The following is a 144,179-nucleotide window of genomic DNA, read 5'->3' as shown; positions in this document are numbered from 1 at the left end:
CTGCAGGGATCTCATGAAGTTAGGTGTTGATTGTATTAGCATGATTGGAGCTTTATGCTTATTCGATTTAACTACTATTATGAGCATATATGTTTTAAGTCAAAGGCTGCCAAGGTTGAAAGGCTGAATTATAGGTGGACAGACAAAATACTACAAGGAATAAGAATAAGTACAAGAAGCCTAGAAAATAGGGCAGGGGCAGGGCCACAGGATATTTGGGGGTAAAATTTTCTAAATGATTTGAAGAGAAAACATAGGCACTATTGTAACATGCAAATAAGTGCTGAAGAAAGACCTGTCTGACCTTTTCCATTGCAGCATAAGAAGACTATGTGGCACTCTGAATATTGTTTAGCTGATAGCTCTGATTAGGTAAAAGTAACTAAAATTACGAAACAAGTTGTGATTGATTTACTAGGTCAGATGCTAAACTGCACCAGTGCATTTATATGTAGCAATAAATTCACAATTCATTGGGATCACACAGGACACAGCAATACAGGATCGCTCAGAATGGTTGCAATGGGTAACTGCAAAGCTGAAATGAAGCACCTGTGGTAGTAAATCAGGCCTAAAAAGGATACCATATGCTCAGAATTGACTGTAAAATGACCCTTGTCCATTTGCTGAGGTGATTCAAACCATAATTCCACAGAAAGTCTCCTCCTACTTTATCTCTGACATTATTTTATTTTTTTTAAATGAGAAATCTCCAGTAAGTGGATTCTCAAAATTCACTCCTGTCAAAAGTCTCACAGAAATCAAGCAAAAAACATTATGCCATCCATTTCTATGTAATCTCAAGCGACTGAATAGAGAGCGAATCATTTGAAACAGCATGCATTTACATTCTCACGTTTTTGAGCATTCGGAATTCAGAAATCAGCCTTCAAATATCAAATTACTGAAAAACTGTAGGGCTCATTTACTTTTGCTTAAACAGTACAGTCTCTGCCATAGTCCCAACAACATTCTGCCCCTTAAATGGTTGGCATTTATACTATTAGTAGAAACAAAACGCTTCAGCAACTTCATTTTAAAAGTGAATTTATGCATTGATTCTATAACATACTAAGGGGCAGATTTATCAAGGGTCGAATTTCGAAGTAATAAATACTTCGAAATTCAACCATCGATTGGCTTTACTTCGACTTCAAATATCGAAGTCGAAGTTTTTTTCACCGAATTTGACCGTTTTGCGGTCGAAGTAAAATCGGTCGATCGAACGATGAAATCCTTTGAATCAAACGATTCGAAGGATTTCATCCATCGATCGAATGATTTTTCATCGACTTTAAAAAACTTACAAAACTGCTCTAGAAGGTCCCCATAGGCTAACATAGCACTTCGGCAGGTTTAATTTGGCGAAGTATTGAAGTTGAAGTCGAATGGTCGAATATTCGAACGATTTTACTTCAAATCGAATTCAAAGTCGAGGTATCCTATTAGATGGTCATAGTATCCAAAAAATTAATTAGAATTTTGAATTTTTTTACTTCGAAAATTCCCTCAAATTCACTTCAACCCTTGATAAATCTGCCCCTAACAGTCACCTTAACGTTAAAACACCCCTTAAAAGGGGACCTGTCACGCTAAGAAAAAATTCCAAATCCTATTTTATAATATTAGCCAAGCAAAATAAACTTCACGTACATTTTATAAGTTATTTGAATTTTGTTTCTTTAAGTCTTGGAATTCAAAATCACATGAAGCAGGCAGGCACCATTTTGTCATGCCAAGCTTTTCCCAGAATGGGGCACCTGATGTCCATGTCTTTGCACTGGCTAACCAGTTAGATGGTAAGGAAAGTGAGGAGTAGTGATGTGCATCTGACCCTAACCTGCCCTTCTGCGTTGCTTTTATAGACCCGCGCCAACCAGCAGATGATGTCACAAAAGGGGCGGTGTGAGCAGGCGCAGCGTCTATAAAAGTTGAACCTGGAAGTCAGAAGCCGGCATGGAAGAGTGACGAAGAAGAGTGTGAGGTCGAATCGGGCCGGCCCGTACATCACTAGGGAGGAGTGCATTGACATCAAGGAAGTACAGAATGGAAAGTGAAAGTAATTGCCTGCTCCGCCTCTGGCCTCTAGAATAAAGGAGGGGCAGGCAATACATGATTTACAGCTGAGATTTTTAAATGAGTTTAACGGGTATGGATTTTTGAATACAAAAAGAATTTGTGTTTCATGCTGAATTTGAAAAAGTACTTTCATTATACAGCTTTCCATGTCTGGGTGACAGGTCCCCTTTAAGGGATACTTCCATTCTTTAATAATCAACTGTTTTACATCCCCAACACAGGATTTTGTGGGTTGACACTTTCCTTCAAAAGCTGAAAGTCAGTTTGCTACTCACTTACACGGTCTTCAGTGAATCAAAAATGAAAAGAAAACCCCCAGAATTTCCAGGAAATCAGGTCCTGAAAATAACATACGGATGATGTATAAAAGTGTCAATATACCTTTAATGTTTGCTCTCAGCTTTATGCCCTGTGACTTATTTCTTCACTTCTCATTAAGAACACATTTCAGTGTTAAATAAAATATATGTGATGGGAGCTTGGCGAATCAATATTTTTAAAAGCCTCAAGGGCAGCCCATTTTGAACATTTCATCTATGCACAGAGGTCACACCGGCCTTTTGTTGGTGTCTGTAAGTGACTCAGTGATTCATTGATCTTCATATATTAACTTGGAGCCACTGTGATCTCCACCGCCCCCAGTCAGTCATGCATATTCACCAGCGGCTGTTATACTGGGATTCTGGCACATGTTTAGCTTACTATCAACAATTACAATTGTTTTAATGAAATGAAATACCATAACTTGGGGTGGAAAATCATTCAGTTGCACTCTCAGGCATCAGCTTCAGAGGCCAGTATTTGTGCTTCTATAAAACGTGGAGGTCTGTTAGAAGCCTCAAGGGTGTTTTGGAGAATTTCATTACCAGTTTTTCCAGCTTTGTTTAGAAATGATTTTTTTCAATTCTAAGATGTCAGTTTATGTTATTTAATTTTTCTTTTTTTGTTAAATGTATACTTTAGAACACGGTTTTATTGGTTTTGCTTTTTTTTTTTTTTTTACAGAGCTGACATGGTTTTTATGGATACAGGCCACTGGTTCAAGAAACTGGTCGTTTATCCTAAATCCCCTCTGACCCACCTGCCCTCATGTTTAAAAGTATCTTTTTAGCACTGTTGGAATACTGAACAAAATAATTTAAGCGCTAACACCAAAATGTTGATTCTGCATTAAAATTGGTTATTATATTTCTTCGCATAAGTACTGTGTTCTGTTTTGTGTTGGACTACAACTCAGCTCCCAAACAGTTGACACTTGCCCTCTCTAAGTTTGCACAGAATACATTTGCTATATATTTGCCCTTAGAATTAAAGAGTTTGCTGAATAGAATGAACCCAATGTATATTTGTCTATTATAGTACAGACTTCCTTACAATAATCAGAAAATGCTTTAGCAAAAAAGAACAATATACTAAAGAGGAAAGGATGAAATCACCTTGCTAAGTTGGAACTCATCCATGTCACTTGCCAGTTCCATAATGGGAAATTGTATTTAAAATTGATTTTTTTTTAAGGATGTGAGAATCTGGGATGTCTGCTCCTTCCAATTTTATGCCCCTGCAGCACAATGATTGTTGCTGAGAGAGTGAATGATCCCTGATAATAAAGCCATATTCAGAGTGACAACATAAATAAGAACATCACTGCAGACTTGCATGAGAAAATTATGCATACATCAAATTCAGTTTCAGTGGAGGTACATAGGGCATTATTCTCTATCTGTGTGCAAAATGTTAACATTTAGGGGCAGATTTATCAAGGGTCGAAGTGAATTCGAGGGAATTTTCGAAGTAAAAAAATTCGAAATTGAAAGTGATTTTTTGGATACTTCGACCATCGAATAGGATACTACGACTTCGACTTCGAATTCGATTTGAAGTAAAATAGTTTGAATATTCGACCATTCGATAATCAAAATACTGTCTCTTTAAAAAAACTTTGACTTCAATACTTCGCCAAATTAAACCTGCCGAAGTGCTATGTTAGCCTATGCGGACCTTCTAGAGCAGTTTTCTACGTTTTTTGAAGTCGAAGAAAAATCGTCTGATCAATCGCTGAAATTTTTCGATTTTACTTTGACTACAAATGGCCAAATTCGATGTAAAAAAACTTCTACTTTGATATTCGAAGTCGAAGTATTCCAATTCGATGGTCAAATTTCGAAGTATTATCCACTTCGAAATCCCACCCTTGATAAATCTGACCCTTGAACTCTAGTTGGATTAGAGTACACACATTGTCCCCTTTTATACAAAAATTTACAGTATAAAAACAAAAACTGGATAAATAGATAGGCTGTGCAAAATAAAAAATGTGTTCAATAAAGTAAGTTAGCCAAAAATGTAATGTATAGACTGGAGTGACTGGATGTTTAACATAATAGCCAGAACACTACTTCCTGCTTTTCAGCTTTCTCGGTTTCCACTGATTGGTTACCAAGCAGTAAACAATCAGTGATTTGAGATGGGGGGCACATGGGTTAAAACTGTTTGCTTTTCAATGTGACATGTACTGTATGCTAAGGATCAATTGCTAACTACACAGTGGTACTAGTTGGACATATTGTTAAATGTATGTGAACAACCAGGACTCCTCGATTTTTTCTAACTGGATAGCAGGAGCGGGACTACTAGATGCGTGGAGGTGCAAACATCCCAATGTTAAGCAGTACTCCTGCTTCACTGTAGCAACCTCGGCACTGTCCCGCATAGACCTCACCTTAGCTAACCAAGAGGCACTCCGCCTTGTCATAAATGCTGATTTCCTACCCCGGGTGTGTTCTGATCACGCACCCCTACAATTATCCCTCCAACTCTCAGGCCCTGAGCAGACTTACCCTTGGCGTTTGGCCCCAAAATGGGTTCACAACCATTGTGTACTAGAGAGTTTCCAGCCCCAGCTGAAAGAATTTTGGGAAATAAATGCAGATACTGCAGCAGCAGCAACAGTTTGGGATGCATGTAAAGCGTGGACTAGGGGTGCTTATATTTCACTCATTAAGAAGGAGCGTATTAGAGTAGAGGGGGACATAGAGAGGGCCAAGACGGACCTACTGGAAGCTGAGAACAACTTGACTCAGGGAGATAGCCCCTCACACAGACAAGCCTTAGCAGCAGCGCAAAGATCTATAGATCTCCTGCTTACCGATAAATACTCCCAGTTCGAAGTGAATAGGCGGGCTGCCTGGTATGATAGAGGGGATAAGAGTGGCAAATTGCTGGCGCTTTTAGCGAAGGACCCCACGCAGCTGACAGTCATACCTAGATTGATTGCACCCTCCGGGGAGGAGCTCTTAGACGCTAAAGCAATAGCGAATGCCTTTGGGATTTTTTACAGGGATTTATATCAATCAGGTTGCTATGATAGGACCGCAATGGAAGAATATTTGGAGCTGACACCCTTCCCAAAACTAACTGGTGTACAGATTGAATCCTTAGTCTCCCCTATTTCGGCTGACGAGATTAAAGATGCAATAGCTAACTTCCCTAATAATAAAGCCCCCGGCCCGGACGGAATACCGCTAGAGTGGTACAAGGCAAATGCTAATCTGTTGGCCCCTATCCTGGCCTCACTTTTTAATGATTCTGCTGAGTCCGGCAGTATCCCGCTCTCCTGCTCTTTAGCGACGATAACTGTGATCTTAAAACAGGGCAGACCCAGCCACTTGTGCGACTCATATCGTCCCATTTCGTTACTGAATGCAGACATTAAGATATTTGCCAAGGTCCTGGCTACCAGGCTTAAAGGGGTAATAGAGCATCTGATTTGCCCAGATCAGACTGGCTTCATGCCAGGAAGAGCAACAGATATCAATATTAGGCGTCTGTATACAAATATTCAAGCCCACCATGATAACAGGGGAGTGAGGGTTGTGGTCTCATTGGACACGGCCAAGGCCTTTGATACTGTCCAGTGGTCTTATCTATGGGAGGTCCTGGCCCGCTTTGGTCTGGGGGACAGATTTGTCAAGTGGATAAAAGCTCTGTATAAATCCCCAACGGGGCAGGTCAAAGTCAACAACTACCTTTCAGAACCGTTTGAGCTACATAGAGGCACGAGGCAGGGCTGCCCTCTTTCCCCCCTTCTGTTCGCGTTAGCGATAGAACCACTGGCCGTTCAGATTCGCAGAGATCCAGGCATAGTTGGTCTCAGATTAGGTCAGCTGGAAGAGAAGGTGTCCTTGTATGCCGATGATATGCTAGTATATCTGGCAGACCCGGGGGCCTCGCTAACTAGGCTTCTGCAAGTGGTTAACCAGTTCGGTGTTCACTCTGGGCTTAGAGTAAATTGGGAGAAATCTACAATATTCCCAATCGATCAGATACCACCCCTGGCCCGAACCCCCTCTCCTCTGCAATGGACTAGCTCCTTTAAGTATCTAGGTGTGATAATTCATAGAGACCCCAAAGAATATATATCCAACAACTTAGACAGGAAGTAGTAGTCTTACAGGAATACCGCAGGAAAACTTCCACCTGGGCCAACCTTCCTCTCTCCCTAGTGGGAAGGGCGAACCTTGTCAAAATGATTTTCCTGCCTAAGTTTTTGTATATGTTACATAATGCCCCAACATATATACCCCAAAGCTGGTTCAAACAACTGGATAAAATAACCAGCTCCTTTCTTTGGGAGAATCGAGCCCCCCGTATCAGCCTAGCAGCCCTACAGTCCCCTACATCAGGGGGAGGCCTGGCGTTGCCAAACTTTTTACTTTATTACCACGCCTCACAACTGGTTTATGCTCACTGGTGGCTGACGGTAGATATGAATAATCATGCCCTTTTGGTGGAAGCGGCGTGTGCCACCTCACTTGAGGCCCTGGCAAATCATTTGTACAGAGGAGAGAACTCCGCTTTTCCCCATACTTCATCTATGACCCCAGTGATAAAAATTTTCAATCTATATATTAAGCGCATGTACTCACGCCAAGATACCTGGTCGCCTGGTACCCCCTTATGGGAGAACTCCAAACTTCAACATTTTAAGGGGCTTCCCGATTCTGGGCTTTGGGCGTCTATGGGAATCAAATACTTAACCCATATGGTAGAGAGAGGGCAGCTTAAACCCTTCCAGACCTTGAAAACAGAGCATCAGCTACCATCTAATATGATATTTCGCTATCTGCATCTGCGCCATGCCTTTCAGGCCCAGTTTCGGGTCCGTCCCTTAGACTTAAACCAATGTACGCTTGAAATATATCTCCGGCAGCCAGGGCTCCAAAAAGCCATATCATGGATTTACGCTATTTTACAGAAATCCTCGGGCTCACATGTGGAACGTTTACGCCTAAAATGGGAAGTAGATATCCCAGCTATGGATGAGGAGGCTTGGAAGGATGTCATAGAGCAGATTCCAGAACTTTTCATTTCAAATAGGGCTAGACTGATACAGATAAAATTTTTCAACAGGGTGTATCTCACCCCCCAACGTCTTGCCAAGATTTACCCGGGAACACCAGACACCTGCTACAAATGTGGAGTGGAGGTTGGTACTCTCTTCCATGTGTTCTGGGAATGCCCTAGTATACAAGGTTACTGGGGGTCGGTACTAGATTATATTCAATCTAGCTTTGACTTACCGAATATTCGCTCCCCGGAGCTATGTCTAATGGGTCTCACTGAACCACTGCCAGAGATTATTTTATTTGCAACTACTCTATTATGCTAAGAAAGCCATTTTGCTGACCTGGAAGGATACTTGCCCCCCCTCTTTAAGTCGATGGAAACGATTAATAAACGAAATTCTCCCCCTGCAGAAGGCTGTGTTTTTAGCTAGAGGGTGTCCCGAAAAATTCCTAAAGATATGGGGTCCTTGGCTTGAGTTGCCTGACACTGCTACTCACTCATTTCAAGCAGTGACTTAGGCATGGTTGTGTTGCTCTTCATGAGCAAATGCAGGCATATCGCTTTGTTGTACCTAATATGTAACCTTTGACTACCCTAGGTAGACAATTGTAAGACTTTCTTTTGTTTTCTTATGTACTTTTGTATGTTTTTTTTGAAAAAGTTAATAAAAAACAAATTAAAAAAAAAAAAAAAAATGTATGTGAACAAGGTTTTTTCTCTCTTTTTATTTTCATCCTTGACTGCTAAACTAGCATTGTGTTCCATCCACTTTACTCCATGCCAGCAATAACGAAACTGTTTCACATGCAAGAGGCATGACCTAAAACTATGCAATTCAATGTTCATCAGCACTTGTCATTACTTCTTGTTTCATCCTTGCTGACATTGTTTTAGTTGTACTGTACACGACTGCTCTATGTGTCCCTGTAGGTTTGCACTGGCCTAGGGGGGAGTGCAAGAGGCAAAATCACATTGACCAATATCCGGTAATTCGATTTCATCTTGTCACTCCTTTTTTGGTAATAAAGACATACTCATCCCTTATTTTATATGGATTTTCTCTCAACTTGGATTTAACTGTAATGAGGAGGAGATTGGAAGTTCTTATAGATGTTGATTAACCATTATTTGTTTAGTTTTAGGGACTATTGCCTGCGGACAGGCAATTGTTCCCTATAGGTTTAATTCAATGTCTATGATCCGTGTGTTATTATGTGGCTGCACACAAGAGCATCCTGTTTGGATGAAACAAATTGGGTGATGGTTAGCATTGTTCAAAAAGGAAAAGCTACTTGGCTGAGGTCCCCTTAGTAAATCAGCATGTTATATGGGCCTCACTTCTGTGGTGATCAAATCACCCATCCCGTGGGTCAGTTGAACAGATGAGTTGCATTCAACCATCAACATGTGGCTTAAAAGCAAATATCAGGTACAGGTATGGGACCTGTTATGCAGAATGCTTGGGACCTGGGGTTTTCTGGATAACTGATGTTTCTGTAGTTTGGATATTCATACCTTGTCTACTAGAAAATCATGTAAACATTAAATAAACATAATAGGCTGGTTTTGCTTCCAAAAAGGATTAATTATATCTTATTTTGTGTCAAATACAATCTACTGTTTTATTATTACAGAGAAAAAGGAAAACATTTTTAAAAATTTGGATTATTTGGAGTCTATGGGAGAAGGGTATTTAGTAATTCCGAGCTTTCTGGAAAATGGGTTTCCAGATAACGGATTCAATACCTGTAGTACAAGAATCAGCTCTGGTATGACTTACTTAGGGTATGGTGCCGCATATTTTGACAGCCACGGTAAATGAACACTGCTGCCTGAGGTAAAGTTATCCCCTTGGCTCATAGCAGGATCAGCATTGCTTTGCAGTCAGAAGAATGGAAGGTGCTTTATCTCAAAATCACTGCAAGGATAGCCCTGAGGGAATGCACGTGTCACATATATTGGGAGTAGGGTTGCCACCTTTTCTGGAAAAAAATACCGGCCTTCCTATATATTTATCTTTTTCCCTATTGATAGCATTGCCAGGTCGGTAAAATACTGGCCAGGTTGCAACCCTAATTGGGAGTCAGTGTTTGTATGATTTCACAAACAGCCACAGGGTCGGACTGGGGGGCCTGGGGCCCACCGGGGCTCCTGCCCCAGGGCCCACCTCCGACCTCCCTGCTGCTCTGGTGAGTAGCATGGCATGTGTGTGTGCATGCATACAGCACCGTCCGAGTGGGCATGCGCTCAGCGCCATCTGTGTGCACAGGTGTGCAGTGTTTTAGCCGTGGCCGCCCGACAAAGGGAGGTTGCAACATTAAGAAGGCACCAAAATCTTGCCATGCAACAATCATCTGGCACCATCCTACAATATCAGCATGTCACCCTTCTCACATCCTGACATGGATAATTTCACTTCCCTTGCAAAATAATAATTCATTTATAGTAATTAATTTATAAGGACAGATCCTGCTTGCCAAATAATTGGATCTCAGCTATAGCAGGACCCCACATGCTTGGGATGTGGGGTTTAATATCTAAAGTGTTGTCAGGCCTCTTTACACCTTTCAATTTTTACAGACTATTAGGGACTGATTAACTGTGGATATAAAAAAGGGAAAAGACCAAATAAACAGTCCATTAATAATAAACCATTGGTTTACTGCCTATTACAAGAAAAAAATTAAAGAGATAAAAAGAAGATAAAAGATAAATATTTTGTTTTTATTTATCATAAAAGACAGTTTTAAAGAAGCTACAGTGTATCAATTGTCTTCATTTATTCCCTACAGTTACTGAAATGAAAAGGCTTTTTTTCAGTACCTTCAAAGTAGGCATGTTAAACGGGTTGTTCACCTTTGAGTTGAGTGCTATTCTGAGACAATTTGCATTTGGTTTTCATTTTTTATTATTTGTGGTTTTTTACTTATTTAGCTTTTTATTCAGCAGATCTCCAATTTGCAATTTCAGCAGTCTGGTTGCTATGGTACAAATTCCCCTAGCAACCATGCATTGATTTAAATAAGAGACTGGAATATGAATAGGAGAGGCTTGACTAGAAAGAGGAGTAATAAAAAGTAGCAATAACGGTACATTTGTAGCCTTACACAGCATTTGTTTTTAGATGGGTTCAGTGACCCACATTTAAAAGTCAGAAGGAGAAGGCAAATATTTCAAAAAAAATTTAAAAAAATAATGAAGACCAATAGGAAAGCTGATTAGAATTGGCCGTTCTATAACATACTAAGGGGTAAATTTACTAAAGAGTGAAGTGACTAACGCTGGTGAAAATTTCGGGACTTCGCGATTTACTAACAGGCGCTTGCGTGACTTCGCTAGCGAAGGAGATAGGGCTACTTTGCACTCTAACGCCAGACGAATTTTTGCACAGGCGAACTTACGCAAATTCATTAAGATGCAGATATTCATTAAGATGCAGACATTCTTGCACCAGACTTGCCTTCACCAGCTCAGACCAGGCGAAGTGCAATAGAGTAGATAAGACTACCCCAAAAAATGCTGGCAACTTTTCAGTTTTTCAGGGTGATAAGCTGCAAAAGATCGCAATTTTTTTTTTAGGGTACTGGCTTCCCCCCTACATTTCCTTACATATGGCACATAAACTATACACTGGGCACATGTGTAGGGCATTATAACAACTCTATTTTCTTTTATTAAGCTTCCCTGGGCTTGTGTAATGTAATGTATTTGCTGCAACATATACGTCCATTGAAATTTAACTTCCTGCCGTATGCAAATTAGCCAACGCTAGCGCAACTTCGCTTTGCTTGCCGAATTAACGCTAGCGAAACTTCACCATTGTTCGGCGCCCTGGACGCAACTTTGCATTTTAGTGAATTATCATTGTCCTGCCAAATTTTCTTCTGGCGAAGTGTGGCGATGTGAGCGAAGTTGTCACTGGCGAATTTCCGGAGGTTAGTGAATTTGTCTCTTCAAGTTAACTTAAAGATGAACCACCCCTTTAAAGTGACAGAAACAACTCTGTATCTTCCATTAGATGCTGAAATTTTAAAACATAAGGCTCTAAAGAAACCTTTCATTTTTGGTCGCATTCATTCGAAGCATGCAGCTCTGATGTAACTTTTTTTTCCAATTCAATTGCCCACTGTATCACCTCTCAGTAATGTGTAACAGTAACGTAACTAGAGGGGGGCAGGCCCTGGCGCAGGATGTGCAGCCGGGCCCCCCCACCCCCCTCTGTACACTATTTTCGGGAATCCAGTGGCCCGCAAGCTGCTGGGGGGCCCTGAGGGGGTGCAGGCCCTGGCCCAATCTACCCCCTGCTCCGACGGTAGTTACGCCACTGATGTGTAAGCATTATCCATTATCACTTGTTCAGCTTCTCATCTGAGAATGTTTATTCTGTTGCAGTGATGTGCCTCAACTGTTTAGGTGAATCTAACACCTTTGACCAATTTATGGATATACAGCTGGACATTAAGGTAAATAACTTCTAACTATACAATTTACAAAAATGTTTACACGTTCTATATTGTAACTTTCTTGACAGGGACACTAATGTTCTATATTTTTTTATAATTTTAGAATTCAAACAGTATTACAGAGGCCCTAAAGGAATATGTGAAGCCAGAAGAACTCGGAGAACTTTGCTATAAATGCAGCAAGTTTGTTTCTTTTTCTTGCCACATACCCCCGGCAGTCCGTTCGCCGCTGAAAATGCGGCCAAATGCGGCTGTGCGGGGCCCGGCTGCGCGTCATGCACCAGGGCCCGCCCCACTCTAGGATCGCTACTGCCTGACCCCTTTTCTGGATGTGTTTTACACTTTTTATAATTGTGTATCCAATTTAAGTTTTTCTTTTCCAAGTTACTAATGGATCTACCAACTGGTATAACATATTCAAATGATTAAGAATATAATTTACTGAAACTTAATGGTTTTATTATGAATAACATCGCTAGGTTATTACAGTTAACATCTCTAGGTTATTGTAACTACACACTGTAAACAGCTCCAATAATAAAAAAGAGAACAGACAAGTAAATGTCTGTATGTCTCCAAGAAAGTAAATGAAAATAAACGTTATTGTATTGACGTCTGATGTATATCCTTTTACAGATGCAATGAAATGGTGACGGCTACAAAGACATTATCTTTTAAGCGGCCATCCAATGTGCTGACCTTGAGCCTGAATAGATTTGATGTGTTTAGCGCTAACAAGATTTCTAAGGTAAATATTAACACTAGTTATCAAACTCTCATAGACCAATTTTTACAGGTCCACTAATAGGGATGTCGCGGACTGTTCGGACTGTTCGCGCGAACATCGACTGTTCGCGTCCGCCGAATGTTGGCGAACGTCGTGCGACGTTCGCCAATTTGGGTTCGCCTTAGCTGGCGCTTATTTTTGACCTCTCACCCCAGACCAGCAGATACATGGAAGCCAATCAGGAAGCTCTCCCTCCTGGACCACCCCCACACCCCCTGGACCACTCCCCTTCCATATATAAACTGAAGCCCTGCAGCGTTTTTTCATTCTGCCTGTGTGTGCTTGGAAGAGCTAGTGTAGGGAGAGAGCTGTTAGTGATTTGAGGGACAGTTGATAGTAACTTTTCTGGCTAGTAATCTACTTGATACTGCTCTGTATTGTAGGGACAGAACTCTGCAGGGATTTGAGGGACATTTTAGGTTAGGTAGCTTTGCTGGCTAGTAATCTACCTTCTACTGCAGTGCTCTGTATGTAGCTGCTGTGGGCAGCTGTCCTGCTGCTGATCTCTCATCTGCTGACTGCTGCCTGTAACCCAATAGTCCTTGTAAGGACTGCTTTTATTTTCTTTTTTGTTTTTTTACTTTGCTACTATAAGAGCCCAGTGCTATTAGTCTAGCTGTGTTGGGGAGTGGGACTGGTGTGCTGCTCCTAGTAGTTCAGCACCAACCAGAGTAATTTTTTTTTTTAATATATATATATTTTTTTTTTAATTTTACTTATCTTACTGTTCTTTAACGTGTCCAGTGCTGTTTGCTGTTCTTCATAGTAGTGCACCAATAGTAGTGCACTTGCAGGCATTGTTTGCCCAGTGTGTTCTTCAAACAACTGCCACCTAGCTGTGTGAGCTTGTTCACATTCTGTCTAAATATCAATAATAATACCGTCTCCAGAAACACCACCTGAGTGACGTTTTCCAAGCAGCAATAATATATTCCGTATCCACTGCTGTAGTGTATACGTTGACCTTGCAGACATTGTTTGCCCAGTGTGTTCTTCAAACAACTGCCGCCTAGCTGTGTGAGCTTTTTCACATTCTGTCTAAATATCAATAATAATACCGTCTCCAGAAACATCACCTGAGTGACGTTTTTCAAGCAGCAATAATATATTCCGTATCCACTGCTGTAGTGTATACGTTGACCTTGCAGACATTGTTTGCCCAGTGTGTTCTTCAAACAACTGCCGCCTAGCTGTGTGAGCTTTTTCACATTCTGTCTAAATATCAATAATAATACCGTCTCCAGAAACACCACCTGAGTGACGTTTTCCAAGCAGCAATAATATATTCCGTATCCACTGCTGTAGTGTATACGTTGACCTTGCAGACATTGTTTGCCCAGTGTGTTCTTCAAACAACTGCCGCCTAGCTGTGTGAGCTTTTTCACATTCTGTCTAAATATCAATAATGATACCGTCTCCAGAAACACCACCTGAGTGACGTTTTTCAAGCAGCAATAATATATTCCGTATCCACTGCTGTAGTGTATACGTTGACCTTGCAGACATTGTTTGCCCAGTGTGTTCTTCAAACAACTGCCACCTAGCTGTGTGAGCTTGTTCACATTCTGTCTAAATATCAATAATAATACCGTCTCCAGAAACACCACCTGAGTGACGTTTTCCAAGCAGCAATAATATATTCCGTATCCACTGCTGTAGTGTATACGTTGATCTTGCAGACATTGTTTGCCCAGTGTGTTCTTCAAACAACTGCCGCCTAGCTGTGTGAGCTTGTTCACATTCTGTCTAAATATCAATAATAATACCGTCTCCAGAAACACCACCTGAGTGACGTTTTCCAAGCAGCAATAATATATGCCGTATCCACTGCTGTAGTGTATACGTTGACCTTGCAGACATTGTTTGCCCAGTGTGTTCTTCAAACAACTGCCGCCTAGCTGTGTGAGCTTTTTCACATTCTGTCTAAATATCAATAATGATACCGTCTCCAGAAACACCACCTGAGTGACGTTTTTCAAGCAGCAATAATATATTCCGTATCCACTGCTGTAGTGTATACGTTGACCTTGCAGACATTGTTTGCCCAGTGTGTTCTTCAAACAACTGCCGCCTAGCTGTGTGAGCTTGTTCACATTCTGTCTAAATATCAATAATAATACCGTCTCCAGAAACACCACCTGAGTGACATTTTCCAAGCAGCAATAATATATTCCGTATCCACTGCTGTAGTGTATACGTTGACCTTGCAGACATTGTTTGCCCAGTGTGTTCTTCAAACAACTGCCGCCTAGCTGTGTGAGCTTGTTCACATTCTGTCTAAATATCAATAATAATACCGTCTCCAGAAACACCACCTGAGTTGTTGTTGTTGTTTTAAAAAAAATGCCAGGCAAAGGCAGGCCGCCACGCAGAGGCACTAGGGGCCGTGCTGCTATGCTATCCTGTGGCCCTAGGAAATTGCCCAGTTTTACAAAGGCAATTACCCTGAACTCCCAAAATGCTGAAGAGGTAGTTGACTGGCTTACACAGCACACCCCATCCTCTACCGTTTCTAACTTTGCCACAACATCCTCATCCTCCTCTGCTATGGGCACCCCACGTAACACTTCCTCCACCACCGGCGCCCCTTCTTCACTGGAGTCAGAGGAGTTATTTACACATGAGTTTCTTGAACTGAGTGATGCGCAACCATTATTGGCAGAAGAAGATGAAGGAGATGAGGACGTTACACCAGATATAATTCTGGCAGACAACACAACAGAGATGGACATAATGAGTGATGAGGAGGTCCCCGCTGCTGCTTCCTTCTGTGAGCTGTTAGAAGAAATTGATGCATCTGAGGAGAATGATGATGAGGAGATTGATGTTTTGTGGGTGCCCAGTAGAAGAGAGCAAGAGGAGGATAGTTCAGATGGAGAGACGGAGAGTCAGAGAGGCAGGAGGAGAATAAGACTTAGAAGAAGCAGGGAGCACAGCTCACAGGGAACAGTAGGGCAACAACATGTATCGGCACCTGTGGTCAGCCGGCCAACACACCCGCCATTGCCGCCAACTTCTACTGTTACCGCCAGATTGCCAGCTTCAAAAAGCTCAGCAGTGTGGGATTTTTTTAATGTGTGTGCCTCTGACAAAAGCGTTGTAATTTGCAATGAGTGCAGTCAGAAACTGAGTCTTGGGAAGCCCAACACCCACATAGGTACAACTTCTATGCGAAGGCACATGAACGGCAAGCACAAAGCACTATGGGAGCAACACCTCAAAGGCAGCAGACAAACTAAAAGCCACCCTCCTTCTGGTCCAGCATCTTACTGCTCTACCTCTGCTGTCCTTGACCCGTCTGAACCACCCTCCACTCCGCCTTCCACCTTGACCACCAGTTCCCAGTCATCTGCCCCCAGCCAAGTTTCTGTGAGGGCCATGTTTGAGCGTAAGAAGCTAATGTCTGCGAGTCACCCCCTTGCCCGGCGTCTGACAGCTGGCTTGTCTGCACTCTTAGCCCGCCAGCTTTTACCATACCAGCTGGTGGACTCTGAGGCCTTCCGCAAATTTGTAGCAATTGGGACACCGCAGTGGAAGGTACCCAGCCGCATTTTTTTCTCCAAGAAGGGAATACCACACCTGTACCACCATGTGCAGAGCCAAGTCACCGCATCTCTGTCACTTAGTGTTGGGGCAAAGGTCCATATGACTACTGACGCATGGTCCTCCAAGCGTGGTCAGGGCAGGTATGTCACCTACACTGCCCACTGGGTGAACTTGCTTATGGCTGGGAAGCAGGGAATGCGTGGCTCAACAACAACAGTGGAGTTGGTGTCACCGCCACGGATTGCACGCGGTTCTACCACCACCTCTACTCCTCCTTCGCTCTCTACCTCGTCTTCTTCCTCTGCTTCCTCCTCCTCTGCTGCTGGGTCCTCCTCCTCCACACCTGTGCACCCCCAGCTCCCCCTAGGCTATTCGACGTGCCAGGTACGCCGTTGTCATGCTGTCTTGGGGATGACGTGCCTGGAAAGCAGAAACCATACCGGATCTGTACTCCTGTCATCTCTGCAGTCACAGGCCGATCGGTGGCTGACCCCACACCAACTGAAGATCGGAAAAGTGGTGTGTGACAACGGAAGCAATCTGTTGGCAGCACTGAGACTGGGCAATTTAACACATGTGCCCTGCATGGAACATGTTCTGAATTTAATAGTCCAACGTTTTGTCTCGAAGTACCCAGGATTCCAGGACATTCTCAGGCAGTCCAGGAAGGTGTCGGCCCATTTCAGACGTTCCTACACAGCCATGGCATGCCTTGCTGACATTCAGCAGCGGTACAACATGCCAGTCAGGCGTTTAATTTGCGACAGCCAGACTCGCTGGAATTCAACGCTCCTCATGTTGGAACGTCTGCTGCAACAACAAAGAGCCGTCAATGAATACCTGTTTGAACTGGGTGGTAGGACTGGATCTGCAGAGCTGGGGATTTTTTTCCCCCGTTACTGGGTGCTTATGCGCGATGCCTGCAGGCTCATGCGCCCTTTTGAAGAGGTTACAAACATGGTCAGTCGCACCGAAGGCACCATCAGCGACCTAATACCCTTTGCTTTCTTCCTGGAGCGTGCCGTGCGACGAGTGACAGATGAGGCTGTAGACCAGCGTGACGAGGAGCAGGAAGCGCACGATTTCTGGTCGGAATCACCAGAACGAGCCCAGGCACCTGCTGCAATGCAGGGAGAGGTGTCAGAAGTGGAGTCAGAGGAGGAAGGTGGCTTTGTGGAGGAGGAGGACCAACAGGAGCAGGCTTCCCAGGGGGCTTGTGGTGACCTTTTGGGGACCCCTGGTCTTGTACGTGGCTGGGGGGAGGAGACCGTGGATGATATAGTCCTTGATAACGAGAAAGCGGAGATGGATACCTCTGCATCCAACCTTGTGATAATGGGGTCTTTCATGCTGTCATGCCTGTTGAAGGACCCCCGTATCAAGAGGCTTAAGGAGAAGGACCTGTACTGGGTCGCAACGCTACTAGACCCTCGGTACAAGCATAAAGTGGGAGAAATGTTACCAACGTACCACAAGTCCGAAAGGATGCTGCATTTACAAACCAGCCTGCAAAACATGTTGTACAATGCTTTTAAGGGTGATGTCACTTCAGGAACTCATCAACATTCCAGGGGCAGAGGTGCCAGTAATCCTGCCACGAGCGCACCTGCAAGGACAATGCACTTTGGCCACTCTGTAACGTCAGACATGCAAAGGTTTTTCAGTCCAAGGCAGCGCCAGAACCCTTCGGGATCCACCCTCAAAGAACGCCTCGACCGGCAGGTAGCGGACTACCTGGCATTAACTGCAGATATCGACACTCTGAGGAGCGATGAACCCCTGGACTACTGGATGCGCAGGCTTGATCTGTGGCCAGAGCTGTCACAATTTGCCATGAACCTCTTGTCTTGCCCCGCCTCAAGTGTCCTCTCAGAAAGGACCTTCAGTGCAGCAGGAAGGATTGTAACTGAGAAGAGAACTCGCCTAGGTCACAAAAGTGTGGATTACCTGACCTTTATTAAAATGAACGAGGCATGGATCTCGGAGGGTTACTGCACGCCGGAAGACTTGTTCTGACTCCCCATGCAGCTGTCCTTCTCTGCACGCCGCATGACTCCACACACAGCTGTCCTTTAGCGTCCTCCTCCCTCCGCCACCGTTACAAACTAGGGTGCAAACCCTACTGGTTTCATTTCAATCAAAACTTTTTGGACAGGTAAATCCTGAGTTTTTCTGGCCTCTGTGCTTCAGTGGCTGCGACAAAAAAAATTCATATTTTCAGCATTTATATGGCATATTTTTTCTGGCCTCTGTGCTTCAGTGGCTGCGACAAAAAAATTCATATTTTTAGCATTCATATGGCATATTTTTTCTGGCCTCTGTGCTTCAGTGGCTGCGACAAAAAAAAATCATATTTTCAGCATTCATATGGCATATTTTTTCTGGCCTCTGTGCTTCAGTGGCTGCGACAAAAAAAAATCATATTTTTAGCATTCATATGGCATATTTTTTCTGGCCTCTGTGCTTCAGTGGCTGCGACCAAAAAAAATTCATATTTTCAGCATTCATATGGCATATTTTTTCTGGCCTCTGTGCTTCAGTGGCTGCGACCAAAAAAAATTCATATTTTCAGCATTTATATGGCATATTTTTTCTGGCCTCTGTGCTTCAGTGGCTGCGACCAAAAAAAATTCATATTTTCAGCATTTATATGGCATATTTTTTCTGGCCTCTGTGCTTCAGTGGCTGCGACCAAAAAAAATTCATATTTTCAGCATTTATATGGCATATTTTTTCTGGCCTCTGTGCTTCAGTGGCTGCGACAAAAAAATTCATATTTTCAGCATTTATATGGCATATTTTTTCTGGCCTCTGTGCTTCAGTGGCTGCGACAAAAAAAATTCATATTTTCAGCATTTATATGGCATATTTTTTCTGGCCTCTGTGCTTCAGTGGCTGCGACAAAAAAAATTCATATTTTCAGCATTTATATGGCATATTTTTTCTGGCCTCTGTGCTTCAGTGGCTGCGACAAATTTTTTTTATATTTTTAGCATTCATATGGCATATTTTTTCTCGACTCTGTGCTTCAGTGGCTGCGACAAAAAAAACATAATTTTTCAGGAAAGTACACATGCCTAATTTTTCAGGGTTCTGCAACAGTGGCAAAATCGCATCTTTTATGGTCACCGCAGGTGATCAATAAAGTAGACCAAAACTGGGCCCACACTGCAGAATCAGTGTTTTTTGGTTCACTTCACTGTACATTGAATTACCTCTGCCTGACCGTGCACGTGCGCACATGACTTAGTATGACTCGATGTCGTTCCCAAAACTTTATTAACCCCCCCCCAATAATCAAACCATAAGACTTACTGGGTGAAAAGGCCGCAGCTTGTTTTATTCCATAACCTTATTCAAAACTTGGTAAAATTATTTACCAACAAACCATCATTATTATAAAAACAAATGAGTAACAAAGAGTAACAAATTGACATGTGCAAAATTACAAGCCGCTGAAGGCTGCATATAACATTTAACAATATCTTGCAATAACTTAACAGTATTCCTGTTCACATACCCGTTCTCCAGCCTAAGGCTAGACCACCATGACTTGTTTTCATACCTGCTGTGCCTCCTTGCCCCTAGGCCTAGCCCCAGGCCAACTCACCTTGGCACTACCACCCCCTTTTGGCTACCCAGTAGGGGAGCCCCACTACGCCAAGCTGCGACATAATCCCCCCACCTTCCCTGTTGCGCGGGCGGGAGGGAAACCCTGTACTCCTTGCTGTCCTAAAAGTAAGCTGACTCTTCCCACCTTTCTCACCCCTATTTAAAGACCAGGGCCCTCCTTCTTCCTTGCCTCCCTTTTTCCTACAATCCCCAGAATGCCTAGCATTCAAGAACCACCTATTGTCCTACTCGTCCCTCAGTCATGCCCCTCTCCGCTTCACCTGTCCCAGGGGCGCTCCATGGGCTTCTAGCACGGTGACTGCTAAACACACCACTACAGAAATATTGCCACCAACAGGACGAACATCCTGGAGGTGACAAGCAACTAGTAATTAAAAACTATTATTTGCTCACTTGACGGTATCATTCATGAAAGCTCTTTGCGTTTTTTTGCGTTGCAGTAAGCGCCGCGTTTTGTCTTTGCGTGTGAACAGGCTGTAACCTTTACACGACTTGATTGGCATGTAGACGCCGGACGTTTTAAAGCAGTTTATTACACAAGTTTAGAAATGTAGTGTGATTTCTGCCCTTTACAGCACAAAACGCAGCGCTGTGTCAACAATGTATTTTTCAGATACATTTTTGCCCTTGATCCCCCTCTGGCATGCCACTGTCCAGGTCGTTGCACCCTTTAAACAACTTTAAAATCATTTTTCTGGCCAGAAATGTCTTTTCTAGCTTTTAAAATTCGCCTTCCCATTGAAGTCTATGGGGCTCGCGACGTTCGCGAACCGTTCGCATTTTTTGACGCAAGTTCGCGAATATGTTCGCGAACTTTTTTTCCGACGTTCACTACATCCCTATCCACTAAGTGTGTATACAAACATGCTTTATCTGATGGGATTACAGATGTAAATGATATGTAATGATATATATATATATATACATGATCTACATGATATGACATCACATAAACAATTTGTCTGCCAACATGTTAGAACATACATTATTATCACTCCATTTTTAGGACAATACAGATTCTACATTTATGGGTTCTGTTATTCTCAGTATTTTTTATTCATTGATTTTTATAGAGAGTTTATATTTATTAATAAGGAAATATGTTAGGTATTCTTCGCTAACAGTAATTACATTGCCAAATACCTCATTATACATATAGTTTAGTGTAAAAGTAGTCTCATGAAGTAGTAAAAATAGTTTTCTTTTATGCCCACTTATTGCAGATGGTAGCCTATCCAGAATTTTTGATATTCGGCCTTATACCTCGGAGCCGAATGGAGAGCCAATTACCTACAGACTATATGCTGTCCTTGTTCATGCTGGGAATACTTGTGACAGTGGACATTATTACTGTTATGTGAAGGTAAGAAAACAGATTTTTAATATTAATGTTTCTGTACCCAAACAATGATATTTCATTCAGTATAGTTCTACTGTTAATTGATAGCTAGAAATTTCAAATACCAGAAAGTGTTAAACTTTTTGCACCACCTGTATTTTATCTTTATGGTATAAAGATATTTATCTTTATCTGTTGCAGGCTCCTAATGGCAAATTGTACAACATGAATGATCAATCTGTGTCTCTTGTGGATAAGACAACAGTGTTGAGGCAGCAGGCCTACCTGTTATTCTATATCAGGTATGTGATCTTCGTGTGTGTGTGTGTGTGTGTGTGTGTAAAAAGAGACCAAACTATTTATTTTTGATTATTGTTTGCTTAAAAGATCCAATGATGACCAGAAAAGAAGAGAAACAGCTACTTCCACACAAGCTACTTTGAATTCTCCTAAGCCAGTGATAAGCAAATCAGCAGGATTTGGGTCAGACCCTATGGTCAAGGTAATTTAGCAAGTTATTACTAACTTGGTTATTATTCATCCAGAGCTTTATGGATTCATTATTATTTTCATCAAGGTGTTATTTCTAATTGATGTTGCTGTATCAATGTATAGATTTTGCTGAGGAACTAGTGTAAAATGTTGCTATGAGTACTGATATGTTATGTAACTAACACATTTATTCTATCATAGCAAATTCCCCAAAAAAACTATTTGAAAAGAGAGGAAATATTGGAACAGGACAAAAAGGTGGAAAGTAAAGGAAAGGCCCTTAAAAGGCCATTACCTGATATTACGTCCAGGAAGACACCGTCTACTTTCACTACAGCAAGTTCAAGCCAATAAACAGCCAGCCAGAAGGCATAAAGAGGATTACATTAGACAGATCACGCTTATTCAAGATAAGTTTTTCAAATAATTAGCACTTATAGTTGTTTAGCAAACAGCAAATGCATTGGAAATAACTACAAAAATCTATAACAACAGCCAATGCGTTTGATGTACAGTATATAGTGTATCTATTAATTATTATTCATTCTGTTGGGAATTGTTTTAATTATTGCAGACATCAAGAATGGATGACCAAGGAGATAATACACGGGTGCCAAACAGATTAGAAATGGAAGTTAAAGAAAAGGTCCTAAAAAGGACATACATCAAAGCACCATCTTTTATTCCTATGGCAATGTCTAGTTTGCAGCAGGCAAATACTAGCCAGCCAGCAAGGTTTATGATTCAACTTGCCAAACTTGTGTTTCAGGTAATGACTTAAATTCATTTTATATTTCTTATAACTAAACAAATCATATATATTGACATTTGATTGTAAAGTTTTGCAAGCAGTTCCTGCCTAACTATTTCTTAAACCGTAATATTTAAAATGTACCTTTTAACATTATGAAACCAGATAAAATGTTTTATTATTTTTTTCAATTTATTTATGTAAATTTCAGAAAACACAGGTGAAAGAGACGAGAAGCAAAAGAGCCTGAAAAGTGCACTGCCTGATGAAGAAGGAAGTGAAAAAATACCAAAGAAGAAAATATGTCTTACATGGCGCTAAGAAAAGCCAACAATGTTAACAGCTTCATACCAGGCATATAACAAATACATGAAATGTACCACAGTAAAAATAATAAAGACTGGCAGATTCATTGGTTGTGATCATGAAAATATCATCAGTGAAAAGAACCAAGTTCTGGAAGGTGCTTCTCTCACTATCCTACTACTGCTGAAAAAAACAGTAAAGACCTCAGCATTTTAATGCTGTTTTATGCTTTATTGTATTTGTAATACATTTGAAACTGATACTTTTCAAATAAATGATTAGTTACATCCTGTGTTTTTCATCATTCACTGTGAATATGAATTGAATAAAATATGAAGACACAATTCATTGACCCATTTATACTGTATACTGTATTATAGGACTGATTTAAAATCATAAAGGCTATTTAATTTGATCCCAGGCAGAAGGGCAATAGCGTGTGACTACCCAGGCTCTGGCTGCAATCTGCAACTTGTGCAGAGCTCAGTGTCAAACCGCCCAGGCCAGCCCTGTCCTCACCACCTGCCATACATGTATGATTTTCATATGTAGCAGTATAGAAATTTCATAAAGGATGAGCTCTTTTAGTAAGCCCAATTTGATCAGTAATATAAAGAACTCTAATTAGCCCATATCTTTTTATCTCTCCTATATAACTACATAAAATCACATAGGTATAACCAGGGTCGGACTGGGGGGCCAAGGCCCCTCCACCCATCCTCCCTGTGCCATCTGTGTGCGCATACGCGTACGTCCACAAGCACGTCTGCGCACAATGTGTTCCTCTTGCCCAAGGCCCAATGCAGCTGCCACCTCTGGGCCCCCCTGTGCCATTTTTTGTGCGTACATCCACGTGCACACCTGCACGCATGGTGTTCTTCTGTCCCTTCTTCAGGCCGGTGCACACAGAACGGATCTGGTCTGGCGGGGCCCACAAGAGCGGGGGCCCACCGGGTTTTTCGCAGGTCTCCCGCCGGCCCAGTCCGACCCTTAGCAGCCATGAAATACAGGCCCGGACTGGCAATCTGTGGGTTCTGCAAAATACCAGAGGGGCTGCTGTAAATTGCTATAGACAGTCACTGTGGAGTGGGCTGACAGGGGGCTGTTTGGGCCTCTCTGTACTTGGATTGCCAGGGCCTATTTTAACTTCCAGTCCAGAACTGAACCAGTATAAAATCAAATATTACTCTGATGGGATATATTTATAAAAATTCGAAAATAGAAATACGGATACACTGAACCACTCTGACCAAAAATTGTTTCTTGGCACGAAAAGTGTCAGGTTGTTTAAAGAATTTCTGAATTTTGATACTGAGGATGTGAGATTATGCAATAATAGTTTGTGCAATGTTGTTTCCGTGCATTTCCTATGAGATATTTCCTGTTCAAGGCAAAAAAGACAGACAAGCGCTAAGCACTGGGCGCAGTTTCTTGGGATAGATAGATAATTGATGGTAAATAGATTTATTTTATGACAGAACTCGGACACTAAAAGTCATGTTAACCTATTGCAGTCAGACATGAATCTTGCCAAGCTCCTTTCTTCTCCTCATACCCCCTTCCTTCAAGAGGGAATTCAGCAGTTCCTTCAGGCTGCCAACAGGGAGCGCCAACGTGCAACGCTGCGCTGTGCTGCTGTTGCCGGAGCTCAGTTTCCAGCTGAGAGCTCTGCCTGTGTGACTGATCCAGCCTACCGAGGGGCTGGAGATGGCCAGACTGACGGAGAGAGAGGCGAGGAGGCAGCAGCAGCATCCCCCGCAGCAGCAGCAGCCCCGAGCCTGCCCCATGAGCGGCCCCGAGCCCCCTGCTCAACAATCAGACAGTATGAAGGACCTGGACGCCATCAAATTGTTCGTGGGGCAGATTCCTCGTAACCTGGAGGAGAAAGACTTGAAGCCTTTGTTCGAGCAGTTCGGCAAGATCTACGAGCTGACGGTGCTGAAAGACCGCTACACAGGCATGCACAAGGGTGAGTAGCACGGAGACTGAAACACTGGCATGCCCGGGAACAGCATACAATGCCCAGGTGCCTTCCTATTATCATATACATGGCAGCTGTAACATTCCTTCTCTGCTGTTCAGGGACATGCTCATTGGTGTGTGCCAACCATAACCTACCCCATGGCACTAGCACAGCATTCTCCCTATACAGTTCAGGGGCATTCCCGTAGGAGTGTGTGTGTGTGCGTGCAAACCTAGAACCCCATGGCAACAATAAAACATTGTCTCTTTACTGAACAGGTGCATGCTCACTGGTGTGTTACCCATCAGTACAACATTCCTCCTCTACAGGGGCTTGCCCATGGGTATGTGGCAGCATTTTATCACTCACATCATTACATCCCCCTCCTTTCTTTTGTACAGGAGCATGCAAAATATTATTTATTTTACATGCAATGGTAAGTGAGTCACTCGCCTTATATTATCTGTACAATAATTTACATTACCTGTGCAGTGTCATGTCCACAGGTGAGTGCTGAGTATCTGCAAGTATTCCCTCTCTTATACATGGGACATTGCCAGCATTGAATCCAGCCTATTACCCCCTAGTACCCATACTCTCTTCTGTACAGGGGCATGCGCAGTGGTGTGCCAGCCCATTTCTTAATTGTTTTAGTACAAAATTCTACTTCTGGATTGTAACATTTGTAGGAAAAGTATGGGCAGTTACCTCCCTGCATCAGTATAGCATTCTCTCTCTCTATGCCGATGGATTTGCACACTGTTTCCACTTATTAGTACAGCGGGATGAACAAGGATGAATATGGGCATATTCTGACATTATTATTCATCACCCTTTGTTGTCCTGGGGGCAAAAAATGGAGTGGGTACCAATCCATCATTTCTATCTCACCCGCAAAATGGCAATCTTCCTAGCTCTTACACACCCAGTGATCAGTACTGTGCACTGGGCAGGGCTCCAACTTGTGGCCCTCCAGCTGTTGTAGCTCAACAGCAACCATTGTTGGACACTACAGCCTTGTACTAAACTGATTCACTCACCTTCAAAAGGCAATCTCATGGTATGATTTCTCTAAAGAGGAAAAAATAGGTAAGTTGTAGCTTCCCTTTCCTTCCCCCCAACAATGTCTGCCAGTTTCTACTTCCTACTTTAAAATCACCTACCCACAAAGGCATGTTCAGAGCTGGGTGCAACTGTTCTGTTAAATGTGTTCTGGGCAGGTGAATAAAGAACCCAGTGGGTCAGTTTTAATACGTGTCCAAAACGTATCTTCTTCCTAATGATCCCTAAGGGGGCCCAAAAGGATTTTGTTGGTGGTACCATACATTTTTAGTTACATCACTGTTCTCTCTACATCAAGTGTACCTAATTGTTTTCTTCTATAGAGACTTCATCCCTCAGCCTACACACTATAAGTAGGTACCTAGTCAATTCTTTAGCACCATGTCCAGCTTTCATTTTATGCACTTATCAATTAATAGCACATATAAGGGTAGTAGGGCATTCTAACCCATGTCACCTACTATTCTCATCTATCTATCTATCTAATCTTATGCTTGCCACCTCCACCTATAACCTATGTTAGAACATACCAGCACTTAGATTGCAAGCTCAACTGGGCAGGGGCCTCCATGCTTTTGTCTCCTTGACACTTAGCTCTGGATAATCTTTAATGCAACCGTTCATTGTATCTATGTGTAGTTAGCATTGTACTCTGTATTTGTATCTATAATTGTAATTACCCCCTGTTTGTTCTATTAATTTACTGTTTTGCTTCAAACATAAGTAGCGCTATATTAATAAGAATATAAATACATACATACATACATACACTCATCTAGGACCCATCACACCATTCTTCTAATATTCTGTGCATTCTTCCTTGTTAATGCCATGTCACAATTACTCAGCCGAGCTACTCTCTTGTCTGTTGCCTGCTCTACCACATTCTACCCATTTTAATTTACTCAGCCCTCTCCAGAACCTACTCACCCATTTTGTTTGAATGGCAGTTTTAGCATTCTTTTATCTTCTACATGTTCTCATATTCCAGACCCAGCACACGATTATTGACTTAAAGAAATCAGTCTCCATGGTCTAACACACAGATTTCTTGTCTAATTGTTCACACTGATGTACAATTCCCATGCTGTCTAACCCATTCCCAAATAATATACTGCACCCGTACTAATGTATGAAACTGAATGCCCCTTTTTACTCTTGCATAATATTCTTATGTTCCATCATTTTATATTCTCTGTATTTTTGTCTTTTTTTTCAATCACCTGTAGCACACTTAAAAAATCTGCATTTTTACTATTCTGTCTTACTTTATACTTACTTTCACACATGCAGAATTTATTCAACATTTCCGCTTACCAAAGTATATTATTCCATCCTCTCTTATAAAATACTGTCACCTCCTGTCACTGGCTATGCCTTCTCATGTATTGCAATGACTTTTTGTAGTATTTATAATATTCAGGCGCCTCTTATTATTTTACTTTATTACTCACTTACTAAATGCACCATCTTTTTTTTAATTAATTCATCCTATAATATTCATTAGAGTATCCCATCTCATTCACTTATGAACTGCTAACATCTTATCACTTATTACTCTCAGTAAATATACATTCCCACTTGTATTAGCTCGTATTAGTTCTTCTAAATTAAAATATTTTACTTTTGGCTCCATTAGTAAATCTTCTCTTAAATCATTAACTATGTAATTTTTCACAAAATTCAGAATCCTGACAAATAAATTGGGGTTTGAAATATTTTCGAAGTAGAATGATCTCTCTGACCCAATGCTCACAATGCTCTTAGTTTCTACACACAACTCCTCTCTATTAGAGTCCTGCAGCGGGTAACTGTGGAATACCCTCAAAGCAGTCAGAATATCTCTCATGCCCAGACCATGCAGGTAGTTTGTGGGCACTCTATAGCTGCAGGTTGTAGATGTCTATTAGGGTGGTAGGAAAAAGAAAATTTACTTTAGTCTTCCAAAAAACAGGCCGTCACATGACATTACCGTACTTTATGCCGGGGGGCACGGCAGGTGTACCAGGATAGGGAAAACAAAGTAAGTAAATGGGTCTGGGTAGGGGGTAATTGCGTATAGACTGGGAGTAGGTCTGCAAAAACAGACCCATGCAGGTCTCTACCCTCTGTATACTCAAGTTTTTTCTTGTTTTATGTATATCTTGCTTTTCTACATTACTCTTAATGTATTATTTTCAGGTTATCTTACATTCTAGTGCCATTTTCAGCGAATTTTTCTAGCTTCCTGCTGCAAACCTTACATTTTTTCAATATTTATAGCTGCATCTATTTTCTTTCATCAGTTTAGCATCACCGCATGTTCCTTCCATGGCTCATATTTTGTTTAGTCATTTTTTGTTTAGTTGGTTCATTTACTTTTGGGTGCCTTTTGCACTTCCCACCCTAAGCACCCTTCATACTGCATCTCTTTCTTTTCACTCTATATTCTTTCCTTGCCCCTGACCATTCTCATAATTTTGTCACATCCTGTGCTCTTCCAGGTTTATTAGTGTTTTTGTTTTTTTCCATTTCTTGTCTACCTTTCTGTATCCATCCTTTCTTATGTATGCTGGCATCTCACCCTCCCCTCACCTCTCCTCCCACACAAGCTTTTCCATCGCTCATTATATTTACTCTTTTCTGTACTCTACTCTTCACCCTCTACTGCTCCAATTATTTTGTATTCCTTCTTTAAATCTCAACCCTCTTTGAATCTCTTTAAACATCATCTGAAATCCTTAGTCTCTAATTAAATCCATTACACTTCTTGCATCTTCTCCAATCCATATTATATGTACGAATTATTATTGGCAGGCAGGTACTAGTAATAATTCCAATTATCAAGAAGAGAATCATTATAGTTATATATAGGGTTGCATGGACTTTTTCCCCATCAGAAACTGACATTTAACAAGAACATCTCTTCTTCTCGTTATACTTGAATAAATCTATACCTGATTATTATATAGATACTTATTCATTTGTTGGTTCTTTTTTCAGTTTCTTATTTATTTTATTTAATTCCTTTCTAAAGAATGCCATTTTAAACCAGAAGTTTAGTTGAGTTGAGTGTGTTAGTTTTAGTCATATACATCTAAATAATGTGTATGTGGTGGTGGGGCTTTAAAGCATCATGTAAGTCAACTTCTCAACATCTGATGTTGACCCTTTAAATTTGAGTTTTCATTTTTATTATGTACAAAGAAGGATGTACCAACAATCAGCATTTTTCATATCATTTGGGCTGATGAAAGTTTTAAGTTCTTTGTATAACTGTACACATTTTAATTGGTTTTAAAACTATATGGGTGTGATAACAGAATAATAAAATAGTTACTTGTCAGGAAATTTCCTGCGAAGGTCCACTGTGGAATAAGCTGCCTAAATTAATACAATGTAATTACTCTGAACTGAACTGTCAGTCCATCTATTGATCCATTTATCTGGAACCATCCATCCATCCCCAGGTGTTATCTTAATCCCCCACTGGCCCCAATTCTTCTGTCCTGCTTATTCTTATGTATTTTGCCTTTCTCTTCTTTTCTGCTCCCATATACCATCTTCTCCTTCATCTACTGTATTGCTTCATAGTTCTACACACATAAAATGGGATCTCCAACCTGTGGCTTCCCCACTTTAAATGCACGCTTTCTTTTATCACACCAACCTAAAAGCTTTTCTGAGAAAGTGGAGTAAAAAAGGGAATTTTTGTTTCTACCTTCCAGAAGTTGTTCATTGTCTATGTTTAATGGGACTGTGTAATAGGTTTTAATTGTAAAATGTACACTCAACAATATTTCTCACTCTTACATATTTTACACTATTTTTCAGACATTTCTCACTTATGCTGATAGACAGGGCTGGTCCTATCAAATGTGGGGCCCAATTGGGACCATGTTGGCGGGGCCCCTAGACAAAGTGTTGCTGGCTACTGACACACCAAGTATTTAGGAAAATAAGGGCATATAGGCACAAAATAGAAAGGAAAGGGGCAGACAAGGTAACATAATAGGGGCACACAGGGTAAGAGAGAGAGGGAGGAAATAGGAGAGTGGACTGGGCCAATTAGTTTGGGGCTGGGCCGATTCAGCTTGGGAGCAGGCTTGGTTGGATTGGGGGCAGGCAGGGCCTATCAAGGTTGGAGGAAAGCTGGGCCTATGAGAGTTGGGGGCAGGCTAGACCTATGGATTTGGGGATGGGCTGGACTCTAAAAGTTGGGGGCAGGCCAGGCAGCATCATGTGCTGAGGGAAATATTATCTGTGCTGCCCTGTGGTGCGGGGCCCCCCAGAGGTGCGGGGCCCAATTGGGCCCAATTGGTCCAATTGGCCTAAGGCCGGCCCTGCTGATAGACAGTGTATCAAATTTAAATAAATGGAGGTTACAAGATGTCATTCAAAAAATGATGAGGTCAATAGCCAAATCCCTAATCAAATCCCTAATCAAAGGGTTCATATAATGGCAACATATTTGTACTGTCCTGCACTGATTATTTTTCCAGCTTGTTTCTTTGTTTCTCATTACATTTCTAAATCTCCAGTTCTTTCTACCATACATGCTGTTCATTTTCAAATATTTATCCTCTCTCTCCACTGCCCTTCTGCTTTTTTTACTGTAAAGCTCACCCACTCACATTTGCCCTCCCACTTCTATTTAACCCACTTTGTATTTTCTTGGGTATCTTCCACCATCTTTTTACTATATATATTCCTGGATTCTCTGCCCCAATTTTCCATTTTTCTAAGAGTATAATGCCCAGATTTTGAATCTTGTATACCTTGAGAAATTTTCAGCAGTGGCCCTGTGAGCATTAATCCTGTCAGAGTAGCGCTGGGCATGAAACTGGGAGACAGACGTGTTCATGTCAGTGCATTCTATTTATTCTTTTCTAGATTTAGTGAATTTAACCCAGTCAGCATCTCATTTCCTTTTCACCTTTCTGTAAGTGTAGAGAATTGGGAAACATTTTTCAGCAGATCAGATGGCACAAAGGCCAGTATAATGTGGAAAAGAACAGAAAGGCTCATGACAGGTAGAATGCAGGGTGTTGCAAGAGTGTGCTTAGAGAGAGAGAGAGAGAAAGAAAGAAAGACAAAAAATAAAGCATCAGAAAAAAGATGTTACGGTGGATATGAATATTTGGATGATGATAAATTAGAGATAAAGCAATGTAAAAGGAATGTTGGAGTGGCTGTGAATATTTGGATGAAGATAATTTAGAGATAAAAATCAAAGAAAGTGACAAACCTTGGTTAATTTTCTAAAACAGAATAAGTTGCAAGTATGGAGCCGCTAAATGTGTGATACATAATACAAAAATGCAACATAGAAATAATTGGAGTTTATATGGGGCAAAGCAGCTTAGTAAAATATAGCAGACTATTTTTTATACAAAAAGTAGCTTGATTCAAAGTAAAGTGTAGTAGACTTCTGTGTAGGAATCAGTACAGGTATGGGACCTGTTTTCCAGAATCCTTGGGGCCTGTGGTTTTCTGCTGGGATGTTTTTGTAATTTGGATCACCACACCTTACAGTGTCGGACTGGCCCACCGGGATACCAAGAAAACTCCTGGTGGACCAAGGTGTCAGTGGGCCCTCCTGCTTTTAAACATTTGGCCTATTTCATGGTCATTACCAATTTCTACAAGAACAAAGAGGATAAATAGATGGATTAATAGATTATAATATGAGGAAGAGGAAGAATAATAGTACTAAGAGTAGGCCTCTGGTCTAAGGTCTTTAGGTGGGCCCCAGTCCAACCCTTTGTGGGGGCCCCCGAGGTAACAGTCCCAGTGGGCCCAGGACCCCCAGTCCGACACTGACACCTTATGTCTACTAAAAAATCATCAAAGAATAGGATTGTTTTGCCTGTAATACAGATTAAATATATCTTAGTTGGGATCAAGTACAAGGTACTGTTTCATCAATACAGAAGCAAAATAAATAATTTTTAACAATGTGAATTATTTGATTAAAATATAGTCTATGGGATATAACCTTCCCGTAATTCAGAGCTTTTCGTATTAGTATGTTTGCCCACAGACAAGAACAGAGGTGTGTTGGGGTGTCTGAAATCCTCTTCCAGTCAGAAATACGGATTATGTGGTCATGAAAATGTGGCTTTGACATAACATCTCTGGTGTGTGGTGTAGCTAGAGGTGACACAGGATTTTGATAGGCACAAAGAACTGGATCATTTACTCAGCAATAAAACTTAACTGAGAGGCAGCTAGTGCAGAATCTTATATATATGGTATAAAGGAGCTATAACACAGTGGTGTTTTGGTTAAAGGGTGGTTTTGGGTTTGGGACAAGAAGGGGAGGGATTGGAACAGAATTTGAAGTGCCACTGTCCATGGGCCTCTTTTGCAACTACACATTGGCATGAAAAGTTTATTTTTGTCCAATCTATACTTTACTCATGTACAGAAAATATAAAATTTAAGTAAAATGGAATGGAGAAATCTCTTTCTGTGCACCTGCCTGCAAGACTTAATTAAAAAAGAAATGACCGTATATAGTTTAGGTGTACTGATACTGGAGCGCTAGATGTGGTTTTGGGAACTGGAATCCATTCTCTTAAATAGTAAGGAAAGAGGACAATCTCTGTTTTAGGTCAGTAAATTCTAGGAAATATGGGAGTGGAATGGAACAGCAGGGAGTAATTGAATCAGGTTCCTGGTTTCATGGGGAGGAATGTTACAATTAAATAGAGCAGGGGATTTCAGAACAATAAAACGTCTTCTGTAATAAAATACTACAGTCTTTAAAAGGACATAGTGCTGATCAAATGATCATAAGTCCATTTTGAAGACTATAGAGTTAAATTATGGCTACACTTATGTGAGAGTGAGAGAATGCCTCCAAATGCATTCTGTGATTTTTATGACAACCTGATGAAGTGAGGCCACTGTTTCACTTATGTATGGAGGAGATTTAAGTAGTTGTTCTGACATTGAACAGTATGGCAACTACTGTATCTGTAAGCAAACACAAATATGTAAATCAATAAGGTTTCTTGGGCAGAATAATTAATACTTAAAAATCTGAGTATTCTGGGAAAAATGTAGAAAAAATTGAAGGTAAGCCAGAGTGGTGAAGATCAAGTTATCAATATGGTCAGCAGTAAGGAGGTGTATGGCAAATAATAAAGTATTTAGAGCTCAGTTTACTTGTAGTGTATAGGCAGGGATTTATGTGAGCATTTAGAATTTATAGGAAAGATGATGGGCACAAATGTCTGCCATGTTTTTAGTAATGTTTCCCACAATAATCAGCAGTGGGCAAGTGGAATAAAAACTACAAGAAGTCCCACTCTTGTGGTGCAGATATGCAACAGATGCGATTGGACTTTTGTTTTTATTACCATGGGGTAAACCAAGCAATACGAAGTCAGCATCACCCAATTGGAATACATATTGGACCTGTTATCCAGTATGCATGGGACCTGGGGTGTGTATAGGGAAAGCTTTAGAAAATGTGAAAATAAAAAAGTTACTGGGTTCTCATAAATTCACTGGTTTTATCACTTTTGCCAGGCTTCTGCTGTCCTTTGTCTTGGGGCTCTACCTTTATTTTCCTCTATCTCTTTTTTATTATCTTGCCATTTTCTGCTTATCTTTTTCTGCCTTCTCCAACTCTCCGTCTCTAATTTTGGGTATTTCATCCCCTACGTCTTTCATTCTCCCTTTCAATGTATAGATAATTACTAAGAGTATATATGACTGCCTATGTATGTGTTTCTATGTGTGTGTGCTGTCTTTTCCCTCCCCACCACTGTCTCCCCCCCAATTCTATATATTTACTTCCTACTCTTTATGCCCATCATTCCTCACTCAGTTTTCTGTTTGTTTTCCTCCATCTCTCTGTTGCTTTTTTTGTCTCACCATTCCTCCCTCCTTTTATCCCTCTGTCCCTAAAACCCAGTGTTTCTCTTTATCTATTCCCCCCTCCCCTTCTCTCAGGTCCCCAGCTGGCTTATAGCTGTAAGGGAAATCCCCCTTGTGTTTGTAGCTCTGAAACTATGCATAGCGCACACACATATACACACATTCAATTTTTATCTTCCCATATAGAAAGGAAAGGGTAAATGAGATGCCTGTGGGAAGGGGGATGGTGTTACTTTTTTTTGTTCCCAATTTTTTTCCCATTTAATTGTTTTGTTTTTTTGTTACCTGGAGGAGATGGTATTTCAGTCGTTTCCATGGTAACATATCCTTTCCATGTAATGAAGATGCTTGTGATAAAGAGAGCGGGGGGGGGATCCTTTTTTCCCACCCCTGCCCCCTGATTTATCCTTTCATAGCACAGAACGGTGGGCAGAATATTTGGGTTGTAGGGTATCATCTTTTTATCAGCTATCTTTTGGAATTCGACAGATGCTTATAAAAGAATTTCATGTAATATATATCTATTTCCACACAGCATCTATTTTAACTATTTGATTCCAGGGGATAAGTCTCTCAACACTTTATTGTTAAGGGTGGACCTATTTAAAAAAAAAAAGGTGTTTGTAATTATTGATTTGTTAGCTAGCCATTGTTTAAAAACAGCATATCAAATATTATTAGCCTTTTAAACAAAATAACCGTAGAAAAAATCAGTGCATGTCCACTTTAATCTATGAAATTTGCTTTTGACGTTACTATTTATGCCAGTGAAAGAAGATCAAACCATACACCATACAAATTTGCATTATGGTAAATTACATAATCATTTACCTTAAACAATGTTACATTCAGCCTCTTAGTGTAACACATGTGCCAGAATAAAGCCAATTTCCTAATGGAAAATGAAAAGCAAGATTGCAGGGGAAAAAAATCCCCTTTTCATGGAAACTGAAGTATTGAATTGGACAGCAGATAAAACCTCCTCATTTACCACCTCTCTACCAACACCCCTCACTGCCCTTTTAACGAATTGCAGGTAAAAATCACACCATTAACTAGACCAGCAAATAATTATGATATTTACATACTGATATTTGTAGTTATTCTTTGTTGACTTTTAATATCTCCATACAAGGGAAACCTAAAACATATGCTGGCCTTGTAAAACACTATGTTATGTTGCATTTACAATTGTTTGTATTTGAATTTGGAAATGAGTGGGAAAGGCCATATTGTTTCAGCATAGTCATTTTCAGTAAACTACAAGAAAACAATAGAGGTACAGAATCTGTTATCCAGAATGCTCGAGACCTGGGTTATTTGGATAAATGATTTATTTAATTTTGAGCACTATACCTAAAATTCTGTCTTGCATGTAAAGAGAAATTAATAAATAAAGAGAAAGGCAGAGGTGTACCAGGGGATATAAGATGCATTTTAGTAGTGAGCAGTGCTGCATACATAAATATCCACAACTCTTTGCACTCCATAATGTGAGAGCAATTTTTATTGTTTAAAGCTGGGCGTACACATTAAGAGGGTTATTAATCAAAGGTCAAGTTTTTGAAGTTTTTCTACTTGAAATAAATTCACAACTCGAATGTTTGCTTATTTATGTAAAAACTCAAATGAATGCAATCGGGGGAAAAACTTGTATATTCAAATTGATCGAGTTATCAGCATATAAAATACGAATAGCTCGAATTGATTGAGTTTTCAAGTGCAAACCACAAAAAAAAAAAATTCCAAAAATCATAAAGGCAAAAAAACATCTTCAAATGGTTCAAGGGACCTCTGCCATTGACTTCTACATGACCTCGACAAGTTTTAGCTGAAGTATTTTCATATTCAAGCTTTTTGCAGCTTCGGGGGCATAATACATATGAAAAGTTTGTTTTTATCACTAAATATTGTAATTTTTACTGAAACTACCCACAAAAAACTAACATTTTTCAGGAAACAAAAACTCGATCTTTGATAAATAACCTCCTAAGATCTACTCATTTCGCAAAGTCACTAAATGAGTGGATCTTGGTTACTGATCAACGATTTGTCACTGACATTCTGGGCCAAATCAGGCTAATGCTGTCGTTTGGCCCCAGGCCACAGATTGGATCATAACGGGCACCTATACAGGTCTGGAGAAGACTGCATTTTGTGGTGTTATCAGTAGTGTAACTAGATGTTACTGGGCCTCACAGCAAATTATTTTTCAGGCCTCCAAAATGTCTAGAGGTGGACCTGTTTTACCAATATTTATTGAAATTGGATGTGAATTAGGGCCTCATGGGGCCCCTATACCTCCTGGGACCCCTGCAACCACAGGGTCTGCTTCCTCTGTAGTTATGTCCCTGGGTGTTATGGATTTTCAAACCATCTCAATAGATATTTGGCCGCAAATTGGGCAGTTTTGAAAATCTTGTTGGACCGGGACCATATCGCCACATTGATGCAGTCCTCTTCCAATGGGCCTGCATAGGCATCTAGTATTATCTGTTCCATGGTCTGGATCATAATGAGCGCCTATTAGGGAGGCAGTGAAGGAGGACCCATAAATGTGCAGATAAGCTGCCAACTTGGTTTGAAAGGTCAAATAGGCATCTTAAATCTGCTCATGTAAGGCCAGCATAAGGTGCAAATCTTGGAAGGGCAAGGGGGCTGAAATTCAAGTGCAAGAAACATGGCCCCTGGACCAATGATTGGATCAAATGAATTAGACCCTGTGCATACCATAGATCAGTGATCCCCACAGGGCTGCCATTAGAAATCATGGGGCCCTATACAACAACATTTTCGGGGCACCCGGGCCCCTCCCACCCTGGCGCCCAAGCCTGCCCACTTCACATCACAGTTAACTTGTCCCCCTTGTCCCCCCCCCTGATGGCGGCCCTCAATCCCCAACCAGTAGCTCATGAGCAACATGTTGCTCTTAGACCCCTTGAATGTTGCTCTGAATCCTGGCTTGGAAGCAAGTTTTAGTTGCATAAAAACGAAGTATAGTGGCAAGTAAAGCCTCCAGTAGGCTGCCAGTCCATGTAGGGGCTACCAAATAGCCAATCACAGTCCTAATTTGGCACCCCAAAGTACTTTTTCATGCAAAGGTACACCAAATGATCTGATCTATCTGACTAGAGAGGCTTATGAGGAGATTGTGGGATGGAGAAAATAACTTTATTGCATAGCAACTTAAAGTAACAACTTAAAGTTTAAGGTTAATGGCATTCTGCTATTTTTAAATATCTGTGATCTCATTTTTGTCATTAGAAAGTGCTTATGGCTCACAGGAGCAAGTATTGCCACATACTTTCTGGTAATAAGCATTCACATTAGCCATAAGCCAATCATTTCCATTAGCAACAGTGGGAAGCAATTGTCTTCAGTTCCCACAGGGTAAAATGGCTACGTTCCAACATCCCAGAGGGCTGTTAGACAAACAGAAATTAGTAAGCTGCCACAATATTATTATCATTGCTTCAGAATATATCAATTATATAGATACAAAGGAATATAAATATACATATTTTGTCAAAAGTGAAAACCTGTGCACAAGCTCCTCCAACCTCACCTTAGATGCTTCCTTCCAGCATCACGTAATTCTGAAATCAAGTATCAGATACAGTGGAAGACAGGAGAGGGGAATAGAGCTTTCATTGGCTTCAGTCTCAGCTGTTTATGTGACAATAGAAACAATATTGTGTAGCAATAGATGCAACAGACCAAAAAGCCATGGGTGTTTTAAATTAATAATATTTGTGCAAACACATTATCTTTGGCAATGAGGTTTAATGGGTATTGGGAGTCTCTAAAAGACATGGGATTCATTTAACATTTTAACTATCAATCAAATGAGAGAGCTTACAGAGTGAAAATGTATTGCTCAACAACCCTTACAAACTTATATGGCCAATGTAACACCACATTTGTGTACCTAGTACTGCCTATAGCACGTTTAATTCCCTTGAACAAGGGGCAACCAATCTACTTTTCACATTGCTAAGTCCAGTATATCCTAGGCACAGCCATTAACCCTCCCTCCTCCTCCACCTGATCAGTTTACATGAAAGTCTTTGTGCATGCGTCAGCCATGAAGGGACCAGCCACAAGTGTCCAGTGGTAGGCTGGATGGATTTTTTCTTTAAATGTACGTTGTCTTCAATATAGGCACCTGAGGGCTGACCCCCTAATGATGCCATAGTCACATGGAAATAATAATACTATTAACCCTTTCATCAACACACAAATGTCCTGGAAACGCTGCTTACTCTAATACAGTGATCCCCAACCAGTGGCTCCTGAGCAACATGTTGCTCCCAGTGGCCTCAAAGCATATTTTTGAATTCCTGGCTTGGAGGCAAGTTTTAGTTGCATAAAAACCAGATGTACTGCCTTAAGACTGCCAGTCCACATAGGGGCTACCAAATAGCCAATTACTGCCCTTTTTTGGCACTGCTCTTTTTTTCATGTTTGTGTTGCTCCCCAGCTCATTTTACATTTGACTGTGGCTCATGGGTAAAAAAGGTTTGGACACCCCTTTAGGGAGCTAGCACACGGGCAGATTCGGGGAGATTTAGTCGCCTGGTGACTAACCGTCTCTTCTGCGGAGTGACAATCTCCCCGAACTGTGTTTGCTGTGCCCGCCACCTGCTATAATGACAAAACGCTAGCGCCAATGCACTCGCGCCGCTTTTATTTCTGAAGTCGCCCGAAGTTGCTTCACAAGGAAACTTTAGGGCGACTTCGGAAATCGAAGCGCCATGAGTGCATTGGCACTAGCATTTTGTCATTATAGGAGGCGGCGGGCACGGCGAAGGCCGAATCTGCCCGTGTGCTTGAGGCCTTAATGTATACATTCTTCACATGTAACATCTTGTTCTGGGATCTCTTTAGACTTACAGAAGCAAAAATATGTTTGTTGGGTTCATTATACACATTTCCAATGCCATTACTTTAATATTGAGGGTTTAACATTTCAGTTTGAGGCAGTTGTGTGCTAACCAGTTCTATGACAGCTTAGAATGCATGACAACACTTTGTTGGGGTTGATGTTAATTTTGTGTGGATTATGCTTTTGAGCTATGCTTCACATAAGTTGAAGCCTTTATACATGACAACTATTTTTATTCACTGAACAGCCAGAGCAATATATCACAGTGGTGACTGTAGCTCCAGAGTTGGATTTTTGAGGGTTAAAAATGCACTGATTATAGCTGTTTTTTTGGATTTTTTTGGTGAAAGAATTGAGTTTCCAGAAGACATCATTTTTATTTGCTTATAGTAGTGGGAGAGCTTATTTTAGACCCAGTGTCCGTGTGGGTATAAGTAATTTTAGTAGTATGTATATACCAGTTGCATTTTGTTACCAGTAACCTACTAAAAATGTATTAGTATTGTATGTAAGTGTCTGTAGCGACCCACTTACTGAAACCCAGCTGGCAAACATTGGGTTTGTGGGTTGGTTGTGGTAATAAAAAGAGGGTCAAGTAGTGGCGAAGTAGCAAATGCCAATACACGTGGTTCCAGGGAAATCATAACTAGAAAGTGATATCATGAGGAGCAGAATAGACTTTTTTCCCACAAAATGTACTTTGACACATTATACAAAGGCAGGTCAGAACCTTTTTTAGGAGATAGTATTTTTCTTTGCTTAGAATAGTGGCATAGCTTATATTAGTTATTTGGGTAGACATTCATATTTGGGTAAAACTTGAGTCTTGAATCCCCACATTTTTGGTGGTTGGTACAGGAAACCAATTCCTTGGTGAAAGATGCCAGACAGTGTTAAACCTAGCCTATATGTAATAGCACCATGTCTGAATGAAGTCAAATACATGGTGCCCCATGACCACATTCTAATTTTACTTTTTACCTGTACTTCATTGTGACAAGAACCTCACTACAAAATGATGTTGTCAAGGTAAAATTACTTAATGGTTTTCTGTAACCCTTTAATCACTAGGCTGTGCCTTCCTCACATACTGCGCCAGAGATTCTGCCATCAAAGCACAAACGGCCCTCCACGAACAGAAGACTCTTCCAGGGGTGAGTTTTCACTTGTTCTTACGTCAATACCTACAGTTTGAATAAGATGTCATGGAGGACAGTTGTGGGCTGTAATGTATAAATGGTACAATGTACTGGTATGGTGGTTGAACCTTAGCTTGAATTCAGTTCATCATGAGGATGAATAGAAAGGAAAGAGCATTCATGTATAAATACAGTATGTAGAACACTTTAATAAACAGAGTTAAAAAATAGTTAAAACTATTGATATTGTGAAGTATATCTGAAGTTTTCATCTGCATTCCGTTCCAGGCAAGATCCACAGAGAGTACGTTGCTTAAAGAACGATAGGACAGATGTTTAGAGTGTTTACCCTCTTTCTAAATGTAGTTCATGCCTATTTATTTTCCCTTAGCTATATATTATTGTGAGAGTGAAGATTATTTTATACAGACCTTCTTTATTTTTGTATTAACATATTACAGTAATAATGAGTACCACTATAGAGTACTATACCGCTATGCAGAGTGCTATAAAGAGTGACTATTATATTATTTATAAAGAACAGCTAAAGCACATTATCACCTAATAACAATATTAATTTATCTGTAGTGATGGGCGAATCTGACCAGTTTCGCGGAAAATCCGTGAAATGGCAAAAATTCACAGAAATGCATTGGTCTATGGGCGACAAAATAATTTTGATGTGCAACAAAAAATGTTTTGATGCGCGCCAATTTTTTTCACCAATTGCAGTCTATGGGTGTAATTTTCGTACTGAAACTCTGTGAACTCAGCACAATTTATCTGTAATGAAATATGCTGCAATGATTTTTGGGATTCTATTGTTAACAAGTGAGCCATCCCTGACTGCCTCTTTAGGGCTGGGGTCCTTCAACTTCCTACAATACCTTTTTCCTTCTGAATATCATGGTCAGCATGTTCTCCATAACTGTACCCAGACTGCTTCCTTGAGGGTAGTTGATCCAGCAAACAAAAAGATGCATTCATATAGCCCCCATAAATAGGTCCAGCAGTAGTTAAAGGGGGTGATTGTGTTTAGGTTTTCTAGTGCTCATTGAGTTTCCTATTACTCCATAACATATAGAGTAGAGGCATATTTATTAACATTGGAGACAAACATCACCAGTGATGTTGCTCATATGTTATTAAATATGCCGCTAAGTTTGTGTTTAACAAGGGGCCACAAGGGGCAGGCACCCTAGGCAACAAAAGAGGTGGGTATCTGGCTTGTGTATTAATTGGAAATTCAATGCCTTTTATAAATGTTTATAAGAGTTTATAACCGACACCAATCTTAGAGGGTCTTGGGTACAAACACTTCAGGTAGTCCACATTTGCCAAGCACATCGATAACTAATTAATTTTTATCCACTCATTTGGCAGATGGCTGAGTTAGATCTGAAGAAAAATGAGAGGAAGCAGCAACCTCTTTCATTTTCAGATTTATCTGGATTTGTAGAATAAATCTTGTGGGATCCAATGGGATTGCAGTGCAGTCTTTCAAAGTTAAAAAGTTACACAGATGGTTGGGCATTAAGTTAGTGTAGGGCATTTTCCTTAATCTGGTTGTCTGAGACCCATTCAGTGTTGTTACAAGGTAATATGTGCAGATTCCTTTATTGTCTCTCATTTGCTATTGCTGTAGATCATATGCATTTGTTGAGAGTATGAAGAAGGGATATACCACATTTGTACTGACCATCAACACTGAATGAAGAAAGGGTACATATTAGTGTGGCTCAGGGAGAACTTTCTATTAGCAATAAAATTCTAATAAGAGCTCCTTCTGGAACTTACAGTTGACTGACCTTAATTGAGTTGACAGGTGATTGGTTGGAGACCAATATTAAATCCAGAACAGTGGATTCTAAACTGTGGGGCTTGGAGCAGTGGCAGGGGGATGGGCTCACCCTGAAGGCCAACTATAGTATTTTTTGGGGTCATTGCATATTTGCCGACCTAGATATACCTGAAAGCCCAGCTTGAAGGTTAAGTAGGGTGAGATTTTTGTCAAGGCCGACGGGAGCGCGAAGAGCCGCGTCTACTCCCAGCGGCGAAGAATCCAAAATGGCGGCGCCCAGTCGGCCCACGTGGGCGCTGGGACGCCAGCGCCGCAAAGCCGACACATGCGTAAACACGCATGCGCAAACACGCCAGCGCAGGCACGCCGGCATAAGGATGTCAATGACATCACTTTGGCGCAAAATTTGAATATAAAAGTGCTTCCAGGACGCCTGAATGGCGCCTAGGGTTGCCACCTTTTCTGGAAAAAAATACCAGCCTTCCTATATATTTAAGTTTTTTCCCTATTAATAACATTGGGATCAACCATTATTTTTACCGGCCAGACCGGTAAAATACCGGCCAGATGGCAACCCTAATGGCGCCCAAGAATAGATTCTGCTTCCCTGAAAATGGGTTCCTGTTCCAAGCCTTGATTCCTGTATCCTGTACACTGATTCCTGCACCTGCCTTGGTTTGACCCGTTGCCTGGACTCCTGCTTATCGATCCTGATCTGCCTGCCCTTGAACTCTAGCCTGAACTCTGATTATCCTCTTGCCTAACCCTTTGGATACCGCGCCCTTGATCCCTCAAGAAGGCTTCCTTCTTGATCCAGACTACCTCCCTGGAGGGAGCTCCTGGCTCCCTGACAATTTTGGACTGAACACTAATTTGCTGTTATTCTTAGAACTATAACTGAATGGCTGATGTTTTAATGTCTGTAACCTTATTATGAGCTAGGGGGGCTCTAAGCAAAGGTTGGACTTGAAACACAGGATTGAGCTGAGAACCACTGATCTAGAAGATCACGAGAGCTCTAGAAATCGGCATAAAAAATTAGACTTCCTGCACACGCTCATGATGCTGGAAAAGAAAGTGCCTTCTTAAGCAGTTAATCTTTTCTTTCTTCTTTTCTTTATTTAAAGCTTAAAATTCATCTTTAGAAAATAAATAAAATACTCATAAATATGAAGAAAAAAACATGGCAGCAATTCACATCCTCTCAGCATTGAATTAATTAATTAATAATTGCTAAGAATGAATTCAAATGACAATTTTATTTTAAAATCATTGAAAACACTGTATTTCAACCTATAAATAAATGCTTATTTGAGATTCTAGTTCAAGAAAGCTTTTTTTTCATTTACTTGCCCTTAAACCATGCAGCAGTAATGCCAATTTTTAATAACAAATCAAAAAGAGGCTAGAAGGCACTTCATCTTCGCTAATTATCACCTGATTATAAAAATATCTGCTTTAAATCCCTTCCCCCACTGAAAATGCATTTTCCAGTAATTTCTTGCTTTGGATGGGGTTGAGCCCACATCATTTACAAAAGTAATTATTTCAAAATATGGCTTTTTGCTTGTTGGAGGTGCACTCAATAAGCTAAAGGAAAATGATGAAAAGTGACTATAAATAATCAATCCTGGGCAGTACCTTACTATATAGAGAAGTTGCATGAGTTTATTAATCTATACCCTAGAAAGTACTTACTATGTTATGACAGAAATGCACAAAGCTCCACTCAAGATAACTGAATGGAAAGTCACATGGAAATAATAACAATTATAGATATACTGTATATATTATATTAATATTAGCCCCTTCATCACCACACATATGTCCAAAATACAATGATCCCCAACCAGTGGCTTGTATGTTGTTCCCAGTGGCCTCAAAGCAGGTGCACATTTTTTAATTCCTGGCTTGTGAGCATGTTTTCTAATGTACAAAGATCATGTGCACTACCAAACAGAGTATTTTGTAGGCTGCCAGTCCACATGGTGCTACCAAATTACCAATCAGTGCCCTTGTTTGGCATTCCCTATGAGCTTTTTGCATGCTTGTGTTGCTCCCCAAATCTTTTTATATTGGAATATGGCTCACAGATAAAAAAAAGGTTGGGGGTCCCTGTTCTAACACATACTCTTAAGGTGGCCATAGACGTTAAGATTTTTCTACAAATTTTCATGCGATCAGGCAAAGCCATCAAATTATTGTGAGGCTAGTGGGCACTGAATGATCGAGCATCTAATGATTTTCATCCGACAACGGTCAGAAAATTGATCAGTCGGGTTAGAAAGTTTTCATCGATCACAGTGAAATGTATCCATTGTCCAATTGTTTGCAGGGCCAACCTAACCACAGTTTCCTAGCTTCAACTAGACATTATCGCTAGAAATGGTCGTTTTTGTTGTTTATGTACAAGTTAAACTACTTATTATGTATGTATTTACTTTGTGGATGAAGTAGTCCTTCGTTATCAAATAGTATATGAGTTGGGTTACTCACAGTGTATGTATAAGCACTTGAGGAAGGATCTCTAGATCTGAAACATGTTGTGCATTTCTGAAATAAAGTGATTACTGATCAAAGAAATTGGCTCTCCAGAGTGATATCACGACTTTTCCATTCATATGTCATATGTTTTTATGTCAGGGTCATATCCAACATAGCTGCTGACATCTTAAAAATAAAAATTCCAAGGACAACTTTCTATTTGTTTGGTTTGTCATCTAGGATTTGGTCTGACTGGGCACATTGTAGTTTGCCCTCTACATATGACATGACTGTTGAGTATGAATAGTGCTATTATACTACATTTTTTAGGTACAGCCTTTCAAAACAAATATATCTTACAGAGAGAGAGCAGATTTTTCACTTGGTCAGTGAAAAATCTAAAATACATAGGGGCATCATCTCAGTGTAAAAAAGTCATTACATTACTAGGAATCAAAATTACCTTGGCATGGAACAGAACTGTTGGGTCGAAGTAACCGGTTGGCAAATACTTAAATACATTTTGCCTTAGCTATTGGGTGAGAGAAATGTTTAATAAATTCTCAAAGGGAAGGAAACAATAATTGTGGCATTTAACTGATACTCAATGGTCAATTTATTTCCCTGTGTGGCCCTGCATATAAAGAGTGTTTCATTGTATCATCAAGCAATATATATATATATATATATATATATATATATATATATATATATATATATATATATATTTTCACTATTTGTCACTATTGTTTCTCATCCTGAAGAAAGTGTTCTTGCTTTATACTGGACTTCTAATGAATGTTGCTTCACATCCTTTTAACTGGGAAGTGAATGGTGGAAAGAAATAATATATCTTATGTCAAATTATTTTGAAAAGGCACAGTCAATAAAAATTGGACACGAAACCGAAGTAATAATGTTCTTCAATGAACAAGAGTATGACCCTTTCACAGTAGTGTACAGCCTGAGAGGGACCTCAAGAGATCAAAGAGCTTCCCAGTATGTGAGTGAGAGTGCTCAGTAGAAGAGAGGCTATTAAATGAGACAGACAATGCCCCAGTGAGTGACACAGTGATTTATTATAAGAGACAGTGTGATCTGTTGATGGAGCATCTGCTGACTGATGCACCACTGTTAATGTGTGGTCCTGTATCAGATTGGCGTAATACTATGAAAGAAAGCTCCTGATCTAACATGAATTCTGGGAAGACTACCAGCAGTGCATCTAACTGCTAGCACCATTGGTTACACATCATTTGCTCTCTTTCATAATAGCAGAAATGTCAACTAACTTCATGTCATCAGTAAGTTAATGATCCAGTCCTGTTTTTTGCCAATTCATTTACTGCTTTTGCCATGTGGTATAAAGAAGAATAAAGTCTTAAATATGCCTGAGGTGGATAATTATCTTACTGATGACATAGACTTAGGCTGCCGATGTAGCAGGCAGAATAATTCAGAATGGGCTGGCAGCTTCATTCCACTTCTTGCATTAATGTAACACAGCAGTTCTACAACTATTTCTATCCAAGACTCACATCTTCTAGATCTCCCCAAGCTGAGACTATACTTCTAAAAGTACAATTATGGTTATGGTCACCTGGAAATATCACTATTGTATACAATTTTAAAAACATTTTTTATCTTAAAAGAAGCATCTTTTTTTTCCAGAATCTGCATCCCTCTCCCATCTTTTCTCTTCCAATACACCATCTTTTTCCCCATCAGTTGCAGGGCTGTGGAGTTGGAACTCCGTCTCCTCATTTTATGGTACCTCCAACTCCGACTCCTATGTTTTTAAAGGAACATTAACACCAAAACCTGAAAGTGTATCAAAGAAGAAGGGAAGGTGAGCAATCCCTTTAAATACAATCCAAAACTAACTCAAGTATTGTTCTTAGAAACAGAATTGCTTCTGCCACATCCTCCTTCACAGCTCTTATATCTGATTTAATTCTTTTTAGTGCTTGTATTTAAAGTTATTAGGAGTCAGAGTTGGTACATTTTTGGCGACTCCAGATGCCCAAAATTGCTTCTGACTCCATGACTCCGACTTCACAGCTCTGATTAGTTTCACCAGACTCTGCATTGTTCTTCCCTTCAACTACATCAGCTTCTGATCTTTTCTTCTCAGCAGAGGTGTTTCAGAGCTGGGACAAAGCAAAAGGATGCTCAGTGTGACAAGGTAGTCAGTGTTTCTCTGGCAGTGACACTATTGTATGACATGGGCGGCATGTTTCCCATTCAAATGAACAGACAGTATCTGCAGATGGGAAGGACAATCTGACCGCTGTGGTTTCCAAAGAGACTGGAGAGGTCAAAAAGACATAAGGCTTAATTCTGTATTGCTGTCAACAGTGAGTTTCATGGATCTGGGACCATGTCTTGCTATGCCTTGTTGTAAGGATTGCTACAATCTCACCCATAAGTCTAGGGAACCTTTGTACACAGGCGGAAAGAACATATCCACTCCCATCTGCCTTTTCATGTGGCTTCACTGACAGGCACAGTGAGCAGATTTCAGAGAAAATAGCAAAAAGTATTCACCTCACTCATTATAATGCCTGTGTGTGTGAACAAAAAATGGCTGTCCACACTTGGAGCTCCCCCCCATTCTTTGGCAGCATAGCACTCACTAGTACCCTTTTGTGGCCAATATAGTATTGTTTCTACCAAATTGATCGTGGGGACTATTAGCCTGCACCTCTAGTATGGTAAACAGTTTCACTATGATAGGTGCCCTTTACAGAATGGTTTTTACCATTACTATACTTTTTTCATTGTAGTAGAAATTACAATAAGGTTTTTTTTATTGAGACTTAAAGTAATTCCTTGCTCCTAAGTACAACAAGCAACTGATACAGAACAACTTATACTGGTAAAACTGATTAACTGGGGTCAGGTGGAATATTGTTTTCGGGGGGTGACCCCAAAGTTACTCGACTGTCTCCTCTGTAAGATTCATTTGTGTCTGTTGTTTGTTATAATTTTGCATTACACTGTAAAAGGGCAATATAACATCATGTCCAGCATGAGTGCAATAAATAGGGCTTGTGTCAAACATACTTTTTGCTTTTGTTATGGTTCTAATTATTTCTTTTGTGGAATTAAAACTACTTCATATTTTGTTTTGCCACCAAGGTTGGTGGGGAGCATCATCTACCCCGCACCAGTGTTACTTTTTTTTTTATTGACCCCATGCTACATTTGAGGCACAGGAACTCCAACAGTCCCATTAGTGCATTTACACTACCACTAAATGAAAGTTTAGGGACACCCCTACAGTACCCCCTGGTAAAAAACACTCATTACATGCTTTTTAAGACATGAAACTTGTTGAACCCCCATAACAAACTTCCTTCTTCTTTAGATTTCATGACACATCACTTTGGAAGAAGGCAAAGCAGTATCTCTGTAAATAATATAATTATATTGAATTTGTGCAGAATATTGCCCTGCATAAGTATAAAGTGGAAAGACTAATCTTTTTCTGTTTAAGTTTCTCCCAAGGCATTGACACATTTTTCTTAATAATAATTCATGGAGTATTTGGTTTAAAGTAAACAATATGAAGACCACCCTTGAATGATAAAATGATTCTCCGGTTAGTACTTATTAAGATTGAGGCATACCATTTTCTTTTATATATTGAAATGATTTATATAAACAGATTTTTTTATGATTCCATCAGGACATTCAGTGTCTTTTTGTTATATCATAGGTTATTTTTGCAAATGTTTTTTTTAAAGGAGAACTAAACCCTAAACATGAATATGGTTAAAAATGCCATATTTTTCATACTGAACTTTTTGCACCACTTTGAGAAGATAAGCTTAGGGGTTGTTGCAAATTTACAAGCAGAAAACGAGGTTTGTCTGTAATATAAGCTGATGCTACAAGGCTGATTATTAAATTCTGATGATAATTGCACTGGTTTCTGAGCTGACATGCCAATAATTGGTATTAAGTACTAAATTGTGACATTTCTATTCTGTATATACAGTATATTGAGAGTGGGTCTCTAAGCTCAGTAAGTGACAGTAACACAGAGCATGTGCAGTGAATCAGCAGGAAAGAAAATGCGGAGCTACTGGGGCATCTTCAGAGACACAGATCCTCCCTGCTAAAGGGCTGTGGTTGCTTTGGGCTGGTTCAGAAGCTCAAAACATAATGTGCAACATTTCTAGCCTACTTCTTTAGTTAGGCTTTAGTTCTCCATTAAATCCATATTGATGCATATCAGTCACTGGCCCACTGGGCCCTTAATACCTCCTGGTCCCCGGCAATTACATGGTCAACATCTTCTATAAATAATGCCCCAATTTATATATACATGGCTAAAGCATGTACAGTAGTGTCCTCTCATAACTATTGTACTACCAGATAAGCTTGCCATGCATGGTAAGATGTTACTGTGGAAACCACAAAAATAAGTAAGGCCCACGCTGCAGAACTGGATAGTAGACCTTCCCACAGCCTGCTCTAGGGCAACCTGAGGCCATAGTATTATAAAGGAAAAACAGCAATTAAGAGCAGAAGGGAAGGCTGTAGAGACCTAGAAGGCATCTACATTATTTCACTGCAAATTATTTCTCTTCCTTTTGGCCTTATATATTTTAGAAGAAAGCAGGGTAAAAGATCATGAAAATGTATTAACACAGGCTGAAGTGATGGGAGAAAGCAAAATAACTGAAGTATACTGAAGTAGTGCTTTTTATTCCATTCTTTTTATTATTCACTGAGAAGGCACAGTTTCTAAGCTGCAGTCAAAACCCTTCAAAACAGGAGACACACCATAGTACATTTAAAGGTATGTTTCGGGGAACCATCAAGGGGGTACTGGAGGTACAGTAATCAGGAGCTCTATGAAAAAGGGGGGGCCCTGAGATGGAATGGTACATTTTTGAGATCACAAAATGGGCTTGGCTTGTAGGGGAGTAGGCTGAGTTTGGTGGGTCATGGGCATTATTTTTAAATAATTTGATGTGTCTTAGGCAGTCAGGGTTGTGGCCATGTGTGAAGGTTTTTTACTAGTTGGCAGGGCCCACCACCGAGGGGTGCAGGTGACCAGTAGGCTAATAATTTGGGCACCATGGGGGAGTGGGACAATTACCTAAAAAGGGCATTATTCCAGATTGCTCCCAAAAGAGCACATATATATTCCACATTAGTGTTTCCACCTAGCCGTATTTCACTGATCTAGCTGGCAAAATACCAGCAAAGGCCAGGGCCAGTATTAGAGATTACGTCAAACATGTTGGTAATTCCCAGTGTTGGTGGTACTGGAGCAGAGATCCCCTGCTGTATATTCTACAAAACTATAAGAAACACAATTTTGCAACTAAAATGAAGTTACATTGTATGTATTGCTCCTAATCAAAAATGGAAGAGGAAAAATAAAATGGCCTAATTAAATCTGTATAGATAGAGAAAGCTTGTCACATATAACCCCAGTCGTAGGTTATGTAGTATTTAATCACATGAAAAAATCAAACTAACGCCTTACCTTATTGCTAATTTTAATTTACTGTGCACTAACGGTGAGGATATCCTTGCACCTTGTTGTAGATCCAGCACAAGGCAAAGCTATGCAACTTGTAAATTAACATAATTTCAATTACTACTGCAACTGGCTACTTGTGATAACACATTTCACATATAGCACCATGTAACAATCACACATGGCAATGTATGGTATGGTAAAAAGCATGTTATGTATGTGTTTGAATGTTAAGTACTGATTAGATGTGTTGCTTTTTGGGGAAGGAATGACGTTTTTACAAAATTCATACAAGAATTGTTTTGGCTGCACAATAAAGAATGATGCCTGAATTTTATTGGCCAAATAATCTTGAACTTTTTTTGGTGAATAATTAGATCTGCACTTTTTTTTGGCCATTTGCAACAGGGATGCACCGAATCCAGGATTCGGTTCGGGATTCGGCCAGGATTCGGCCTTTTTCAGCAGGATTTGGATTCGGCCGAATCCTTCTGCCCAGGCGAACCGAATCCGAATCCTAATTTGCATATGCAAATTAGGGGCAGGGAGGGAAATTGCGTGACTTTCTGTCAGAAAACAAGGAAGTAAAAAATGTTTTCCCTTTCCCACCCCTAATTTGCATATGCAAATTAGGGTTCGGATTCGGTTCGGTATTCGGCCGAATCCTTCGTGAAGGATTCGGGGGTTCGGCCGAATCCAAAAAAGTGGATTCGGTGCATCCCTAATTTGCAACTATTTCCCACTCAAAATTAATCATTTTTGCATGTTGCGAGAGTCGTCACTTTTGATTTGTATGTTTTCACTTTGGTAAGCTGAATATCAGGATATTCATATGAGAAATGTTATGTCTTGTGATATACAGTAAAGCTGTAATGCAGGAAATATTCTCATTTGGAAACAGTACCTATACAGTCTGTCATCACCTAGTCCCGCTGGTTGAAGGAGGAATTATTTTTGTACCCAGTAAATGAAAGAAGAGTATATCATAAAGATGTTATTCAAATTAGTCATTCACATACTGGCAATAATTATTTGTGACTTAATGCACAAAGCTTTCACACTTTTGGGCTACTGGGAATGGCATCATGAAAGTGTATTCTAGTAGCAATTATACAATATTGTGAACTGATATTCTCTTTGTTCAGAGGATGAGCAAATAATCACCTTTGGATATGGGTTACTTTGCCAGTTCAACCAGGACAGAACGTTGGTTCATTCCATTTGCTATAAATCCTATTTAATTTCAATCTGTTCTATGTTCTTTTATTATCTGCACCATTGCACCACTTGATAATTTTCTTAGTAAGGCCTCCCGTTATACAGTTATTTTATTACTGGTATTCCTTGGATAGGAAGGTTTGAAAGTAACCCTTCTTTCAGTGACTGACAATAAACAGAAATGGCATTAATTGCATGATGGGGGTTCATATGTACCTTTGGGTGGATCATACAACAGATTTACCTTCATATATTTTCTATGAAATTTTGCAACACCCGTTTAATTGTAGATGAAAGCAAAGTGGTTTCGAGGAATTACTGTTTGTTCTGACACGAAAGAAAGATTATTTATGAGAATGTACCATGGTATAGACATTTCAGGTGATCATGATTCTTGGTTGTCATGTTGTGCAAATGTCAGTGTGAGTTATGTCTTAGCTATAAAATGTGCACAAGGCCGCTGCTGAATATCCTGACTAATGGTTCTTTACAACAGGAACCGAAGCACCAACCAGTGAAATGCCTTAGGAGAAATTACCCACAGGTGAACTGGCAAATGCTTTGAGATTCTGCAGTGTTTATGCCACAAACAAAGCAAATGGAAATACTGAATAAATCCTTATTTCAAAAGATCCTTCTTGCACTGGTAATGTAGAAAATCTGTAGCATGTTTATTACAATTAATGGTTCCAAAAGAGGACTTGGTTTGGTGATGATTTGACAATGTACAATCAAGTCCAATACATCCATTTATATAGGCTTCAGTTTGCCAGGTGCAAAGGAAATGTATGTTGCTGGCATCATGTTGCCACTAAAATGTATGTGACAGGAAAGAGCTAGAAGTAGTTTTCACTCATAATTTACCATTATCTAGATCTAAGTGTAGCAATGAGGTTTTTAATACTTTTGCGAATAGCATAGAGTCCCCATAGCTAGTAAGGGAGGTAAATAATCTTAAGAGGTGACATTATGTTGCAAATGATCCAGTTGCCTTAGTCATTCTCCTGCATTTATCCTTCTCTGTTGCTTTTGCTAAGAATCCTCTTCCCTGGCTCTGCCTTCTGCTGTGCTTCCTGAACACTTTTGGGCTACAGTGAATGGCACCTTCTTTATGAGACCTTAAAGGGCATATATGAACACACCTGCAACTGAAGGTGCTGCAAAAGGGATGCAATGGAAAGTCCATATTGATGCCATTCAGTAAGTTATGTTCAAATATGCCCATGTTTCTATATTGCATCCATCCTGACTCTTGTGTTAAATGGTGCATAAATTGCGCTTATTGATGTTGGGGAACCTTGGAGCTACCACCAACCTGCATATGACCATAGCTCCAGGGTTCTCACCATGGGTCACATCAATAGGCTCCCCAGATTTGTAACCATGAAATCAGATGCAAACACAGTTTTTAACATGTGTTCTGGACATGATGCAATCTTTACTCTTAAAATGCTAGGTGCACGAGTTTTGTCAAAACGCAAGGGAAATTGCATCGGTTTTGACACATTGGGGGCAATGTTAATGGTCACAACTCTGCACTTGGCCACAATTACATGGCACTGTGAGAAACTAGACACTGCACTTGCAGCCGTAAATTATCCCTCTTATCTCTTTATTTGGCCATAAATGTCACTTATATGCCGATGACATCCAGATATATTTAGACATCCTAACCACTGACATTCAGAACTAAATCTCTAACTGCCCCTTTTGCTATCTACTCTTGCATGAATAAGTGCCACCTCAAACCAGGATCAAACTGAGCCAGTGTCGGACTGGGCCAGTGGGACACCCAGACCTTCTCCTCTGGCTGCTCCATAAAGGAATGAACTGAGCTTACGCAAACGCTCGATGCGACGTATATATGGACAGCAGGCCAGGGAATTGGAGGTTGGAGGGGTCCACTGGGGACTGCCAGGAGGGCCCTTTGTTTGCAGCCCCGGTGGGCCCTCAAGGCTCTAGTCTGACCCTGAACTGAGCCAGTGGGACACCTGGGCGTGTGGAGCAGGGGCAGTGGCAGCCCCAGTGGGCCTAGACCCCTCAAGACTGATGCTGTCTCAAACTGAACCTAGCTAAAACAGAGCTCACTTTTCCTGCCCAATTCTTCTCCTCCATTTACCATTAATACTGATGGAATGACCATTAACCCTGTTGTTTTGGCACAATGTATGGAGGTTATCTTTGATCCTTCTCAAATCACACTAGTGCCCCTGTCATTAATTCTGTAGATTGTTGCCCGATTATACCCCCCTTTCTTTTTCAAGTAACTACTAATACATTAATCCATAATCGTATTATGTTCTGCTTAGGCTACGGTCACACATAGCTGTTTCTCGGCTTGTTTGTAGGGCCAACATAGTACCTGTTAGAAGCAGGCTGGAGCAGACAGAGGTGAGTGATTTGACTGTGTCTTGGCCTTCATTTATACACAAACGGACTAAAAGCTATTTGTGACCATAGCCGTAGACTATTGCAACCTCTTACCAACCACTATCCCCTGAAATAAGTCTGATGGTAGAATCCTCCTTCTCTCTCCTATTAGGGAACCTGTTCATCACCTGGTAAAATCTTTATGTTGCTGCTCCTTACATCTGGAGTTCCTTCCCTGGATTCCTCCATAAAGAACACTCTCTCAACCCATTCAAAAAGAAACACAGATCCTAGCTTTTGAAGCACTAGAACATTATCTGGTCCAGTCTGGGCACTTTCCAGTCTTGCCTAGATTGTTGTACTCTTTTGCCCTCCTGTTTGTGTTGGTATGTTATCAACCCACTTAAGACTGTAAACTTTACGTGGCAGAGACCACCTTCTTTCCAGTTCTGTTAACACATGGAACTTAATCTCTGTATATTTATCCTTATTTGTTATAATATATGTTTGTGCTTTTTTGTGAAATCCAAGTAGCACTTTATAATTAAAGTTATATATACATTCATAATGTGGGGAGATCTCATATTGCTTAAAGAGTTTTGTGTAACAAATAGGGATGAGTCAAATCCAGGATTCGTTTTGGGATTCGGCCAAATTTTGGCCCTTTTCAGCAGGATTCGGCTTAATCCAAGTGCCTGGCTGAACCGAATCTAAAAAAATCATGTGACTTTTCATCACACAAAAAAGTAAGTCCGGTTCTCTTTGCATACGCAAATTAGGGTTTGAATTCGGTTCGGGATTTGGCCAAATCCTAAAATAGTGGATTTGGTTCATCCCTAGTAACAGTATAGTATCATTGTATCCAGAAGTGTTAAAGATTGCTAAAGTGTGTTGTATACATCATAGATATCCAGAAGTTGAAACTGATTATTTTGTGGCATCACCCAATTTTATTCACTTTCTTTTTACCATGCAAGTGGATTTTTTGTAATCCCTGCGCTGACAGCAGGGATATTTAAATAAAAAAGAGCTAAAAATGACTTGCTGGGAAGGTACAAATTATTAGTAATACTTTTACTCCAGATTTTTGTGAGACACAAATACAGTTTTGAATTTATTACCTGAACAACCTCTTCTGTTTATTGTAATGGTCATTAGGTGTCCCATTCATCTTTCTTTAGCGTATTCCATCCATAGCAAATTCTGGAACTAGGACAGGAGGGGAAAAAATGATGATCTAGGAAGGCATGCTGTACTTTATAATTTCACACACAAAAAAGTGCAAAAACACAATATTGTACACAATAACACTATTCAAAAGTATTCATCCCTATACGCATACCTCTATACCTGCTCTTTGAAGCAAAACGTTGGTTGCTTCTACTGCTAAATAAGGTGCAAAGAACAGGGTACACAGATGCAAGAAGGCCTGGCAATTAACACCTGCCTCGAGGAGGCCTTTGGAACATGATGATTTCAAAATATTGGCACGGAACAGTCTTTAGTTATTCACTGATGTTTGCTCAAGCTACAGGCTCCACATGCATTATTTCTACCCTTTCATCTGAGGGTTATAAACTAGTGAAGAACATTACATGTCCTAAATTGTACCTGAACTTTGAGTGAAAACCTCAACGACTAGGTTGGTTAGTTGTCAATGGCTCCACACAAAACAACCAGCTGTGATGCTGTGTATCACCTGTTTCTCAATATTTTTTCTATCACAATAATCATCTATAAAAATATAATTTAAAGTCTAAGGCCAAAACTATAAATATGCAATGAAAAAGTTTGAAAGAAATCACTCTATGTCACAGCCATATTTTATCACCTAGGTGGGAGCAATCCTTAAAGGGGTGGTTCACCTTTAAGTTAACCTTTAGTATGTTATAGAATGGCTAATTCTAATCAACTTTCAATTAGTCTTCATTACTTCTTTTTGTATTTTTTAAATTATTTCCCTTCATTCTCTGTCTCTAATTGGGGGTCACTGACCCCATCTAAGAAACAAATGCACTGTTAGGCTTCAAGTGTATTGTTACTGCTACTTTTTATTACTCATTACTTATTCAGGCCCTCTCTTATTCATAGTATAGTCTCTTGTTCAAATCAATGCATGGTTACTAGGGCAAATTGGGCCCTGGCAACCAGAAATTCCAAACTGGAGAGTTGCTGAATAAAAAGCTAAATAACTCAAAAACCACAAATAATAAAAAAATTAAAACCAATTTCAAATTGTGTCAGAATGTCACTCTCTACATTATACTTGAAACGTGAACAACCCCTTTCACTTTATTTTTACTAGTTTTTCTCGTTTTGGCTGGATAGAATTAAAGAGCAAGGCCTTGCATCATATTTACAAGGCAAATGCAATTTTAAAAAATAACAACAAAGTTTGATTTACAGTACAAAGCTATAACATAATTATGTGCCAGCTATTTATGCTGGCAGAGCAGGTATTAAATTTTCTCCTTTTTGAGGTCCACAGAAATGCTAAATGTAATAATAATTTTGACACCTACCACAGAGAGGTCCTCTCTGAGCAGATTCACTCATTTCACTGCTATAAATTTTTGTGTTCTTCTCTGTTGTTCTTCTCTTCTTGTACAGATCCACAATCAGGTAAGCAGACTTTTGTCTGCTGTCTTGATGATGACAGGTAGGGTCATATGCAAGTAGACGCACATCAAGATTGGAGGGCCTGAAACAATATTTGGCTGGGGGGCCATGCCCCTAAAGTTACATAATTGTCCATATTCCTAATGTCCTTTTGCTTGGCTTAAAACTTCTTTCCTATATGTGTCAATCCATCTCAGATGTCTTTCTTTGAGAACCTGTCAGCTTCTTTAATTACTTATTGCCTCTTTCTATCTCCTCATTGAAGATTCACCCTATTCAGGTCAACATCTTTTATCTCCCCACCCCCCATATTTTTATTATTCTACTCTTCTCACATCTCTGTCCATCTCAGCGCAGCCCTATTCCAAGCAGCAACCACTCTCATGGCTTTCCCCTATCACAGTAAGGCTTTAAATGCTCCCATAAACATCCCGCCGCATCAGGCAGATTAGTCAGTGCCTGAATCTGCTTCGCCTTCTGTCACACACTTTCCTTGTATAAACTACAACAGTGACAACAGAAATAGTTTTAACATGTCAGTCAATCTCATTCCAAGTAATCCTCTCACTGAAAACAATGAAGTTCAAATCACAGAAATACGCTGGTTAGGCAATGACTTTTGGGTTGAGATAATAAAATGTGTCTCTATTTTTGTTTGATAGATTATGCAGAACTAAGATGAAATGGTATAATTATGTTTAAGCTGTATACAGCAGTTATTAACATGAAAGTTACACCAGATGTCGGTAACATCCCAAGTAATCCACACATGCAAAGAAATCAAAACAAATAAGTCCATAAATAAGACATGTGTAATAAATTGAAATGACACAGGGAATAAGTATTGAACACATAAAGAATAGGAGGTGCAAAAAGGCATGGAAAGCCAAGAAACCTGCTCAAATCAAGCAAGCCTGTCTCCTATTACCAAGGTATCACACAAGAAACATCTCATGATGGGTAAAAGCAAAGAGCTCTCTCAAGACCTTCACAACCTTAATGTTGCAAAACATACTGATGGCATTGGTTCCTAGGCTTCTGAATGTTCCAGTGAGCGCCATTAAAGCCATAATCCGGAAGTGGAAAGAACATCATTTCACCAGACCTTTACTAAAATAAAGTCCTCTTTAACAGGGAATTATATAGACTGCACCCTGTCCAAATAACCCTTATAATTAGATTGTTGCCATGTGATGCAAATAAATCTGCCTCCTAATAAATGAAGATATCTTGCTTTAAAATCCTGTTATCCCAAATAGAAGAAGTCTTTTATTAACTCAAGAGACCATTAAGCCAACAAGTCTTGTCTGTCTTTTTTCAGATAAGTGATAATGTCCTATGTCATTAAGAAGTGACACAACCCACCAACAGAGTTTAACAAATGATGGTGTCTTCCTGTGGCATGAATGATCGTTGATGCTATTGTTGTCTAATTGACAGCTAGTGATGTATTTTACTCTGTAAGACACCTTTACCATGATGCTATTGCTCAGTATTGTGCAGCACTGAGACTGATACTGCATTACACCAATCATCTTATATTTTAATTGACTCAAAAGGCTTATTTATTTGTACAGAATATATTTGCACTTAAAAATGCCTTTCTTAATATTGTCTTATTACAAATATATTTACAATTACTTGCATTCCTTTCTTTGCATCAAAACAAAGCTCTTTCAGCTGTCTAGACTCTTGAAGCAATATATGGGTGATACCATGTTTCCAAACCCATACATTAGCAGCACCTCATTTGCAAAATATTTCCCTATAAATTGGAACCCAAGTGCAGATGAAAACCCTAAACCTTCTCTAGCTAAACCCTCCAGTGGGTCCATTTGCCTCTCATTAAGAGACTGGCTGCTTTAACAGCAGTATTCAACACCCCCTTAGTAAGATATGCACTAGGAACACCTACTGTAGATGAATAAGTTAGACTTAAGTCTGTCTCAAAAAGTGAGAAGCTGTTAGAAATATTCACCATATCAAAATTGTCAACCCAGGGAGTGATTCTGTTCCCTTTCTGTAAGGATACATTTTAAAGAGTGAAACTGTTATGCTGCTGCATAAGACGGTCATTCGACTGAGTCTTCCTGTCAAGCACAAGTAAAATTGTACTGCCAGTAAGAGCATTTGTAGCTAAGATGTCAAAACTCCCAGTTGATTTGATTCCTTTTCAGTTAAAGTAACTGTCCTACCAGATCGTGTCATTGTCAGCCAGAGACTGATGATGTATTTTAATGTATGTGAGATCCCTTCCGAGAAGGATAAAATACTTAATGAACCTTTTAAATAATGGTGGTGAGGCTGTTGGGCGTTTTTTTCCCCTAATAAGTGAGACTGATTCATAGTGAATGGATCTGTATTTTTCAGGTGGATCTGCATTTACTTCTAGTAAAACAGTAATAGGTAAAATATATATGTATAACTTATGACTGAGCATATCTTGCAGCGAGTAAATTTCTTTATATTGTCTAATCCAGTGATGTGATTGTGCTGTTAGTCTTAAATATTCCCAGAGAGAGATAGGTACACACTGGATGAGGCTGCCATAAAATAATCTATTCTGCCTTACAATTAGTCCTCTCTTATACCTATAAGGCTCTGATAGTTACTGCTAGTGAATACTAAAAAGTATTGGCATTTTTCCATGTCTGAGATTACTCATCAGTCAGACACTAATGAGTAAACTTACCTTCATTTACACATATTTCCTTTGAACTGATGTTATTTCAGGCTAATTAAATACATGTGCCTCGGTTATTGGGAATGCCCTGTTATGACCCTGTAGTAAAATGTAAAGTGAATGAAAATGTCAGATTTCTGTCCACCGCATTATAATAAGGTATTTATTTAATCTTGTGTACTAGTTACTCAAAGGGATTATTTTATATTTGTTTTCCTTTACATGGGCAGTATTTCAAGAGGAGCTTTTGTGCACAGAATATTCCATCTTTTACATGCATTTGAAAATGAGCTTCCACAATGCTTGTCATTGCTGAAGTATTCTCTATAGACAATAACTGCACTAACCTTTTCTATATATGGCCACTTAATATATGGCCACTTAATGTTCTTTTGTGTTGGTGTCAAATTGAAATACTTGTGCATATGCAAGCAATAACTGCTTAAATGAAGAGAAGAGATATTTGATGCTGACAGCAAATTATGCTCTCATACTATTCTAACTAGATAAAGGAAAACTTCACCTTATCAGCATTCACCAGCATGCAGAAAATAATATTCGAGAGAGCTTTTAAAGGCCACATTGCCAGCCCTTGTGGTATTCTTGACAATTTGGATTCTTATTTACTATTGGTAAATTTAAAGTGAAGTTATTTTGCTCTGTAACAACTACCCTAAAGCCTTCATGTTGTGTAACCTTAATATACCTTCTGGGAGCCCTTCTCCTTCATGTGCAGTACATGTGCAGTGCATGTGCACTAGAACCCTATAGTCCAGAGACCTGAACTTGCACTTCACCCTGGAAATTTAAATGGAGTGTGGTGATAGTGGAACCCAGTAGGTGGTTTAAATTGCATGGTCTTATGTAAAAAAAATAAATTTTGAAGAGAGTTGTAGAGCCAAAATCCTGCCATTAGCAGTTTAATACTGCTAATATCTCAGAAACTGCTAAAAAATGAATGTAAACTGCAAACGTACTTAAAGGGGTGGTTCACCTTTATGTTAACTTTTAGTATGTGATAGAATGGCCAATTCTAAGCAACTTTTCAATTGATTTTCATTATTTTTTTTATAGTTTTAAAATGATTTGCCTTCTGACTCTTTCCAACTTTCAAATAGGGGTCACTGACCCCATCTAAAAACAAGTGCTCTGTAATACAAATTTACCACTTTATTGAAGCCCTCCCCTACCCATATTCCAGTCTCTTATTTAAATCTAATCAACTTACCCTAGCAACCAAGGAAGCACTATTAATTATTATTAATTAATGTTCTAGATTTAAAGCCCCTTTAAAGGATAAACAACCCCTAAAAAAAACCCTACCCCCTACCACACATAGACCAGTGATCGGATTCAGGGATCGGGGTTCACTGCAGCCATTTTACGGGTCTTCAGTAATCTGAGAATCAGGCTGGTGTGGCGGCACATTCACAGTTGGAATCATTTTCAACTGCCCATATGCCGGAGATTGCAGAAGTGCCGGAAGAAGACACGAAGACTTGGAAGATGGCTGCCGTGAACTCCGATCCCTGAATCTTCACAGGGGGGTAAGTAAAAAGTTAGGGGCATTTACCCAGGGTAGGAGCTATGCTGGGGGGGAGGAGGGAGGGGGTCTATATGGGGGAGGGGGTAGGGTTTTTTTTTAATAAGAGGTTTGTTTCTCCTATAAGCTACCTTGTTTGTAATGTACATTATTGAGACTAATAATGTAGGTTTGTTTTTCTGTATCAGTTTGCAGCTCAGTGGTGCATATTCCGTTTGCTAAAATAAGGGGCCAAATTCATTGACATATGTGTATGACCAAGTTGCATTTTAATTCTGAACAGTGAGTTTTGACAACAATCACTGTTTTTTTTTAGAACTGGGAGTCTGGAGGTCTCCTCTTTGCTATCTACTGCCCAGCAGTATTTTTCAAGCACTGAGCAGTACTGTTTAATGCTGCCAGACCTTTTGCACGCTGTTTTTAAGGTGCCCAAAATAGCAGATTTATTAATGTGCCTCTCATGAGTGAAACTGATCTTTAAGTCTGCCAGGCTGCTAACCAGTTAGGGAGATGGTTTTAATGCTTATGTAGGAAGCCATGGATAAGCAGTAATTTAAGAACAACATTGCTTTTTGTTACAGCTATGGCCACCTTGTACTAATTCTTTGGCAAAATAAGCCTTTTAATCTGTAGCCCCTCCATATCCTGTCACACACACACACACACACACACACACACTGCTAAATGAAATATAAACTCATGCATATATATGCACACGGGCTTAGTAAAATATATACACACATGAAGTGAATGAGGTACAAGTGGCGTGTGCCTCTAAGCACTGGTTGCCACGGCGACAGCAAATGTCAGGTTCCGTGCGGTGAATAGTCGTTTCCATGGTAACCCCATCCTTTTCAGAGAGGTGCTGTTATAGCTGGAGTGACAGGTCTGGGGGAGGGAAGAGGTGGGAGGGGGAGGGGAAGGGCTGGAGGTTTCATGTCTGTCTGAGCATATATGTGCTGCTCTGTAGTATAGGCAGACATTGCTCTGGGTGCTGCAGACATATATATTGATGTTTATGTTACATATATGGAGCTTTCCTTTAAAGATATCCATCACTCACTCACTGCATTGTATAAGTCTATGCTGATGAGTTTCATATATGTTGACTGCTACTTAATTGTACTGTAGATAGGTACAGATTGCTTCTTGTCCTTCAGAAATAAAGAACTTTCATGATTATACATAAACCCTGTGTGTGTGATACAGCACATCTCCATATTGTAGCTATGCCTCAGGCTTCATCTTACTTTGGATACTGTAGAAATGTATTCTTTTATGACTAATCTATTACCCTGTGAGTGGGTTTTAAAGAGGAAGTGCAATGGATGCTGTATTTCAGTTAGTTTATCCTGTGTGCTACAGAAATACGTAACAGTTGGTGCTATAGATAGTTACAGCCCATGGTGCCAGGAAGACGGATAATGCTTTCAGCAGTCCTAGGCATATATTGCTTCTTTTATTGAACTCATAACTTTCTCCTTGTTTAAATATGCATTCATCTGTGTTATCCCTACAGTTACAATTTATCTGTCTGTATATCTACCCCCTATCTCTCCCTTTCTTCTTATTTACATTCTATCTATCTATCTATCAATCTATCTATCTATCTATCAATCTATCAATCTATCAATCTATCAATCTATCTATCTATCTATCTATCTATCTATCAATCTATCTATCTATCTATCTATCTATCGATCGATCGATCGATCTCTATCTATCTATCTATCTATCTATCTATCTATCTATTTAATGTGCCAGTGGGCCCAAGTCAAAGATCTCATTCATTGGTGGATCCATACCTCCCAACATTTTGGAAATAAAAAGAGAGACTAAAAAGTTTCCGTGCGCAGTGCGGCAACTTTTTGACTATGCCCATTTTTGTGACCCCACCCCTTAATTACCATGTTCATTTTACAAAATTTGGCAGGTTATGAAAGTTTGAACATATTTCTGTGTTTTTTCCCAGTTATTACAGTTTTGTTTATGAAGGTGAATTGCCCTTTAAGCTGTGAGTCTAACTTCTACCAAGAGACCTGTTATCTTATAATGTTATAATTACTTATTTGCTTATCTCAAAATTCTTACAAAAGTATCTTATCTGTAACTGTGGCTGTTCTGGGCTCTCTCAAAGAAGAAATTTGCCAAACACAAAAGGCTAGTGTAGTGGGGAAATCCCCTGCACGTTTATTTAGTCATATGATGTAACGTTTCAGGGGCGTGCCCCTTCCTGTTCTGGGCTCTCTGCCATAAGCCAATTAAGTTAAAAACATTGTTTCTTTTCCCCCGCATGTTTAGTGCAGAGAAAATCTGAACTTTCCTGTACAAACAAGGGACTGTGGGTTGAGCTGTCAAAAGAGGGACTGTCCCTCTAAAAACAGGACAGTTGGGAGGTATGGGTGGACCCCCGTGGCCGCCCCGAGAACTTTGTGATAGTACTACCCTCAAGTAGGTGAACTTGAATATACAGTATATTTGTTGACAAATAGCCATGGAAGCAGATATATATTAAAAAGGGAAAACAGAATAAAAAGTGAAAAATTCTCTTTTATAAAAGACTTAATAGTGTGCTTTCCAAGTGGTTTAAAATCTGGAGTATGCCATTCAGTGGGATGCTTTAGTAAAAAGTTATAGTTGATGGGATGTCTGATTGTGGGGGCCCTGTTGTAGTGGGCCCTGGGCAAATGCCCCTTTTGCCTCTATCTACCTATCTATCTATCTATCTATCTATCTCTCATCTATCTATTCACCTGCCTGTCTACCATCATCTGCTAACGAACAGGATTTACATTTCAAAATTCTTAAAGTTACCTCTAAACTTTTTACTTGCTGCAAACCTTGAAATTAGTGCCTCTTTCATGTTTTCATGTCCTTTTAGCATACTACAAAACTTAAAAACCCCCATATGTAATTAAAGGCACAAAGTTTGCCCAGGGGTAGTAACCCATATTTTAGGGTTATGTAATTAAAGGCACTAAGTTTGCCCAGGAGCAGTAACCCAAAGCTACCAATCAACAGGTAGAATTTCCTGTTCACATGTTTAAAAGCAAACATCTTATTGGTTGCTATGGGTTACTGCCCCTGGGCAAACTTTGTGCCTTAGAATCTTATGATGACCAGAAGATTTTGAAGCTAGGAGCAGAGGATTGACACATTATGGAATATATATGAAGTAGAGGAGCCCATGCCAGGAAGGAATAAAAATCTCAAGAACCAATCGATAGGTCAGAGAAACAGAAACACAGAATACAGAATTCTGTGTGAAACACAGAAATACAGAATTAAACAGAGGCAGGTCTAGAGCCAGTGAAACAGAAATTTTGTATGACAGATGCAAAGCCGGAGGCAGATATACACACACATATACCAAGCATGTCTCTGAGATGGGTACAGAGACACTGAGAATGATGGCAAAAATGGCTCAAGCAGGAGTGAAATATAGAGCCAGAGTAACAGAAGATGGCTCCAAGCTATGCAGAAAGGCTGGGCTGCAAATTCAGGAAAAGCTGTGAAAGAACGAATCTCTGTGTGTTATATTGTAATTCTATACTGGAAGCTTGAGAAACATGAAATAATTGCAAAAGAAATTAGCAAGTATTACACAGTGTAATTTACATGTAAAATGATGTATAAAAGAGCATTTGGAGTCACATGGGTCTGCTGTGAAACTGGGAACCCTAAACTAATTCCTTCTCTGCCCTGCATGAAGACTCTTTCTCGCATTCCGTTTTTATGACCTTTATGTCTAAATTAGGAACCTGATGACTGAGTGCTCTAGATGTAAAATGCAAATGATTTGCACTGTTATTTAGATTTGCAGACAACTCACTGAACAATAAATATACAGTAGGTGTAGGGTTCTGGCATTTTCCACATGCAGCTCCATTGCTAAGGATTATGGTAGATGCACTTCAGCAACAGCTAAAGGCAAGTTTTGTTATCCTGGGGGTGTTAGATTTTTTATAATCTTCCATCCTTGCTCCACATACATTAAAAAATAGTCGCAGGATTCATGGGATACGTCTATTTGCTGCTTCCAGAGGGAAATTCTGGCTACTTTCTTGTCACAAGTTGCTACAATTCTGATATGTATCGCCCACTGAGAGGCTCACAGAAGGGAAGAGATAAGCAAGAAGGAGAAAGATGGATGACAGAGAGAAAGACACAGAGCCTAGGGCAGGGAGATAAAGACTGATAGATCCTCAGAAAGAGGAATTAGAAAGGACTAGAAGCTTGTTCCTTGAAAAAAAATAATAAATAAATAAATAAATAAATAAATATATATATATATATATACGACAAAAAAGCTGAAGCACACCAGGATTTTCTTCAAGAAATGTAAAACTGTTTATTCCATCAACGTTTCGGCTCTCGAGTGGAGCCTTTATCAAGATAAAGATTACAACAAAGTGAAAACTATTTAAAGACTCACCCAGCTCACTCCCACCTCCCAGTGACGCCCCCTTTCAGGTGTGAGGGATAATTAGAAAATTCATTAGTGTGACTGGTTCTTCCAATAGATACATTCTGTAGAAGCAAATACATATAAAACACAGAATGTGAAATACAGTGTATAACGTGCTATATATAAATATTAAATATTAAACATCAAAATAGAATTTATATATAAAAACACTTAAAAATCCACAAAAAGGATTACCAGTATCAAACCTAAAAACAAACTGTTTGCAGAGATCGCTATATTATACTTGACAATCATTTTACAGAATCTACCCCTTTTATCTTTTATCCAAAAAAGGAGAAAAAGAGCAATATTCATTGAGACCGCGAGGGGCCACGGTGTCCAAAGTTTTAATCCAATAAACTTCTTTTTGCAAAAGTAACCGGTCCCAGTCACCCCCCCTATTAGGTTCAGGTACCAAGTCAATCCCCATGAATCTCAAAGTGGGTAACCCATGTCCCTTTGCTAAAAAATGTTTGGGTAGTGGTAAATCCGATTTTCCCGATTCAAGTGCCCGTTTAATTGAGGATCTATGATTGCCCATTCTCTCCCGTAGATTGTTTTGAGTTTTCCCAACATATGTTAACCCACACGGACAAGTTATAATATAGATGACATGTGTTGTCGTGCAGGTAATACGATGTTTGATGGGTATTTCTTTCCCAGAATGGGGGTGTCTAAAAGAATTACCTGTCGTCATCTGTCTACAAGTAATGCACCCCGCACATTTAAAACACCCTTTCTTAAGTTTACTTGAGATGGCACTGCATGTATCATAACATTGAACAGGATCTGTTTTCATCAGTAAACTTCTCAGATTAGGGCCCCTTTTGAATCCCCATAGTGGTTTTTCCTTCACTTTATGGGCCAAACTTTTATCGCTTAATATGATGGGCCAGTGATTGTCTACAATATTTCTAATTGCTGGGGAACCTGTGGTATAAGTAGATGTTACAATGAAGCGGTTTCCTTCATTAGGTGTCTTCTTGCCCTGTCTCGCCCTCTCTTGTGCAATGTGTGCTCGTGCCTTAGTCAAGGCAGCCGATAAAGTATTCTGGTCATAGCCCCTTTGTACAAACCGGTCAAAAGTTTCTTGTAATTGTAACTCACAAATATCTTGTTCAGAATTGTTCCGCATAGTGCGTAAAAATTGAGAGAAGGGAACTGCATTTTTGGAACTTGGGGGATGAAAACTTGTGGCGTACAATAAAGTGTTCCTATCTGTGGGTTTACGATATAATTTGTACCCCAAGCTATTATCCCTTCTAAAAATTTCCACATCTAAAAATTGAATTTGTTGCGGATGTATTGTAGCAGTAAACCTAACTGGACTATCCAGCTTGTTAAGGTCTTCGACCATCGCATTCAATGTTGCTTCGCTGCCTCGCCATACAATTAAAATATCGTCAATATAACGTAAATACAGTAACAGGGAATCACCGTATAAAGGGACAATATTATGCTGTTCGTACATGGCCATATAACAGTTGGCGTAGGCCGGAGCCATCGAGGCACCCATCGATGTGCCTGTCTTTTGAAGAAAAAAATGTTTTTCAAACCGAAAGTAGTTGCATTTCAATGTTAACTCCAATAATTGACAAATAAATTCGATTGGAGGGCCAGCGTGCACAGCAGAATTTTGTAGTGCCCACCGAACTGATTTAATTCCTTCAGAGTGAGGGATAATAGTATATAAACTGCTTACATCGAGGGAAGCTAATAGTATGGGTTCGTTAGGTAATTTTAAATTTGACACAATTTCCAAAAGTTGTTGAGTATCTTTTAAATAGTAGGGGAGAGCTTGTACGGTACTTTGTAGACAATCATCTAAAAATAGGCCAATGGGATGTAACAAACTCCCACGAGAGGACACAATGGGCCTACCGGGTGGATTCTTCACATCTTTATGTACCTTGGGAAGACAATAAAGTACTGGACAAATAGGGTGTTCCTGAGTAAGGAAAATTCTTTCTCCCTCAGTAATCCACTTTTGGGTTACAGCATGTTTTAATACTAATTCTATGTCATCCTTAAATTTAGATACAGGATTAAAGGTTAACTTTTGATAAACCGCAACATTGTTAAGCTGATTACATACCTCATCACGATAGTCTTTATAATTCATTATAACGATACCCCCTCCTTTGTCTGCTGGTCGTATTACAATGGATTTATCGTTATTCAAAGACTTAAGAGCTCCTCTTTCATCAGCAGACAAATTAGGGTGTACCTTAAATGAAGATTCAGACAAGTTAGAAATTTCGTGAGAAACAGTCTGCAAAAACACCTTAATGTTAGTATTGCTAGAACTAGGGTCAAAGTCACTTTTCGTCTTCCATTTTAATTGAGTGTCGTCTTGTTTTTTGTCCCCATAATGTTCTAGTAAACGTAGTTTTCTGCCCATCTTATAACAATCCACCTCACAATTAAATTTGTTAAATGGTACTGTGGGGATAAAAGATGTACCTTTGCAAAGTAGTGATGACTCGGCTTGTGTCAGCGTGTGTTGCGACAAGTTATATATTGGAGTCAATGCGGGTATCTGGGAGGACGTCCTCCTCTGCTTCTTCCCCCTCCGGATGCGCCTCGGCCTGCTCTGCCTGCGCTCCTGGTATTCACTGGGGAAAATTCCTCTCTCGGTCCTCGGTCTGTGGGTAGGGTGTCCAGCTGAAAATGGATCGCTTTCTGGCTAGAAGAGGATGCGGCTGTGGCAGCGTGCTGTGTTACAGGAACGTCGCGTCCTGATGACGTAGTATCATCTTCGCCGGCTGATTCGCCAGAGCTGTCCACTGTACTGAGAGTACGGATGCGCTGTTTCCGCCATCTTGGTTGTCCTCTCCGCCATCCACCCGTTCCTCCTCCGCCTGCAAGCCACCTGTAAACGCGGTGTTGTTGGTAGTCTTCATCCACCTTGCGCAATTTCTCTCTTTTAAAGCGGAGTAAGTCATTTTTAAATGTGTCCACATTGTTTTTCAATTTAGTGTGGAATTCTGCAAGGTGGATGAAGACTACCAACAACACCGCGTTTACAGGTGGCTTGCAGGCGGAGGAGGAACGGGTGGATGGCGGAGAGGACAACCAAGATGGCGGAAACAGCGCATCCGTACTCTCAGTACAGTGGACAGCTCTGGCGAATCAGCCGGCGAAGATGATACTACGTCATCAGGACGCGACGTTCCTGTAACACAGCACGCTGCCACAGCCGCATCCTCTTCTAGCCAGAAAGCGATCCATTTTCAGCTGGACACCCTACCCACAGACCGAGGACCGAGAGAGGAATTTTCCCCAGTGAATACCAGGAGCGCAGGCAGAGCAGGCCGAGGCGCATCCGGAGGGGGAAGAAGCAGAGGAGGACGTCCTCCCAGATACCCGCATTGACTCCAATATATAACTTGTCGCAACACACGCTGACACAAGCCGAGTCATCACTACTTTGCAAAGGTACATCTTTTATCCCCACAGTACCATTTAACAAATTTAATTGTGAGGTGGATTGTTATAAGATGGGCAGAAAACTACGTTTACTAGAACATTATGGGGACAAAAAACAAGACGACACTCAATTAAAATGGAAGACGAAAAGTGACTTTGACCCTAGTTCTAGCAATACTAACATTAAGGTGTTTTTGCAGACTGTTTCTCACGAAATTTCTAACTTGTCTGAATCTTCATTTAAGGTACACCCTAATTTGTCTGCTGATGAAAGAGGAGCTCTTAAGTCTTTGAATAACGATAAATCCATTGTAATACGACCAGCAGACAAAGGAGGGGGTATCGTTATAATGAATTATAAAGACTATCGTGATGAGGTATGTAATCAGCTTAACAATGTTGCGGTTTATCAAAAGTTAACCTTTAATCCTGTATCTAAATTTAAGGATGACATAGAATTAGTATTAAAACATGCTGTAACCCAAAAGTGGATTACTGAGGGAGAAAGAATTTTCCTTACTCAGGAACACCCTATTTGTCCAGTACTTTATTGTCTTCCCAAGGTACATAAAGATGTGAAGAATCCACCCGGTAGGCCCATTGTGTCCTCTCGTGGGAGTTTGTTACATCCCATTGGCCTATTTTTAGATGATTGTCTACAAAGTACCGTACAAGCTCTCCCCTACTATTTAAAAGATACTCAACAACTTTTGGAAATTGTGTCAAATTTAAAATTACCTAACGAACCCATACTATTAGCTTCCCTCGATGTAAGCAGTTTATATACTATTATCCCTCACTCTGAAGGAATTAAATCAGTTCGGTGGGCACTACAAAATTCTGCTGTGTACGCTGGCCCTCCAATCGAATTTATTTGTCAATTATTGGAGTTAACATTGAAATGCAACTACTTTCGGTTTGAAAAACATTTTTTTCTTCAAAAGACAGGCACATCGATGGGTGCCTCGATGGCTCCGGCCTACGCCAACTGTTATATGGCCATGTACGAACAGCATAATATTGTCCCTTTATACGGTGATTCCCTGTTACTGTATTTACGTTATATTGACGATATTTTAATTGTATGGCGAGGCAGCGAAGCAACATTGAATGCGATGGTCGAAGACCTTAACAAGCTGGATAGTCCAGTTAGGTTTACTGCTACAATACATCCGCAACAAATTCAATTTTTAGATGTGGAAATTTTTAGAAGGGATAATAGCTTGGGGTACAAATTATATCGTAAACCCACAGATAGGAACACTTTATTGTACGCCACAAGTTTTCATCCCCCAAGTTCCAAAAATGCAGTTCCCTTCTCTCAATTTTTACGCACTATGCGGAACAATTCTGAACAAGATATTTGTGAGTTACAATTACAAGAAACTTTTGACCGGTTTGTACAAAGGGGCTATGACCAGAATACTTTATCGGCTGCCTTGACTAAGGCACGAGCACACATTGCACAAGAGAGGGCGAGACAGGGCAAGAAGACACCTAATGAAGGAAACCGCTTCATTGTAACATCTACTTATACCACAGGTTCCCCAGCAATTAGAAATATTGTAGACAATCACTGGCCCATCATATTAAGCGATAAAAGTTTGGCCCATAAAGTGAAGGAAAAACCACTATGGGGATTCAAAAGGGGCCCTAATCTGAGAAGTTTACTGATGAAAACAGATCCTGTTCAATGTTATGATACATGCAGTGCCATCTCAAGTAAACTTAAGAAAGGGTGTTTTAAATGTGCGGGGTGCATTACTTGTAGACAGATGACGACAGGTAATTCTTTTAGACACCCCCATTCTGGGAAAGAAATACCCATCAAACATCGTATTACCTGCACGACAACACATGTCATCTATATTATAACTTGTCCGTGTGGGTTAACATATGTTGGGAAAACTCAAAACAATCTACGGGAGAGAATGGGCAATCATAGATCCTCAATTAAACGGGCACTTGAATCGGGAAAATCGGATTTACCACTACCCAAACATTTTTTAGCAAAGGGACATGGGTTACCCACTTTGAGATTCATGGGGATTGACTTGGTACCTGAACCTAATAGGGGGGGTGACTGGGACCGGTTACTTTTGCAAAAAGAAGTTTATTGGATTAAAACTTTGGACACCGTGGCCCCTCGCGGTCTCAATGAATATTGCTCTTTTTCTCCTTTTTTGGATAAAAGATAAAAGGGGTAGATTCTGTAAAATGATTGTCAAGTATAATATAGCGATCTCTGCAAACAGTTTGTTTTTAGGTTTTGATACCGGTAATCCTTTTTGTGGATTTTTAAGTGTTTTTATATATAAATTCTATTTTGATGTTTAATATTTAATATTTATATATAGCACGTTATACACTGTATTTCACATTCTGTGTTTTATATGTATTTGCTTCTACAGAATGTATCTATTGGAAGAACCAGTCACACTAATGAATTTTCTAATTATCCCTCACACCTGAAAGGGGGCGTCACTGGGAGGTGGGAGTGAGCTGGGTGAGTCTTTAAATAGTTTTCACTTTGTTGTAATCTTTATCTTGATAAAGGCTCCACTCGAGAGCCGAAACGTTGATGGAATAAACAGTTTTACATTTCTTGAAGAAAATCCTGGTGTGCTTCAGCTTTTTTGTCGTGGATATTTTACTTCTGGATTGCACCCAGGTCCCTAACTCCTGAAGTGTGTGCTAAAGCCTTCTACACTATATATATATATATATATATATATATATATATATATATATATATATATATATAGTATCCAGGCAAACTAAGAAAAATAGGAAAATGACAGGAAAATTTACTTCCCTTGTTCTCATCTCCTCTCAAATAAAAAACTGAAATATTACATTTATATTGAACTATTTCCATTCAAAATGGAAGTTTCTACCTACATCCAGATTTCAAGCTGGTCTTGTTTTTAAGCAGAGGTGTAACAATAGGGGAAGCAGACCTCTGCAGCTCCTTAAAACCAATGAGTATAGAGGCCTTGACTGGTAAGCAAATTCTCTATGAATATTACAGTGACACTTTATACAAGTATACTGAATGTATTGTATTCATTATTTACACTCAGAATGTCTAACTGTTTTAGAATTACAGCAGGTTTGGGATATGGAATACTTGACACAAGAGGTTCTGTTTTTTGCTTTTATGTGGAACCCATTGAGTTACTATCAAATGCTAAAGGATGTCTAACAACTACAGAGGAATAGAAGATCAGACAAGAATAAAGCATTGGTCGTATAATAGTGTACACTATTAAAAGGGATCCTGAGTAGTGATATTGTGCATAAAAGATTTCATGCACAGGCATGTACAACTCCCATCACTCTCTGTTAGATACCAATAATAGGAGTTATAGCTTAATGGCAGCTGTGCAACCGGGGCCCGACTAGAAAGAACATGATTCCATGATTAAAGGAACACTTGCTTTGATATTTTGATTGGTTGCCTGGTATCCTAAATATTTAAAGTACAACAGAGCATGAAGATGTGTTATGTGTTTATCTATGATCCTGGAACTACTTATTGCAACTCTTATAGACTTAATTGAAATATTTTTTTTCTGTCTGCCATGTGTTATTGCACAAATAAACATGTCTATGCATAGGGATCATGGTTCAAGGGCTGGATGAGAGAAATTCATCCGCCATGTTCTCTGGTTTTTAGATGGCACGTCCCATCCAGGTGAAGCCGGCAGACAGCGAGAGCCGAGGGGGTATGTATCCTGCCCAGCCTCACTGTATACTATGTTCAACTGCTAAGGTCCTTTGCTCTACTCATTGTAAAGTGGAGCAAGGCTTGGTTAGCATTTCCCATTTCATATGAATGTAGTATATCCACCATCTACATATAAATTTTCATTATATGGTGTCTGTGTTTTCCTTGTGTTCGGAATACATTTGTTGTTAAGGGGTACTCATCATTTACAGAACAGTGTATTCCTGATTGGTGTAAAGATACTCATCATCCTTACACTACCAAGCATGTTCATTGAAACTATCACTACACAGTGCACCATGTCTTGTCTCGGTGTCTCAAAGGCAATGATGCATCAAATGCCATCAAATTTCAGGGGATGCCCAGATTACTTTCCAAAAATATTCTTCAAATGAAATCCATTTAAAATGGAAATTGATATTCTAAAATTATATTACACACATCATAGATTTTCTGTAATTACCCATATCCCATTTCTTGAGAATTTGGAGTTCAATTTTAATTGGATCCAAATATCTGTCTGAATCCCATTTGGTGCATCCTTGCTAAATGATTGGTGTTATTATACCGTGCATTGTGGTATGCATCATTAGTTGCAGGGCATTATGTTTCTTATTAACAGGCAGACATTAACTTGTTGTTATTTTGCACATGCCAAGTGTGTGTTTTTGGTGTAGTGATACTCAACATCATTACCCAGCAGCTTGTGTTCATTATTAGGATGCACATGATCTGTGCCATTGTACATTGCAGAAATGTGCATTATCAACCGGACCCATAATAGTGTACATTCATTATTCATTCATATATGATCAGCTTGTTTGATTGCAAACTTGTGTTCTGTCTCGGCACGCCAACCCATTATAATGATGTGTATCTGTGTGTCATCTGTGTGTTTGTATTTGTTTTGCTGAATGTACAACATTATGGAATGTGAAAGCACTTTTACGATTAAAGAGTTATGAGAATTTTTTGGTAAGCTTATTGTTATCAATAGATAGATACTCCTTCAAACTACTTTTATATGTACTGTGTGTTCACATAAACTGGGGTACCCCTGCAAGACATGTTTCTCAAAAAAAGTATTCTTCAGAGTTGGCCTGAGACAGTGAGATAATAGGCTACATACAATGCCGACCCTGCCAGCTTGAGGAAGTGGCTATCTATTTCCACCCTTTTTGCTCTAGGCTTGAAAGAGAGAGGACATAAATGCAATAAGGCTCAAGGCTCAGAACAAACCAATTAAAATACATGGGGGGGGTTTGATGCAGAAAAGAAGATGAAATTCAGGAAGCATTGTTTTGTTTTCTACGGAGAATACAATCTGTGCAGCACCTCAGGCACCAAAAATCTGCTTGTAAATTCTATTGGGTATGGATTCAGTGTGCCTGAAATGATCTGCCTATGGCGCCATGTAAAATTAGGGGCACTCGATAAAAATATATACACAAATATTGTTTAAAGCAGGTTTTATTTAGGCTGTCTCCCGTAGTTCGAAGTGTAAGGCCACATATCCTGCTGGACTACTGTCAGTCTAGGGATGGGATACTCTCCAGGGTTTGGGCTCAGAGAGTTGGAATGTATTTTGAGAAACACTAGCCTTGCAGGGATATGTACTATAAGTGTAGAGATATGAATGCTGTCCAGAGCTGCATGCTTTGATTTAAAGCATACTGCCATAATATAAATCAGCATGCTCATCTTGCATGTGTACATTCAAATAATGATTGTATAGAATGTGAGAGGTCCGCATAGGATATACATTATAAGTGGTATAGTATGTGAGCGGTCCAAGGACACACTAATCTATATGCTTGTTTTTGTTTTGTTTTGAAAGGGTAGTTCACCTTTTAAGTTAACTTATAGCATGTTATGAAAGGCCAGTTCTTAGCAACTTTATAGTCTTTATTAGTCTTTATTTTTTATCATTTATAGTTTTTTTAATTATTTGCCTTCATTTACTGATTCTTTTAAGCTTTCAAATGGGGGTCAGTGCCCCCGGCAGTTAAAAACTATTGCTCTGTGAGGCTACAATTGTATTGCTATTGTTACTTTTCATTACGTATCTTTGTATTCTGGTCCTTTTCTATTCATGTTCCAGTCTCTCATTCAAACCACTGCCTGATTGTTAGGATAATTTAGCCCCTATAAAGGTTCAGATGATCTCCCACGCATCCAAAAAATTGGGAGTTTTTGGCCAATAACCAAAAAAAATCGAGCGAGAAAAGACAGGAAATTTTGTATGATATGAGTTTTCGCTCAATTTTATTGATTTTTTTTCTGATCTGACTTTTTTGAGTCATTTTAACGATAAATAAGGTAAAATCATGAATGGGAGTTTGGTTGAGTTTTTTTTAATATAAAAAAAAGAGATAAAATTGGATTTTAGTAAATAACCCCCTAAATAGTGTGTTCATTATCTGTAGTATAATTGTGCACCATAGAATTCAATGCCATTTGTTATATCCTCATAATCACTATCCATTGTTTCACTGAATGTCCCTGTTTAGCACTGTCTCCCTTACATTTTTGGCAGCATTTTTCCACAAAAACCCTCCCTGCAGTATCCATCCCACTGCCATGGCACACGGCGTGCCGGCACAGTCTGCAACCATGGAAACCAGATGCAGCTTCCAGCTTCAGACTCAATTTTCATGGTTGCTGGACAGCATGTTAAATTGCCAATCAGAGGGTGAAGAGAAAGAAGCTGTTGCAGGGGGAGATGGGGAGTGTGCAACAGAGCGTGCAAGATGGGAGGGGGAGGATGCTGTGTGCAGGGTGTGGGGCATCATCAGCTGTGTGCATTGTGTCAGCGCAGTATAATGGAATGCTTAGAGGGTCACTGACATGTTTTTAATTGCATGCGTCTGTCACTTTGGTTATTTACACATGCATGTCTTCCCTGTATAACTCCATTCTGTACTATTTGTGTGTATCATCACACTCGTACAAAGCATGCATATTGGTCCCACATGCTACAACATCTATAAATGTAAGGGTCGTGTCTTTTAATAAACGTGTATCCCATTTGCCATTTTTAGCATTGCACGCATAGCGAGTGCCTTATTTATAAATGCATGTTCTTTTCAATCAACCTTTATCCATACCAAAAGAACTGTGAATGGCACAGTAAAAATAATGAACTGCAAACAAGTGTACATTTTCCTGTGCAATAACGAACCATACCAACCAATTAAAATGTTGCTTATTATTATTAGTTTTATTGCAAGCTACTTGCTGATTGGTTGCTATGGACTAACTCAATGTGGGGCAACAGGAATTTTAGCTCACAGTGCATAGCTTTTTTATACATTTCAAAAGGCAAATGTACCAAGGCCAGCAAACAATTGAATCTTTCCCTGACATGCCCAATGTGGGAAAACAATCTCATCACAACAACTGGGATACAGGTCATTGGGGCGAGTACTGAGTCAATGAGCTGATGCATCCTCACCCCAAAAGGATATTTAAACCTGTCTGATCGATATCTGGTAGATTTTCAATCAGATGTTGGTCAGGACAGCCCATCGGAGGGCCTCATATGTGGGCATAAGCTGCCGACTCAGTCTGAAGGGGTTAAATTGACAGTTTAACTCTGCCCTCCTTTATCAATGCAAATGTAATCACATTTTGGGGGTGTAGCAATCACAGCAATTGTGAATTTTTTTCAAAGCGTAATATATACCTGGCTGAATTGCCCATATATTGGCAGCTGGTGAGTCTCATATCCTGAACAAAATGGCATATGACCAACCAGTGCATAGGTCCAAACAATTCTGCTTCAATACCTGATCAATCATGATCATATATTAAATGGACTGGGGGGAAATCCTGTGATCCATAGCCAGCAACATCTCATAGCTCCTCTTCTAACCCAAAATAATAACATTTGGTCAATAGGCCTAACACATTAGTGGCCAAATTGGTGACAAGTCCACTTGTTTGTTGATCTGATCAAATAAGCAACTCTATATATGCTTGTCTAGCAAGACTAAGACAGTGGTTCCCAAACTATAAATCTAATCCAGTCCAGAGCAGTGACTTGAGGAGCCTAGCCTGAAGGCCAGTTCGGGCAGATTTATGCAGAAGCCTATTTGCTCTCCCAGATATTCCAGGAAGCCCAGGCTGAAGGCCATTACAGTTAATATCTAAATAAATAATTATTTGGTACCCTAGACAGCTGAATAACTGGACTAAGGAGAGAAAAATTATGATTGTAATAATTTATATGCATTTTATACATATGTGTATAAGCATAGAACAGCAGAAAGACAAAATATCACAGTACAGCTATTTTATACACAAGAAGCTATGCCTTTATATTTTGCTGTCATTTTAAAGACATTTAAAAGGTATACATGTCCTTAATTTTCAAATGACCGAATCTGAAAAAATATGTTTGTCAAAAGTATGTGTATAATGTGAATAGCTAGGTGTTGTAATAGGGCAGGGAATAAGACAGGGAAGTGTGCAAGAATGTACAGGTAAAGCTCTTTAAAGTAGAACTAAAGCCTAAAAATGAATATGGCTAGAAATGCCATATTTTATATACTGAACTTATTGAACCCGTATAACGTTTCAGAATGTTTTTAGTATTAATGATTCAGGCATTCAAACATGTCACAGGAGTTTCTCATCTTGGATTTTGTTGTGAGTGACATGCACATGCTCAGTGTGCTCTGGGCAGCTGTTCAGTAGCTAAGTTTAGGGGTTGTCACAAATTATCCATCAGAAAATGAGATTTGCCTGTCATATAAGCTGATGCTAGAGGGCTGATTATTACATTCTGATGCTAATTGTGCTGGTGTGCTGCCATGTACTAATAATTTTAATTATTTACTAAATCAGCCTTATTGTGACATTCATATTATATATTCAGTAAATTGTGCATTGGTCCCTAAGCTCCCTAAGTAAGTGACAGCAGCACAGAGCATGTGCAGTGAATCATCAGAAGAGAAGATGGGGCTGCTGGGTCATCTATGGAGGTACAGATCTTTACTGCTAAAGCTGCAGTACCTTGGACTGGTACAGAAGCCCAAAACATAAAGTACAACATTTCTAGCTACTTCTTTAGTTACGCTTTTATTCTCCCTTAAAAGAGAAGGAAACCCTGTAAAAACCATTTTCCCGGGGGGCAGTTAGCCTGGGGGGAGGAGGAAGGGGGGTCTACGTGGGGTGGGGGGTACTGTTTTTTTTGTACAGGGTTTCCTTCTCCTTTAAAGGGCAAGTCTACAACAAAATTTAAATTTGCCTAATAAAAGAAAACATAATCATAAGCAACTTCCCAATATACATGTATTAAAGGGGAGCTATCACGAAAATGAAAATGTAATATAAGCTTCCTCATACTGAAGTAAGGAACTTTCTAAATACAATCAATTAACAATTCTGCATTTTTCTGAAATAATCAAGTTTATATTCACTATTCCTCTCTCAGCATCTGTTTCTCTTCATTCTGTCTTCATGCAGCAGTTGAGTGTCAGATGAATGATCCAATATATCTTTAAGGGGGCTCCCTTTCCTAGCAGATGTATTAGAGCTCACTCAAATAACTTATTCCAGTGCAAACAAAATCTAACAAAATAACTGCCTTTTGCACAAATTCTGCATGTAGAAAGACAGGATTTCTGGTGAATTTAATATAGTGAGCTCTAATAGATTTTCTAGGCCAAAGGAGCCCCCCTATAAGATATATTGGATCATTCATCTGACACCCAACTCCTGAAGACAGAATGAGGAGAAACAGATGCTGAGAGAGGGATAATGAAGATACACTTGATCATTTCAGAAACAGTACAGAATCTTTAATTGATTGTATTTAGAAAGTTTCTTTTTTCAGTATACAGAAGCTTATATTAAATTTTAATCTTCGTGATAGTTACCCTTTAAAAAGTTCAGTGCTTTTAAAGTATTCATAAAAGCAATTATTAAAAGCAGTATTTGCCTAACTCCTAACATAGTGAATTTATATTACAAAGTTACTTAAAAAGATGTATTCTTTTATTAGGCAAACAATTATTTCGGGTTTGGGTCCTTTAAAGTAGCATAGGTCAAGTTTTAAAAACAGGAATTTAATAAAGGATTCAGTTAGGAAAAAAGTGTACAAGAGTGTAAGATAAAGTTCTTTAAAGGAATTGTTCAGTGTAAAAATAAAAACTGGGTAAATAGATAGGCTGTGCAAAATAAAAAATGTTTCTAATATAGTTAGTTAGCCAAAAATGTAATGTATAAAGGCTGGAGTAATTTGATGTATAACAAGTCAGTCAGGACTCTACTTCCTGCTTTTCAGCTCTCTTGGTTTACACTGACTGGTAACCGTGGTTACCAGGCAGTAACCAATCAGAGATTTGAGGGGAGGCCACATAGGTCATATCTGTTGCTTTTGAATCTGAGCTGAATGCTGAGGATCAATTACAAACTCACTGAACAGAAATGTACCATGTGGCCCCCCTTCAAGTCGCTGACTAACTCAGAGTTATAGAGCTGAAAAGCAGGAAGTTGGATTCTGGCTGTTTTATTAGACATCTGTTCACTCCAGCCTTTATACATTAAATTTTTGGCTAACTAACTATATTAGAAACATTTTTTATTTTGCACAGCCTATCTATTTACCCAGTTTTTATTTTCACACTGAACTGTTCCTTTAAAGAAGGAGGTGTGCATGAAATCACTTTTTAAGCAAGTTACTTGTCTGGCCTCATTCTTAATGAGTAATTTACAGAGCTAGCACACTGCTGATTTAGAATTCAGATGTTAATTTGTCATTATGCACTTTTCCCCCCATTATTTAATGAATCATGTACTATTCACATGTACGTATTGGCTTATAGTCAATACTGTCAAACTCAACTCAGTTCTGGTATTGTGAACAACTCCTTTATACACATTCTGAAATGTGAAGCCCTTCTAAGCTTCTAGAATGTGATAAAGTTAAGTTTTATGGCAGACTTGGCAGAGTTGATCTTACCTCCTTCTTGGGCCACAGGTGATCGCAAGCTATTTGTGGGGATGCTTAGCAAACAGCAGTCTGAAGAGGAGGTGACCAGCATGTTCCAGGCCTTTGGGTCAATCGAGGAATGTTCTGTACTACGAGGTCCTGATGGGAGCAGCAAGGGTGAGGCAAAGAACACACTCAGCTATTTGCACATATTTAAATATCTGTTACAAAGACAACAATACTAGGTACTGTTCTGTAGTTTCACAGATTAAAATAAAGATCTTTCCAGGTGCTTTAAACAAGCTGTTGAAATGCTGCAATCAGATAAAATTCACAGAACAATTTTATTTAAATTGCCAATCTACCCCATTTCCTGCTGGGGTTCTGCTGTAGCTGGGTTACCAAAAGTTGCTGGTTTCCTCGTTGCTTATCCCCTGACACAGAGATAAAATATTCTCAGGTACAGTTATTGATGGGGATGTACAATATGTTTTTGACTAAATTCTGTACCTTCTATGTACTTTCTCTCTTTTAGGATGTGCTTTTGTGAAGTTCTCGTCACATGCAGAGGCACAAGCAGCAATACAAGCACTTCATGGTAGTCAGACTATGCCTGTGAGTATAACTCTTTACAGTTTATGGCTTGAAGTTCAATTCACATATAAAATAAGAAGAAACCACTGAAAGCTTACAAACTGTAAATCCTTGGCTTCTTCTCTACCCAAGGGGGCCTCATCCAGCCTGGTTGTCAAGTTTGCTGACACAGACAAGGAAAGAACGCTGCGGCGTATGCAACAAATGGTTGGTCAGCTGGGAATCTTCACACCTTCCTTGGCACTTCCCATTAGTCCATACAGTGCATATGCACAAGCGGTGAGTATACCTGCCTACTAGAGTCCCCAGTAAAAAGGAGATAGATGCAGGATTCAGTAACTAAAATGATGCCAGGTAGACCATTATGTGTTGTAGTCCTTCCCTTTCTGAGAAAAATTGAATTCCAAAATCTTCCTCAAATCTATAAAAGTACTTAGGGAAATTGAATAAAAGGAAATAGAAAAAGGGGAAGAACTGTAAATAACAAAAATACCAAAGTGGATATTAAAAAAATGTATGTGGACTTGGGAACCATCAAAGGTAAGAAGATCCTATTTAAAATGGGGATTTGAATGAATTAGAAGAATTTGCTGTGATTATTGAAGAAGCTGAGATGAATGACTGAGCTAAAAGCTATATTGCACATACCTTGGAATTAAGAGTGATAGAATAGATAATAGTGACAGATACCGTTAAGACTATACAAAGACAGAGGGTGAAAACAGGAAACAATTTTCTAGGAAGCATAGGAAACAGGATATTAAACTACAAGAAACTCAGTGAAGACATATTACATTGGGGATGGAGCATGATAAAAGATGGGTCTCAAATGTAGTGGTATTTTGTGGGAATAAGGGGTAGGCAGCAGAGGCACCTATCTAGGGTGCAGTCATTTTTGGTAAAGAAAATCTTAATTGTGGTTTATTGCTGTTTTAATATACAAATCTAATCAAATATAATATCAATAATATTAATAATAATGCTGCACATCTTCACAAAATCAGTACTACTATGTCCATGGTACTTGGAGTCTGGTGTGGCGCTGAGAGATTGGCAAATTGTCATTATTCAAAAAGGGATCTTGCTCTTATTCTGAAACTATAGGTCTGTTAGTCTGACATCACTGGGAGTAAAGCTTTTCAGAGGGGGTAACAAGGGATAAGATATTAGAATATAATTCTAATCACAATTATAATTAGTTTGTCCCACTATGGTTTTAAATGCAATAGATCTTTGTCAGACAATTTTATTTGTTTTCTATGAAGAGATGAGTAGAAACATTGACATTGGGGTGGTAGTGGATGTGATCTACTTAGATTTTGCTAAAGCATTTGAAGTAGTACCACACTAAGGGGATTCATCAAGAGTCGAATATCGAGGGTTAATTAACCCTCGATATTCGACTAGGAACTAAAATCCTTCGACTTCGAATATCGAAGTCGAAGGATTTAGCGCAAATGCTGCGATCGTACGATCGAAGGATTATTCCTTCGATCGAACGATTAAATCCTACGAATCGAACGATTCGAAGGATTTAAATCCAACGATCGAAGGAATGTCCTTCGATCAAAAAAAACTTAGGCAAGCCTATGGGGACCTTCCCCATAGGCTAACATTGACTTCGGTAGCTTTTATCTGCCGAAGTAGGGGGTCGAAGTTTTTTTTAAAGAGACAGTACTTCGACTATCGAATGGTCGAATAGTCGAACGATTTTTACTTCGAATCCTTCGATTCGTAGTCGTAGTCGTAGTCGAAGGTCGAAGTAGCTCATTCGATGGTCGAAGTAGCCCAAAAAATGCTTCGAAATTCGAAGTTTTTTTACTTCGAATCCTTCACTCGAATTTAGTGAATCGGCCCCTAACAGTTACTTGGATAGAGAACTGTCTGAAGGATAGATTACAAAACGTTGTGGTAAATTGAACATTTTTAATTGGTCCAGTGTTGTTAAATTCAACTTGTTCAACCTAGAGATTGACATTACAAGTATTGTCTGTATAGTGCTGATGATACTAAATTGTGCAAAAATATTAATTCCATGCAAGATTATGCCACTTTGCAGAGTGATTTAACTAAATTGGAGAACTGGGCAGCAAGGCAAATGTTGATAAATGCAAGATTAAGCGTATACAAAACATAAAAGCTAGTTGTAGTAGTATTTATGCCTCCATAAATGAGATGGATTTGGGGATTTTTGTAGATAACAAATTTTAACTCTAGAGCAGAATCTGTCAGTCTGTGAATCCAAATATTAATAATGAACGAAGGAATGAGGAAATGTTTTCTGTAAAGACAGATGATGCTGAGACAGGGTAAAAGGAAATTTGGAGCTGAAATTACACAAAAGCATATGAGAAAAATGGAGATGGAATATGGCGCTGATGGCTGTGAAGCTTGTAAGGTTATGTTTGGATTAGGAATGTGGCAGACAGACTCCACTGTTTTAAAGGCATTAAGTAAAGGGATGAAGAATGTATAGAAGCTAAGACTCACAACATGTGACCACAGGAAAAAGGAGCATGTTCCATCACTTATTCCTCCAGGCAGGTAAAGAGCAACTAAAAGCTAGTGAGTTATTGTGCTATGGCTTTGTTTGTGTTTGCTGCCCCCTAGTGCGTTTTTATCATCATTTTTATAGGATCATCAGTAACATTTAAGATAAAGATTATATAGTAATGCATTTAAGGCTAAGAAATTATGTTGACTACATCTAGAGTAAAGACTGATATATAGAATGACATATAAATAACTATAAAACAGACTGGATGGATGGATAGATTTTTTCATAGAGGGAGAATATGCATATCTTTACAGTCACTAATTAAAGTTGGCATTTTATTTTCTGTTTTTCATTTTTGCTTAAGAACTTAATTGACTTTCTAACTATGATTGAATTTCTCTTGCTTTCCTTTTCATTTGCATATGTATGTCTCTATTCCATTTGGTTAAGGTTATGGGTCAGACAGGAACTTTTCATTCTTTTCATATATTGCCCAAATTAAGAACAACCCCTTGTGGAGATACAAATAAAAATGATTACAACTGCTTGTGTACTCTGGGAAAATGTTGGCAGCTTATTCTGCCTTGATGGTTATGGACCATCAGAGGCAGGTTGTCACATGGGGAACTACCTGTTTAGTAAGAAACCAAGTATACTAGTTATAGTGTCAGCAGTGAAGTCCTATGGGCTCATCTATGCGACTATCCTCTTATAGCAGCATTCAGTTCAGTTGCAGCTCCCTCAAGCACTGCCATGAATCTTCCACGAGGCAACAGAATTCACCTGATATTTTACATGCTTTGTATATTGGACCAGTCTATTTTCTGTACTTTAAAGGAATACATTCTTTAAAGCCCAAAATAGTTGCTTGTATCCTTCAATGTGCATATAAAAATATATGGAAGCCTCTGTCCTTGCAGTTTTGCTTTTTATTTCTGCCAGTCAATACCTTAATTTTCTTTCCTTTGGACAGCTCATGCAACAGCAGACAACAGTTCTGTCCACTTCACATGGCAGCTACTTGAGTCCTAGTGTGGCATTTCCATCCTGCCACATTCAGCAGATTGGAGCGGTCAATTTGAATGGGCTCCAGGCTGCACCCATCACTCCAGCATCAGGTGAGCCATGTTGCCAACTTGCCATATCAGTTGGTTGAGTTTGGTTGCTTAGCAACATTGTAATTTACTTTGTAAGACTGGGAGCTGCTGAGTGACTTAGGAACACTATGGGAGACATTTAATAACATGGTTGCATAATAATATTGCATAGAGTTGCTTAGTAACTGGGAGGAGTAGTGTTGCTAAGCAACACTGCAGTAGATTAGGAACATGAGGATACATTGAGTTTCTTTGTAACTGGGAGGAGTTGAGCTGGTAGGTAGCCATATAGATGGTTGCTTAGAAACTATAATCAGCTGTTTCTTGATAATGCCAGGTTTTATACTAATTACCCTTATTGACTTTTTTTATCTTCTCTTTCCCCAAAGGACTACATTCTCCCCCTGTCATTGGTACTGCAGCTGTTCCAGGCCTGGTTGCCCCATTAACCAATGGTTTTCCTGGCCTTGTACCTTTTCCCAGCAGTCACCCTGCTCTGGATACTATATATACTAATAGTATTGTACCCTATCCTGGTGAGTAAAGACATAAGACACATAATAAAAAGCAGTGGTATGGTGTATTCAGTATAATGTCTAAATTAATCTTCAAAATATTATATTTACACGCAGCCCAGAGTCCTGCTCTGACGGTGGAGAGCTTGCACCCATCATTTACAGGGGTACAGCAGTATTCAGGTAACTTCCTTTTTTAGCTCTAGGGATTTTCACATACTTCTTCAGCTGCAGGACTGCATGGAGGAAGCATTCTGTAGGCACAATTATATCATGGTATATGATTAATGTTATCTTTGTGATGGTGGTCCATGTAGACATCTCAGACCCACATAAAATATTAACCAGCTGCTCCTCCTTGTACAGATGTGCCTAAAAAAGTAGTGACTGAAAATATCTGCCAATATTCCAGATATATTTCTAATTATTCTATTCCAATAAAATAAGCCAGAAAGCAAAAGTAGACATCGAGAACACCATGACAGCCAGGGCCTTCCCATGACATTTAGGGACAATTGACAGTTCTGGCTGCTCCTTGGTTCATAAAATTTATGGATTAATTACTCTGTACATTTGCCTCCTAAATTACTATATTTAGCCCATTGCCAAAAAGACCTACTGTAGTCTTTCCTAGTCAACTGGTAGAGGGTGCCGGTTATACCTGAATAAGTCCAAGAGCAAGGAAAATGAGGCATAAAAAGCAGGCAATTAGCTAAGCATGTCAGGATATCAGCAAATATACCAAAGCAAAAGTTAAGAGGAATGTCATAATTGAAATAGAGTATGTGATGTGTCATGAGAGTAATACATTTATAGTTAATGAGAGAACATGGATTGTGAACTGTAAAAGCAGGAGCAGGCTGTGGGAGCTTTGAAGGTGGGGGTTATTTTGTAACAGTTATAAACGAAGGGGGATGCAATGCCACGCTGATGCTAAAGGCTGCTGTTTTAATGTCAAGCAGATAATAGGGGAAGGCGCATGTAATGTCATGCAAGTAATAACAGGCTGGGAGTGTATTATTCTTCTTTATTTATAAAGCTCTGTATGGCACAGTGGGATTGCAAGCATTATGCCAAGAAATGATTTGTGAAACAGGAGGTTCAGTGCACACATTTTGTTTGATATTGAGAGCTGTTGGGGTTTAGGAATCTGGGAAAATGAAGGTCACTATTTGAATATATAGCTTGGTGTGTGTCGGAGCGGTGGGGGATTTAGTGCCCCATGCACCATGAGAAAACTATTGTACGCTATTATAAGATGCAACAAATTTTAACTGATATAGAGCTAAAGAGTCGTTGGATGGACATCCATGATTTACATAATATAACAGCTCATACCTGGACATCCTATTGCATTTACCTCTGCAGAGTTTCCCTACCCCATTTACCTATCCAGAAAACTGAACAGAAGCGACACACTCCATGCACCTCTTAAAAATTAAGATATTCACTCTTTTTTTATAGTAAAGCAGTTTGCCACCATATGGATTTTGCTGTTTGAGACAGGAAAATGCTTGTAAGAAGTGAACACTGACCAACACCAAAAGCTGCATTTAATTACAGGGTATTTCAGTCTTGCCAAGTGTGTATACCCTGTCCCAATGTATAATTTATTAATCATCATATATTTTGCCAGCAAATCTATTTTAAACACAAGGTCTTTCATTACTTTTTAATTATCAAAAAAGTGAACATTGCCAGCCAACTTATTTGTGTGGGCCCCTGATTAAGTTTAGAGTCAGCTTTATAACCCAATATTTGGTTGAAATGAATTATGGATCTCCTTTAAATTGTTGTAATCTACATTTAACTGAAATAAACATTATGGTTGCACACCTTAAAAGCATAGCAATCTACAGTTTAACAAAAATAATTAAAACTGAAATCTGCTGTAAAGTAGCTTAGAATAGTTCATTTTATTATATACTGTACATAGGGGCATACTGTATTTATCAAAAGTTTGAAACTATAGGTCTCTACAGTTTGAGTGAAATTCTGTTACTGTGCATTCATTTCTATAGGATTTTTAAAACACCTATTATTACCTTTTATTACACCTATATTACCTCTATATTACCTGTTTTTAACAGGTAAACTCTCACTTACAGCCTTTGATATATATGGCCTCAAAAATGCAATGTCTTTTTTTTAACCTTTTGAGTCATATATAAATAGTTATCAGACATCTGTTTTACAACCACCTCCGAATTAACTTTTGCTTACAGCAGCCTCAGGCTCATTACCTACCTAGTGTTATGCCCAGGGGTGATTCTTACCATCATGCCTCCCTGAAGTGTCTTTCATGCTGCTGCCCCCTCCCTCCAAAGGTTCCAGGGGAGGTGCATGTTGCAATTGTGCTCTCTGCACTAGAAGAGCGAATTTACAGTTTGATAACCGCGTAATTGTTCTAAAAGTTACCAGGAGTTGCTTTCTGCTGCCCCTGGTAAATCGTGGGGTGCTGATGCCTGAGGCTAGTTTCTCAACTTTCCTCCTTGGTGCTTTGCCCCAGGTTATGCCATTAATTTTGTAGTGCTGTTGATATAAATGCTGAATTCCTCTAAATGCATAAACCTACAGGGAGTCCACATGCCTGCTATATGCCACCATGGGTTTTTAGCAAGGGCAGCCACTATCTTGGTATTTTACCAGCCTAGCTGGTAAAACACCTGCTATGGCCAGGGCTGGTATTACAAATGAACCTGCAATGCATTTACCATTGCATGGCCCAGGCCTGCCCATTATGTAATCACCATGAACCACTGTGTCATCACCCCACCCCTTTATGTTACCCCGTCTGACCACCACAGCCTAGCCAGTAAGAAAGGTGGCAAGCCTAGTTCTAACCCTTGTTACATTTATATTTCTCACTAAATTCTCAAAAAAGACAGGAGGAGTAATAAAGCTGATTCTTTAGTGTCATGAGTGAACATGATAAAGTGGATTACAAGAAAATTAAAATTAGTTATTATTACAATTGAGCAACCTTTTAGGTGCTTGTAACAGCTGTTATGCACTATAAATATACTCCAGCAGCTGCTTCTTTTAGCTTTTAGAAAGTAAAGATTTGGCATTAACTGTTTCACCTGCAGAAATCTGTGCCTGCTATGTGTATAAACAGCAATTTTAATGCACATATTGATATTCATTTACAGTTTCCCCCCATATTATTTTATCACCCCAATCCTCTACAGCAGGGGCCCCCAAACTATTTTTTTTTACTCGTGAGCCACATTCAAAAATAAAAAGAGTTGGGGAGCAACACAGGCATGCAAAAACTTCCTGGGGTGCCAAATAAGTGCTGTAATTGGCAGCCCCTATGAGGACCTATGCAGCCTACAGGAGGCTCTGTTTGGCAGTACACCTGGTTTTTATGCAATCAAAACGTGCCTTCAAGCCAGCAATTCAAAAATAAGCTCCTGATTTGAGGTCACTGGAAGCAACTTCCAAGGGGTTGGTGAGCTACTGTTTGGAGATCACTGCTCTACAGCCATGTTCCACCCATTTATGTCACTGGCCACCCACTACAGCCTTGCCATTAAAACATTTTTCTAAAGATTATAAGCACTTCAGCAGCTTTTTTATTTGGTTTTTAGAAAATGAAGGGACAGTGATTTAGAATTTTCTATTTCACCTGGAGAAGTCTGTGCCTTTTATGCACACATTGATATTCAGTAACAGTTTTTTTCAGGCTTTTATCTCATGATGTCTTATGTTATCCCCTATGAGATACAAGACAGTCAAGTGAGCCGTGCTGAGGTTGGACTGTGGGATTTTCTTTTTGTCTTCAAGGAACTGTTGTTCACCTTGAAGAAATATTTTTGGATTTCAGTTTCCTTTTATCATCTCTGGAATAAAAATAAAATGAGATCTCAAGTATTGCTTCCTGAGCTGACCTTGTGGTGAAAGTTGGCATAGTTCAATTTCAGAAACCAAGCAGTAAGATGTTTGGTATATGTTGCTGACCTTAGTATTAGTTCAATATATTTTGAGCAGGAATTATGTCTCATAATGCTGCTTACGCATGGACCGTTTCCCTAAGCAGTTCAGTTCCACCCATGCCTTGCCAACATTTTCTTTTGGTTTGATTTATGTGATATATGGTTCACTTGTTACTGCAGGTCAAATGTATGGAGAGAGTCAAGTAATTATAGTTGGTATATTGAATGTATTTGACACCGAGCGCAAATTGCTATTCATTCACTAGCCAAGACAAGTAGCCATTTGAGACATTAAAATTGGTTCATTACATGTATAGTAGAAGGACAAGGCAGATACATTACTACTGGTTCATTAGATGTATGAGACACAGAGCATGAGGTACTAATGGTTCATTTGAGGTATGGGAGACAAAGCTGCGAAAGTTATTATCGGTTCACTAGATATATGGGACAGGGAGCAGGAGTTACAACTGATTCATTAATGTATGGCAAACAGAAACAAAATCAGAGATATTGTTTCTTTAGAAATATGGTACACTGAGGAATAGTTACCATTGATCCATTAAATATTTAGGAGACAGAACTGAGGCCATTACTAGTTTATTAGATGCATGGGACACAGAGGATATATTCTATTGGTTTATTAGATGTATGTAAGAGAGCTGGAGAGTTAAAAGCATTTGATATCATGCAGAAGTTATTGCCCATGCATTACAGCAGTAAAGGTAATTCCTTAGCCTGCTAATTGCTGCCTCATCATTCATGATAGGAAACAGTACTGTCTCTACTTTCACCCCAACGGCTGCTTCATGCAAAGGGTTTCAATGGATGAACATTGTTACTCGATACTACATCTTTTTACAAGGAAAACAGCATTTTTTTGCATATACATTCATGATCTAAATCACTGCTCTGGTCTCGGCATAGTAAAATCAATAATATCAGTGAGCCCCAAGGGTGTATTTGTTACATATTCAGCATTCATAAGGAGAATAGTGGTTTTTCGGAAATGCAATATTTTCAACATTCTATGCAAATTATATATAGGTTGGATGCATTCTGGGGGATCTTTACCTAGGACATGTGGGATGTCATGTCTCCAAGCAACAGTTCCCTGAAAAGCTAGTGCACATGGGCTTGCAGGCAATTGTCATAGAAATGATAGGGAGTCATTGCAAACATTTTGCCCCATCTCCTGTGCTGTTATTTTGCTCAGGCAACAAAACATTCCCTCCGTTTAACAGTGCACTTTAAAAATGTTATCTGCTGTAGACATTGATGATGTAAGAAAATTTACAATAGCTTTTCAGTGTTTTGTTCTGCAGCTCTCTAGTTTTCAATGTAAACAGAATTGAGCAGAGTTTGTTTAGAAATATCCAGAATGCTCGGGACCTTAGGGTTTTCCGGATAACTGATCCTTCCATAATTTGGATCTTCATACCTTAAGTCTATTAGCAATTCATGGAAACATTAAATAAATCCAATAGGCTGGTTTTGCCTCCAATAAGGATTAATTATATTTTAGTTTGGATCAAGTACAAGCTACTGTTTCATTATAACAGAGAAAAAGGGAATCATTTCTAAAAATTTGAATTATTTGGATAAAATGGAGTGACGGGCATTCCGTAATTTAGAGCTTTCTGGATAATGGATCCCATACCTGTACTATACATATATTAATAACAACTAAAAATGTAGTCGCAGAATGAATCGGCTATCTTTCAGCTTATCTTGTTGTGGATACCAGTTCTATAGTGCCAATTAAAATTGAAATTACTATTATCATCAACACATATTTTTAAAGAACCAATACTAATGTATAATAGAATGATAAAGACATCATACATATAGATTAAATCCAAACACTGACAGTTAGGGGAGGTGAAGAGTGCCCTGCTCATTACAGTAGCTAAAAGGAGAAGGTAATTTGTATCACCAAAGTAACCGTGAAGTAAAAACTATCCATTATTCTCACACAAGTCAGGAAGAGCAGCAGCTTCTTTGTAAGTTGCAATATGGAAATTACAGTTACCTAGAACACTAGAGCATTTCATAGTAATACCATTATTATGTGCTGGTTGATGGGCATATTCATTTCGCAGCCTGCAGAGAAGTAAATGAAGCAACAATATTAACATCATATTAATAAATATGAATGTAAAGTTCACTACTGCTTTCCTTCAGTACATTGCTAATTGCGTTTGGCTTAATCTCCTCTCAAATTCCAGTTGCTTCTGACTTGGCAACAGCAGCTTACATGGCATATTAATTATAATCATTTAGTGTTCCCGTTTTCACATTTTGAGAAAAACTTTGTGTGTTGTTACTTTTCTGTGCCTTTTCGTCTGTATTGAGAAGGTGTCATTCAAGAAAAAGCAAGCTGGCCAATGTTGCAATGTTTGTTTTTTTTCCCACTTTTACATTAGTGAATGGGTACTTCAATGTGGCAGTGGCTTATTGAATGAGAGTGTAAATGAGCACAAAATATTTTCTATGATAATTTTATGATAATGATAATTTTCTATGCTCTATAGAGCAGAACAATAGTACAATTAATTACTGTATGTCTTGGAAGATAAACCATTAGAGAACTCAAAATGTCCAACATCCCAATTTACTTATAATACAACTGCAAGTTCTAGAGTGCTAGGGGGCCCTAAATTGTACCCAATCAGGACCCATACATGGAGCACCTGGACCATTGGCATTCTGCACTTTGCGCTGGATTAAAAATATGGCACAAGGTACAGAGCACAGGGCTACCTAGCAACATGCAGCTCAGCTTGTGAATTCTGAGGGGCAGTCCAGGGGATTCCTATGTGCCACCTACAAAGTCAGAAGCATATCTTTGTGCCCCAGGATGCAATATGCAAAGCTAGCTTGATCTGGCTTAATAGCAAAGTTGACTTTTAAAAATAATAAACCTCAATTTTAATAACCTCTGCGCTACCCTATTGGTACAACACTAACTTTATCTGGGTCCAGGCATAGGGGTTTCATTTGGCACAGATGCCAGTCTATATAGGAATCACTTTAATTATTGCTGTAGTTAAACTACAATACCATTTTCATCTAATATCTTGTAGTGGTCTGTGGGAAATGCATGGGCTGTAAGTTACACATCCCTCTATTATGTCCCTGTTATCTTCACCCTACTAATTAACTTGCAATCAATATTGTACCTAGGACCTAAGAGATTTATTGACCTTTAGATTTAATGGGAATCTCTTGGGATCATGACATAGAATTGTACTGGTTTAATATTTTCTTCTAAATGATAAATTGTCTGTTGTTGCTCTTATTGAGTGTATATTCATTTATAACATAGTTCTACAAAACTATTACACCCTCTGAGTGGACTGATTACGAAAGTCAACAGTGAGTGAGCTCTGTAGCCTAATTCATCAGTCAAATCAAAAGGATATCCCTAGAGCAGGGGGTCACTGATGTGATACATGGCTGTTTACTTGTGGCTGGGAGACAGGACTGAACATGTATCTGATTTGGAAATAATGGTTTATACTCCTTGCCTTTGATCTCTTGGGTGCTGTGAAGTTCCTAGCGTTATAAGTAGGAGCTATGCTGCACATGAGTCTTGTTCTTCAGGGAGCAAAATGTCCGCCAGCAACCAACCAGTTCCTATTTAGTTGAATGGGAAACATGCTGTCACACAGTTATCATTTGGAAACATTAATCTGGTGATCTGAGCTACTAATCGACAATGTTTTAATCACCCCAATTCTCCCTGAGCAGGCTGTGGAGGTAAAATGAGCCACATCAGTGATCAGTGATGCTGAAAGAGATTGAATATATTAGAACTATCCTTTTGAACAGGTCTGTTGTCCAGATGTGACCCTCTTAGAGGTTTTTATGGTCCCCAGTATGCTCAAGATCTCCAAGATCGCCATAGACCTCTTTGTATGACCTCATTTTTGCAATAATCCTACCCAATAACATGGAAAATAGTGGCTAAGTGGCCAATGTCATGCAAATCTTTGGGGAAGATTTATCAAAATGTGTGATTAGAGCTCATGCAAAAAAAAAAAAAACTTACAGACTTTCTATTAATTTTAAGAAGTGAATTTATCATATGGTGAACTCTACCTTTCATCCATTGATAAAAAGTTTTTCTGTGGTGAGCTCTAATATCAAATTTTGATGAATCTGCACCTTAGACAGCTCTACTCAAGTAAATCTAAGTATGATAAGGATTGCCAATTTGATACTATACTAGAATAAAGGCATACTTTTAAAGAGAGCAGACTCGACCTTCTCGTCTGCTAGATAGGAGTATAGTTCTACAGTACAGGACGGGACTTCTGGTGGTGGTCTTTTCAGAGTTGGTGCTTTGTTGAATAGGATGTTGGCAGCCACCTGTAATATACAGGTATGGGACCTGTTATCAAGACTGCTCGGGACCTTAGGTTTTACGGATAATGGATCTTTCTGTAATTTGTATCTTCATAGATCTACTAGAATCTACATTGGATCTACTAGAAAATCATTTAAACATTAAATAAACCCAATAGGCTGGTTTTGCCTCCAATAAGGATTCATTATATCTTAGTTGGGATCAAGTACAATGTACTGTTTTATTAGTACAAAGAAAAAGGAAATAATTTTTAAAAACCTGGATTATTTGGATAAAACGAGGTCTATGGGAGATGGCCTTCCTGTAATTTGGAGCTTTCTGGATAACTGGTTTCCAAATAGTGGATCCCATAGCTGTACAAAATGTACCTAAAGACTGAACTAACTGATCAGTTAAATAATCCTTCCCACAAAATCTTATTGTGCTATAATGAAAACCAGATCGCATAAAGTCAGATACTTTGTTGTTTTCATGAGTCCACATCTGACATTTCAACACAATCCCTCTAACTTTATCCTTGAAAATGCAACATTGCCTTTTAACAAAGTGCATCAAGCATGCCCCTTTTTTGCAGTTTGTACCTTGACCCATGTTAGTAAGGACATGAAAATGAAGTACTCCAGGGATATGCAGCAATACAAAAAAGTGTATCCTTTAGTGTTTAACCCTAACAGAAGAAGTTAACAGAAGAAGTGTACTTGCTGAGATATTCAGTGCCCTATTCAAGGCCTTTACTTGCTTGCGAGAAAAGCCAAGGTTCTTTGTCAGGTCGATTGCTTTGAATAATTCTCTTTCTTTAACAAGGTCACTGAAAGGTCCTTTGTGATTATCTGTTGCTCTTCCATCTAACAAATACTCACAGTATGCTTCTGTTAATATACCATGAGATTACATACTGGAGCAATTTGTATTTCCCCAGGCATACCATGCTGCTTGTCTTATTTTGTGCAATGCATCATTTGTTCCTTCTTCAGCTCCTGTCACAGCAATGTCCATCAGCAATTTAAATGTATATGTATGTATATATATATATATATATATATATATATATATATATATATATATACAGTCATACAGTTAATAAGATGAGCCTTGTGTGACGTCCTGCAGGCCATACAGACCATTTTTGGAACATGCAATTTTATATCTAGAGAATGCCATAAATAAAACCATAAAGGAGCAATAATATAACAGTTGTATTGTACCAAATATGACTTCTCCTTTTAAAGAAAAGCTAGATACAACCTAATTATGGCAAAAATATGGTTTAAATGGTACAAATAATAGTCATTGAAATAATTACTTGTGTTATTAGAATGAATGCACACAGGCATTCTGCGTGCTTTAGAGCCATGAACTTGAATTCTTACTGCCTGCATATAAACTCTGCTAGAACAGAGTGCAGCTCAGATGAATAGAACATTATCACTTAATTTATGAAAACGTTGGGTACATATGTGGGTGGCATTGTTAACACAACTGTTTAAGTAAGGCAATTTTGCACCCAAAAAAAATCTTTTTGAGGCTGCCTGTAATTGCATATAAATCTATACAGTGATTTACAGGTCCACCTTGGTTGACTGTACAGCTTCTTAGAACCATAAAAAAGCTTGTAAAACTGTTTCTTGTTGATTATAGAGAATGCAGTGAAACAATATTAGACCCTAGGAATAAATTCAGAAGTCGAGAGCTTCTTGGCACACCTGGACAGAGTCAGATTTATTTGAGGGCTTAATAGAGCTGAAGCCCCAGGCCCTCTTTTTGAACAGTTCAAGTGCCATATTAATCCTAATCATACTTGTTTCCTTTTTCTCAATAAATGGGCATTTGCCCAAGGCCCGCCAGGACAGGGTTTGTTTTCATCTCAAATTAAAAAAAGAGCATGGAGTTTGTTGATCATAAAAGAAAATATTATACATAAACTACACTATAAAATAATAACAACAATAACTATAATTGTTATTATATCAAGTATAAAAAATGATAACTGTATTAATTATAATAAAATAAATCATAATTATAATAAATATTATAATGATGTATTAAAATGATATTGAATCTGAAATGATTTTGGATATTCCATTTAGTAAGGTAATTGCATATACAGTAGCTTCCTATATACAGCATCTCATCAGCACTAGTATAAGAAATATGTGTGTGTTAACACGGGAGAAGGTAATTCACAAAATAGGGAAACAGGAGTAAAAGTAAAAAAACAGCTGATGAAAAAAGAGTAAGTTCCTTTTCAGACACCTACCACCATATGTAATGACCAGTGCTAACAGTGCTAAGTTTAAGGAGTCTGGGATGGGGTCAGGGAAATTGCAGAAAAACAGAGTTTTCTGTGTAAAATGTATCTAATACATTTGAACTGGGTATACCAGTGTTTTTCTCAGCAATAAGAAAAGATTTTAGAGCTCCGTCTGGTGAGCCCATGATATCAGGTTCTCTGGTGGGCCCTTGGTGCTCCAGTCCAACATTAGCTGTACTTGTATATTTGTCATGTTCCATGTTTCATATGCAGAGCTTTATCTGGTGTCATGATACACAGAATTAAAGCTGGTGGCATGTATACGATTTTCTGCTGCAGAGTCTAATTAGCAGAAATGGTGTAATTTATAATGTACAAAGCTAAATATGGTTTCAGGGGGAAAAATGAACAGCTATATTTATCATATAATATAGGGATGCACCACTGCACTATTTTGGCAAATGCAAATTAGAGCAAGGAAAGGTTAAAGGTCACATGATTTTTCGGCTTAGGATTCAGTTTGGTCAGACATGGATTCAGCTGAATCTTAATACTGCTGAAAAAGGCAGAATCCCTGCCCAATCCTGTGAACAAAATCCTGCATTCAGTTTATCCCTAGTATAATATTCAGACCTATATTTGGTTTCACGTTTTGTGTATTTTCCCTTAATATCTTTAGGGCAGAATTGTAAAAGGCATGTTTTAATGTTCAGCTCCAGGGCTACTGAGCCCTTAATTAGGTCCTAGGCCTAGAAATGCAAATCTGTCTGTAATGTTATGCAGGTATTAAAGATTGTATTGCAGTGACCCACAGCTGAATTTTACTGTATTCTCTTTGTTTTCTAACAGCAATTTATCCAACTGCAGCCCTTACTCCAGTGACACACAGCACCCCACAACCACCTCCCATCCTGCAGCAACGGGAAGGTAAGACCAAGAATCCACTAGATATCGCATAACAAAAGCCTCACAGCTACCGAAAAACTCAGCCTGAAATATTAGGAATTGTGATTCAGCTTTAGCTGAAAAGACACACAGTAGCATTTAAAACTTCAAGGCAATATTGACCTTATCTTGCAGACAATAAAACCACAAAACTTCAGAACTTGAATGGTTAAGTGGAGAAAAGTCGCAAGAACAACAAAACAGGGCAAGTTGGGAAAAGTTGGGAATATGTACACAGGGTTTATGCAGGTAGCATGATAGCCAGATTAAGTTATCAAAAGTGTGGCCATTCATATTATCTGGTGAACTATATGATTTTTTGTGTAATATGAATTGTTAGGGTTTGATTAGGTGCAGAACAACAGCAATACCAATAATGTTTGGTATAGCAGACATGCCTCTCATGGACTTTTCTCATTCTGCAGGGCCAGAGGGCTGTAACCTGTTCATTTATCACCTGCCCCAGGAGTTTGGGGACAACGAACTGACACAAATGTTCCTGCCTTTTGGAAATATAATCTCCTCCAAGGTGTTTATGGACCGAGCAACAAATCAGAGCAAGTGTTTTGGTAAGTCCTTGAGACCTATATCCTTTGAAGATGAGTTAAAGGATTTTGGAGCTACTCATTCCTCGTGCTAGTGAACACAAAACAGAAACAATTGTACAGTATAACAGTATATGTTATTTACAGTGTAATCGATCTTGCATCTAATAAAGTATGCCCCATATTATTTTGTCTATTTAAAAATGGAAATACATTCAATTAAAATCTTGCTTATCAGAAAAGCACATGTAAAGGTTTCATGACATATTTGAGGGCTAAGTGCAACAAGGTGTACTTCACCTGTAATTTGCATCTGAAAGTGATAATCACTGGTCAAGGGCTAACAGTGGCACCTCCCATTGTTGTCAATATGATGTGGCCCTAGCCACCTTCTTCACGATGAGGCTAGTCACATGACCCAAATAGTGGTCTCCTTCAACAGAGTGACAGACTGAGGGAACTCAGAAATTTGCTAAGCTGACAAGGTCACCCATTTTATCTTGGGATACAAATAAAATAAGAGCCCCGGGATGTAATCACATTCAGTTTATCTCTACAAGTTAATTGTTCCTGTTTAAGGGCAAGGTCTGGCCACCTGAGTATTTTCTGTTTGCCCAGAATTTGCTAATTATCTTTTAACATTTATTTGACATTTCATATAATCTTCCCTCTTGCTTTGAACTCTCGCCTTTCTCATTGAGATTGTTTTAGTGTCATCTCTTTTTAATTATTCCTCTTAGGTTTTGTCAGTTTTGATAATCCATCCAGTGCTCAAACAGCCATTCAAGCCATGAATGGCTTCCAGATAGGGATGAAGAGGCTGAAAGTCCAACTAAAGAGGCCTAAGGACACAAACCAACCATACTGATCAATCATATCCCATGGGTCCAAGGGGCCCAATCCAGTCATACAGGTATTCCTTAATTTTACAGTGGGTTGCCTTATTAAGAGAATATTTTGTTGGAGTAGGGCAAAAATATGCTCCTGTATTCTAATAAATTCTATTTTACAGTAAAGACCCTTACCAAAGCATTTAAAAGTATTTTTTATTATTAAAGCAAATCTGGCCATGTTTAGTAATACATGCCTGCCAACATAAACTACTTATATAAAAGTATAGGTAAATAGAGGGAACACCGATCAATAAAATGTTTGATAATATATGATAAGAGGTGCAGGAAATATGCTAGGTTTGCACACTCAGAAAAACTTTTTTCTCAAACATAGGTGGTATCATGAAAAAATCTCTTAATGTAGAATTAATATGGCAATTATAATAATGTTATATCAAAAGCATCAGCATATATAACATTAAACATATATACATACCACCCAATTGTATATACAAGGCAGAAAAAGACAACGTGAGAGGATACATATGAAAAAAAATGAGATTGGCCTTTGTCAAGGGGATTTATGACAGATTTTCTTGGTTATTTTTGTTTAGCCTATAACTGCATTTTGAAAAAGATCTATTTTAGCGAGCATGTAAGTAGGGTAATGGCACATGTTCTTAAATGGTTTAATTCAAGTTATTGCAGTTCTTATTATTGCTCATACTGTGGTTAGGGAGTCGCAATAGGAAGAAAAATTCTAGGAGAAGGAGGACCCTCAGTTCCTGCAGAGGCAAATTCTTCTTTGCATGGTCAAACCTGTTACCTGCAAAATGTTAGAAAACCAAGGAGTTGAGGGAATATACATATGATATGGTAATGATAAAAGCCAAATACATGAATTTCTTACCTGCTTTAAACCAGGGACCACCAACCTTTTTTACCTATAAGCCATATTCCAATGTAAATAGAGTTGAGGAGGAACAGAAGCATGCAAAAACCATGTGGACTGGCAGCCTGCAGAATTCTCTGTTTGGTAGTGCACATGTCTCTGTGTCTTGAAAACATGCTTACAAGCCTGGAATTAAAAAATGAGCACCTGCTTTGCTCTGGGAGCATCATCCAATGGGTCAGTGAGCAGCATGTTGTTCACAAGCCACTGGTTGGGGATCAATGCGTCTAAACATAAGTCACCGTATATATTTAAATGTGCTCAATTCTATATTGTAAGGCTGTTATGATATGATATATCATGATATGGCTTTCCCTTCTTATATATTTTATTGTTTTTTCTTTTGCCTCTCTAGGTACACAAAGGACATTTGACCCCTGAATCCTTCCCTAGAGGATTATGGGAAACAAGACTTTTAACTACTAAACCCTCCCATCCACCCTCAAGCCTCTTGATCTTTGCCCCCATCTACCCCCAAGGACCAAAATGTGGCAGTGGGGGTGTGCAGAAAGGACCACGCTACCTAAACACCAAGGGTGTGTCTTGTGAGTGTTCTGTGTCTGTCTGCTGAATGCCCTGGGGTCATTGCTATTTATGAAATGAACTGGCACCCAATGAACCCCCTTCAAAGCGACCAAAGGGGGGAGGTACTGATCATTCCTCATGAAAGAGACACTTTGGAGTGGCAGACCCACCTCCCCCCCCCATCAACATGGTTACAGATTTGCAGTGCGAAGAACTATCTGTTTATTATTTATATGAACATATTTATTTATTGGGGAGGCTTAGTTTATCCTTACATACCCCTTCTGCTGCCTAAAGGGCTTGGAAGGTGAGGTGGTGGGGTTATAGCATCTTTATATTTTTGTCTCTCTTCAATTTTCTGTTTGCGGAGGACAGGGTGTTCTGGGTGGACAGGAATGGAGGAGAGCAGAGTTCAAAGGTCATGTTTACAAAGACCCTTTTCCCCCATTTCAGGGCCAAACAACATTCTCTGCTGCTCTTACCCCTGGCCTCCACAGAAAAAGGGCTGGACTATTTAATCCGCTCCCAACCTTGCTCCGCAACATTCCTAGCCAGGAAAGAGTTAACTCTACCAGTGTTGCTAAGCTGGAAGAAACTGCAGGGTGAAGCTGGATCTGCTGGTCATATCTCCATCACCTCCACACAGATTATTATGCCTCTCTTTCTCTCTTTCTTGGGCTAATTAACAGGTTAAAGGGTCTCTTGTCACTCACTAACTTGAGGGTCCAGATACTTCATATCACAAAGAAGCTGCCTGCGCCTGCATGAAGCAGAAATGTGCTGCACTGCATAAGAGTACCGAGTATCTTTCCATATGCTGCTCTCCTTTTTTCTAACCTTTAGTATGTGATTCCCCTACCTTTCAAATGGCTTACATACAGTATTAGGGCAAGGTGGAAAGAAAAAAGAAGTTTAACATCTGGGACAATTTTAGATATCTGGAGATATTTTATTGGAAGGAGAATGTCGATAAATGTGGCATAGGCATGCAGTGCAAAGTCTTTCCTTTAAAATAACGTTAAACTTGGTTAAATTCAGTCTGACAAGGTTTTAATTAGCAGTTGGCCCATAGATTTATCTCAGTATTTTCAAATACACATATAGCACATGTTAGAACTTGAAATAGGGGGCTTGTGCAGTTACAATGGGAGAACAACTTAAAACAATGCTGACCTTTACTGCATCTTTAGGGCTCTTACAGACGAGCGTTTTTATCCTGTGCTCCCCTGCGTTTTGGTTTCATGCGTTCAGCTGCAGGGGAGCGCAGGAGTAGACACACTGAATTCTTTTCAATGTAGCTATACTCACACAGACACATGTAAGTGCTGAACGTAGGTAAAATGCAACATGCTGCGCCCCAACCTGCGTTTGGCGCTTACATGCGTCTGTGTGAGTACAGCCACATTGAAAAGCATCCAGTGGGTCTACTCCTGCGCTCCCCTGCGGCTAAACGCATGAAACCGGAATGCAGGGGAGCGCAGGTAAAAACGATATTGCCAGGAAAACAAAGGGGAGCTGCCTGCTTGTCCCTGCAAACATAGATAGATTGCACTGGGACTGATAATGATTTTTTAACCTGGCCGATCAATTTTCTGACAGATGTCCGCCGAAAAATCGTAAGATGTACGATCGTTCGAATCCCACTAACCGCACAATAATTTCGAAGGATTGGTCAGATTTCGCTAAAATCGGTCGTTCAGCAAGATAAATCTATGGGAACCTTAAAGCTACTCTGTGTTTGGTTCTTGCAAGAAAGACAATGAGATTATCAGTATGCAACCTACATACCTTTGCAGGGGCGTAACTACAGAGGAAGCAGACCCTGCGCTGCAGGGGGGACCAGGAGGTACAGGGGCCCTAATTAATGAGTACTTTTAATATATATTGGTAAAACAGGACAACCTCTGGAGAGTTTGGGGCAGGTCTGGACTGAGATTCAAAATAGGCCCTGGCATTTCAGCTACACAGAGGCCCAAATAGCACCTCACCAGCCCACTAAATAGTGCTGGTCTATGGCAACTTACAGCAGCCCCTCTGGCATTTGCCAGAACCCACAGATTGACAGTCCGGGCCTGGTTTGGGGGTCCCTCAAATTATTTTCCTGTGTGGCACAGTAACATCTATTTATGCCACTGTACCTTTGCTTTCACTTTGTTGTGACTGTTTTATAAACAGGACTCCAGGAAGTTTATCTGTTTACTGGGAATCTAATTATCTACCTAACAAGAACCAGCCATGGAGTAGCTTCAATCTCCCTGTTTAACCTATCTTGTAAAGAAATAACAAAAGGCATAGCTTTTTCCTAATTAAAACCTTATGCAAAAAAGTATTTTAGCAGAAGCCCTATTCATTGCACTCATGCTGGAGTGGTATACTGCTCGTTAAATTGGATACGCACAGTCCAAAATGGTTAGCCATTCATTCAAAATGGTTTAACATGCATCCCCATCTAATGACATTGGGTCAGTCCAGACTGAAATTTTCATAAAAGATGCCACTAATCAGAAAAGGAAAGAGGTAATTCACAGGGGCCAAATCTAATTTTTGTCATTAAATTTATGGTGCCAAATCTTTCATGAAGGATTCAGCCAAATCCCATGCTGAATCTGATCCCCTAATTTGCATATACTACTTAGGGCAGGAAAGTGTTACAAAGAACAGTGCATGCAGAGCTGAAAAAAAATTCAATTTCCTTGTTTGTGTGACAAAAAGTCATGTGATTATAAGGATTCGGGGTAGCCAGGCACTTAGATTCAGCCAAATCTTAATCCTTCTAAAAAAAACACAGAATCCTGGCCGAATCTCAAACTGAATCCTGGATTTAATGCATTCCTAAAAGAAAACACAGAAAATTTACCCTGGATGAATATGTTTATTTTTAGCCCCTTAGTGGGTCAGCACTTGCCTGCTCCCCCACTCACTTCAACTGAATATTGAGATGCATTATTCTGTAATTGTAAACGCACTGCAAGTTCTTTCCCAATTTCATCTTGTGATCCTAACTGACCTTGAGACTCGGCCCTGTATGTATATGTTGTATGAGAATTTATTCAGTCACCATGTGATCTTACATAGGCTATCTTGTCTTCAGAATAGAATCATTAACTTCAGCTGTAAAGATATGCTGTATTGCATATTTACCAAAACACAAATGCCAAGGCTCAGAAATGATGTGTCCAAAGGACTTATTTACAAAAACTCAGTGCATAAGAACATTAATTATACATTTTATTATGTTAAATGAAAGAGCATGTGCTGGGGGGTAGTTATAACTGTTATTTATTATTAACATGTATTTATAAAGCACCAACATATTCTGCAGCACTGTACAACAGAAGGGTTTACATATCAAACACAGAGATTACATACAAAAATACAATTGACATAAAACATAAAGAGAGGCCTTCTCAATAGCGCTTACAATCGAAAAGGTTTCTCACATTAATCACTGTTCAAGTTTTCCAGAAATTTTCCAGATATATCTCTTTCATATTACATGTTGCCTGGAGTCAGTAGTCAATTGAGATCGCACAATCTCCCATAATAGAAAAGCAGTAAATCTAGCAAAACTGTAAAGGCCAGAGCTATTGAACGTGCCATTGTTTCACTCATGCTACACAATAATAACTTGAAAAATAATATTGGCAAGGGAACTGTGGGAAGTGTCTTTTTATGGGCTGGCACCCAAAGATGACTGCTGTATTTGCAGCCAGCCCTGAGCTAAAATGACATCAAAGAAACCAAGGTTCAGAGAAATAATGCCACCAAATGCTTTTGTCTTAAAAGTGGCAGCCAACCCAGATATAATAGGCTCTTTGCATCTGTGGTCACTTGTAAATACCATTTTTATACTTCAAACATTCCTTGTCTCAGATGTGAGAAGAAGCCTTTATAAAGCACAAAGTGAAATGAAGTGGGTTTATGGAATTGATTTACCTCCCTCCATTCCTTTACCATATAATTAGGTTGAGTATACCAAGAGCTTTTGGCCATGCCATAGTGTAGGATTATTTAGGTGTCATGGCTGCATACCCTCCTCGTGTGTGCATAGTCTCTGGAATGCACAATAAATGCATAGAATTCTATTGTTCAGAGACTCTACATAACATTTACATTTATGAGAGTTATCACATACTCACATAGATCATGAAATAGCAGGTCCCTCCTTACTACAGAGAGGCATGATCTTTCTGCAGGTGAACCCTATGTCTTCTTAGCAAGCGGGGCCCCAATATCATCACCCTTCTCTTCTCCCGGGGAAGGGATTATACTGCAGTGGCAACTTAACTACAATATTGCCATGCTGTACAAAAGAAAAAAAATCTTTCTAAAATGGAAAATATATTTGTATGTACTAAATAAGTTCTGTTACATTCCATAAATAGAGACACATTATGTGTACAGAGCACTCTTTCTCTCCATAGTGACGTAGTGGGAACTGCCATATTGTATGCTTGAGCCAATGCATAGATAGCAAATAAGAGCAGCCCTGCTGCCAAAAAGGCTTTTAATGTTGCCCTTAGCCAAGGCAAAAAGGCAGTAAAGTCACTCCAGCTCATAGGTACGAATAAAAGCAGATGGCTTCATTTTTTACTGTCCTTTTCTCTTTAGGATAAAACTACTGAGAGAAAGCTACACCAACATAGACAGAGTAAGCATACCCTGTCCTCGAAAAGATGAAGAATATTGCATTCTCTTCCCAGTTAGATAAGATGGTCTGCGTCTGAAGCAAATTGGTAAAGTGCAAACGTGCCATTTTTCATATAAGTTCCCCAATGCTCAAATCAGTCAGGGCGTGTGGACTGAAATCACATAATTTTAACATAAAGGAAATCTATTTATGAACAAGAAATATAGGAAGTATTAAAGACAGCAAATTAGAAGTCAGGACAGGTCAGTGTTATAGAAGGTTAGAGAAACATATCCAGAAATCTTCAAAAAAAAAAAAAAAGAGTTATGAGAGTTATGTGCCAGACGAGCCACATGTTGCTCCATGCTTAGGTTTGGATACGACTGTGCCATGTGTTTAAGCTCTTTTTCTTCATCACAGCTTCTACATACTTCGCCTAAGCTGCACATTGCTGTTAAAGGTGTATTCCATAAAGAATATCACGGTGTTGAGAAGACCTGCTGTTTACGAAAGAATAAAAACATAATTCTTAACTCACTGCGTCTGTTTCAATACTAAATTCTAATATACATTGATATTTGGTGTGGTTAAAGCTCATCTGCAGCGGTTCAACATTACCTTACCTGGAAATTGCACAAGCCGGAAGTGATGCCACTATAGCTCTTAAAGGAAAACTATACCCCCCAAACTATGTAGGTCTCTATAAAAAGATATTGCATAAAACAGTTCATATGTAAAATCCTGCTTCATGTAAATAAACCATTTTCATAATAATATACTTTTCTAGTAGTATGCCATTGGGTAATCATAAATAGAAAATTGCCATTTTAAAAAATAAGGGCCGCCCCCTGGGATCGTAGGATTCACTGTACTCACAAACATACCAACAAACCATACATGTCACATGAGCCAATTAACAGACAGAGTTGTGTCTTTTGCTTCCACACTTCTTCCTGTTACAGTTTGAGTTGTATTTCTGGTCAGGTGATCTCTGAGGCAGCACACAGACCATCAAGAAATGGTGGCTCAAGGCAAGAGATGTAAAAGGGCAATATTTACTTAAATATATTTTCCAGTTTGGTAAGATTCTTTAATATGCCACTTAATATTATATGAACTATCTGTTGCTTAAGTGTTCATTTTGGGGGTATAGTTTTCCTTTAAGTGGCATCACATTATGAGGCGGGTAAACAAGATAAACTATTTTTTGACCCTGCACATCACCTGGGTACCAGCAGACCCAGTGGTATAACTTGTCATAGCTGGGCCCCACACCAATAAAAATCTAAGGAGGGGCCCAGCACACATGAAAACCCCCTCCTCCCCTTGTAACCTGAGTTCCCCTGCCAGTGTCTGCTTCCTCGAAATTGTACCACTGTAAGCTCTCCTCCAGCCAGGATTCCCACAATACCTTGACAATTCTGTGAAAAGGAGAATAATAGAAGTAGGCAAGGTTTTGAGGGATCTGAAGGATTGGTTGGAGGAGATGATTACTTATTGTATATCTCAGTTTGGATCAAGTACAAGGTACTATTTTATTATTACAGAGAAAAGGGATATAATTTTAAACAATTTGGATAAAATGGAGTCTACGGAAGACAGCTTTTGCATAATTCGTATTTTTCTGGATAACGGGTTTCCGGATAATGGATCCCTTACCTGTACTGATAAAGATCAATTATATCTTAGATGGTATCATATACAAGGTACTGTTTTATTATTACAAAGGAAAAGGAAATCATTTTTAAAAATATGATTTAAATGGAGTCTATGGGAGATGGAACTGTAATTCAGGACTTTCTGGATAATGGGTTTCCAGATAACAGATCCCATGTCTGTATGGCAAATTTAGAAGGCAATAGCAAAGGACAGACTGAAACAACTTTTAATTGCAATTCCATTTTATTGGTAAGTTGCTCAAAATGACATTTTCTTTCATGAAGTGATGATTGAACACTGAGTAAGCTCTGTAAATATACAAATATCCAGTGTCGTAACTACTGGTGGTGTGCTGGGGTGCGACTGCTTCAGGGGCCACCATTGGGCCCAATAGGAAGACTCAGAAGATGCTGCGGTGTGTGAAACCATTTCTTGAATGAAGAGAGATACATGGATAGTGGGCGGGAGGGGTGGTGTCCTGTTGCTAATTTTGCACCTGGTCTCATAGGTCTTTAGTTGCATTTTTGCAAATATTTTTTTGTAAAGGCTACTGGGTATCCTCCCTCAATACACCTTAAACACATTACATTATTAACATTACTGTTTAACCTTTTATACTGAATTAGTCCTCCTTTATGTTTTCTTTCATATAGTTCAAAACTACCAGGTTTTTATCTTAATTTTAACATTCCAGCAACTGGGAAGTACTACTGCTCTTCACAGAGGTTTAGCGCTGTCTGACTGCTTTGCTGATCTGTCTGACTACTGTTACTTTGTTTCAGAAGCAATCTGTCCTCAGCCTGTATCGTCCAAACCCCACAATTCCCTGCACATGTGATTTCAATAAGGAATGGAACATCTCAGTGCAATGCATTGTGGGTTATGTAGTACCTGCATGCTGTCTGTAAGCTGTGGAGAAGTTGTTACAATTTGTAACATCAGTGTTTTAGTCCCTCCTTCCCTGTCTGGATTTCAAATGATGCAGAAAGAGAAGAACTATTAAACAGCTGGATTTCAGCATAGAAAATGACATTTATTCATACTTTTTGAAGAAACAGGTAACTGTGATAGGTATATTAAGGGTTTCTGTGTTATGTGGGCCTCTTTACCAAATGTTGGTTTAGAAGCCGTGGTTCCCCTTTAAGAAGAAATTGTATTATCAGCATATCAATGAAGAAATATTATTACTGAGCTCATCCACAGGGTTTTTCATCTAATATCCAATTTGTAACCACATATGAAGTAATAAGGTATGCAAACAGCCAACACACGTGCTCTCCCTCTTACCGCCAGCAACCAAGTTCAGAGAACTCTATGGAGTTCCTTAATCCTGACATTACTGAACTCAAAAAAACAAATTATATGTGCAGCCCATCACATGTAATGTAACAAACTCACTGCATATCAGCCGTCCATGCAGTGCAGGACAATGTCCATAAAAAACATATATACTTAAAAATCTGCATTGGGTGGAGCGTAGACCCACACTTAAGCCACTGCCAAGTATAGCGAATTTAAAATTTACCACCTCATAGCATGTGCTCAGTAAGTTTTGAGAGCCCCCTCCCTTCCATTCTGCAATTACTGCCTATCTACGTTGGGAACAGGTAGGAGCTGGTCTTACCACTGTCCACCTAGGCCGCCTAACGCATTTCGCTGTATAGTCTGCTTCATCGGGGGCATAAGCACTCAATAGATTCAGCCATCTGAACTGGGTTGCTGGCGGTAAGAGGAAGAGCACACGTGTTGGCTGGATGCATACCTTATTGCTTCATATATGGTTACAAGTTTGAAATTGTATTAAATCACATTTTGGATTATGCAATATAATAAAATGCAAACACTTATTTAATTTGAAATGGGTGCTGGTCCTTCTATATTAATTGTTTAATAACTTTGACCCTGCTCCTCGACTCTAAGGTAGAAAGAATAAAGACACCCACGAAACATATATGTACAGTCATATAAAAATAGAAATACAACCCATGGCAATTTTTGACTTTTTCAACATACAGATTTTTAAAATTGTATATATCAATGGGTGAAAGTTAGAACTCACCATTTGATAAATATTGTTCTAAAAATCCCAAAGGAATGAACAGAACGTGGGTGAGTTTTTATTTATTAAGCTCTAAACTCCCATTTTGATAAATCTGACCCTTGATCTTCATTTCAACAATATTGACAGATAACGGTGCTATAATATGAGAACTATCATACGCCATTTACATTTTGCAGTCCATTGTATAATTTAAAGGGAATATCAACCCAAAAAAAAATGTTTTTTTGTCCCTTTCTGTTCTCTGCCCTGGTGGCTCAGACTGTAGATACAATTTAAGAAAAGGCAGCTGATTAACAGACTTGTCTTTGCTGAAGACTTTTGCAACATTGTTTAATAAGTAACAGCCAGGAGAGCAAATACTGCTTTCAATAGCAATTGTTTTTACAAATAACTTTAAATTCACTGCCAATTTTTAATAAATGAATATTGGAATTTTGCTTAGAATTGTTTTTTTTATACAAATTTTTATTTTGGGGTTGACTTGCCCTTTAAATGAGCATTAATGCCAATTTAGCATGTAGAAAACGCAAGTGCACCCCTACACTTTTCAATCACTAAAATTAGGTTGCCCAGATCAAGTATAACTGAAATAATATTCTACAGTATGCTTTGTGCACAGATGCAAGTCCCAGGTGTTCCTATGTGTAATTGAAATCAATAAGTGAGAAAATAGATACTGTTTCTATGGGCTTACCAGGGCAATAGTTTAAAATTATTTTTTTTTAAGTCAACTAATACATGTTACATCTTAAGAAAAGCTCTAGTATGCCCAGAGTATCTGTGTCTAATTTCTCTGTTATTGAGAGCAAATGATTAAAACATCATTAGAAAGGATCTGTCAGGAGTGCCCTTTGGTGATCCTTTCCTCTCTTAAGGCCTAGGTTGTGCTTACTGGGGTTGAAGTCAGGACCAAGGAGAAAGCTGAGTTCAGGCAAGCCGATTATTTTAATACGCAGTATCCATAGGGTTAAAGGGGTTGTTCACCTTTGAAAAAACTTCTAGCATGATGTAGAGAGTGATGTTCTGAGACACTTGGCTTATACTTTTATTTTTGAAAGTAAAGGTTAAGATTACAAAAAGAAAAGATGTCTCAGACATCATTTACAAATGGAGAAGATTTCAAACAGCTTGGACAGGCCATGGCATCCCAGCAAGTTCAGCCTAAAAGCAGACATAATACAGGAAAAAGTCTCTAAAAACCCCAGAATTTCATCCCAAACCTAAAGACAGCTCTCACCACTATTGATGTCAAAGTGCAAAAGTCTACCATTAAACCTCGCGAGAAACATGTTGCTCACCAACCTTTTGGATGTTGTTCTCAGTGGCCTCAAAGCAGGTGCTTATTTTAGAATTTCTGGCTTGGAGGCAAGTTTTGGTTGCTAAAAAACCATGCTCCTGGTTATCAGCCATTGTTGATAGTCTGGTAACTGTTCGTGTTCCACAGTCCTGTTCCTGACCCCCTCACACTTACATCTAGTGATGGTGCCAGGGTAGTGTGCAGGGTCAGACTGGAGCATTGGGGCCCACTGGGGCTGCAACACCAAGGATCCTCCTAGTAGTCCCCAGGGGCCTCCTCCTGACTTGGCCGATCGGGGGAGTGGGTCTGGGCTGGTTTTTTTTCCCCAGTGTCCTGCCGACTCAGTCCGACCCTGGTAGTGTCGCCCTCAGGTGTGGGTGACACGGGGCTTGCAGGTCTTAAGCTACACACACAGCTGCATTTCATTTAAAACGGTGCTTAGTGATGCCTTCAGTTACAACCAGTGCATAGGGATGTTGAATGTGTTGAATGAGTCATTGAAACTTATTTATTGTAAAAATGTATGTAGCTTCTACTTCTAGTGTTAGTATATGAGGATAAAAAAAATCACCACATTGTTGCAGCACATTCCTTTTCAATGTAATTTAAGGGAATTAACACAAGTTTCATGTAACTTCCAACTATGACCTTAATAAAAGGAGATGTTTGAGATATACGCCTTTCTCTTGTGCGTCTGGAGGGGCTTCAAATTGATTTCAATGGGACGATCAGTTAGTGGGAATTTTGATCACTGCTACAAATAGCAGCGAATTAAAGTAAACTGTAAAATTGTCCTAAATGAAATGTAGAAATAGATTTTATCCTACTTTCGTCTATTTTATTCTCCTCTGCAATATAATTACAGCACTTTCAGGCTGCCATACATACTGTATTTATGCACATTCATTTGCTGAATCTCTAAACCCATTTTTAATATCAGTACACTAGATCAACCATTCGTATTACTTTTTGTCCACTTTATAATCTAAGCTATTTGTAATGACATATGCCTAAGTAAATATCTTTAAAAAAAAGTTTTCTGTTACATCAGTTATGAAAATAGTACAAATGCAATTACATTTTATTTGCCATGCCAGGATTGTGTATCTTTAATATCATTCAATATATTATAGGAGCAGCTTTTCTTTTACAGACTGAGAAATAAAGAATCATGGATGTCTAGGGTGGATGCATCTTTTCTTCTAGAAGTGGCACTCACATTGGAAGCTAATGTAGTTGTAAGACTATTGTACTATTAGAATGCCAACAATAAGCCCAGTGTATTTTGGTTGCTGACAGATGAAGATAAGAATAAAGTTCAAAGCTCTATAAAGCATGGCACATTGCATTGTTGCTTATTTGTTTGCTTGTCCTATATAACCACACTGCCTTTTGAATATACTGTACTTGACCACTGTTGATTTATTATAACCAAATTAGCGGGTGTGCATTTGATGTGAGTGGTTCCCAGGAGTTAGTGCTTGGTTCAGGGATTTTCCTTCTCCTCCTGGGAGCTGTGGTGGTACATGCTCTGGATTATCCAGTCCCTGTACTGTGGGAACCAGTCTCGGAAAAAGCAAAGTGGTCCAACATACCAAGGATAGTACATCTCCCGCTGTCGGCCTGCCCCAGCCGATACAACAGCAAGAGCAGCATCACTTGCAGGATAGGCAGGCAGGGTGATTTTATCCCTGCAAAATGAAGGAGAGTAGCAAATGAATTTTCTAATGTGTAACATATGAAATGAGAATTAAATATAAAATAAAATGGCACTTCCTGATTCTTTTATCACTTCATTGCTAAATATACATAATCTACCTATTATAGTTAAGATAACTGTGGGTTTTGACCCGGGCAGCCCTGTTTTTTGATGGGCTGTCCGGATCAAAACTGCCTGCCCGGTTTTCCAAATTAGGAATCCGGGCAGGATTTCCTATGATTGATGATTCAGTCTCCCAAAATCACTTTAAGTTGCCTCAAAAGGAAACTTCAAGCGATTTTCAAAGACTGATGGGACACATGGGTTTTACCACAAGCGGTTCACATTATTGCCTATGCGAAAGCTTTTACAGGAGATTAGTCGCCCGCAAAAGCAGAGATTTATCTCTGGCGATTAAGCTCCTAGTATGCCAATGCACTAAAACATGCAAAACAAAAAAGCAGAAAATAAATAATGTTTTTATTTCTGGTGTAATATCTAATGACAATAAGAAGTCATAGTCAAATGGCTCAGGTTCAAGGCAAGCAAAAAAGTTCTCAAGAGGTTCAGAATCTAGTAGAATTAAGTCTAAAGCAACTGGACTTTTTTGGAGTTTTTCGTGAAACATTTCACCGCTCATTTGAGCAGCTTCTTCAGTTGAACAAGCCTGTGATAAACATAGGCCAATAATTCATCCCCATGCTCCTAAATGCTTCTTTATGTGCCTACACCCAAAGCCACTGCCATAGGTGCAACTACACAGAGCAGATTTGGCTCCAATATGCTTACTGTTTCTGTGCCCAAATATGCTCCGTGTGCCTGCACCCAGGCGTTTGCATTGGCTCTGGGTGCATGCATATCTAACTTTTAGGAACGTAAGGGCTGATCCAACAAACTCCAACACAAGTGGCACTGGACTTAGATAACCAAGCACAGACCAAATGGCTGAAGGTCCTTAAATAGTTAAATGACTCAAAAATTACGTGAACTGGGTTGTTCACTTTCAACTTATTTTTTTTATTTTTTGTCACTATTGAATGATTTTTTTTTTGTCAGCAGCTTAGCAGTTTAGAATTTGAGCAGCTATCTGGTTGCTAGGGTCCAATTTAACATAGCAAAGAGGTAGTGATTTTATGAATAGGAGAGGGTCAGGGGTGTAACTACAGAATAAGCAGACCCTGTGGTTGCAGGGGGGCCCAGGCTGTATAGGGGCCCCATGAGCCCCTAATTCATTTACAATTTCAATAAATATTGGTAAAACAGGGGGGGCCTGAAAAATAATTTGCTGTGCCCAGTAATATCTAGTTATGTTACTGGAAAGGGTTGAATAGAGAGATAATAAATTAAAAGTAACAATAAAACTGTCCTTTATCCATCTGATTTGTTTGGTCGATAATTGATTGATAATTGGTACCTATATTTTGTAAAAGTGACTAACCCTTTAAAATTGCATTAGTTTGCCTCTCTCATACGGGCAGCTTTACTTGAGGGCGAAAATTCGACAGTGACCACTTCACAGCCATCGCTACACTGCGCCAGACGAAAATTCACTCCGACGAAAATTCACTAGCATTGCTTCGTAATGTGAGCAATTGAAAGAGAAGATGCGCTAACCTCCATTTCTGCCTAGCGCAAATTCGCTAGAGGTCTTGCACTCAGGTTAACTTGCATACGGCGGGAAATTTAAAGTTGAATGGACGTATATGTTGCATCAAATACATTACATCACACAAGTCCAGGGAACCTTAATAAAGCAAATAGAGTTGTTATAATGCCCTACACATGAGCCCACTGTATATTTAATGTTCCATATGTTAGAAAATGTATGGGGGAACCCGGTTACCCAATGTAAAGAATTTTGCAGGCTATCATTCTGAAAAAAGGAAAAGACGCCAGCGTTTTTTGGACTTAGAAGCTTTTTCAACTAAAAATATGATGTGAGTAACAGAAGATTGAGGAAGATCTATGCACTCCAGTGCACTTCGCTTTGTCTGAGCTGGCGAAGGCAAGTCTGGCAAAAAATGTTCAGTAAAATTGTCGACTGGTGTTAGAGTGCGAATGACCGCTAGCGTCTATCTCTTTCACTAGCGAAGTGACGCCTGCGCCCATTAGTAAATTGGCGATATCCCTGCAGGCAGTAACGCTATGGAATCGACACTAGCGTTAGCCACTTCGCCCTCGAGTAAATCTGCCCCAGAGTGTCAAGTAGCAGTTTACAAAGCCTGGTCCCTACAATTGATACAACAGCAGCGTCAGTCCCTGATGAGCATGATCCCTGAATGTATTAAATTGTAACCACTACTCTGTAACAGAATTCAGTAAAACAAATCAAAAGCAATGGAAAGTAATGAACTAATCTGTAACAATTTGGAAACCAGGCTTCTGGGCTGCCACGAAGAGAGGTGACCTACAAACAAATTCATTTTTAAAACTATTGTTAGAATCGGGTCCCACCATATTCCAGTTGGGCATAAGAAGCAGTGCATACATGAAACATACAGATAAACATACATAAAAATATAGGCACTTCATTAGCTCCAACTCACTTGATCTTCTCCATAGCTGACTGTGTGTCAATGAGACCGAGAATACAGAGGGTGATGGACACAGGATTGTTCTGCATGATCAATTCATGTCTCAGAGAACTGAAAAAACCCTCCAAGGCAAACTTAGAAGCTGCATAAGATGTGGTATATGGGATGGGATTTTTTGCTGAGAAGGACAGAGAGGTATTTTATTAATAACTAGACATTAAGCCCGTTAAATTAACGGGCGCTAGAACATATGTAGAAAATTCGCCAGAGACGGTCCGTGGGGCACATGCGCAGTAGCGCAATCCCACGGACACAGGGACTGGACGCAGAGACACTACAACTTTATTATAAAGGATGCTTGCAATAACTTTTATTAAAAAAAACACAACCATCAGTGACCAATAAAGCTGAAGGGGAACAAAGCTAAGAAGAAAATGGTTGGGCGCCTCTAATATATAAGCTTAGCTGCAATGTGCTTGTATGCAGATACTACTCCAATATGTACTGATTATTCTAGACTGCCTGGTGTGATCTGTGGTCTGCATACAGGTACAAACAGTGGCATAACTACTGTGGGTACAAGGGGGTGCACTTGGGGCACGCTGGAGGAACTATAGATCCAATTCTCTGGCAGAATATAATGGAAGGGGGGGGGGGCCTGGGTGCATATCCTGCATACAGGCCTGAGCAACACTGCTTACACCACTGGGCACTGAATGTAAATTACTTGTCCTCTTGACTAGTTTCTAATAGCAGCCCTATCTTGGACAGCCTGCAATGTGCCATCCTGAAGTGGCTGTCTCATTGCTGACCCACCACCTCCCCAAGTTTACCTTTCCAGTGTCAGAAGTGGTTTAAGGGGGCACAATGGTTGTGCCATTGAAATTACATATGCAAACCAATCCTAAAGCAACAGATACTGTACATAGTAACATAGTAACTTAGGTTGAAAAAAGACACATGTCCATCAAGTTCAGCCTTTTAACTTTTTTTAACCTGCCTAACTGGCAGCTGATTCAGAGGAAGGCAAAAACCCCATCTGAAGCCTCTCCAATTTGCCTCAGAGGGGGAAGATTCAGTTGCTGTTCCAGTACTAGTAGTATAAATCAGATATTTGCTATCAAACAGGAGATAAATAGAGGCTACCTGCTGGTTGGTTCTAAAGGTGGCCATAGATGCACCGATAATATTTTATGGTGCAATTCAGTGCATGTATGGTGGGAGACGAGCTGACCAATATCGTCAGAAGACTTGGATATTGGTCGACCCCTTGATTGGGCCAGAAAATTTTGAATCATCAGATGTGTACAATGTCAAAAGCACCATGCAATAAAGTCGAGATCACCCCATTTGATGCACAAATCCAGGTACTGGCGTCTAATTCTTCTGGCGTGTCGCTAGACCAGTACCAGACTGTAATTTTTACATCTATGGCCACCTTAAGGCATACAAGAATTGGAGTCCGCTTTGGACCTATTATTTAATTATTCTAGGGTTGGTAACATCCAGATTCGATGGCTGAATAGCTACTTTTCCTACCTGTGAGTGAAGAAAGTACAATAATTGAGCCTTTTGATTGCGCCAGGTAAGGAAGTGCAGATGTGGCTAAATGAATATAACTGAGAAAATTAACCTGGAAAACACAATTAAGGATCAGTGACTGGGGTTAGTAAACATGAAAAAATTAGAGTGTGATCATTGCTAATCTGCTTTTGCACCGAGGCATGATCAAGCACATGCTATTATCAGTTTCCCCCCCCCCACCCCCAGAGTGCTCAACTACATTGGATTAGAGGCCTCCATGTCTCATTATGACATTTTCCAGTGGATATATCATTGACCCTGTGAAGAAATCTGTGTCACTTCTGGTGTTGTGAAGTATAGGAAAGGGCAATGCAGCTGCATCATTTTGGACAGGTGGGAAGACAAATTACAGAGGTATACACATCCTGTGTAATTGTGGTTATTATTGCACCTGTCCCCTGTAGGTGATGAAGATACCAGACAGCATATATAGATGGACAAAAGGAGACATTTAACTTACCTCCATTAACCATCGGGTGTGATTCACATCTCCATCCCACATCTTGAATGGTGTCCAGCCAATGTGGTTTAATACCAAGTAATCAAGGCCTCCTGTAAAGACAGAAAGCTTTCTAGTATTTTCTGATTTTTGCAAGTAAAATGTTGGCATTTGGGCCCAAATTAACGTGAAGAGTCTGAGGGGAATGCAACTTTCCAGATGTTTTTCCTTTTTCTATTCTATGTACCAGTGTTCTACATATATGTTGGACATAGATACAATGTTTATTGGTTATCTTGCACAGAAATGATTGAATCTGCATTTATTTAATTAATGTATTGACACCCCATGTGAATGTGACTTTCCTTGTCCTTAAAAGTGGACCTGTCACTCAGATGTAAACAGTAAAAGAAAAGAAAGAAAGAAAGAAAGTACATGGAATGGGAGGGGGAAGGGAGGAAAACAACATATTGCGATATATGGACAAACAATCCCTGTTTTGTTTAAAGGGTAAGGCATTTTTTTAGTAGCTGTATGCACAAAATGTCTCAATGTCTTACATTTTATATTGATAATGGGTTAAGCGCAGAGAACCTCTTATTCATGATGTTACTCACAGAAGCGATTACACAAAGTGGACACAAAGGTTTTCCAGACATTTAAACACATGGTTAGACATGGTGTTGAACTACTGCTGTACATGCCTTTATATGCCAACCAGAAGAAAGCTACTGTCTACTCAGAAGAAATCATGCTGTGTACAGGGGGGGGGGCAGCACGATGAAGGTATGCTAATGGCTGGGTGCAGGAATATTGCATAAAATTTCCTCCCAACAAACTACAACCTTTTTTCAAAATAATGTCGTGTGGAGGGTTCATGATACCTATGCTAAAAGATTCCTTTGCCTACCTTCTCCCCTTCCTTGCCTGTTTTTCTCCTTTTTCTTCAATACTATTTTTTAAGGGGTTGTTCACCATCCAAAACTTTTTTGTAAAGTAAATGTATATTTTCTCACTGACAGTTTCATTACCGGTATATTTAATGGCATTAAAGTAGGAGGGAGCTGCTTACTGGTTGATATGCAAAGTGATAAGATTGTGGCAACTACAACATGGCTCCTGTATACATTTTATTTAACAGCAGCCACAAACAAATGGTAGGTTTCAACTAACTGATAATAATGAGCAAAGTTTCACTGGAATCTGCCAATGACATAGTTATTGTTATTGAAGTTTTGTGGCAGCTTCACGTATTAATATATGCAAGTAAATGAGCAGGATAACTTTAGCACACACTGTATATTCTACTTATATGTATGAGAACAAAATTTTAACTTTTATTCCTCTTATGAATAGGGAATAAAGAGACAATGTGTAGGAATCTAAGTCCTAATTACCTTCTTCTAAAAATCTACTTTGGATCAAATTAGGAACATAATGGACTAGAGAACAAACGGCTTTTTCTACTATGTAGAATCTACAAACAGAGCCAGTAATGTTATATAAAAGCTAGGGTTGGTTTTGCAACAACAATATTATTATACTTTCATCTCTTAATTTTTCAGGACTAATTTTAAAATCAGTTAGGGAGATTTGGGGTGAAAACGTACCTATGGTGAAATAGCTGATATGCCAATGTTTTCTCACATCTGTAACCTTATTGTGTGCTAAATAGGAGCTCAGGTCAAAGGCTGGGCCTCCATGTGAAGCGAAAGATTCAAAAGTCTGACAACCACTGCTATAGGCTGATTAAATGCATAAAAAACTTTTTTTCACAAACTGAAACTGAAATGGAAGTACATTTTTTTTTTAAATAGTGGTAGATGGCTGAGAGCACAGCAAAAGGATTAATCCAATTGATTGGGACAGAATAGTCCTATCCTTGTAAAAACCAGAAGCCTAGAAATAAACTGTGTGGATATTTTGTCATTATTTGCTGAGGACTTCTGTTAACCACTTCTACACATCCTCTTTTACTCACCCAGTGCAGAGAGAGCTTCTGCTACAACTGGCTCCCGTGCATTATGAGAGGCCATATCTGCAACAACCAGGGAAACATTCTTAGCCCCAAGTTCCAGGCACCTTCTTTTCACCTGAAAAAATCATGAATTGATCGGTGATGTGTGACAGAGCTAGCATACACAAAGTGTTACAGCTTGTACCTAAAAATCCAAAAACCAACTATCCCTCCCTGTCTCCATTCTGAGCAAATAGCTGGCTACATCTCTTTAATCTAACAGGAGTCAAAATAGAAATCATGATGCAATGCTGTTGCTTACTTGGTGACCACAAAAGTTCTCAATGGCAATGTGTTAAATAGGACTTCCACCCAAAATTATTTTTGGCTTAAGGGAAGAAAATGTTATTCTAAGCAACTTTGCAATATAAATGAATGTAATATTTTATGTAAAACAGTAGAAATGTTTGATATCTGAACCTCTAATGCAACAGAGAATAACACAGATATTGTAAAAAAGTTAAATAGTATTATTATAAAAGGGGATAATTATGTGATAATACTATCTCTTTCAAGGAGATCGAAAGGTTAAAAATAATAAAGCTTTATCAGAAACTAGTAAACCCTCAAAGTAATTCTGCTCAGAATCCTCTGTCAAAAGATACACCACATTTCTTAACACATGGGCTTCTGTATCAGACTTCCTGTTTTCAGCTTAAACCTCCAGGGCCAGGCTCGGATTTGTGGCAAGGCCACATAGGCCCGGGCCTAGGGCGGCGCAATTTCAGGGGCGGCCCAGCCGCATCTGTAACTAGCACTGGAGACTCACGTCAGTCTCCAGTGCTGTTCCCAAGTGTTAAGATGTGCGCTTACGCGCGCACACACTGAGGGGGAAGAGGACGGCACCTGGAAGGGGAGGGGCATCGCTAGACAGGGAGAAGCAGAAGTGGAGGCGACAGTGCTGGACAGGGGGAAGCGAAGGGGACTGCACAGTGCTGTTCCCGAGTGTTAAGCTATGCGCACGCACAGAAAGCGGAAGGCCCTGGAAGGCAAGGGGACATTGCTGGACAGGGGGAAACCGGAAGTGGAGGTAACAGTGCTAGACAGGGGAAGCAAAGGGGACAGCACCGGCAGGGGAGCGGGGGCGATGAGTAGAGCCTAGGGGCGGCAAGTTTGTAACTCCGGGCCTGTCCAGGGCTAGGGCTTGAGTATGCTCAGTTTGCTCCTCTCCCCCTCCCTTCCCCCCTCCCTGCTGTAATCTGAGCTCAAAGCTATGAGCGAGCAGGGAGAAACTAAGGCAGGAAGTGATGCCACGCCATAAAAATGTAATTTCAGCTTGCACTGTTGTGGCTAAGATATGGCAATAAAATGTCTTGGTAGCTTTCCTTCTCCTTTAACTGATTTCTTTAAGTTTGGCAAACAGTAAAGCATTTTCACTGCTGACAAGATTGCACTGGGCACCCTGAGTGACATATTTGCCTAATATGTCTGAGATACACGATGGAAGTTTCAAAGAAAGATATGAAAATGTGGAGAGGTAGTATTTTATGCATAGACCTGGTTGATGTACTGCTCTACTGCTCTATTATAGGTAGATTAGCGCCACAGCCGTGTCATGGATGTACATGTAGCAAATAGGTAGCTTGGCAACAATATTTTATACCTATTACAATCAGGGCTGATCCTATCAAATGTGGGGCCCAATTGGGACCATGTTGGCGGGGCCCCTAGACAAAGTGTTGCTGGCTACTGACACACCAAGTATTTAGGAAAATAAGTGCATACAGGCACAAAATAGAAAGGAAAGGGGCAGACAAGGTAAGAGAGTGAGAGGGATGAAATAGGGGCACATAATAGGGGCACACAGTGTCAGGGAGCCGGGAGATCCCTCCAGGGAGGTAGTCAGGATCGAGGAGGAAGCCCTCTTGAGGGAGCAAGGTCGCGGTGTCCAAAGGGTTAATCCAAAGAGTAGTCAGAATCCAGGCAAGAGTTCAGGGGCAGTCAGATAACAGCAAAGTCCAAAGTCCAGGCAGGGGTCAAGATAAGTAATCAGGAACAAGATAGCAATATCAGCTCACAGGAAACCCAGGATACACTTAGGGAATGTTTCCTATACTTGGGCGCCATTCTGGCGTCTAGATAGCGTTTTTATTTTGAATTTGGCGCCATTGTGATGTCATTGGCGTCCTTGCGCTGACGTCGGCGCGCTGACGTCATCGCGCCGGCGCCGCTACCCACGTGGCGGCCATGGGCGCCGCCATTTTGGGAGCGACGCCGGCAGGGGAGGACGCGCCGCCCGGAGCTCCAGGACTTGCTCCGGGCAGCGATCGTGACAGTACCCCCCCCTCACGGGGGGCCTCTGGACCACCAGGACTTGGCTTCTGGGGAAATTTAGAGTGGAAATCCCTCACAAGACGAGGAGCATGCACATCAGTGTCCTTCCTAGGAGCATTCTTCAGGGCCAAAGCCCTTCCACTTGATGAGGTACTGAAGAGAGCCCCTGGAGATTCTGGAGTCAAGGATCTTTTCCACCTCATATTCTTGTTGACCATCCACAGAAATAGTAGGAGGGGGAGACTGGTTCACAGAAAAGCGGTTGGAGGTAGCGGGTTTCACCAAAGAGACATGAAACACGTTGGGAATTCGCATCTCAGGGGGAAGCTGAAGTCTGACAGCCACAGGATTGATCACCTCCGAGATGGAGAATGGACCCACAAACTTCGGACCCAACTTAGGAGATGGCACCTTCAACCGAATGTTCCTGGAAGACAACCAGACTTTATCACCAACCTTGTAGGGAGGAGAGGGTCTACGTCTATGATCTGCAAACGTCTTGTGAACCAGAGCGCTCTTCTCTAAGTTCGACTTGGTTGCAGCCCAAAGAGCAGACATGTGGGCTGCATGGTCATCAGCAGCCGGGACGTCAGACAACACAAAGTCTTGGGGGAAGGCTTGAGGATGCTGACCATACACTGACATGAACGGAGACCTTCCAGTGGAAGTGTGGCATGCATTGTTATGAGCAAATTCCGCCCATGGGAGGAGATCAGACCAGTCATCTTGACAAAGGGAGACATGATTCCTCAAGAACTGTTCCAAAGCTTGGTTTACTCGTTCAGCTGCTCCATTAGTCTGGGGATGATAAGCGGAGGAGAACTGGAGAGTAATACCCAGATCTTTGCACAGGGAACGCCAAAACTTAGCAGTAAACTGAGAACCTCTGTCAGAGACCACTTCCACAGGAAAACCATGCAGACGGAAAATATACTGGATGAAGAGCTGAGACAACTCCACAGCAGAGGGAAGCTTCCGCAGGGGAATGAAATGGGCCATCTTGCTAAAGCGGTCAATCACCACCAAAATCACAGTGTTACCACTAGAGGGGGGAAGTTCAACAATAAAGTCCATTGCTAAATGAGTCCATGGACGAGATGGGATAGGCAATGGTTGTAATAACCCACTGGGGCGAGAATGGCTAGGTTTGGATGTGGCACAAACGGTACAGGCAGCAACAAAGTCTTTGACATCTTTACGAATAGTCGGCCACCAGACTAAACGTCTAAGGAGTTCAAGAGTCTTTTCAGGACCAGGGTGTCCTGCTTGCTTGGAGCAGTGGGTTTGTTGAAGAATAGGAAGACGTAACTCGGAGGGAACAAAAGCCATCCCAATGGGGGTATCCGGAGGAGCAGAAGACTGTCCAGCCAAGATTCGTTCGGCAAATTGGGGAAATAGAGATTCAATAATCTTGGTGGGGGGAATAATAGGTTCAAGTCTTTCTGGTAGACGATCGCCCGGAGTGAAACTTCTGGAAAGCGCATCGGCCTTCCGATTCTTGGAGCCAGGACGATAGGTCAGAACAAAGTTAAAGCGGGAGAAGACCAGGGCCGACCTGGCTTGACGAGGATTCAGTCTCTTGAGAGAATGTATGAACTCCAAGTTCTTATGATCAGTATAAATCGTGACCGGAATTGAAGAACCCTCTAGGAGGTGATGCCACTCTTCAAGAGCAAGCTTGACTGCCAGAAGTTCTCGATTCCCTACATCGTAATTCTGTTCTGCAGGAGAAAACTTTCTGGAGAAAAAGGCACAGGGGTGCAACTTCCCATCGGCAGAATGTCTCTGGGATAGAATAGCCGCAGCACCTACTTCAGATGCATCCACCTCAATGCAAAAGGGTAACTTAGGATCCGGATGACGGAGGACTGGGGCAGAAGAAAATGCGTCCTTTAGGGCCTGAAAAGCTTCTACAGCAACTGGAGGCCAAGACCTGGGATTACCCCCTTTTCGGATGAGAGTAAGGATAGGTGCAATACGGATGAATTGCTGGTAGTAGTTGGCAAATCCGATGAACCTTTGAATAGCCTTGGTGCTCAAGGGAAGGGGCCACTCTTGGATTGCTGACACCTTAACGGGATCCATCTCGAAACCTTCTGGAGAGATGATATAACCCAAGAAAGGAATCTTAGACACCTCAAAGACACATTTCTCCAACTTGGCGAAGAGAGAGTTCTTCCTCAAACGAGAGAGTACTTCTTTCACCTGGGAGCGATGAGATACAAGGTCTTTCGAGAAGATCAGGATGTCATCCAGGTACACGACCACAGACTTTCCCAAGAGATCCCGGAAGATGTCATTCACAAGCTCTGGAAAGACAGCGGGAGCATTACAGAGGCCAAAGGGCATCACGAGATATTCATAGTGCCCATCCCGAGTGTTGAATGCCGTCTTCCATTCGTCCCCTTCACGGATGCGGATGAGGTTGTACGCCCCACGGAGATCTAATTTAGTGAAAATTTTAGCCCCTTTCAATCGGTCAAAGAGTTCAGCAATCAGAGGCAAGTGGTACCGGTTTTTAACAGTGATCTTATTAAGGCCCCGGTAGTCAATGCAAGGACGAAGGCCCCCATCCTTCTTTTCCACGAAGAAGAAACCTGCCCCGGCAGGGGAAGTAGAAGGGTGGATAAACCCCCGCAGGAGATTCTCCTGAATATAATCTTTCATAGCGGAAGTCTCAGCTGGAGAAAGAGGATAGGTGCGGCCTCTAGGGGGCATGGTTCCAGGCAGAAGATCGATAGGACAATCGTAGGGTCGATGTGGAGGGAGGAATTCTGCAGACTTCTTACAGAAAACATCGGAGAATTCCTTGTAGAAGGAGGGTAGAGTCTTCAGATCAGACTTAGAGATATTTACCCTCTGGAGGGGTTCAGCAGGAAGACAGTGCTGCTGGCAAAATGGGCTCCAACGCGAAATTTGCCCTGCGGACCAATCAATGGTGGGATTATGCAGGCGCAGCCAAGGAAGACCCAAAACAACTGAAACGGAGGGGCAGGAAATAATTAGGAACGATAGTCTTTCTTTATGCAAAGTCCCAACCTGCACAGGCAATTCCCCAGTCGTCATGGAAATAAACTCAGCCTCCAGGGGTCTGTCGTCAATGGCAGTGACACGAAGAGGAGTAGACAAAGGAAATAAGGGAACTTCCATATATTTGGCAAATAGAGCGTCCATGAAGTTCCCAGCAGCTCCAGAATCAATGAACGCTGAGCCGACAATGGTCTTAGTGGCCAGACGAATCTGTAAAGAAAAGAGAAACCTGTGAGTGTTCTCTTGAGACTTCGGAGTATTGCCCCCTACATGAGTTACCCTAGATATACCTCGGGGAACAGAACTCGTAGGCTTCACCGGACAAGAGTTCGCAAAATGAGATTGTCCACCAAACGAGACATCACATACCCCACCTTGGAACGTTCATTGGGGAAGTGCGAGGTTTGGAACTCGAACTGGATCTGGCACTGAGTAGCGAAACCTCTGCAGGCTTGTGGGTCTCCACTGAAGCGAGGAGGAGGCGGAATGCGAGGCTCACTCGACGAAGAACCTGCGGTAGACGAGACGGCCGCCATGGGAGGATTTACCGCAGCTTGGGAAGCAGGGGGCGTTGGAGGCATACGAGAGAGTAGGGTATCGAGTGCCTGCCCTATGCGGTACTGCTGGGCTTCATAATCCTCCATGCGGGATGCCAGTCCGTGGAGCACTCGTCCGACATCAGGTGTAGCTTCCTCAGTAGGATCCATGGCCCAAGTATAATGTCAGGGAGCCGGGAGATCCCTCCAGGGATGTAGTCAGGATCGAGGAGGAAGCCCTCTTGAGGGAGCAAGGTCGCGGTGTCCAAAGGGTTAATCCAAAGAGTAGTCAGAATCCAGGCAAGAGTTCAGGGGCAGGCAGATAACAGCAAAGTCCAAAGTCCAGGCAGGGGTCAAGATAAGTAATCAGGAACAAGATAGCAATATCAGCTCACAGGAAACCCAGGATACACTTAGGGAATGTTTCCTATACTTGGGCGCCATTCTGGCGTCTAGATAGCGTTTTTATTTTGAATTTGGCGCCATTGTGATGTCATTGGCGTCCTTGCGCCGACGTTGGCGCGCTGACGTCATCGCGCCGGCGCAGCTACCCACGTGGCGGCCATGGGCGCCGCCATTTTGGGAGCGACGCCGGCGGGGGAGGACGCGCCGCCCGGAGCTCCAGGACCTGCTCCGGGCGGCGATCGTGACACACAGGGTAAGAAAGAGAGGGAGGAAATAGGAGAGTGGACTGGGCCAATTAGTTTGGGGCAGGCTGGGCCGATTCAGCTTGGGAGCAGGCTTGGTTGGATTGGGGGCAGGCAGGGCATATCAAGGTTGGAGGAAAGCTGGGCCTATGAGAGTTGGGGGCAGGCTAGACCTATGGAGTTGGGGTATAGGCTGGCTTATCAGAGTTGGGGGTCGGCTGGACCTATGTATTTGGGGATGGGCTGGAAATATTATCTGTGCTGCCCTGTGGTGCGGGGCCCTATTGGTCCAATAGGCCTAAGGCCGGCCTGCTGACGTTCTTCACCCCCATCACCTTCCTTTTATTTGCACAAATTTTCATTATCAAGACAAGAGCAATGGGGATTGGCACACGGAAAATTTAAAAAACTAATTTATCTCCTGCGCATCCCCAGTGTTTCTGAACCAATGTGGGTGTGGTTGGGCTTCATACCGCCCCCTAAAATCCTGCCGCCCTAGGCCTGGGTGACCTCTCTGCAAATCCGGGGCTGCAACTTTCTCTAATGTAATATGCTACTCACCTCTTGCAGAGCATGCTCTCTCCTTGCAGTCAGCACCAGTTCTGCTCCTGCCCTGGCATAGTGATATGCTATCTCCTCCCCTATGCCTGTACTTGCCCCAGTGACCAGGACCCTGGCATTGGCAAGAGTTGCTGTGGCAAAACAAAATATAAGTCTTTTAATATATAACTCTGCTCTTGTATATGCAAGTTAGGGGCAGGAAGGGAAATTACATGCCTTTTTTGTCACAAAACAAGGAAGTAAAAAGTGTTTTCCACTTTTTCCTTTCCCACCCTGATTTGCACATGAAAATTAGGATTCATATTCGGCAGAATCTTTCACAAAGGATTCTGGAATTTGGCTGAATCCCAAAAAGTGGATTCAGAGCTTCCCTAAACACAATACAGTTAATGAAAGGAATAACATTTTTCTCTTGTGCAGCTTAAGAAGCTTTTAATCAGGTGTCTGAAACTAATTGGCCTGTCCAAAATGTTACGTAATGAATAGGGATATTTCAATTAATTTACATCCTGTACATGTAAACAAATAATTCTCTGCAGGCAACAGACAAAGCTTTTTGGGGTACCCTAGAATGAGAGCTGCAGCTAAGCATAAAATAGCCAGCCAGGGTACAGGGTGGGTGTATTTTAGCACAGCAGTATGGAACCCACACTTGAAGTGTCATATTATTATTTTTATTCTTTTCATTGACAGCATACATCGGTCTCTGTCTCACTAAGTTTGGTCTCTGCCCCAGCAGCAAGCCCCACAGAGGTGCTGCTACTGCTTATGTTTTCTTCATGTGGCTGCAATTGGAGCCGGGTGAGAGTTCAAGGGCCAACAGCTGCAGTGTACAAGGTTCTAGGAGAGGAGCAGGTCTGGGTTCGATGGATATATATAGTCAATCACATGAACTGGTATAGTTACCCTTTGAAGTAATTCCTTTAGGTATCTTTAATCCCAGCTTCCATCCACAGCAAAAATCCAATATTCAAATGTGTAGGACAAGAATACCATTAGGCGCAAAAAGATGCTGCACAGGTGCCTTTATTCACCATCACACAACATGTTTCGTTTCTCAGACTGACCCTGGTCCCAGTAGATGATTACAATCGAATGGCCCTCAATCTCATTCACAAACAATATGGTTAGTTTTATCATAATCCATATGACTTGTCTGTATGGTTGAAGGAACCCAGCACTAAGAGGAAACACGTGCAATCATGGGATCTGGGGATAGTTCCCCAGCAAAAAAAGCTGCAATGCTAACCACTTTACCCATACTCACCCCTGCATCACAACCATGTTACTGCCAGGACAACATATATTTCATAAAATCCCAGCCAAACAGCATTACTCATCCTAACTTACCCTATTAGTTAATACTTTTACGAGGTATACTTCAGCAAATATATTTGTACGGAATGCATTTTAGGACATCCTGCTGCTAAATACCTGTCTTGCATGCGATGTCCTATACCTTCGGAATGGTGCATCGGTTTCTTTTACTGTCACTCATCGTCCAAATCTGCAGTTACACCTCCGTCGTCTACCCTCCCTTCTCAGCCGTCAGTAATACGAACTCCACCCTCACCCTTCTGCCCTCAGACTTCTGACCTCAGTCTTCTGCCCTCAGCCCTCCATCCTCCTCCCTCAGTCCTCTGCCTTCCGCCCTCAGTCCTCTTCCTTCAGTCCTCTTCCTTCCGCCCTCGCTCACCACTTTAGAAACTTATGGATAAGATTGTCTGCTGAAAAGAGAGATCTGAGGGGGGATGGCTGAGCAGTGAGGGAGGAGGGAAGAGGGTGGAAGGAAGAGGACTAAAAGGAAGAGGACTGAAGGCGGAGGATTGAGGGCTGAGGGCGGAAGGCTGAGGGCAGAAGGATGAGGACGGAGTTCGTATTACTGACGGCTGAGAAGGGAGGGTAGAAGATGGAGGTGTGATTGTAGATTAGGACGATGGGTGACGGCAAAAGCAACCGATGCGCCATTCTGAAGGCATAGGACATTGCATGCAGGACAGGTATTTCGCTGAAGGATGTCCTAAAATGCGTTCCGTATATTTGTGTTCCAGGCTATTAAAACAATTTATTTCCAGTGAATTTATTTCTTAGTGATAAAGTACATATGGGCATAAAGTATAGGGGCCCATTTATTAAACCTCATTTTTTTTTCTGGTTGAGATTTTTAGGGGGGTTTTTAGTTTTTGGAATGCCAATTGTTTGATACGAATTGAAGCTCAATTTTGTCAAGAAAAATTATTGATAAATGAGTTCAATTTGTAGAATTAAGTGTCTTCAGAAAAAAATGAGATTAATTCAAGGTTTAGTAAATCAGCACCATAATGTCTAAGGGACATTATCTGGAGTCTGTGTCTTACCTGGATCAAAGCTGTCCCTTAGGAGATATGCTGAACTTGCTACAAGTGCAAGAAAACACCATCTCTTTACGTGAATGCCCATATTCCGGACAGGTTGCACAGCTTCTGACAGCAAACTGAAACTTCACAGGATTACACAAAGCACATTAGCTTACCATAAAATGCATTCCAGAGCATTAGGAAACCTGTCACTTTTTTACTTATAGTAGAACTGTAAATAAAGAGTTAATAGTAATCACATAGCTTCTCTTTTTTAAATAAATGTAACTAATACAGAGGTTTAAAAGTGTGCACGAGACTCCACAAGCCCCGACTTTCTGAAAGTCGGTGTGCAAAGCCTCATGGGAAAAATATGCTGACTCAAAATCTCGTGAGATTTCACCTCAGTGTCAATGCTTGAAGCGAGGAAGCAGTATCTGCGCGCCTCTTAAAGCCTCTGGCCAGCCTGCCACCAAACCTGCACGGAGTGAGGGGTAAAAAGATCTTATTTACTTTTCGTTGCGACCTTTGGTGCTAAGACTGGGAGATAGAGGAGGAGAGAGATTTACAGCACGCTGGGCTTCTGCTTCAGTCACACATCAAGCAGCTGCATGTTCCTCCTCCCTCCCTCCCTCCTCCCTCGATCAGTCAGGGAAAGGCAAAGGCGATTGGCCAGCAGACGGGTTGGGAGGTGTCAGAGGAGTTCCCGTGCTGTTACACGAAGCTCCTAGGAGAGGTAGGGGGGAGGTAGGGGTGTCTGTGTCTCTCTGTGTTTGTCTGTGTGTGTGTATCTGTGTCTCTTTGTGTTTGTGTCTGTGTGTCTCTCTGTGTGTCTGTGTTTGTGTGTCTCTGTGTTTGTGTCTGTGTGTGTATGTGTCTCTGTGTTTGAGTGTCTGTGTGTGTTTCTCTGTGTCTTTGTGTGTTTGTGTCTCTGTCTGTGTGTGTGTTTGTCTCTGTGTCTCTCTGTGTTTGTGTGTCTGTGTGTGTTTGAGCATGGGATTGGGCTGATTTAATGTTTTTTTTACAGTTCTGTAAAGTGTTCTAATTTATTTCTGCCAAATTTTATTTAAAAACAATTCTGTCATTTTTTTTAATTAAAACTTTGCTCTCTTTGGTATGGTAAGGAATAAAGTTAAATGCATCATTTCATGCTAATTATATGTTTACCAGCTAATGGTGATTACTATTGGTGTTGCCACCTGATAAAAAAGGAGAAAAGAGTCTGGGAGAGGAAAGAGTCTGGGATCTTATGCAATATAAGTCCCTCATTTACTTTTTGAATGCTATAAATAGGAGTAATGTGATAATAATAATAATAGCAAATATGAGTAAGCACAAAGGAATTTCTGCCACCCTATAAATTGTTGACAATGGTTTTATAGTATTATTGAGATATTGAAATATATATATATATATATATATATATATATATATATAATATATATTTCAGAAGGTTATTGTAGCAGAAGAAGATAGGGGGCATTTGCAGGAATTTCATGTGGCAAGCATGCCCACACTGACACAAGGCAGTGAATTAGGATTAGTGATGCGCCAAATCCACTATTTTGGATTCGGCCGAACACTCAAATTCTTTTTCGAAACATTCAATACAGAACCAAATCCGAACCCTAATTTGTATATGCAAATTATGGGTGGGAAGGGGAAAACATTTTTTACTTCCATGTTTTGTGACAAAAAGTCACACGATTTCCTTCCTAGCCCCTAATTCACATATGCAAATTATGATTCACATTCAGTTTGGCCAGGCAAAAGGATTCGGCCGAATGCTGCTGAAAAAGGCAGAATCTTGGCCGAATCCCAAACTGAATCCTGGATTCGGTGCATCCCTATTTAGGATATTTTAAAAGATCAGTTGGTATCACTTGAATTATGTGCCCCCACATAGCCTCATGGTTTTTCATGTAGAGCAGAGTGAAGTTCACTAGCTGAGGTTTTTTAAACTTTGGCCCCACATTGTAGTGATTGCTGCAACTCTGCTCCGAGGGGTGAGGATTACCATGGCCCCTATGTGCTTGCTGAATGTTAGGCTAAAGACACAGTACTAAAAGCCCAAGTCATTGTAAAAAAATTAAATAAGTAAAATTAAAAAAAAGCACCCAACAGCTAAATGTGGAGTTTTAATAATATTTGCTGCTTATTTTGTGCCATATTGTACATTATTTTTAGCTGTAGAACAGGAATGGTGGCGCTTTGCTTAGAGACTGAATTCACTAGCCTGGCATTCCCAAGGTTCAGCTTTTGTGTTCCAAGGAATGGGGGTCTCTGAATGATGTGAAAAGGGACCTAGAGGGTCACTTCAAATCGATTTTACTTGTTCTCTGTGATTTTTCGGATCAATGATTCAATAGTCTTATATGAACAAAAAAAAAACTTGTGCAACATTTTATGTCTGTATTCGTGCTAAATACAATAAATGTGTTGTTTTTCTCCCACCCCTTTAACCCTTTAAGTGCCACAGAACGTAGAATCTACGTTCTGTGGATCAAAGGACCAAAGTGCCACAGATCGTAGATTCTACGTTCTGCAGCACTTCCGGGTTTGCGAGCGGAGGAGCGGCTGTTAGAGCCGCTCGCTCCGTTCCTTCACGATCCCCTGCCCCTAGGCAACGAGCAGAGCAGGGGATCGAGTGGCCCCTGGGGCGCGATCGCCCAGGGGCCCCAAAGCAGCAGCAGGGACGCGTTTCCTATGCGTCCTGCTGCTGCCTGCACTTCACTTCCGCCCAGCTCCGCCCCCCCATGCCTGTTGACCGTTGGAGCTGCAGATCTGCTGCGTGGGGCCCTTTCTCATCGATCTGATGCATCTACCCCAGGTAAGTGTAACATTTACACACACAAAAACACACCAACACACACTTATTACAGTAATATACACTTACATTCACACTTACACACACTCACACATAGATTTTTGGGGATTGGGGGGGTCACACACTCACAGCACCCATGTACACTTGCACACTTGCACACGCGCAAATAACATGCAATTTACCCGTTGTGCACACGCATATGTACATATATGGCTTTGTGGCTTTTTTTTTTTTTCTTATCGCATCGTCTCTTTTTTGGCTAAAAAAAATGTTTTATTGCCGTTCCGAATAGCGTATTCGCTAACCGTACTGTGCAATAGCTTTTGTATGTTATTTTGGTGGTTATATTGCAATTTTGGGTATTTTGGTGCATTTTTAGCCATTTTATTGAATTTTTAGCCATTTTATTGCATTTTCAGCTCTGCATTTGTGTTGTTCACTTGTTTCTGTCCGTATAATCGATTTGGCCCAGCTAAAATATTCAAACGGTAATTCTGGTGGCCGATTACACTAGTGTGAAAAAAAAAAGCATTGATTTTTGTGGTTTTACTAGGTTTTGGTGATTTATTTGCATTTCACACTGTTCTGTGTTATTTTGTTTTGCCTATGTAAATTTTATCTACTATATATCCATTTGTGGGTCTCTGTGCGCCACATAGTCTGGTAAATCTATGCATATTGGGCATCAAAGTGTTCAGTAGACCCCTGTCGTTCATATTTAGGATGTTTTATGCTGATACGTTACGAAATGTGGGGCACATAATGGGGTAAAATAAAGCTTTGTGACGATTTTCAGAAATTTGATAAAAACCGCTACGTTCAGCATAGCTTTGCAGTTTGGTAGTTTGCAGTAGAAAGATGTAATTACCTGTTTTAGATTCGTCAGAATGTGTACTTTCTAAAAAATATATGGTTTTCTAGGGTCCCCATACTGTTAGGGGGTCTTATGGTGCAAATACACATACTGGGTGCTTATATTGCAGCAGCCAGAGCGTCAGCCATGAAAATTTATATACACTACTGTCATTTGGGCGCCTCTGTACACCACATAGTTTGGTAAATCTATGAATATTGGGCATCAAAGTGTTCAGTAGACCCCTGTCGTTCATATTTAGGATGTTTTATGCTGATAAGTTACGAAATGTGGGGCATATAATGGGGTAAAATTCAAGCTTTGTGACGATTTTCAGAAATTTGATAAAAACCGTTATGTTCAGCATTGCTTTGCAGTTTGCCAGTTTGCAGTAGAAACACTTATTTACCCATATTGGATTCGTCAGAATGTGTACTTTCTGAAAATTTATGGTTTTCTGGGGTCTCTGTATTGTTAGGGGGGTCTAATGTCGCATAATACACACACCAGGTGCTTATATTGCAGCAGCCAGCGCGTCAGCCGTAAAAAAGTATATACACTATTGTCATTTGGGGGTCTCTGTGCGCCACATAGTTTGGTATATCTATGCATATTGGGCATCAAAGTGTTCAGTAGACCCCTGGCGTTCATATTTAGGATGTTTTATGCTGATAAGTTATGAAATGTGGGGCATATAATGGGGTAAAATTCAAGCTTTGTGACGATTTTCAGAAATTTGATAAAAACTGTTATGTTCAGCATTGCTTTGCAGTTTGCCAGTTTGTAGTAGAAACACTTATTTACCCATATTGGATTCGTCAGAATGTGTACTTTCTGAAAATATATGGTTTTCTGGGGTCTCTGTACTGTTAGGTGGTCTAATGTCGCATAATACACACACCAGGTGCTTATATTGCAGCAGCCAGCGCGTCAGCCGTGAAAATCTCTATACATATTGTCATTTGGGGGTCTCTGTGCGCCACATAGTTTGGTATATCTATGCACAATGGGCATCAAACTGTTTAGTAGACCCCTATGTTTATATTTAGGATGCTTTATGCTGGTAATGATACATGGACAATACGATGCTGGAAAGTTGAAGCTTTGAGGCAATTTTCAGATATTTCACCAAAACCGACAATTGTGGGAAAGCCTTGCGACTCAGTAGTTTGGAGCAGAAAGGCATGGATACCCATTTTAGATCCGGTAGAATGTGTACTTTCCAAAAATATATGGGTTTTGGGGGGTAAACATATATTTCTGTGTTTTTACCCCACAAAAATGCAGTCAATGTGTTGATTTTTCATTAGCTGAAGTTACCCACGGGACTGTTTGTATGCGCTAACTTCATTTTGGGGCCTCTAAATGCCAGATACTTTGGTAAACCTATGCACAGTGGACACCAAACTGTTTGGAGGACCCCTGGCAATCACAATTTGGGTGCTTTTTTGTGATATGTAATGATACATGGGTGATATGGTGCTGGGAAGTTGAAGGTTTGAGGCAATTTTCAGATATTTCACCAAAACCGACAATTTTGCGAAAGCCTTGCGACTCAGTAGTTTGGAGCAGAAAGGCATGGGTACCCATTTTAGATTCAGTAGAATGTGTACTTTCCAAAAATATATGGGTTTGGGGGGTAAACATATATTTCTGTGTTTTTACCCCACAAAAAATGCAGTCAATGTGTTGATTTCTCAGTAGCTGAAGTAAAGTCCTGAACAATTTGGATGTGCTAACTTCATATCGGTGTCTCTAAATGCCAGATACTTTGGTAAACCTATGCATAATGGGTATCAAACTGTTCAGTGGACCCCTGGCAATCATATTTCAGGTGCTTTTTCTTGGTACCTAATATAGTTTGGGATATGCGGAGCAGCAAAATAAAACCTTTGAAATGATTTTTCAGAATTTTGAATTTTATTTTGAAAAACCGCTATGTTCAGACAAGCTTTTCTGTTTGGTAGTTGGGAGTAGAGAGACATAGTTACCCATTTTGTAATCGGCAGAATGTGTACTTTTCAAAAATGTATGGTTTTCTGGGGTAAACCTATGGTTTCAGGATTTTTTGCCTTGGAATCTAAAGCATGCCGTTTTCTGCCTTAGTGCTTTCAAAATTCAGTAATATACTGCCGGGAGTTTTTGCTGTACAGAAGTCCTAAATCTCCCTAAAACTATACATATCTGGTATTGGCACGTTCGAGAGACATAAGGCTTTCCAAATCAGTTGGATTTTCATCTGTAAAATGAATTTTTTTTCTGGTATAAATTGATATACAATGAAAAATGGTAATTTTTCTTTTTTTTTTTGGTATTTAGCACTATAATTTTTTTTGCACAGGTGGAAATACATGAAAACTCAGGCAGATTTAGAAAGCTTAGTTTCTATTGAAAAAAACAATGTATAGTTTTCCTAGTTAAACTATAGGTTTCCCCTCAGAAAATGCCCCTAAAGTGAGAGAGCACAAAATGCTTAAAAACGGCTGGCATTTCGCGTAACCAAAATGTGAAATTCTGCTGGCACTTGAAGGGTTAATGTATTTATTTTTTTGGCCGATCAGAAAATTATTTACTTTTATTTACTTTATTCACCATCTGAAATTTTTACTATGCACAAATAGGCAGAGCATCCGCCTTATTCTAAGCAAATTTTCAATTGGTCTTCATTTTTTAAATATTTTTTGAATTTTTTACCTTCTTCTGAAGTTTACCAGCTTTCAAATGGGTGTCCGTAACCCCATTTAAAAAACAAATGCTCTGTAAGGCTACAAATATATTGTTATTGTTACTTTCTATTACTCCTCTTTCTATTCAGGCCTCTCCTATTTATAGTCCAGTCTCTTATGTAAATCAGTGCATGGTTGCTATGGTAGTTTGGACCCTAGCAACCAGATTGCTAAAATTGCAAACTGGAGAGCTGCTGAAAAAAAGGCTAAATAACTCAAAAAACACAAAAAATAAATAATGAAAACCAATTGCAGGTTTTCTCAGAGTATCAATATCTACTTCATACAAAAAGTTAATCTAAAGGTGAAAACCCCTTTAAAGGGAATGTCAACCCAAAAATAATTTTTGCCTTATAAAATAAAATTTACTTCTAACTTAGAAATATGCATTCATTACAGTTTTTCTATTGTTTTCAAGTTATATGTATATGTACTGGCTGCTGCTCTCTATTCTCTGCCCTGATGGATCAGACTGTTCATACAACGTAAGACAAGGCAGCTGATTAACAGACCTGTCTTTGCTGCTGGAAAACTAAGACTTTTACAACATTGTTTAAAAAGTACCAACCGGGAGTTAAGCAAATACTATAACGTTCAAAGCACTGAACATCTTCAATAAATATATGTTAGAAAGTTGCCTAGAATGATGTTTTCTTTTATTAGGGACATTTTTATTTTGGGGTTGACTTTAAGCTAAAGGCAAATGTGCACCTGGGCAGTAACCCATAGCAACCAATTAGTGACTGGCTTTTTACAGGCAGCTGCAGGTTGAACGGTGAAATCAAACATTTAATTGGTTATTACACAGGTGCAGATTTGCCCAGTGTTTATAGATGAGCCCCAAGGACTGCACATTAGTAGGTTTTAACATTTTGGTTTGAGATTTTTAGTAGTAGCCCACACAATGTGCTAATACAGAAGGTGTTTCAAACAATCCTAATAGAATATCAAGTCCTGGTGTAACATGAGTGGTGCAGAGCATGTCTATCACAGATACTCTACGACTTTAGCATGCATGAGATTTGGCAGTTTGGCTCAGCCCACACACCGAAAACAAAGGGGTCCTGTTTCAAGATGGCAGCGCCTATGAAACACTTTTTACATGTAGGAGATTTTCTAATCCGTTTCAGATATAGACAAAAACAGTTGACAAAAGGGTTTAACTAAGGAGGGAAAATGGAAAATTCTATCATACTTACCGTAATTTTCCTTTCCTGGACTGAAGCATGGCAGTGGGCACTAATGGGTTAACTCCCTCGCACAGCGGAAGTACAGGAACCAATAAACCTAATTCCCAACCCCCTTACCCCATCTCTTTCCCTGTCCGAGCTCAGGTACTGAAGGGGTGGGCCGTGCCCACTGCCATGCTTCAGTCCAGGAAAGGAAAATTACGGTAAGTATGATAGAATTTTCCATTTTCCTGTCCTTCCGCATGGCAGTGGGCACTAATGGGAATTAACTAAGCAGTACAGACTTTGGGCGGGAAAATCATTTATTAAATTGAACTGAAGAGAGGACTTTATGCCCGAAACCAGATTTGTTTTCGGAACAAACATCCAGCTTATAACAACGAACAAAAGTAGATATAGAGGACCATGCGGCTGCACTGCAAATTTCTTCCGGCGTAGCATGAGCCTCGAACGCCCAGGACGCAGCCACCGCTCTAGTGGAGTGAGCCTTAACATGGGGAGCCTGCATAGCTTTGAGTAAATACGCCTTCTTAATACAAGCTTTTATCCAGCTTGCAATCACACGCTTAGAAGCTTGATGGCCCATAGAAGATCCTTTAAATAGCAAAAAGAGACTATCACACCTCTTGAATGCCTCGGTTCTTCGCAAGTATACTGACAAACACCTCACCAAATCCAGCTTATGCCAATTTACTTCTTCTTCCGTAGAGGGGTTAGGGAAGAAAACCGGCAACACAATCTCCTTACTAGCATGAAAGGAGGAAACCACTTTCGGGAGAAATTTCTCTGGTAGCCTTAACGTTACTTTATCATGTAACATCTTCAGATATGGTTCTTTCCTCAGCAATGCTTGTATCTCCCCCACTCTCCGTGCTGACGTTACCGCTATCAAGAAAGCAGTCTTCATTGACAGGAGGTCCAAGCTAATTGACTCCAGAGGCTCAAATGGTTCCGTCATGAGAGACTGAAGAACCAAATTCAAATCCCATGATGGCAAGATTGGTCTCACTTGCGGTTTCAGATGTTTGACTCCTTGAATAAAGCGGGTCACTAATGGATACTCCGCCCATTTGACTTTCGTCAATGCTGACAAGGCTGACACTTGTACTTTCAGGGTAGCCAAGCTGAGATTCTTCTCTAAGCCTGACTGCAGAAAATTTACTACTGCCGACTCGGTTGGTGATGTAAATGAATCTCCTGACAATGTACACCACTCCCTGAATCTCTCCCAAATCCTATGGTAGGTATTCTCTGTTGATGGCTTTCTAGCTGCCAACAGTGTGTCAATAGCCATTTCTGCGAGCCCTAGCTCTGTCAGCTCTTTCCGCTCAAAAGCCACCCCGTCAAAGCCCATTTTTGTGGGTTTGGGTGGCATATTTTGCCTTGGCATAGCGAACCCTGATGATATGGTAGTTTGACTGGATTGTCCAATGCCATTTCCCACAACCGGGCAAACCAAGGCCTTCTCGGCCACCATGGCAATACTGCTATAACTGTCGCTTTGTCTTTCTGAATTTTGTTCAATACCCTTGATATGATCGGGATCGGCGGAAAAATGTATGCCAGTTTGAACATCCACTTCAGACTGAAAGCATCCTGACACAATGCTTGCCTCTCCGGGCACCAAGAGCAGAACAGTCTCACCTTCCTGTTCCTGGATGTAGCCATGAGGTCTATCTGAGGGAGGCCCCAACGATTCACTAACGTCTGGAAACTCCCCTGTGACAACTCCCACTCCCCTGGGTGGAGTGTCCTCCGACTCAACAGATCTGCCAGAATATTCTGACGACCAGGGATATAAGTTGCTGACAAGTCGAGGAGATTGTTCTCTGCCCATTCGAAAATCTCCAAAGTCAGACTCAACAATTTCCAGCTGTGAGTCCCTCCTTGTTTCTTTATATATTTCACCGTCGTTATGTTGTCTGACTGAATGAGGACTGCTGTCCCTTTGAGCTGACTTTTGAAGCTCACTAGCGCCTGCAACACCGCTTTCAGTTCCCTTAAGTTCGAGGACCACGTTACTGCTTCCGGTGGCCATATGCCTTGTGCTGACATACATGCCGTATGAGCCCCCCATCCAAGGCTGCTGGCATCCGTCGTGACCATCTGCCACGATGAGCAATCTATTGGCTTGCCTTGAGAAAGATTGAATGGATTTAGCCACCACTCCAGACTCTTCACTGTTTGTCGTGAAAGAATAATGATTTGAGACTGAGTAACTCTTTTCCACTGTTGAAGAAACTCGAACTGAAGCTGTCGAAGATGAATCATTGCCCACCTGACGGCATCCTTCGTAGCTACCAGTTTCCCTATTACCTCTTGACAGATCAGAGCCGTGGTATAAGGGAACATGATAACATTCTGCACTCTTCGAATAATGTCTTCCACTTTGCCTGGGGGAAGATATAGTCGCGACTGCTTGGTATCCACTAGAACCCCCAGGAACTCCATCCGTTGTGACGGGACCAGTTGTGACTTTTGGAAATTTATTAACCATCCATGTTCCTCTAGAACCGTAATGGTCAGCTGGACCTGCTGGTTCAGAAGTTGTTCGTTTGAGGCCTTTATCAACAGGTCGTCCAAATAGGTGAAGATCTGAATGCCCTGCAGGCGTAGGGCGGCTATGATTGGAGCCAGAACTTTTGAAAAGGTTCTCGGTGAAGACGCTAGCCCAAAGGGAAGTGCTCGGTATTGAAAATGCTCCCCTCTTACCGAGAACCTGAGGAATCTCTGGTGACTTAAGAAAATAGGGACATGAAGATATGCATCTCGCAAATCTATCTTTGCTAGCCAATCGTTTATCCGTAGGTTCTGCGAAATAATACTCAATGTCTCCATTTTGAACGACTTTACTTTCAGGAATGAATTTAATGCTCTGAGATCTAAGATAGCTCGGAACTCCCCCGACGCCTTTTTCCTGAGGAAGATTGGAGAATAGACACCTTGTCCCTTGTGGTTTTCCGGCACTGCTGAAATTACTTCCTTTTCCAACAGCTCTAATAAAATGTGATTCATTGCTCGATGAGCTTCCGGAGTTTTCGGAACCTTTGATTCCACAAACATGCTTCTGTTTGGCTTTTTTGAAAACTCCAAGTGGTAACCTAAGGATACCACCTCCTGGACCCAACTGTCCATCGTAGTTTTTCCCCAGACTGCCTGGAATTGAAGTAGTCTTCCCCCTACTGGCGGCAGCTGGGCCTGAACACCGTCAGAACGATTTAGGCTTTCCCTGCTTGAACTCTTTTTTGAGCTGATTTTGCACGCGATTTCTCCAAAAGGGCTGCCTATCAAATTGCCTTCCAGGCCTATAGGTCTTAGCCTCCTTAAACGGCATTCTGTCCACCCAGCCTGCACGGACTGGCTGACGTCTCATACGCCTTTCTTGCGGCAAAAAGGAGCTCTTACCTGCCGAAGCCTTAGAAATAATACTGTCGAGTTTTGGCCCAAACAGCAACTCCCCCTCGAAAGGGAGCGCACACAGATTGAACTTGGAAGGGGTATCTGCTTGCCAATGTTTTAGCCACAGCATCCTCCTAGCTGCCACTGCATACCCCATATTTCTGGCTGCCAATTTCAGCACCTCCAATGATGCATCCGTGATGAAATCAATAGCCACCTTTATATCATCAACTAGGTGACCCACCTTGTCTTTGTCTCCAGCCAGCTGCAGCTCAGTTTCTATCTCTTGCAGCCAGATCTTGGATGCCTTCGCCACACACGTGACTGCTACCGCTGGCTTGCAGAGTAGCCCCGAAACCGAATAGGCCTTCCTTAACACTGTATCCTGTCTCCTTTCTACAGGATCTTTCAAAGAAACCCCCTCATCCACTGGTAATGTGGTCTTACGAGCCACCCTTGCTTTCCTGATGATTTAAACATTCTGTCCTGCTTTTTCTCTTGTTCAGTGCCTTCTAATTCCAATACTTTCCGGACAGCTTTTATTAGAGGTTCAACTAGATCCAAATCAAACGAGGAATCTTCATCCAATACAATTAGCTCCTCTTCCTCCTCTGAAGTAGCTGAAAGGCTACACCTCGCTGCCCCCTGCTGACGTGCTTCACACTCCGCAGACATCTTAGGATCACGGCTCTCTTTCCCCATTACTGGGGCACTGGGACCCACTTTCTGTATCACATTAGCTGTCACAGTTCCCACTAGGTCCTCCAGGGTTTTGGCCATAGACTCTTTAAACCAGTCTCTCATAGCACTCCACTGATCATCTGCTCTCTTGCCAGACATAGATTCCCAGCACATTAGGCATACTTTTTTGTTATGCATCGCTGGATTATCACATACTGAACACTCTTTTTCCACCGCCTTCCTTGAATGATGACTCCTCCTCCTAGGTGACCTACAGAGAAATGAGTCTGTTACCATCACATAGGAGTCACCATACATCTCTCTGATACACTTACCCCCTAGAGGATGACCGGGATCTCCGGCTCCTAGAACTCATGCTCTGAAAAAAGAGGAGTAAACATAAGTAGCTGTACAGTTCACATAGGTCCCCAACAGGTAGGCCTGCAACACCGCTTACATTCAGGCTCTCCCAACTAGCAAGCGGCTCCTGCTGCATGTACTGCATACAAAACCTGCTGTACAACAGGTAATGGGCCCTTTAAGAGCTAAGGGCGCCTTGAGATGACATCATCGTCAAGCCCCAGCGTCTTACCGCGGGATCCGACTTATTGCGCTCAGAACGCCTTACTGCACACACCGCGTCTTACCGCGTTCTAAGAGCCCAGCTACCAGGCTCCACCGGCTATATGTGAACCGGTCGCTTCGGTGAGGCAGAGAGAAACCGCACCGGCACAGGGGAATCCTTCCTGATGCGAGGACAGGAAAAAAGAGATGGGGTAAGGGGGTTGGGAATTAGGTTTATTGGTTCCTGTACTTCCGCTGTGCGAGGGAGTTAACCCATTAGTGCCCACTGCCATGCGGAAGGACAGGAAAGATATATATTACTCATGTCTCAAGGTGACAGGTCCTCTTTAACCTTTTCCCTGACTTATTCCAGAGCAGTATAATTACTACGCATTATATTGGGTGCATCTGTGTCATTGTGTTCACTGGTAATGTTATGCATTGCAGATAAGCATGTTTGCATAGTAGTAGGAATAGTAGTAGCATGACTAGTAGTCATTAGGCCAACAGTAGTAGCATGACTAGTAGTCATTAGGCCAACAGCAAAACCTTAGGGAAGGTGTTTTTCTAATAACACATTAAAATTGCATATTAATCAAAATCCTGCTTTTATATTTCAGTCACTGGGTTCAATGTAATTTCCCCCCCCCCCCCAGCATTGTAAGGCAATTTACAAGTGCATATTTAATTTATTAGAATAACCTAAAGCAATCCAATATATTGTTCACTTATTGTGGAGGGTGTATACAATAAAGCAATGCTGCTTTTTTGTTTTGCTGACATCTATAGCCAGATTTACTCACATTTTAAGCATATATATATATATATATATATATATATATATATATATATATATATATGGATGGATCACCTCTTAAGTCTGCAAAACATAATTTAAACATGAAATAAACCTAATATAAGGGTACTGTAATACAGGAAAAGGTGCAGTTCTAGTCATCAGATCTAGTAACCCGCTGTAACCTTTGACAAGTAGTACTACTCAGAAATAGGTGAAATGTGTGAGTGTCATTGTGACTACTCATTATTTGTGAGTTAGGGGTCCTAAAGGTTTTGTTCCCTATGTCACTCACTGCACACACATACATACATATATACATACTACTACTACATACTATAGCAGGAACAAGTTATACTTTAAAACAAACATACATATTGCTATGGTAAGTGATTTATTCCAGTTAATTGGTAACAGTCCAAAAAAAAAATCTACTCTAAAACAGCCTGGCTATCTTTAATTGTTTCTAAGGCTCTGTTTCATTTACCTTTATATGCCTTCAAGCATATCCATTACATAAGGTGTTAAGGTGGAACACTGTGCATGCATTTCACCCTTTGGTTCAGGGTAAACCAAGTCTACATTATGTGCTGACCCCAGAAATTGCAAATACTATTAGTTATTTCATATGACTCTATTGGTCAGCAATACACTGATGTTTGACAATTTTACATCAACCACTGGTATGAGTAAAAAGCAGCACCTGTAGCCTCTTCAGTTTTTTCTTGCAATATTTAAACATCACCAGAAATAGCTCATCTAGCCTTAGCTGTAGGGAGGTTAACATAAGTGTCAAATTGACTTGTATAGTTATCCGTGACAATCAATCAGATACCTGCTACAAGTACACTGATCAAAATGACTTGCTGATTGGTTGCTATGGGAAACTGCACTTTTTAAACTGAGCCCTGAACTAGTTCTATTAAGAACATTACCCAGCTCAAGAAAGATAAGAGATTGTTGCAAAATCAGCATTGCATATACTGACAATAACATTTTCTTTTTATCTTTTGTTCTTTGAGCAGAAGAGATGATAAGAACATACATCAAGATAAGTCATATTGCCAAGGACACTGGAAATTGCTGAACAACAATTAACCATTCAACTGCAATATTTCAGTAAACCCTGCTCATATTTTTCACTGTTAGGATATTTGTAATATGACTTACTGTACATGAAAAGCCAATGGCAACAATACCATGGAATGCAAGCAATGCACCAAATGCATCATTTTTTTTAAATCACAGAATCGTTTAACCTTAAATTTGAGCAAACTCTCTGCAAAAAAATCGTGTCACCTTCAGTTGCCAGTGATTTGAAGTCACATCTATTTGCCATTCCTAGGATAAAGTATTTTCCTGGCAGTTCAGTAACTAGCCATGGGTGTTAGGGTTCCCTAGTTGGTAAACAGCACATATCATCCAAAAAATGCCTACACTCCTGTCGGGAAAAACAATAGTTTTTTTTAAGAGAAATCCCCCTCAAGTACTAAGCCATCCACACCGGGAGCAATTGTGTGCAATTGTGCTAGAAGAGATGAATTTCAGGAACAACTTTTTACCACCACAGATGACTTCCCAGCTATAGTCATGTGATTCCACTGGTGGCTAATAAAAGGGCAACCAAGTTTGGGAGTTTTACTTTGAAAGCAGCTAGTAAGTTGCAGGTAAAACGTAGTCCCTTTGTAAAATGTATAATGAAGCAATAGAATTCTTAATGAATCAGATGAAAATTGAGCAGATATGGGATGACTTTGACGTAGTTGGCCAGCTTGAATATATTGCAATATATGGACAAACAATCCCTGTTTTGTTTAAAGGGGAAGGCATTTTTAGTAGTTTAAGGCACAAAATGTCTTAAATATATTGATAATGGGTTGAGTGCAGAGAACCTCTTGTTCATGATGTTACTCACAGAAGAGATTACACAACGTGGACACAAAGGTTTTCCAGACATTTAAACACATAGTTAGACCTGGTGTTGAACTACTTTTGATCTTTTGTATTTGTTGATATGTATTTTGTGCTCACAGCCTCATTGCACCCCCGCCGAATGGTTTTAAAAATTAGTGGTGAGCACAACTTTGCCTTGGTTGTTTGTTATAACTTGAGGGACGCTGCCATCTGAGAACGACAGAAGTACCCCTGGTCTATTATCCCACACCGCTGGTGGGGGAGACAATTTTTTAACAATAGGTACACTTTGAAAATGGAAGCCACGACATGGGGACAAATTTACTAAAGAGCGAATTGTGTTTTTTGACAAATTTTCGCTAAAAAAACAATTCACAGCAACATTGCCTATTTACTAAAAGTTGAGTAACACATTTCGTTAGTGAAATACCTTGGGGCACATTTACTTACCTGTGAATTTTTGCTTCAGAAGTCTCCACCATACTTCGCACAACTACATCAGATTATGTTATTTTGTGATGAACACGCGTATTCATCAAAATACAAATTATGCCTCAGCAAAAGAACGTTGACATACTTTAGTCAGCAATGATTAGTTGGCACAAAAATGACACAAAATTTTCTCTAGAGTTACTTCCTTCCTAGCGAAACTTCATTAACTAACTTACGATTAAGTCAATTTAAATTCAGTGGGTATATAAAGGTCATATGTTTTTATTTATTAGTGATGTTGGTGAATTTGCTGGAAGTGGTCACTTCTTTTTAAAGAGGAACTCCGACTTCCAAACCAAAATTTGATGCCCAAATAACACAGAAACTCCTAATATACCCAGCACAGTTACCTGTTTCTTTTCAATGCTGAAATCCAAATGTTTAACAATTCTTCTCGTTCTGCATCATTTGAAATCCTGGCAGGGAAGGAGGGACTAAACTTGATGTTACAAATCTCCACCGCTTACAGACAGTATGCAGGAACTACATAATCCAAAATGCATTGCACTGTGATGTTCTGTTCCTTATTGAAATCATGTGTGCAGGGAATTGTGGGGTTTGGAGGATGCAGGCTAAGGACAGATGGCTGTTGATACAAAGTAACAGTAGTCAGACAGCTCAGCAAAGTAGTCAGAAAGATCAGCAGAAGAGCACGGGGCTAGGCTTAGAGAACTGTCCGAAACCATTAAAAATCATGAAAAGTCTGCAAAATTTTTTATTGATGTATATTGCAAAGTTGCTTGAAATTATGTTTACTTCTCAAAAAGCTTAGGCTATGTTTTTCTGGAGTTCCCCTTTTAAAATGTCCAAGGAAGCAAAATGTCTATTGTCCTAGACATGAGCCTACCCTAAAACAAATGTGGCATGAACTTCAAATGTTAAAAAAATGTAAATAAGATGTGCAACTTGGAAACATAATCCCACTTAAAATATGAAAAAACACCAGCGTTTTGCTTATGACATTGTGACATAATGTTGAGGCTGTAGCTCCATCGTATTATTTCGCCAGTCAGAACCTGGTGAAATTGGTTTTGGTGAAAAGGGTAACAAATTGAAATTTTCACACTTTGATAAATAAGCGGATTTACAATTGTTCGGCTGAGTGAAAATTCGCCTACCAAAAGTTCTCCAGCGACAAGGGGGTATATTTACTAAAGACTGAACAGTGTTTTTTCCTCTAAAAAGACAATTCACAGTGACATTGCATATTTGATAAAAGTCGAGTAACACACTTATTAGCAGATACCTTGTCGCTGGAGAACTTTATCTGAGTTTTGCCAGGTGAATTTGCAATAGCACTATGAGCAATGTCAACGCTCATTGTGAAATTATGCCTGGAGTTGGCTGTGGATATCCAGTTCCTTGAGCCTATTGCCGCTCAATGTATCGCATTGGGCATATTAAAATGATTAGATGTGTATGGCTAGATTTATGCTGATCACATATGTTCAGTAGGGTCACCTTATTTGGTTTGGCCTCCAGAAAACCTTCTGGTGTTGATTTTCCTAAACCAGATAATTTGGTTTTAAGAAACTCACATCAGCATTAATTTTAATGGGATTTGGCGAAATACAAACTAAATGCCAATTTTGGTAACAAAAAAACTGTTATCACAGATAGGAAAGCTTTTATAAGTAAGGTCAGCCTGTCACACTAGGCCCAAGCCTATGTGACCTACAGTTAGGTCCATAAATCTTTTTTCAAATTTTGGTTCTGTACATTACTACAACGAATTTTAAATGAAAAAACTCAGATGCAGTTGAACTGCAGACTTTCAGCTTTAATTCAGTGGGTTGAACAAAAAGATTGCATAAAAATGTGATGAACAAAAGCCTTTTTTAATGCAATCTCTTCATTTCAGGGGCTCTAAAGGAATTGGACATGGCACGAGCCGAGACCAGGGTGCCTGGTGTTTGTTCTGGTGTTGGGTGCCGACTGTGACAGATGGCAAGAAAAAGGTATGGAGAAGACATGGAACAGCAAAGGATTCACTGGCACACGGGTCAAGCATGCTTGATGAAGGGGGACATCCCCAAAACGTTGCATGCTGCATTAAATAAATTTAAAGCAAGGGTATAACCCTGCCAGCATTACCCATGTGCCAGTGAATCCTTTGCCGTATACATTTGATAGGTGGCCGATACCTATCTCACCGTGCAACGGGGCTTCGCGATTGGAGGACCAGGGTGTGCGTCTGTATTGAATTTTTCCAGAAGACATGGAACAGCTCATGATCCAAAGCATACCACATCATCTATAAAACATGGCGGAGGCAGTGTGATGGCTTGGGCGTGCATGGCTGGCAGTGGCACTGGGACACTAGTGTTTATCCATGATGTGACACAGGACAGAAGCACAAGAATTAATTCTGAGGTGTTCAGAGACATACTGTCTGATCAAATCCAGCTAAATGCAGTCAAATTGATTGGGAGGCGTTTCATAATACAGATGGACAATGACCCAAAACATACAGCCAAATCGACCCAGGAGTTTATCAAAGTAAAGAAGTGGAATATTCTTGAATGGCCAAGTCAGTCACCTGATCTGAACCCAACTGAGCATGCATTTCATTTGTTGAAGACTAAACTTTGGACAGAATGGCCCACAAAAAACAGCCGCTGCAGTAAAGGCCTGGCAGAGCATTAAAAATGAGGAAACCCAGAATCTGGTGAGTTCAAGACTTCACAATGTCATTGCCAGCAAAAGGTTTTCAACCAAATATTAGAAATAAACATTTTATTTTCAGTTTTTTCATTTGTCCAATTGCTTTTGATCCCCTGAAATGAAATGATTGTGTTAAAAAAGGCTTTAGTTCCTCACATTTTTATGCAATCTATTTGTTCAACCCATTGAAATAAAGCTAAAAGTCTGCAGTCCAACTGTTGTTCCATTTAAAATTTGTTGTACAGAACCAAAAAGAGAAAAAAAAGTTGTCTCTATCCAAAGATTTATGGACCTAACTGTATATGTTAGTGGTGACTAAAAGGTTTTTCTGGCTTAGTCATCCTGTGGTACTTCCAGGGGCGTTTTAAGGCCTTGGTGGGCCCTGGGCAAAGAAGCAACTGGTGGGCCCCTAAGACTGTGGAGCGCTCAGCGCGCCAAAAATGTTGAAGCCACGCCCACTTTTTGGGCACACCCCCTAAATAACACAGCCATTTTAACAAAACATAACTCAATCATGCAAGTATTAATTGGATAATCAGAATATTAACCGCCGATCTGACAATATACTACATTTACTACAAACATGGATAATTAGCATATAAACCCTAGCTGTGCCAGTATAATCATTGCAGAAATGGCCAATGAGCACTCCATTGATCCCAGACAAGCAAGTCAGATCATTAAAACATGGAACAAAAAGTCTCTGCCGCCTTGTCTGTACTTCTGGCAGACTGGCAGTGAGGCAGAGCCAAGAGAGAAGCGATTTTGAGAAAACATAAATCTGATTAAGTAGTGAACTTGTGGAAATGAAGCTTCCTGTTCATTAAAGAGGTTGTTCACTTCTAAAATAACTGTTAGTATGATGTTAAAAGTGACATTCAGAGACAATTTGCAATTGGTTTTCATTTTTTATTATTCGTGTTTTGAATTATTTAGTTATTCAGCAGTTCTCCAGTTTGAAATTTTAACAGCTATCTGTTTGCTAGGGTCCAAATTACTGAGGGATGAACATAGCAGCAGTTTCATAAATACCCCCAAAGAACCCATAACATGATGGCACAGCGGCAATTCCATGTTTAAATACCCCCAGAACCCATAGCAGGATGCAGTACCATCTCCTACCAATGTACAGAGGAGGACAATCCATTTTTTCTGCTACTAATGTTATTTTATAATGTTATGTTGTACACAGTGTAGTCTGCTGCTGTGAAAATGAACACCCTGAGCATTTTGATAAAATTGGCAGGGATCAGCCACTATAT

At 40.1% G+C, this 144,179-nt stretch overlaps 2 protein-coding genes across 5 annotated transcripts; one reads left to right on the top strand and one right to left on the bottom strand.

Annotated features, from left to right (window-relative positions):
• The first annotated feature begins 24,403 nt into the window (after positions 1-24,403).
• Positions 24,404-98,763, top strand: LOC108713430 (CUGBP Elav-like family member 5). Its single transcript, XM_018256990.2, has 13 exons — positions 24,404-24,711; positions 39,593-39,675; positions 71,455-71,503; positions 78,491-78,619; positions 78,978-79,057; positions 79,169-79,315; positions 82,507-82,651; positions 83,020-83,166; positions 83,263-83,328; positions 94,556-94,633; positions 95,077-95,220; positions 95,937-96,109; positions 97,337-98,763. The coding sequence occupies exons 1-12, from the start codon at positions 24,450-24,452 to the stop codon at positions 96,062-96,064; spliced, it is 1,458 nt and encodes a 485-aa protein (XP_018112479.1). The 5' UTR covers positions 24,404-24,449; the 3' UTR covers positions 96,065-96,109; positions 97,337-98,763.
• Positions 98,764-106,888: 8,125 nt separating this feature from the next.
• Positions 106,889-125,450, bottom strand: hsd11b1l.L (hydroxysteroid (11-beta) dehydrogenase 1-like L homeolog # S to L). Of its 4 annotated transcripts, none has more exons than XM_041563236.1 (8): positions 125,325-125,450; positions 124,833-124,954; positions 122,476-122,606; positions 115,392-115,503; positions 113,432-113,523; positions 112,927-113,020; positions 111,400-111,565; positions 106,889-108,845 (listed from the first exon to the last, which is right to left on the bottom strand). In XM_041563236.1, exons 2-8 carry the CDS (start codon positions 124,912-124,914, stop codon positions 108,641-108,643), a joined length of 882 nt encoding a protein of 293 aa, XP_041419170.1. In that variant the 5' UTR covers positions 124,915-124,954; positions 125,325-125,450; the 3' UTR covers positions 106,889-108,640. The 4 variants fall into 4 exon arrangements, with proteins under 4 accessions (XP_041419170.1, XP_041419184.1, XP_041419174.1 ...); XM_041563250.1 differs by having other exon boundaries at positions 124,833-124,948; positions 125,325-125,433; XM_041563240.1 differs by having other exon boundaries at positions 124,833-124,948; positions 125,215-125,398.
• Between the last annotated feature and the right edge of the window lie 18,729 nt (positions 125,451-144,179).

The sequence above is a fragment of the Xenopus laevis genome, chromosome 1L (genome assembly GCF_017654675.1).
Source record: "Xenopus laevis strain J_2021 chromosome 1L, Xenopus_laevis_v10.1, whole genome shotgun sequence".
Classification (NCBI taxonomy): Eukaryota; Metazoa; Chordata; class Amphibia; order Anura; family Pipidae; genus Xenopus; species Xenopus laevis.
Note: the sequence above shows the minus strand (reverse complement) of the source record. Positions and strands in the feature narration are given on the sequence as shown.

Bases quoted from the DNA above. Each gene is read 5' to 3' on its own strand.
- LOC108713430 (XM_018256990.2), top strand. From the start codon at position 24,450: ATGGCCAGACTGACGGAGAGAGAGGCGAGGAGGCAGCAGCAGCATCCC. The intron at 71,504-78,490 runs GTATGTATCCTG...CTTGGGCCACAG, and splicing joins AGACAGCGAGAGCCGAGGGG to GTGATCGCAAGCTATTTGTG. The intron at 78,620-78,977 runs GTGAGGCAAAGA...TCTCTCTTTTAG, and splicing joins TCCTGATGGGAGCAGCAAGG to GATGTGCTTTTGTGAAGTTC.
- hsd11b1l.L (XM_041563236.1), bottom strand. From the start codon at position 124,914: ATGGGCATTCACGTAAAGAGATGGTGTTTTCTTGCACTTGTAGCAAGT. The intron at 113,021-113,431 runs GTAAGTTAAATG...TGTGTTTTCCAG, and splicing joins ACACCCGATGGTTAATGGAG to GTTAATTTTCTCAGTTATAT. The intron at 108,846-111,399 runs GTGAGTTGGAGC...TTCATTTTGCAG, and splicing joins TCAGCTATGGAGAAGATCAA to GGATAAAATCACCCTGCCTG.